This window comes from Myxine glutinosa, chromosome 6, assembly GCF_964187855.1.
Source record: "Myxine glutinosa chromosome 6, kmMyxGlut1.1, whole genome shotgun sequence".
NCBI classification, from domain to species: domain Eukaryota; kingdom Metazoa; phylum Chordata; class Myxini; order Myxiniformes; family Myxinidae; genus Myxine; species Myxine glutinosa.
Window position 1 is genome coordinate 143,518,778 of NC_136266.1, and position 144,179 is coordinate 143,662,956.

The following is a 144,179-nucleotide window of genomic DNA, read 5'->3' on the forward strand; positions in this document are numbered from 1 at the left end:
TTTTTGTGTGATTAATGTTAGCTCTTTCACGAGCCTCGATCTTGTATACAAAACAAAAAAAAAAAAAAAAACCGGCATACTCATTAAAAAAACTGGGATATTCATAACAAAACTGGGATGCTCATTAAAAAAACTGGTATACTCATAACAAAACTGGGATATTCATACCAAAACTGGATTACTCATAACAAAACTGGGTTATTCATAACAAAACTGGATTACTCATAACAAAACTGGGATATTCATACCAAAACTGGGATATTCATAACAAAACCGGTATACTCATAACAAAACTGGGATATTCATACTAAAACTGGAATACTCATAACAAAACTGGGTTATTCATAACAAAACTGGGATATTCATATCAAAACTGGGATACTCACAACAAAACTGGAATAATCATAACAAAACTGGGATTCTCATAGCAAAACTGGGATATTCATACTAAAACTGGAATACTCATAACAAAACTGGGTTATTCATAACAAAACTGGGATATTCATATCAAAACTGGGATACTCATAACAAAACTGGAATAATCATAACAAAACTGGGATTCTCATAGCAAAACTGGGATATTCTTAACAAAACTGGTATACTCATAACAAAACTGGGATATTCAAAACAAAACTGGGATACTCATAACAAAACTGGGATAGTCATAACAAAATTAGGATATTCATAACAGAACCGGTATACTCATAACAAAACTGAGATATTCAAAACAAAACTGGGATACTCATAACCAAACTGGGATATTCAAAACAAAACTGGGATACTCATAACCAAACTGGGATATTCATAACAAAACTGGTATATTCCTAACAAAACCTGGATACTCATAACAAAACTGAGATATTCAAAACAAAACTGGGATACTCATAACAAAACTGAGATATTCAAAACAAAACTGGGATACTCATAACCAAACTGGGATATTCATAACAAAACTGGTATATTCCTAACAAAACTTGGATACTCATAACAAAACTGGGATATTCAAAACAAAACTGGGATACTCACTGGGATATTCATGACTGGGGTATTTGTACTTAGACTGGGATATTCAGATTAAAACTGGGATATTCGAACTAAAACTGGGATATTCATAACAAAACTGGTATACTCATAAAAAAAACTGGGATATTCAAAACAAAACCGGTATACTCATAACAAAACTGGGATATTCAAAACAAAACTGGGATACTCATAACAAAACTGGGATATTCATGACTGGGATATTTGTACTTAGACTGGGATATTCGGATTAAAACTGGGATATTCGAACTAAAACTGGGATATTCATAACAAAACTGGTATACTCATAAAAAAACTGGGATATTCAAAACAAAACCGGTATACTCATAAAAAAACTGGGATATTCAAAACAAAACCGGTATACTCATAACAAAACTGGGATATTCAAAACAAAACTGGGTTGTTCATAACAAAACTGGGATACTCATAACAAAATTGGGATATTCATAACTGGGATATTCGTACTAAGACTGGGATATTTGGATGAAAACTGGGATATTCATACAAAAACTGGGATATTCAAAACAAAACCAGTATATTCATAACAAAACTGGGATATTCATAACAAAACTGGGTTGTTCATAACAAAACTGGTATATTCATACCAAAACTGGGATATTCCAAACAAAACTGGTAAACTCATAACAAAACTAGTAAACTCATAACAAAACTGGGATATTCATAACAAAACTGGGATATTCATAACAAAACTGGGATATTCATAACAAAACTGGGATATTCATAACAAAACTGGGATATTTGAAACAAACCTGGGACATTCGTAACAAAACAGGGATATTCATAACAATACTGGGATATTGGTACTAAAACTCCGATATTCAGATGAAAACTGGGTTATTGGTTCAAAAGCTCCGATATTCGGATGAAAACTGGGAATTCGTACTAAAACTGGGATATTCATAACAAAACCAGTGTAATCATAACAAAACTGGGATATTCATAACAAAACTGGGACACTCATAACAAAACTGAGATATTCATAACAAAACTGGGATATTCATAACAAAACTGGGATATTCATAACAAAACTGGGATATTCATAACAAAACCAGTATACTCATAACAAAACTGGGATATTCATAACAAAACTGGGATATTCATAACAAAACTGGGATATTCATAACAAAACTGGGATATTCATAACAAAACTGGGATATTCATAACAAAACTGGGATATTTGAAACAAACCTGGGACATTCGTAACAAAACAGGGATATTCATAACAATACTGGGATATTGGTACTAAAACTCCGATATTCAGATGAAAACTGGGTTATTGGTTCAAAAGCTCCGATATTCGGATGAAAACTGGGAATTCGTACTAAAACTGGGATATTCATAACAAAACCAGTATAATCATAACAAAACTGGGATATTCATAACAAAACTTGGATATTCATAACAAAACTGTGATATTCATAACAAAACTGTGATATTCATAACAAAACTGTGATATTCATAACAAAACTGGTATACTCATAACAAAACTGGGAAATTCATAACAAAACTGGTATACTCAAAACAAAACATGGATATTCATAACAAAACTGGTATACTCATAACAAAACTGGGAAATTCATAACAAAACTGGTATACTCAAAACAAAACATGGATATTCATAAAACTGGGATACTCAAAACAAAACTGGTATAATCATCACAAAACTGGGAAACTCATAACAAAACTGGGAAATTCATAAAACTGGTATACTCAAAACAAAACATGGATATTCATAACAAAACTGGTATACTCATAACAAAACGGGGAAATTCATAACAAAACTGGTATACTCAAAACAAAACATGGATATTCATAAAACTGGGATACTCATAACAAAACTGGGAAATTCATAACAAAACTGGTATACTCAAAACAAAACATGGATATTCATAACAAAACTGGTATACTCATAACAAAACTGGGAAATTCATAACAAAACTGGTATACAAAACATGGATATTCATAAAACTGGGATACTCAAAACAAAACTGGTATAATCATCACAAAACTGGGAATCTCATAACAAAACTGGGAAATTCATAAAACTGGTATACTCAAAACAAAACATGGATATTCATAAAACTGGGATACTCAAAACAAAACTGGTATAATCATCACAAAACTGGGAATCTCATAACAAAACTGGGAAATTCATAACAAAACTGGGATACTCAAAACAAAACATGGATATTCATAAAACTGGGATACTCAAAACAAAACTGGTATAATCATCACAAAACTGGGAATCTCATAACAAAACTGGTATACTCATAACAAAACTGGGCTATTCATAACAAAACTGGTATACTCATAACAAAACTGGAATACTCATAACAAAACTGGGATATTTATTTTAAAAAACTGGTATACTTATAATAAAACTAGGATACTCATAACAAAACTGGGATATTCATAACAAAACTGGGCTATTCATAACAAAACCGGTATACTCATAACAAAACTGGTATACTCATAACAAAACTGGGATATTTCTTTTAATAAAATGGTATACTTATAATAAAACTAGGATACTCATAACAAAACTGGGATATTCATAACAAAACTGGGATACTCATAACAAAACGGGGATATTTATTTTAAAAAACTGGTATACTTATAATAAAACTGGGAATCTCATAACAAAACTGGGATATTCATAACAAAACTGGGATACTCATAACAAAATTGGGATATGCATAACAAAACTGTGATATTACTTGGTAACATATTGGGATATTACTTGGTAACATATTGGGATATTGAATGGTAATAAAACTGGGATAATACTTTGTAACATTGGAATGGGACATTACTTGGTAACACTGGGATGGGTAGTATTAGGTAACAAAACTGGGATATTACTTGGTAACAAAACTGGGATATTACTCGGTAACAATGGGATGGGATATTATTCGGTTACATATAGTATTTGGATTGTGTTTGTTGATCTGGAGAAAGCATTCGATAGGGTTCTACACGAAGTAGTGACATGGGCTTTGAGGAAGTTAGGAGTGGAGGAATGGTTGATCAGAGTAGTGATGGCAATGTACAAAAGAGCGCGCACAGCTGTAAGGACGAAGGACCGGAACAGTGGTGAGTTTGAGGTGAAGGTGGGAGTGCATCAGGGGTCGGTACTAAGTCCACTACTATTCGTAGCTGTGATGGAGGTGCTGGCTCGGCATGTAAAGAAGGGTTTGCCGAGGGAGTTGTTGTATGCAGATGATCTGGTGTTGTTTGTGGAGAGTATGGATGGACTGAAGGAGAAGATAAACAAGTGGAAGAAATGTATGGAGACAAAATGGTCTGAAGGTGAATATCAGAAAGACGAAGGTGATGGCAAGTGGTAAAGCATGTGGTGAGTCAGAAAGAACTGGGAAGTGGCCCTGTGCTGTGTGCAGGAAGGGTGTCGGAGTGAACTCCATTCAATGTACAATGTGCGCTGAGTGGGTTCATCAAAAATGTAGTGGTCTGAGAGGGTCATTAACCAGTGTGGCAGCTACATTCAAATGTAAGGTGTGCACAGAGGGAGCTGCAGATGGAGGAAATGTTGAGTTGGATCTTGGAGACGGCGTGAAGCTGGAAGGTGTGAAAATATTTTGTTACCAAGGAGACATGCTTTAATGGAGAAGGTGGATCAGACTTGGCAACGGTTGCTAGAGTGAGATGTGCATGGAAGAAGTTTCGGGAACTGAGTGGCGTGCTGAGGAGGGGAGTGTCGTTGAAGCTGATGGGAAAGGTGTATGCTGCATGTGTGAGAAGTGTTATGATTTATGGGAGCGAGAGATGGGTAATGAACGTAGAGCAGCAACGAAGGCTGGAAAGGGTGGAAATGCGAATGGTTCGGTGGATGTGCAGAGTATCGTTGAGAGAGAGGAAGACAAATGATGAATTGCGTAAGATGATGGGAATAGAGCCTGTGATTGATGCTGTGAAGAGAAACAGTTTGAGATGGTTTGGTCATGTGTTGAGGAAGGATGAAAGTGACTGGTTGAGAAGAGTGATGGAAATGAATGTAGAAGGAAATAGAGGACGGGGAAGACCGAGAAAGACTTGGCTAAAGATGGTGGAAGAAGAAATGCGGGCAAGGGGGTTAACAAGGGGAGATGCAGAAAATAGGGCAAAATGGAGAACATTGTCATGGGGACCGCAAGGCTAACCCCAGGTATAGCAGGGAAAATGGCCTTAAATGCCTGTTGTTGTTATTGTTGTTGTATATATAGTATTTAGATATTCCTTGGTCATACAACTTGATAAAACAGGGATATTACTTGGTAACATATTGGGATTTTTTTATTTTTTTATTTTTTTTTGTATACTGAATCGAGGCTCGTGAAAGAGCTAACATTTATTTCACAAACAAATCAACCAGACAAACAAAATATACAAAAAGAGGGAGCGGATGACAAGATGGGGAGAGAAGGGGAAGCACACAACCACAACATTTGAGAGCAGGGAGAAGTGTGGGAGGGAGAGGGCTTGGGGGGAGGAGGCGTGGGAAGGGGGGGGGGGGGGGGGGGGGGAGTATAAAACACAAGGGGACCAAAATTAGCGGGGGTAGAAAAGATCAAGGTTTAGGATGGGGGAGGATAAGAGATGGTGGTGAACAGCTGTTTTAAAGACCTGGAGGGTGGAGTGGGATTGAAGAAAGTGAGGGAGTTTGTTCCAGAGGCGGGAGAAAAGAGGAATGAAGGAGTGAAGGTGAGCAGAAAGTCTTGATTTTGGCAGTTTAACCATAAGAGGGTTGCAGGCAGATCTTGTGCGACCTGTAGGAATATTTGGGGGACAGCAATAAGTGATTAAGTGTAAAAATTGCTTGAAGCAATAAGTGATTAAGTGTAAATGAGGCAGTGATTGTTATGTGATGGCAATACTGTTAGCTACTCTCTAAACCAACATCATCCTTGTCTTGCCTAAGACACCCCCTAGGCAGTCGTTTGTCATCCCAACATTGACCTTTTTAATTTAGCATAATTTTTTTATTCAGTTGTCCATTGTGAATTGTCACGTGCGTTTTTGAGGGTGGACGCTGATTAAATGAGGTTCCACAACATGTGCATTTGTATGGGTGCAAGGGTTTTCCGGTCTTTCTACCGGGGGAACTTGTTAGCCGGTATCTGTGACTTTTGGGCACACTACAATGAAAATGACATCACTTGCAGTACTGAAACAATAGCTGCATTGAAATAAAGGTACAGTAGCAAACGTAGGTTCAATATTCACTGTTATCGGCGGTAGGACAGAATCCTCATGGTGTTCCCTTGGACACTCACAAGTCTCCTCTGGGACTGTCCTGCCCAATGCATTGTCGGCCTTGGATTCCTGCTCCACTCCAAGTTGCATGAATAATCCTCCGGGCCGGCACCTTCTGTATAATCAGCGCTCAAAAGGTGTCCGCACTCTCTTCCGGAGACGTAAGTATTCCACCCGACGCACAGTCCAAATGAGGCTTGCTGCACTGGCAAAGTTCCATCTTCAACGTGGCTTGCAATCGCATGAGTATCGCTTTGCAAAGCCTCGCTCAGCAACACCTGCTCCTCCGACCATTCGTCCTCGCACTCCAACCAAGACATGTCGATTGACCAACACGTACCAACCAGGAAACACAGAGAGGAAACACAGAGAGAGAGAGAGGAAACACCAAGAGATCAAGTGGCACCAACCAGGAAGCGCCAAGAGAAAGAGAGATCGGGACTCCTGAATATTTATCAAAAAACATCGCGATGTTATAATCACACATCATTCCTTCCCGGCACATCAGAAACAAGAACTCAAAGGTTCCCTCAGTCCAGAATCCAATGATACAACTGAATTATTTTCTACCCAAACCGACAGCACCGCTTGGGCAACAATCACTGGCCCATTTCGGTGATCCACACAGTTTAGGGGAACGCTTTAAACAATCTTTAACCAACGGTCAATCTGCCTTATACATAACTACATCTTATCCAGTCGTTGCTATGCCTTATCTTATCCAGATGTTACTTGGTAATATATTGGGATGTGTTGGTGTAACATATTGGGATAATAAATGGTAACAAAACTGGATTATCACTTGGTAACACTGGGATGGGATATTATTCGGCAACAAAACTGGTATATTATTTGGTAACAAAACTGGGACAATACTTTGTAACATTGGGATGGGATATTACTTGGTAACAAAACTGGGCTATTACTCGGTAACATTTGCATGTGATATCACTTGGTAACACTTGGATGGGATATTACTAACATATTGTAGCGGCTACCGCTGGGTTTTCACAATCGCCTTGCACCTATCAAGGACGCGGAGCGATCACCATGCCGGGCTCGTCCAGGACGCCCGGGCAGGCCCGCGCTCAACTTGCCAGGCCTCGGTCGGGACGCCCGGGCATGCCCGGGCATGCCCGGGCAGGCTCGCCCTCAACTTGCCAGGCCGCAGCCAGGACGCTGGGCCACGCCCCCTCTCGCCTTTCCTGGGCAAGCGCTCCGGGATAATATGTATATATATTGCTGCCCGATAAACGGTCTTTTCAGAGTGCCTGAGTGTTTGGTTTGATTAAAGCAACTCGGATGAATTCCAGCTTTTTGTCGCGTCCATTCTTCCGATCGACGTGGGAGCCCCAGCTCCTTCATTGGTGACCTACCGACATGGACATGGCAGTCGCCCTTAAACTGCCTACCTTCTGGGAGGCTGACGCGGCGGTTTGGTTCGCACAGGCGGATTCCCTGTTCGCCCTGCGAGGCATCACGGCCGACGACACCCGCTTCCACCATGTGGTAGCAGCGCTCGGTTCGGCCACCGCGGCCCGCGCCCTGAGCCTCCTCGAGAGCCCGCCAGCCGCTGACAAATACGGCGCGATTAAGAAGCTTCTCCTCGACGCTTTCGCCCTCCCATCGGCGGAACGCGCACGGCGCCTGCTCGACCTGCCCGAGCTCGGCGACACGCGCCCTTCCGAGCGAATGGACTACATGCTTTCACTGCTCGGCGAGCTATCTCTGGCATTCCTGTTCCGGGAGCTGTTCCTCCGTCAGCTGCCTAACCCGGTACGCCTCGCCCTGGCAAGCACGACGATCACAGATCCCCGGGCCCTTGCCAGAGAAGCCGACAAGATCTCCGCCGCAGGACAGCGCATCGCAGCGGCGACATGGGACCCACCGCCGTCCGACGCAACACCCATGGCGCCCGAGCACCCGGCATGGTCGACGACCGAACTGCCGACGCAATTGGCGGCCGCTACACCGAGCCGACCACCTCCAGCACGACGACCGGGGCCTCCACCTGACCAAGCATGGTGTTACTATCATGCCAGGTTCGGACAGAAGGCCCGGACATGCCGACCCCCGTGCACCTTCGGCAGGCCGGGAAACGGCCGGGCCGGCGTTCATTACCAGCCATGAGCGCCGGCCACACGGGCAACTTACTGTTCATCACGGATAAAGCGTCCGGACGGCGCTTCCTGTGCGACACCGGCGCCCAACTGAGCGTCATACCCGCCTCTGACCAGGACAGGCAATCCGCGGTTTGCGGCCCCTCCTTGGTTGCGGCCAACGGATCGACCATCCGCACCTTCGGCCCGCGCAACGTCACCCTCTGCTTCGGCGGCCAACGCTTTGCTTGGACGTTTGTAACCGCAAACGTGCCCATGGCTCTGCTAGGCGCCGACTTCCTCTGCGCACACGGACTGCTGGTGGACGTCCAACGGCGTCGTTTAATCAACGCCGAAACCTTCAGCTCCCTGGTATGCACATTGAGCAGCTCCGCACCGACCGAGCTGGCATGCGCCGTCCCGGCGGCGAACGAGTTTGCTCGCCTGCTCACGGAGTTCCCGGCCCTCACGCGGCCGACGTTTTCGGCCGTCGCAGTACGGCATGGGATCGAGCACCACATACCAACCACGGGCCCGACAGGTCTACGCCAGGGCCCGCCGCCTCGACCCAGCCAAGCCCGCCGTGGCGAAGGCCGAATTCGACGCGTTGGAGCACCTCGGCATCGTGCGGCGCTCCGATAGCGCGTGGGCCTCGCCACTGCACATCGTGCCAAAGCCGGGGGGTGGATGGCGCCCGTGTGGCGACTACCGCCGTCTCAATGACGCTACCACCCCCGACAGGTACCCGATCCCGCATATCCAAGACTTCTCCGCCCGTCTGGCGGGACGGGTCATTTTTTCGAAAATTGAACTCATACGGGGATATCACCAGGTACCTGTCAGGGCGGCCGACGTCCCTAAAACGGCAGTCATCACGCCGTTCGGCTTATTCGAATTCTTGCGGATGCCGTTTGGTCTCAAGAACGCGGCTCAGGCGTTCCAGCGCTTGATGGACGGTGTGCTGCGTGACCTGCCGTTCCTTTTTGTTTACCTGGACGACATCCTCGTCGCCAGCACGTCCCGGGCCGAGCACCTCCTCCACCTCCGAACACTGTTCGGGCGCCTCAGCGAGCACGGCCTCATCGTCAACCCGGCCAAATGCCACTTCGGCATGATGGCCGTTGATGTTTTGGGCCACCACATCACCAAGAACGGGGCCGTGCCGCTGCCAACCAAGGTCGAGGCCATCACCACGTTCCCGCGTCCCCGCACCATAAAGGCCCTGCAGGAATTCCTGGGAATGGTGAATTTTTATCACCGCTTCGTGCCCCGCGCTGCTCAACTCATGCGGCCACTCTACGAAGCCCTCCGGGGCAAGCCGGCCAAGCACGACATCGCCTGGTCCGCAGCAATGGATGCGGCCTTCCAAAGCTCAAAGCGGGCCCTCGCCGACGCAACACTGCTCGCTCACCCGGTGCTCAACGCTCCCATCGCCCTCACCACGGATGCCTCCGACTACGCGGTGGGCGCCGTACATGAGCAATGGGTGAACGGGGTTTGGCAGCCACTCGCTTTTTTCAGCCGGCAGCTCCAGCCGAACGAGCTCAAATACAGCACGTTTGACCGGGAGCTCCTCGGTCTACACCTGGCCGTCCGCCATTTCCGCCACCTCCTGGAGGGCCGACCTTTCACGGCGTTCGTCGACCACAAGCCGTTGGTTTACGCCATGGCCAAGGTCACGGAGCCGTGGTCGGCCCGCCAACAGCGCCACCTCTCCGCCGTGTCGGAGTTTACCACGGACATCCGGCATGTCGCCGGCAAAAACAACGCCGTGGCCGACTCTCTTTCCCGGGCCAGCGTGAACGCGGTCCACCTGGGCGTGGACTTTGTGCTTATGGGGGCGGACCAAACCACCGACACCACGGTGCAAGCCCTCCGGGCGGCGGACACGGGCCTCCGCCTGACCGACATCCCCTTCGCGGACACTGTCCTGCTCTGCGACGTCTCCCAAGGCCAGCCTCGCCCCATCGTGCCCATCACCTGGCAACGCCGCATCTTCGCCTCCCTCCACGGCCTTTCCCACCCGGGCCGGAAAGCTTCCCAGAAGCTGGTGTCGGCGCGATTCGTCTGGCACGGCCTTCGTCGGGACGTACGCGATTGGACCAGCACCTGCACGGCCTGCCAACGGGCCAAGGTCCACCGACACACCCAGGCCCCGCTGGCACCTTTCACCGTGCCCGAACGACGTTTCGACCACGTCAACGTGGATCTGGTGGGCCCCCTCCCCCGTCACGGGGGTTCACACACCTGCTCACCATGGTGGACAGGACCACCAGGTGGCCGGAGGCCGTTCCCCTCGTCTCCACCACCACCGCCGACGTGGCGCAGGCTTTCATCGCCACCTGGGTCGCCCGCTTCGGCGCACCGGCGGACATCTCGTCAGACCGCGGACCACAGTTCACCTCTGAGCTGTGGGGCGCGGTCGCCCGCAACCTGGGGGTCAAGCTCCACCGTACTATGGCCTACCACCCCCAAGCAAACGGGTTGTGCGAGCGATTCCACCGCTCCATGAAGGCCGCGCTCATGGCCGGCCTTCAAGACGGCGGTTGGGCCGACCGGCTGCCGTGGGTCCTTTTGGGCCTCCGCACGGCCCCCAAGGAGGACCTCCAGGCATCCACCGCCGAGCTTGTCTATGGCCAGGCGCTACGCGTCCCGGGCGAATTCGTGCCCGACGCTACCAGTCCCTGGTCCGCAGCTCACCAGCGCTCGGACCTCCAGGAGGCCGCCCGACGGTTTGCCCCCGTGCCAACATCCCACCACGGTGACCCCCAGTCCTACGTCCCCCCAGCACTTCGCACAGCGGAGTATGTTTTTGTGCGTCACGACGCACATCGGGGGCCACTCCGGCCGCCGTACGACGGGCCCTTCCGGGTGCTGCGACGGGACGACAAGTCGTTCGTCATCGACATCGGCGGCAGGTCGGACCGGATTGTGGTGGACCGCCTCAAGCCGGCGCACGTGGACGTCGACCACCCACCACGGGTGGCCCTTCCGCCGCGGCGAGGCCGCCCCCCGTCCACGGTGCCCCCCACTCGACCGCCCACCACCACACCGGACCCCCTCCCACGACCCGCCAGGGGTCGCTTCGGCCGGGTCATCAGGACCCCCCTCAAATTGACCCTGCCGGTGCAAGTCGATTCTGGGGGGACGTGTGTAGCGGCTACCGCTGGGTTTTCACAATCGCCTTGCACCTATCAAGGACGCGGAGCGATTACCATGCCGGGCTCGTCCAGGACGCCCGGGCAGGCCCGCGCTCAACTTGCCAGGCCTCGGTCGGGACGCCCGGGCATGCCCGGACATGCCCGGGCAGGCTCGCCCTCAACTTGCCAGGCCGCAGCCAGGACGCTGGGCCACGCCCCCTCTCGCCTTTCCTGGGCAAGCGCTCCGGGATAATATGTATATATACACAAAGAATTAAGTTAAGCACCCCCCCCCGTTTTTTTACAACCTCGCACATTACAAGTTTGTTGTCGTCAAAACAGTGTAATATACCCATGATATTGCTATATTTTCTGGAGAAGTGATATTATGGTCACATAAAAACATAACAATCATGCCGTTTTCAATATTTTATTCTGAATAATTTAAGGTGAAATTTTTTGGGAATTTTAGGCATATTTTCACCTCAATTTAAGTATGGAGCTATAGGTCCATCACGGACAGTGTGGATGACGTTTATGTTTTCTAACGTACGGTCATTGTTCTGAGAAGACCTCTAGCGATCTTTGCGTCAATAACGTGTGTAGGACCCACGTGATCGGATCACTGACTCAACCCTACGTCTCATAGACCCTGTAAGCCGTCGTATGCGTTGCTGTGGCAGGTTGTTCCATTCCCGATGTAATGCACGTTCCAATTCATCCAGATTGGCTATTGGAGGGACCATCTTCGCAATTTGTCGTCCCAACATGTCCCAAACGTGCTCGAGGGGGTTCAGGTTCAGGACAGGATTAGGGGGTGCTTAACTTAATTCTTTGTGTCGGGGTGCTTAACTTAATTCTTTGTGTATATATTGCTGCCCGATAAACGGTCTTTTCAGAGTGCCTGAGTGTTTGGTTTGATTAAAGCAACTCGGATGAATTCCAGCTTTTTGTCGCGTCCATTCTTCCGATCGACGTGGGAGCCCCAGCTCCTTCAATATAGTATTTGGATATTCCTAGGCCACACAACTTGATAAAACAGGGATATTACTTGGTAACATATTGGGATATTACTTGGTAACCTATTGGGACATAAATTGGCAACGTTTATTTATAAAACTGGAATATTACTTGGTAACACTTGGATATTACTGGGGAACAAGGTTTTCCACCAAGAAAGACCAAATCATCTTTACTTCAGTTTCTGACACACCGAATCTTCAATGAGCCGACTTTGGATATGTGCTAACACGCTCTTCAACACATGGTCTATCATTTCATACAGAAACCAAACACTTATGCGAAACGTTTATTTTTGAAATATTTATTTTACCTTACTTCCAATAGCCCCTATGGTCGTTCACGCAACAATATACACTGCCTTCAGAAAGTATTCACACCCCTTGACTTTTTTAACATTTTGTTGTGCTACAGCCTGAATTGAAAATCCGTTAAGTTGACATTTTTTGTCTCTGATCTACACCTAATACCCCATAACATCGACGTGGATTATTTTTTTGGGGAATTTTTACAAAATAATTAAAAATGAAAAGCTGAAATGTTTTGAGTCAATAAATATTCAACCCCTTTGCTATGACATTCCATATTGAGCTCAGGTGCATCCAATTTCCGTTGATCATCTTGGAGATGTCTCTATAACTTCATTGGAGTCCATCTGTGGCCAATTCAATTTATTGGACATGACTTAGAAAGAAAAACACCATTCTATATAAGTTCCCACAGTGGACAGTGTACGTCCGAGCAGAAACTCTACCATGAAGTCCAAGGAACTGTCTGTAAAACTCCGAGATAGAATTGTGAGGAGGCATAGATCTGAGGAAGGGTATAAAACAATTTTGAGAGTGTTGAAGTTCCCCAGAGCATGGTGAGCTTCATCATTTGGAAATGGAAAAAATATGGAAAAATTCAGACTGTTCCTAGAGCTGGCAGTCCGTCCAAACTGATCAACCGGACAGAGAGGTGACCAAGAACCCAATGACCACTCTGAGAGAACTCCAGAGAACATGGTGGAAGGACAACAGTCTCTGCAACACTTCACAAATTGGTAACAAGAAATGCGGGTTTTATGGGACTAAAACCCGTCAGACGGGTTTTATGGGAGTGTGGCCAAATGGAAGCCACTCTTGATAAAAAGGCAAATGACAGCATGCTTGGAGTTTGCAAAAAGGCAAGTGAAAGACTCAGACTATGAGGCAAAACATTCTGTGGTCTGAAGAGATAAAAATTGAACTAATTGTCCTGAATGCAAAGCACTACAAAGGGCAGAAATTGAACACAGCTCATCACCAATCGAACACCATCGCTTCCAGACTTCCTGACCAGACTTCCTCTCGGGTCATAGTCAACGTGTGGCCCTGAATGGAATTCTCTCATCTCCTCTTCCTGTTCAGGCTGGAATTCCTCAAGGCAGTGTTCTGGGCCCTGTGCTTTTCACTTTTCACTTTTCTGGTCTTCATTAATGATCTCTCAGACTCTCTGCAAAATCCTCTCTATCTCTTTGCTGATGACTCCACTCTCTGCGGCTGCATATCTCAACCCTCAGATTGGCAAGCAGCAGCCTCTTCACTCTCTGCAGACCTGGACAAAATCACAGACTGATCAAACAAGTGGAACATGTCTTTCAATCCTGACAAATCTCACACTCTCACTATATCTCTCCAAAAAGATCGTCTGGACAACCCTCCCATCTACTTTCTGAACAATCCTCTTAAAGAAGTTCTGTCGCTCAAGCTTTTGGGTCTCACTATCTGCCATGATCTTTCCTGGGAAAACCACATTTCCAAGCTGGCCTCCGAAGCCAGTCGCCGACTGGGCATCCTCCGTCGTGCGAAGTACTTTCTGGGCACTTCTGAGCTCCTCACCACATACAAGGCTTTCATCCACAGCTCACTGGAATACTGCTCTCCCCTCTGGGCTGGTGCTCCTGCCTCACACCTAGGTCGGCTTCACGCGGTTGAAACCAAAGTATTCAGAATCATTGGTATCTCCTGCGATGAAGCTGATTCTAAGGGCCTTTCTCTCTGTTGGTGTGGTCTTTCTGTCTTCTGCAGACTCATCTCCAGCCTTGCTCCCCCTGCTCTCTCTGCGCTCTGTCCCCCAAATATTCCAACAGGTCGCACAAGATCTGCCTGCAACCCTGTTCTGGTGAAACTGCCAAAATCAAGACTCTCTGCTCACCTTCACTCCTTCATTCCTCTTTTCTCCCGCCTCTGGAACAAAGTCCCTCACTCTCTTCAATCCCACTCCTCCCTCCAGGTCTTTAAAACAGCTGTTCACCACCATCTCTTATCCTCCCCCATCCAAAACGTTGATCTTTTCTACCCCTGTTAATTCACCCCAGATCCACTTTTTTGAAATACCAACTTCCTTACTGGAAGTCCTTGCAGTGTGTCCTTGTGTTTTTTTTTTAACCTCACCCCCCTCCCCCCACTGCCCACACCTCCTCCCCCCAAGCCCTCTCCCTCCCACAGACCTCCCGATGTCCCTGCTCTCAAATGTTGTACTTGTGTGCTTCCCTCTCTCTCACTCTCTTGTCTCCCGCTCCCTTTATTTCGTCTTATGTGTCCGTATGTTTTTGTTTTTTTTTGTCATTAATATTAACTCTTACACGAGCCTCGATCTTGTATACAAAAAAAAACAAAAAAAAATCCGAGATCGCAAAATTGAATGATCGAGACAGTGTAAATTTTTATCCAAGTACTGCTGAACTGGAGCTTTTTGGAAGGGCTAAGGTGATTTGTGATCTAGAGTGTTCAAGTTTATAGGCCAGGGTTATACTTTCTGACCCTGGGCGGTTTGTCATCCTTATCCCAGCAGTAGTTAGGGCAGGAATTTGTAATTTGTCAATGGTGCCGGCGTTAGCTCGCCTACTCCTCGCGAAGGACACATTGTGGTCTTAAGCATCCACGACTAATGTCGGTGCACAGGACTCCCAGTTGAAACACCAGAATGGTAGTTTATAGCTGGGTATAGGGATGCGAATCCAGGCCAGACAGCTTAGACGCGAGTGCGCGGAGGCCTACTTCTACGGCCCAGGCCATCCTGCGAGCCCTTGCATCACACTAATAGGAATTACTATAACAACGATAATCCATAACATCACCGTGCCCATTTAAATAGCTCAAGTCGGTTTATCGACTTTTCGATTGTCTTTAAAATCGAGCGAGACTGTTGCATGAGGCCTCAACCTGTTTATCGGCCATTAGGCCTCGACTTGTTGAACCGACGATCTCTGCAGATGTCCGTGAACCCTCCGTAACCCCATGGTGACGGTTAGTGGGACGAATTCCAAACCTCATCCTCTTTCATCTGTCTGCGTAAGCTGGAACATGGCCCGACAGATAATAAATGGACAGACGGGTTTTTAAATCACAAACGCCATGTGTCATTTAAAGAGATGTTTGAACGAATGGGTTAATGATTTTAGCTCGTGTATAAATCTCCGCAAAATGTACCTTCTGATGTAAAAAGGTCGAGTAATAATGTCCTGGTATAAAAGTTTGGGGTGGGGGTTGTGGCTGGAGTGTTGGGAATCTGGGAAAATAAAGGAATTGGAATATTTTTTGTACCTGAGGAAATTATGGACCTGAAAAGCGGCGTTCCTATGTCTGGCAAGATTGGTGGTTTAATCACCGACAGAACCTGCAAACACCTTTGAGATCACAGGTGCAATTTCATGAGCTCAGATTAAATGTTTGATGACTGTGCAGGAAGGGGTCCATCGGGGTTTCGGGAACAAAGCATCTCCGGGAACACAAGGCCTGCATTGCAATCCCTTTGTCTACAGACAGACAGGAGTGAAAACACCTTCAAACAAATGGCAAGAGTCTTGTATACCGCCCTCTTTCTGGTCTTCCACCCTCTGCTCTTTCCATGCTTTGTCCCATCCACCCCCAGGAATCTGCAGGTAGCACAGGGTCCACAATCACCTTCTGGTGAAACTACCTAAATCAAGGATCAATGCTCACCTCCATTCATTCATTCATTCATTCATTCCTCTTTTTCCTGCCTGTCGAATCAACTTCCACATCCTCTTTAATCTCACTCTTCTCTCCAGGTCTTTAAGACAGCTGTTCACCACCATCTCAGATCGTCCCCAAGCCAAAACCTTGATCTTTTCTACACTTCCCCCAAGTCCACCTCCTTCCAAATTCCCAGTTCCCCTCCTGAGAGTTTCCCAATTCTGTATCCATCTAATTCTGCATCCATGCATCCACTGCCGCCCCCCATTCTTCCCCACACTCATTGTTAGTCCAAGTCTACCTCGACCTATATTGCCCTTCAACTCTGCTGTTTGTAAACCCCCTCTCTGAACTGTTCCTTTTGTCCTGATCCGTTCAGTGTTCTCGCTCTTCCCCGAGCCTCGACTCTGTGTCCAAAAAAAGAAAAGATGAGCAGCACACGGCAAGTTGGATGGATTTGATGGCGGCTAAAGGTTGGTAGGGGAATGGTTGTTTGGGTGTAAGTTACGGGTTGGATGGGGGTACCTTGATGATGGATAACAGTGGTTTGGGATGAGTGTAATGGGGGACAGAGGTTTCATTGTTGTGTTGGATGGACATCATGGTACGTAAGCTAGAAACATAATCTGTTTGGGTACATACCCAGCTAACACAACACCGTTGGTCCAACGAAAGTGCTGACGTTGTTCCAACGTTGGCCCAACGTTGTGCCACCCTCCCTTCAAATGTCGGCCCCCATATAGTCGCCTGGGACTTAACTTCATCGGGGTATGTTGGCTCGGCTATAGTTTTCGACGTTGGTCCAACGAAGGTGCTGACGTTGCTCCAACGTTGGCCCAACGGTGTTGTGTTAGCTCGGATACAAGGCCTGATGGGGAGGCCGTGGTTGGAGAAGGTTAGAGAACCCCCAATCCTGGATTCCAAAATCAAACTCGCGGTGCCATTCCGTCCCTGTAATCCCCAGTTGGAGGAGACTTAGTTTGAGGGATCTTGATGGGGGAAGACATGATTTATGTTGCTTCTTTCCAGTTGGCCATCGGAGAGCGGATTTGATCGTTGCGGGAGTTTGTGATGGGAACGGGAGGCAAAACTTGCGGATCTTGATGCGGCAAGACATTGATTTCTGTTAGTTACCTGTTTAGAATTAGTTAGCCCCGGAGGCAAAGATTTTCCCCCAGATGGTACGTGAGAGCAAATCGATTGTCCCATGATTTTTGAACATCATTGGGAGTTTGGGAAACCATAGGCATACGGTACCTGCTCGGCATTTCTCGTCATTTGCTTTGTAGTCATGTGAGCATCTGTCATCCCTATAATCTCTATTATGTCTGCATTATCCACTCTCTGCCTCCCAGCACAACTACAGACCCTACACAGCCCCTCCCATTCCCCCTACATGCCTCTCCCCCTTACGCTTTCACCTCCTCCAGCCACTATCCTGCCACCCCTAAGGCTCGGCTCCCTCCCTACAACATTCTCACCCACAGCCCTGAATTCCAAAATCATCGCACCCTCGAATCCCCGGTTCCCTCTCTTCCTCCCCCCCTTTTTTTAATCCCTTCCCACTTCGCCATCCTTCGCCCCTCGGGCTATAAAACCGTTTCCCATCTCGCACCCAAGTCCACCTCCCCTCTCACTTTCGGCCCTCTTTATCTCCCTGTTCTGCTGCATCCAATCTCGTCCATCCCATATTCCTCTCACCACTCTTCATCCCCTTGCATCTTCCACCTCCTCCGTTCGCAGACAGAAGACCCTGGCAGCAGAGCTCCTCCCAGAGCGCGGACTCCCATTGCAGTGCTCCCTCCAGCAGTTTTCTCTGCGCCCTTGTCGCTCCGAATTCCCGGCAATCTGTCTGCGTGCCGTCGGCACTGTCCATCTGCATTTTCACCCTTTCTGTACCCGCTTCTACCCAGTTTTTATTGCTATCTTTGTCGTTATTTTTGTCCAACCACACTTTCCATGCGGATGGGCAGGGAAGACCAGCAGAAATGACCAGAGGGAGGGTCGTGACCGCGTACACCTCGTTCGTGCTTCTCCTGCTGCTCCTGCCAGGGTCCACAAGGTCTAGTGCTGGTGAGAGTGTTATCGGCATGCAAGACATTGCATTTTATTTGTTAATGAAATAAAATACTTATTAATGCTAATTTGTATGTTCCATTATGAAAAGGGGTTGCTATAATTAAGGCACAAGAATTGTTGGTTAAGTATCAGAATTGGATGGTTGGTGTAAAGTCCGCCATATAATGTGTGCGCACAGCTTCCATAACCTATACGTGCATCACTCAGCATGGAGGACGTTCCTTCTCTGTAATAGCCCATTTACACAGCACAGATTGACTGGGGTAGCTGAGCTTGCTGTATATGTTTCTCTCCAATCCTGAGCCATATCCTTGACTCAATGTGACTCTCCTGACTCCCGATTGTGGGGTGGGAAGTAGGGAGCCCCCCATCCCCACGACCCCCAACCTGCCAGTCCTATCATCTTATTTGCTGCAAACTTGTGAAATCTTGGTGTATTGCTTTGATTCCATTAGACACGTAAACGTTCACTTTCCCATCAACACTCAAAGTTAATGTTGTTAGGATGCCATATTGGCCATACATCACCTCCATGTGGATTACCAACACATGTATATACAGTCACGTGAAAAAGTAAGTACACCCCATGTGAAGTTTTAACTTTTTCAAAATATTTCAACATACAGCTATTTGATCTTCATTTCAACAATATTGAAAGATAAAGGTGATTTAATATAACAAATATCATGAAACATTTACATTTTGTAGTCCATTGTATAATTTAAATAATCATAAATGCAAATTTCGCATGTGGAAAAAGTAAGTACACCCTTGGCTCTAATAGGTGGTATTGCCCCCTTTGGCAGAAACAACCTCAAGTAGACGTTTCTTATCACTGTCTACCAGTCTCTGACATCGACTGGGAGAAATTTTTGCCCACTCCTCCATGCAGAATTATTTCAGCTGTGCGATGTTTGAGGGCTTTCTTGCATGCACAGCTCGTTTCAAATCCCCCCACAACATCTCGATGGGATTTAGATCCGGGATTTGACTTGGCCATTCCAGAACCCTCCATTTCTTTCTTTTCAGCCATTCCTTGGTGGATTTACTGGTATGTTTAGGGTCATTGTCATGTTGCAAGGTCCACCTTCGGTTGTCTCTCCTGGGCAGCGACCAGTTGAGCTTCAACTTTTTGACAGATGGCCTCACATTATCCTCAAGCACCCTCTAGTACAATGAAGAATTCATGGTGGATTCCATGATGGTGAGCTGCCCAGGCCCTGATGCAGCAAGGCTGCCCCAAACCATAATATTTCCACCACCATGCTTTGCAGTTGGTATCAGGTTCTTGTGGTCAAATGCTGTCTTTGGTTTTCGCCAAACATGTCTTCTGGTACTGTGGCCAAATAGCTCTACCTTTGACTCATCTGTCCAGAGCACATTGTTCCAGAAGTGCTGGTCTTTGCCCAGGTGTTCATTGGCAAATTTTAGTCTTGCCCTGATGTTCTTTCTGGACAGCAAAGGTTCCCTCCTGGCACACCTCCCATGTAGATCAAATTTGTGCAGCCTCTTTCTAATGGTAGACTCGTGCACTTTGACATCAACAGTGGCAAGAGCTACCTGTAGGTCCCGTGATGACATTCTGGGATTCTTAGAGACTTCTTTCAGCATCTTGCGGTCTGCTCTCGGGCTGAACTTGCTGGGGCGGCCTGGCCTGAACAAGTTGGCAGTTGTTTGGAATCTTCTCCACTTGTAGATGATCTTCCGGACAGTCGAATGATTGATTTCAAATTGTTTGGAGATCTTTTTAAATCCTTTCCCAGACTCGTAGGCATCTATAACCTTCTTTCTGAAGGCCTCAGAGAGCTCTTTTGATCTAGGCATGGTGACGCCACACACTTCAACAACAAAGAGCAAACCAAACTAAATGTCTGAGGTTTAAATAAGACACGTTCCTCCATGATCCTCTCTAACGATGTTCTAATGATTTGCACCTGAGCTGGTGCACCTGATTCTAATTTTAGGTATTTGAAGTAGTGATAAATGTAGGGGTGTACTTACTTTTTCCACTTGCGAAATTTGCATTTATGTTTATTAAATTATACAATGGACAACAAAATGTAAATATTTCATGATATTTGTTATATTATATTGTGGGGGTTACCCCATTGGGACATAATCCACAGGCACGGGACCAGTGGGGCTATTGATGGTATGGGCGTGGCGTGCGCTCGGTTGTTGGAGCCACGCCCCCTTAAGAGTGATTTGTGTTATAAAAGATGCATGAGTTCCGGTTGCGAGTTCGTTCTGTTGGAATAAAGGAGCTTTGACAAGCTAAGAAGTGTCTCGCCCTCTCGTCATCCGCAACTCCTACATTGGTGACCCCGTCTTGCTCTCGAACGTTTTCGGAGCTTCAAACGAACATGCCGACAAGCGCAGTTTCGATTAAACTGCCAGAGTTTTGGGAACGACAAGCTGCCATTTGGTTCGCACAAGCTGAGGCCCAATTCGCCATTCGGAGCATTTCTGCAGACGACACGAAGTATTATTATGTCGTGTCTGTGCTCAGCGGCTCCACTGCGACCAGAGTATGAGCCATCTCCAGAACCTCCGAAGGGCTGCAAGTACGAGATGCTAAAGGTGCTGCTGCTCGAGACCTTTGAGCTCACTGAGGCCGAGCGCGCCCGCGAACTACTTTCTCTACCCGGGCTGGGCGACTCCAAGCCATCGGAGCTTATGGACCACATGTTGTCTCTCCTGGGCAGCCATCGACCATGTTTCCTCTTCAAAGAACTGTTCCTGCAACAGCTGCCAGGTCAGGTACGGACAGCCCTGGCCAAATCGTCTGTTAAGGATTTCCGCGCCCTGGCCAGGGAAGCAGACCGGTTTTTCTCCGCCAGACAGCAATGTAGTGCAGCTGCATGGGACCCTGGGCCCGTCGAGCTGATGCCGCTGGCAGACACCGTTGCGGCCGCCATTATGGCCCAGCGGTGGAAGGCCCCAAGCTTGTGCTTTTACCAAGCAAGGTTTGGGCCCAAGGCCAAGGCATGCCGGCCACCCTGCAGCTTCAGCGAGTCGGGAAACGGGATGGCCGGCGCTCGTTAACTGCCATGAGCGTCGGCCGTTCAGGCAGTTTGTTGTTCATTTCGGACACCGACTCCGGACGCCGTTTCCTCTGTGACACAGGGGCCCAGGTGAGCGTTCTACCTGCATCGGCATTGGACCGGGAGGCCGGGAGTCATGGCCCCACCCTGGAAGCCGCCAACGGCAGTGCTATTCAGACTTTTGGCAAACGGACCATGGCACTGTGCTTTGGTGGGCAGCGGTTTACATGGGATTTTGTCACGGCGAGGGTGTCCACCCTCTTGCTGGGCGCTGATTTCCTCTGCACCAACGGCCTATTGGTGGATGTTAAAAATGAGCGGCTCATTAATGTGGAGACATTCAGTTCTCTTCCATGCTCGCTGAGCGGGTCCGCCTCGACGAGGCTTGCGTGCACGCTCTCGACTTCTGATGAGTTCGCCCACCTCCTCGCCGAGTTCCTGGCCCTTACATGGCCCACCTTTTTGGCCGTTGCCATCAAGCACGGGGTGGAGCATCACATTCCGACAACCGGCCCGCCTGTCTATGCCCGGGCTCGACGCCTCGACCCGGCTAAACCCGCTATCGCAAAGGCGGAGTTCGACACATTGGAGCGTCCTGGCATCGTGCGACGGTCCGACAGCCCGTGGGCCTCGCCTCTCCACATTGCGCCGAAGCAGGGTGGCGGTTGGCGCCCGTGCAGGGATTATCGCCGCCTTAACGACGCCACTACCCCCGACTGCTACCCAATCCCGCACATCCAGGATTTTTCCGCCCGCTTGGCCGGTAAAGTTTGTTTTTCTGAAGTGGACCTCATTCGTGGTTACCACCAGGTCCCAGTCCGGCCGCAGGACGTTCCTAAGACCACGGTGATTACACCGTTTGGGCTTTTCGAATTCCTCCGTATGCCTTTTGGGCTCAAGAACGCAGCCCAGGCTTTCCAGCGCCTGATGGACAGCGTGTTGCCGGATTTGCCGTTTCTGTTCATCTACCTGGACGATATCCTCATCGCCAGCGCTTCCAGGATGGAGCACATGCTTCACCTCCGAGCGCTCTTTGAATGCCTCAGTCAGCATGGCCTGATAATTAACCCGGTCAAGTGCTTGTTCGGGATGGCCTCAATTGACTTTCTCGGCCACCGCATCACGAGGGAGGGGGCCGTCCCACTGCCGTCTAAAGTGGAGGCTGGGAAGGTTAATACGGTCGCCGATTGTCTCCCCCGGTCCATAGCTGGCGCGGTTCACATTGGCATCGACTACGCCCGCATGGCGGCCGATCATATCTCCGACCCGGATGTCCAGGCCTGCAGGGTCATGGGGCTTCGACAGTCTGATGTGCCGTTGAAGGACACGGGCACCACGCTACTGTGCGACATATCTTTGGGACAGCCTCGCCCCATCGTACCCACCAGCTGGAGACGGTTGGTGTTCGATGCCGTCCACGGTCTTTCTCACAGGAAGGCGTCGCAAAAGTTGGTGGCGGTGATGTTCGTTTGGCACGGGCTCAGGAAGGATGTGCGTGACTGGGCCAACACCTGCGTCGAGTGCCAACGCTCGAAGGTGCATCGCCATAACCAGGCCCCATTGGTGCCATTCACAGTGCCCGAGCGACGCTTTGACCATGTTAATGTGGACCTGGTAGGGCCCCTCCCCCCCTCGCGGGGATTCACCCACCTCCTCACGATGATCGATCGGACCACCAGGTGGCCAGAGGCCGTCCCGCTCACATCTACAACGTCCGCCGATGTGGCCCTGGCATTCATCGGCACTTGGGTTGCCCGTTTTGGCGCCCCCTCGGACATCTCTTCAGTCAGGGGGCCCCAGTTCACTTCAGAGCTCTGGCGTACCTTCGCCCAGGGGTTGGGGGTAAAGCTCCATCGCACCACTGCATATCATCCCCAGGCTAATGGATTGTATGAGAGGTTCCATCGCTCTATGAAAGCTGCTCTCAGGGCCAGCCTCCGGGATGACAGTTGGGCCGACAGACTCCCGTGGGTCATGTTCAGCCTCAGGACAGCCCCTAAGGAAGACCTCCAGTCCTCATCGCGGAGCTCGTCTATGGCCAGCCGCTGTGGGTTCCTGGGGAGTTCATGCCTGACGCCACAAGCCCCTGATCCGCTGCCTGTCAGCAGTCGGTTCTCCAGGAGAATGCCAAGATGTTTGCACCATTGCCCACATCTCAACATGGTTTGCCTCAGGCCCACGTCCCGCCGGATCTACATACAGCGGAGTACATCTTTGTTCGCCATGACGCACACCGGGGGCCGCTTCAGCCACCTTACGACAGGCCTTTCCGCATTTTGGAGCCCGGGGACAAGTCCTTCGTGGTCGACATCGGTGGCAAACTGGACCACCTTTCGGTGGACCGCCTCAAGACGGCTCACTTGGACCTAGACCAGCCCCCTCAGTTGGCTCAACCCCCACGGCAGGGCCGTTCCCCGTCGGGTAGGTCCCCGGTTGGCCCGCCTACCGTCAAGCCGCTAACAGTCCCTGCTCGGATAATCAGTCGTTTAGGCCGGGTGGTTAAGGCCCCCCAAAAACTGACATTGCCCGAGCGAGTGAATTCTGGGGGGCGCATGTCATGATATTTGTTATATTATATTGTGGGGGTTACCCCATTGGGACATAATCCACAGGCACGGGACCAGTGGGGCTATTGGTGGTATGGGCGTGGCGTGTGCTTGGTTGTTGGAGCCACGCCCCCTTAAGAGTGATTTGTGTTATAAAAGATGCATGAGTTCCTGTCGCGAGTTAGTTCTGTTGGAATAAAGGAGCTTTGACAAGCTAAGAAGTGTCTCGCCCTCTCGTCATCCGCAACTCCTACAATATCACCTTTATTTATCAATATTGTTGAATTGAAGATCAAATAGCTGTATGTTGAAATATGTTGAAAAAGTCAACTTTACATGTGGTGTACTTACATTTTCACGTGACTGTATATTAGTAGGGCCATATCCAGGACTCCCGTGACCATGGAGAGCATAAGTTCGTTTGAGGATGGATTTTGGTACTTTGGGGTATTTAGAAAAAAATGAGCTCCTATGCCCCTCCCAAAATTGTGGGCTAACTCCACCAGAGGGCAAAATCCAAAATGGCCGCTGGCGGCCATCTTGGAAATTACACAATTACATATCTCTTGAGTAAAATAACTTACAGACATGAAATAAGTGTCGTTTTTGACTAATTTAATGAGCAGGAGTCCATTCCAGTGGTTATTTTTTCATTTCATGGTCATCTTCAATGTGAAATCCAAGATGACCACCAACAGCCATATTGAATATATGAATATTTCACATCTTCCAAACCAGTTAACGTAGGAAGACGATTAAGGTATTGTTTTCAAGTAATTATATGGCGGGAAATTCATTCCAGGTGTAACTTGTCGAGTTGGAGGTCATCTTCACGATGAAATACAAAATGGCCGCCAGTGGCCATCTTGGAAATTTAAAAAAATACATAAATCTTGAGTAAATTAACATACAGGCATGAATTATGAAATGTCTTCTTGACTACAAATTAATTCCAGGTGTTACTTGCCCCTTTTGAGGTCATCGTCAGACCTGAAAATATGATCTAGGTTGTTTCTAACTCATTTTTATGGTCATGTTTTCAACTCATTCAATTTTGAAAATAATATAATATGTTCAGCATTAATCCAAAATGGCCACCAATCTGAGAGTTATTTACTGTTGGATTGAAGCATCTTGAATTTTGACACCCAACTTGAATTTAACAGAAATCATGGTAATGCGCGCAAGCTGTTTGTTCCTACATTGTATATGTCACCTTACTGATCATTTTAATCCGAGAAGAATACAACCAATGTTTCAAATTTTAATATTTAAAGAGTTTTATGCATCGCTTTCAGATTCAGAAGTGTCATCTGATGTTTCTGAGTCACTGTCCGTTTCACAAGACGATTCTCCATCAGAATCAGAGTCCATTCCACTGCTAACAGAATGAGCAGATAGAGCTAAAGCTAGTGGTAGTGCTGGTTGAGTGTGTCTTACAGGACGACACTTGCCATCTACCAGCTGCCAGCCATGCTGCAGAGGAGATGGATGTTCCTTCAATTCAAAATGCCGTTGAATATATGTCAGGTAGTTGGCTCGAAGCAGGTGATGTGTCAGACTATGATCATCAGGGGGAAGGCGAATGGTGCATTTCTTTTTAAGACTTTTTCACTTCAGAGCTCGAGCCTGACCTGCACTTGTGCTTTTCTTGTCGCCATACATGTACTTTAGAACAAAGGCCTTCAGATCTGAGAGCACATCAGCTTTGAGTGGCAGGCTCTTGCCGCATCTCTGAAGAAGTTGTCTGGCTTCTGGGTCTGATACCTTATCAACTACAGACTTCTTACCATGCCCATATAAGCCAGAGTTACTGTCACAACCGCTAATGACATGCAGAGGAATGATGACATCTGCAATGTCTTTATCACAAAATGCCTTGCAGGAGAGATTATCTTGCTTTCTCCTTATACACAACAACCCTGGAACGTCATGGGAGACATATGCCGCCTGGGCATATATATATATATATATATATATATATATATATATATCGGTGTCTTGACAGTCAATGATGACGGGATCCTGATAACCTTGTGTCCGAAATGTGGTATATGTTGATATTAGGATTGTATCGGCTTCTGAGTGTCTGAAATGGAATGCATCCAGGACCTCGCCAGACAGTAGATTGCTGCAACTTGTTCCAATGGAGTATACCACTTCTCTCTCACTATCAGAAGCAGCTTTGCAGAATGCATCTTTGATGGTGTTGGAGTCGGATTTTATTACTGGATTTGCTGAGCTGAGACTGGAAATCACGGGCTGATGGGAATGGTTCATCAGTTTTCATCAATACATTTGGAACCGCTCCGGTTTTCTTTCTGCTGTCTCTCTCATCATCCTTGACAGATTCAGGGTGATCATATGGATCGTTGATGCAAAATATCTGTGCAGCTGTAGGATGTCGACCCATCACCAGATGAACAACTTTGTTAGCGTAGTCACCCCAGGTGTAGCAGGTACCGTCCTGTTTCTCTCGGTCCTCAACAGTTGGTGTAGCCATGCACCATATCATTCCCATATCCACAACAGCTGTGTAAGGGGTTGTAGTGTTGGTGGACTGCAATGAGAACTTCTCAACAAGCTTGCTCTTCTGTATTTTTCGGTATGTACCGTTGACATTGAAAATGGGGAGGCATTCATCAGTGACACGATGCTCCAGGATAGTTGGTAAATTAACAAGACCACCTTTTTCTGCAAGGCTGATGACAGCTGCCATCGCTTTACCCTCCATTTCTCCAGCTCGCACTTTAAGATTCTCACCAGATGGTTTGGGGATTGCCATACCAGCAAAAATGAGCTGGGAGTTTCTCTTGATGAGGTCGTGGATAGAGGCTTTCTTTGAGTGTACTCTGTTTTGGAGGAAGTCCTCTACCTCGGTTTTGCCGTCCTGGTGAGCAGTCTTGAGGTCATTAACCAGGTCATCTGAGGCATGGATGCCAGATTGTAGAGTGCGGAGTGTTGGCAGAGAGAGATCTTAGGGATTGCAATCAAATTCATCAAAGCATGCAATCAAATCTTGAACAGCTTGCTCATCAATCCGTACACGAGTTGGTGCACATTCTGAGTGTTTCTGCTTCTGTTGTTTGGAATGTGCATGCCGCTGCGTGCTGGCTCTGATACGCCCCACATTGTTTGAATTTCTCGTGTTCACCAGTCACGTGTTTGTGACCATGAAATGAAAAAAATAACCACTGGCATGGACTCCTGGTCATTAAATTAGTCAAAAACGACACTTATTTCATGTCTGTAAGTTATTTTACTCAAGAGTTATGTAATTGTGTAATTTCCAAGATGGCCGCCAGCGGCCATTTTGGATTTTGCCCTCTGGTGGTGTTAGCCCACACTTTTGGGAGGGGCATAGGAGCTCATTTTTTTCTAAATACCCCCAATGTACCAAAATCCATCCTCAAACGAACTTATGCTCTCCATGGTAACGGGAGTCCTGGATATACTATATGTAACCCTACTATATGTATATATACTACTCAAAAGAAGTTAAGGGTCAAAAATATTTGTGCATATAAATATAAGCTAACGAGCTAAAATGGTGACGACGAATGACAAAATAATTCTTTTATGGCTCAAGAACAGAAAACACAAAACAAAAACCTTTGATGAGACACTAGTTTATTACCCTTGTTACGAATTCCGGGTTTATGGGGGTTACAATTCAGGTCATTTCTTATTAATGTATATTCTATTAAAGGTTGTTGTGATTAAAGGGTCAGGAGCCCTTCTGGGAAAAACGAGACCGGAAACGGGATCGTGAAGAAGAGGAGGAGGAGAAGAAAGGGCGGCCATGTTAAGCTTCGAGAGCTCCGACGCGAGCGGAGGCGATCGTTACCTACTTTGGAACGGAGTTGGAAAAGCCTGTCTGGCGAGAGGAGTTACCTGCGCGGGGTGATTGATTGCCGGTTACGTGTCAAGGTGCCGTGTGGTCCTGGAAGGAACCAAGCGCCCTGCGCTGTTCGCCTCGACGCCTACGAGGGCATGTACGGGTCGCACCTTGGGCCTGGTGCGCGAAAGAGATTGGAGGGAGACGGTTGAGAGTTGAGACTGCAGCTCGAGACCCAGCCGCCGAACGTGAAGGACAAGGGAACCGTGCCTCGGTGAACCGAAGTCCGTGCGTCAGGAGAGCGCCGGATTACTGCGGAACCTGCGAAGTCGGGTATCCTCGCTGAGGTTGTCGAGTATCCTCACTCCCAGCCCCGGATTGGAATCGGACATAGATTCCCCGATCGCTGGATCGACTCGACGTCACCTGGGAGGCGTGCAGAGACATTGGGGGCAAGGGCCGTGAGTGTTGCCAACACTGTTGTGGGTTAAGGTGGCGCCACCTATACTATAGATAAGGATTGTATGGAAGTGCTGTAAACGCATTGTGATTCCTGTGCGGGATTTGGGAATATATTGGGGATTGTTCGTAACCCTTGGTGTGGACTCGTTATTGATTGACTTATTTTCACCCAAGGACCATACATCTTTCTGCCAGGGCTCCCCTCGAGGTTGACCCCGTAACACCCTGATGAAAAAAGTCATGCACCCCCCAAAATGATGTCCACACAAGTCGAAGAAGCTTCAGTAACCGGTGTAACCACCGTTAGCATTCACACATTCTTGACAACGTTGGCGCATGCTGTTCATCAGGCGTTGGAAATAACGTTGAAGGATCGCTTGCCATTCTGCGACTAATCGCTGAGCCAGTTGCCGGAGGTTGACGGCAGGGACGTGATGTGATCGAACTCGCCGCCCTCGTTCATCCCACGCATGCTCAATGGGTGACAGGTCGGGTGAATATGCAAGCCAATCCATGTGCTGAACGTTCTGCTGCTGCAGGAAGTCGGTCACCACCCTGGCACGATGAGGTCTTGCGTTGTCGTCCTGGAACCAAGCTCCTGGTCCATTCCGCTGCAGAAGTGGAATTACCAGAGGTTGAACAATATCGTTGAGATAACGCTGACCAGTCAAATTTCCGTTGACGACGTACAGAGGGGTTCTGTGGTTCATGGATATCCCCACCCACACCATCACACTTCCTCCTCCAAATGGTAGACGTTGAACAACGTTGAGATCAGCAAATCTCTCTCCTTGATGACGATAAACACGAGCCCGGCCATCATTGAACTGGAGCGAGAAGCGTGACTCATCTGTGAACATTGTCTCTGCCCACTGACCACGGTTCCACCGGATATGATGTCTGCACCAATCTCGGCGAGCCCTTCTGTGACGGTCAAGTAGTGGTGGTCGGACTGCAGGATGCCGGCATCGCAAACCTCGGTCTCGCAGACGATTCCTAATGGTCTGGTCGGACACGTTGGTGCCTCTGGCAGCTCTGAGTTTATCCCGAAGATGCCATGCGGTCACAAAGCGCTGTCGCAACGCCGTTATCATCAGGAAGCGGTCTTCTCGTGCTGTTGTTGATCGGGGTCTTCCAGAACGGGGGCGATTCTGAACAGCATTAGTTGTCCTGAAACTCTGCCCGAGTCTGCCGATAACACCTTGGCTTACATTTAGACGCTGAGCCACAGTTCTCTGAGTTTGGTCATCTTGTAGCCAGCCAATGGCCCTTCCCCTGTCTTGGATGCTGAGTTGTCGTCGAACCATCTTCAAATTTCAAGTGATGATGAATGGAAAATGCTCAGCCATTTTATTGCTAAAATTGGCATGCATGGAATGACACTCATGCAAAACACGTGCAAATGGTGCATGAGGTGTCACAATGGGTGTTTCGAGGCAGTTTGTCAGTTTAGTCTGACTAAGTTCGTGCTTCAAATCCATGAAAAGGAAACCTGGGTTAACTTAAAAAGTTTCTAAAGATAAGTGCAATGATTGCATGTCCCATAATAACGTGATGTCTATAGTCCAAATGACAACCCAAAGGGGGATATTCTAACCCTATCTGGCTTAAAAAGACATACTTACAAAAATGATCAAAAAATTTCCTTTGACCCTTAAATTATTTTGATTAGTATATATGTATAGACTGCATGTATACATACAGTATGTATGTGTATATACAGTATATATATATATATATATATATATATATATATATATATATATATATATATATATATATATATACACACACACACACACTAAGTACCCAAGCTTTTCATCAGTATTATATCTTTGATATATTATCTCAGAGGTTGAAGCAAATGCTCATTCAGCTTTTAGCTCTGAAGGTCACGCTAACTTGGTGGCACCGTGCCAGTCGCTACTCTCCAGGTGCAGGCACTTTCACAGACCTTTGATCCTTTCTTCCTGCATAAAGGGTCCACAATTAGTTTGGCAGGTAACAACCTTTTACGCTGACACTCAACACACACTAGCAGCTCCAGGTGGGGAGATAGTTGAAAGGGAACTTTGACTATCCATGTGCCTGAGCTGCGCACAGCTATCGGTTTGGCAGGTAACAACGAAAAGGGATCTGAGCTGCGATGTATTCTTGCCTGGAGCACAAACTGTTTTGAGAACTAGTGTAGCTGTGAACCGTCACCATGTCAGATGGCTTACATGTAACATAGGTAAACTCTGCTTCATGTTTATATTTAAGGTAACCTTTAAAAAGGTGCAGGAACATTTTTTGCCTGAAGTTACCTGCATGGTTTCTTATAGGATCATACAGGTATGTGTTATTTTGGATACACTATGGTGCGAAGACGCATTGTCGATGTGTTTTTTTAGTGAAGGTCAAGACAAGACATGGAGTTTTTTAATCAAGAGACATTTTTATTGTCAAGAGACAGGCAAAGACAGGTACATGGAGATAGAGACATGAGGATTGCTCACTGAAACCATCATGGAGGTTGCTTGACCTGCGTAAGAGCAATCGCCAGAACCCACGTTGCCTGATCAGAAGATGGTGTCTTAAAGTCAGGCACAGAGTTATCATGATGGAGAGGTAGTGATTTGAGGAAACATATAACTGACTTGTATGTGGTGAGGAAACATATAACTGACTTGTATGTGGTGAGGAAACATATAACTGACTTGTATGTGGTGAGGAAACATATAACTGACTTGTATGTGGTGAGGAAACATATAACTGACGTTATTTATTCTTTTCATCAGGTTATCTCACTGTGGTTGTGGAACAGCGGGTGATTACTGTGACAGCGGGTGACCCGGTGACCCTCACCTGCAGAATGCATACGGATGGGCTGCTCTGTCAGGTTACCTGGTACAAGGTGAGATTTAAAAAAAAACCCCTTCCTCAGATTTTCCTCTTTTGATTTTCGAAGATTGACGAGACGAGGAAGAAGTTCAAAGAGTGGCAGAAGGCGAAGGGTATGGGGGCAGAAAAGGCAGAGCATGAAAGTTATAAGGCAGCCAAGAAGGCTGCAAAGAAAGAGGCAGCAAAAGTGCAGGAGGCATGTAGGAAAATGTTCGGAGAACGCTTGGATTTGGAAGAGGGTCAGAAAGTGGTATTCAGGATTGCAAAGCAGATAGCGAAAGAGAGGTGTGATGTGATGGGGGTGAGTTGCTTGAAGGATGAAGTGGGACAAATCGTTGTGGACCCAGATGGAATTAAAGGAAGATGGCAGAGATATATGGAAATACTGTTGAATGCAGAGAATGAATGGGATGGCAACATAGAGAGTAACCCAGTTTTAGGACCGGCAGAGAAGATAACCGAGAAGGAAGTTGAGGAAGCGATAAAAGCAATGAAGAGTAGAAAAGCGGGAGGGACGGCGGGAGTTGTGGGAGATATGTTGAAGGCAGCAGGAAGTTGGGGTGTGAAGAGAATGACAGAGATCTGTAATCTGGTGGTGAAAGAAGGCCGCATTCCAGTGGCTGGGGAACTGAGTACCCTCGTCCCTCGAAACAAGGGTAAAGGTGACCCTCTGGACTGTGGCTCGTATCGAGCGATAAAGTTATTGGAGCATGGAATGAAGGTATTGGAAAGGGTGTTGGAGAGGAGGATAAGGAAGAAAGTGAAGATTGACGAAATGCAGTTTGGATTTATGCCAGGAAGAGGAATGACAGATGTGCTTTTTATTGTGTCAGTTGCAGGAGAAGTACATGGAGAAGAGGAAGAAGTTGTTTCTTGGGTTTGTTGATCTGGAGAAAGCATTCGATAGGGTTCCACGTGAAGTAGTGACATGGGCATTGAGAAAGTTAGGAGTGGAGGAATGGTTGATCAGAGTAGTGATGGCAATGTACAAAAGAGCGCGCACAGCTGTAAGGACGAAGGACGGGAACAGTGGTGAGTTTGAGGTGAAGGTGGGAGTGCATCAGGGGTCGGTACTAAGTCCACTACTATTTGTATCTGTGATGGAGGTGCTGGCTCGGAACGTAAAGGAGGGTTTACCGTGGGAGTTGATCTATGCAGATGATCTGGTGTTGATTGCAGAAAGTATGGATGGACTGAAGGACAAGATGAACAAGTGGAAGGAATGTTTGGAGACAAAAGGTCTGAAGGTGAATATCGGAAAAACGAAGGTGATGGCAAGTGGTAAAGCATGTGGTGAGTTGGAAAGAACTGGGAAGTGGCCGTGTGCTGTGTGCAGGAAGGGTGTCGGAGTGAATTCCATTCAATGTACAATGTGCGCTGAGTGGGTTCATCAAAAATGTAGTGGTTTGAGAGGGTCATTAACTAGTGTGGCAGCTACATTCAAGTGTAAGGTGTGCACAGAGGGAGCTGCAGATGGAGGAAATGTTGAGTTGGATCTAGGAGACGGCATGAAGCTGGAAGGTGTGAAAACACTTTGTTACCTAGGAGACATGCTGAATGGAGAAGTTGGATCAGACTCGGCAACGGTTGCTAGAGTGAGATGTGCATGGAAGAAATTTCGGGAACTGAGTGGCGTGCTGACGAGGAGGGGAGTGTCGTTGAAGCTGAATGGAAAGGTGTATGCTGCATGTGTGAGAAGTGTTATGATTTATGGGAGCGAGACATGGACAATGAACGTAGAGCAGCAACGAAGGCTGGAAAGGGTGGAAATGCGAATGGTTCAGTGGATGTGTGGAGTATCGTTGAGAGAGAGGAAGACAAATGATGAATTGCGAAAGATGATGGGAATAGAGCCTGTGATGGATGCTGTGAAGAGAAACAGTTTGAGATGGTTTGGTCATGTGTTGAGGAAGGATGAAAGTGACTGGTTGAGAAGAGTAATGGAAATGAATATAGAAGGAAGTAGAGGACGGGGAAGACCGAGAAAGACTTGGTTAAAGATGGTCGAAGAAGAAATGCGGGCAAGGGGGTTAACAAGGGGAGATGCAGAAAATAGGGCAAAATGGAGAAGATTGTCATGGGGACCACAAGGCTCACCCCCGCTCTTGCAGGGAAAATGGCCTTAAAATGTCTGTTGTTTTTGTTGTTTCTCCGATTTTCCTCTTTCTCTCACTCAACACAATCTATGTTTAACATAAAAAAGTAAGGTGCTGGCGATGCGTACGAATAATTAAAATAGAGATCACATGATGTAAGGGGCAATTTTTGAGCGTGTTTCACAGGAGAAGGATCTGCGGGTGGTAATAGATACAGGGTGTAGGGTAAGCAGGCAGGACAATGGCAGGTAGGTAGTACAGGTAAAGGAAATAGGGTTTTTAGGTTGTATTCATGGGGGATAACTGATATGTCAGAAGTGGTGGAATTTAGTGAGGCCTTATCTACAATATTGTGTGCAGTTTTGGTCACCACAACTGAGGAAGGACATCTAATAGCCTTCGAGGAAGGAAGAGGATATCTTCATTGTCTGACTTCATCACTACACAAAGCTATGTGGAACATTTGAAGGAGACAGGACTTCATACATTGGAAAGGAGGTGATTGTGAGGAGATATGATTGAGATGTTTAAGATAATGAAGATTGTGGACAACATAGGTGCAATGGAGTTTTTCAGCAGAATGGACAATGTTAGGACCTGGGGGCATGGCTTGAGGGTAAAGAAGACAAGGGTTTTAAGGAAGGGGTCTTTCGGTCGGAGTTATTATTATTTATTTATTTATTTCGTATACACGATCGAGGCTCGTGTAAGAGCTAACATTAATCGACGGCATGTACCGTATCGACGGCACGTGACATGTCAAGGAAGTCAGCTCTAATTTCCTGTTTGACATTGAGGACCTCCATCCATTGTTGAGACAGCAAAAGCAGCATGTCCAAAGTAGAGTGACCTGGTCTAAATCCAAATTGATTATCAGAGATCAAGCCATTGGAGAAGGGGAAGGATTTGATATCCGAAGCAATGATGGATTCCATGACATTGCTGATAATTGGGAGCAGGCTGATTGGTCTGTAGTTGCAAGGATGTTTTAGCACCTTTTTGTGTAAAGCCGTAATGTTTGCTGATTTCCAAGCAGATGGCAGATGACCTTGAGCAAAAGAGAGAGTGAAAAGAACAGAGAGAGGCTGTGAAAGAGCAGCAGAGCAGGATTTTAGGACCCGTGGGCTGATGCCGTCTGGTCCAGTTGCAGAATCAGAGTCGAGGATTGACAGAAACTTCTCCACCTTGTCAGGAGAGAAGGACACAGAGTCCAGGAGCTGCTGGGTATGACTGGGTACGGTGGGTACAGAGAGGGATGTGTTTGGGACACAAGATTTAGAGGCAAACACAGAGTTGAGGCATTCAGCTTCTTCACGTGCGGAGTCAGCTTTGTAGCCATTTGAGGTAAGGGAGGGGATGAAGGGGGAACAAACACCAGAAACAGATTTGACCAGATGCCACCAGGATTTACTTCTTAAGCCCCAGTCATACCGGCCATTTTCAGGCCACGAATCGCCACGACCTAAGATCGGGGCGACATTCTTGGCCAGATCGTATTGGGGTCCTGGCGATTCCTGGATGGTCGGGGGTGTACTTGGCAGTTCGGGTCGAGACGGGAAGCCGCCCCGACAATTTTGAACTGTTCAAAATTATCGTGGCGATTCGTGGCGTTTTTCAAACTCTTGCTGCTGTCTGGAGGGTGTCGTACAGGCGTGTGTGGGCATCGGGAAAATGGTCGTGGAGTGTCTTGCGGTGGTCGGGAAACTTGGCTGCCACGATTCGCTCCGCATCCAGCAAGCACTGATACGACCGCCGTACATCCTCACATGGACGCCGTACGACTGCCATCACGATCTTCCAAGAATTGCCCCGATCCGTCCCGACCACGTTCGCGCAGCAGTACGACGACGCACGATCATTGCCGATCTCTCACGAATTAACAAGACTCCGCCAAGACTGCCGTAAGCATGCAGTAAGCACCAGTAGGCGCCAGTACGACCTGTCACAAGACCGGGTATATATAGGCGATCCCCGGCGGCGAAATCATTTCATCTCCTGATTCCAAGCTGGTCACATCGATCACATCCAAGCTGGTCACGGTGGCCACGTGATTGTGCACGTCTTCCTGGATCCCCTCCCCCTCTTCCTGGCTGGCGGCATCATTGGAAGGCTTGGAGTTGATGATTTATATAAACGACATACAAAAATAACGTGAATTAGCGTCGTCTGAATTTTAAGATCGTAGTTAGGTCGGCGCGATTCTTGGCCGTTCTTATATAGGGCAAGGACGGCCGCCACGCAGTCGGGCTCGGACGGGTGGGCACGTATGCGTGCGTACTGCGGTCGTAGTGAGGTCGTAGTGCCGTCGTAATGCGGTCGTAGTGGGATTGGGGTGGATCGGGGCGGATCAGGGCGGATCGGGGCGAAGACGTGTGGGCACGGGCTAGGACTTGTGGCGATCTTGCCGCGCACTTGGTGGATCGGGCTTTGTCGGCGCGGCGGTCACGGCGCGATTGTACGGGAGTCGTGGCAGGGGTGTTTTGGTATGACTGTGGGAAAATTTACAGCCGATCTTGCCAAAAAGTCGTGTTGGTGCGGGGAATCGCCAGATCGAGGGTGATCGGGGCGATTCGTGGCCACTCAAATCCGGTATGACTGGGGCTTTAGCGGCTCGGTATGAAACCGAATGAAATAACCATGCACACCTGCCTTCTGCGCACCTTTTTTCAGATTGAAAGGCAGTGAGATCTTGAGAAAAGTCCAAAGTGGAGGGAAAGAGCAATAAATGAGTTGCACTTATGTACCAATTATCGCTCATGAAATGCACCCTTTACCTCCATTGTATCCACGTTCTCTTTCCCTACCTTTTCTTCATTCCCTCATCTCAAACAGCTTAAGGCCGGTGGAGCGCAACGCCAATCTCTGTTCACCTACGGATCCACCCAGCTACATAACAACTCAGAGGAGATGCGGCGCACCGCTACCACACACCACACGAGTCTCAGGTGCAGCAATGGGAGCAATACAGAGACAGGTGGGGAGTACAGCAGGAATTGCGGTTTATATAGAAGTAGAGACAGTTGATGGGAAATTGCTTTAATGGCTGAAGTGCTCATCTCGTTTGAAAAGATTAACGTCAGTTTTTATTGATTTATTATGTGGAATATTTCATTTCGATAAGTGTCCCACAGGCTGGCCGAGGTGAGGCCTCATGATCACGGGTCCTATCAATGTGAGGTCATAGCTCAGGACCACAGCCAGATGCTGGAGGCTACAGGACACCTTTTTCTCAACGTCATGGGTATGTAACAAGGATATCGGTATAATTCGTTTTCGCAGCTCAAACTTTTCTTTGTTTCATTGGCTTGGAAATGGTAGGGTGAAATTAAACTGGTTTGTTAACAGAAATACTCAGGACCGGGTTGTTTCGATTGAATTTGTCAAAAAAGCATTGTATTAACGTGAAAACATCTCAAAATGCAAAGCACGTCTGCGCCCACTTCGTACTGGAAGTAAACTTCATGAAAGAAAGAGCTTTAAAAAAAAAACACAAAGTAAATGTCAAATTTATTAATTGGTGTTCTCCGTATTCTCGTAATAAAGTTATTATTGAAAATTTGATGACAAATCCTGAAATGATAAAGCATCTCAAAATGCAAGCGGACAAACTAAAGAGATGGGTGGAGCGGATGCTACGCAGTGTACAGGCTACTGAGGCCTATTTGTACTCACTGTCACTTTGTCCTTTGACATTTTGACCCAATTATTCATTAGTCTTTTCCGTATTCTCGTAATAAGGATTTTTTTTTGAAAATTTGATGATAAAAGCTCAAATGGTCAACAGGTTATAGCCTGGACGGACAGACAGACAGAGACACACACACACACACACACACACACACACACACACACACACACACACACACACACAATTGATAAACCTCGTGTCCCACCTCGTGGGCGGATCGGCTGTTACTGTATTCGTTTTTTTTTACCTGCTCAGTTGACTTTGTGGCTGAATGAAAAGTTGTCTTGAGGGCGGTGAGGTGCTTTGATCGAGACAGTAGGGTGCCACAGCTCAGGTAAATGTAACACATCCCGTGGCAGGTTCACCCAAAATTGTATTCCTTTTGATCGTCTCACGCCTATTATAAATCTCTCCTTGCGCTGCGCTGGACACATCCAAGCACGACATAACCCCTTACGGACTGTTTTCTCCACTCCGGATAGAATGAGTCGACTGGCTGGTGCCTTCGGCTACAAGCCCGGTGGCGATTTAATGTGAGCGACCAATTCTGGCTTTTGATTGGAGATAAATCCTCAGCCCACCCGAGTCAGTTCATTGCGATGGAAATATCCATTAATAATAGAGAAGGATGCTGAATAATGAATACATGATAATGCAGTATCTTTTCATGTGGTTCTATCACTTGTTAAACCTGAACATTCATTATCTGTGTCTTTCAATCAATGTATGACTTTACCCAAGAAAGATACTGCTGCTTTGTCATTAGCTACTGTGTTTTGAGCAAGTTATCATGTGTATTCTTTTTTTCTGGTATGAAATTTCCATAATCTGTTGAAATATAATTGTACTTCTTGATATTGAGGTGATGTCCTGTTGTAGACTCACCATCATTCTTGACTTTACCCAAGAAAGATAGCGCTGCTTTATCGTTACCTACTGTGTTTTGAGCAAGTTATCATGTGTATTCCTTTTTTTCTGGTATGAAATTTCCATAATCTGTTGAAATATAATTGTACGTCTTGATATTGAGGTGATGTCCTGTTGGAGACTCACCACCATTCTTGACTTTACCCAAGAAAGATAGCGCTGCTTTATCGTTACCTACTGTGTTTTGAGCAAGTTATCATGTGTATTCCTTTTTTTCTGGTATGAAATTTCCATAATCTGTTGAAATATCATTGTACTTCTTGATATAGAGGTGATGTCCTGTTGGAGACTCACCACCATTATTGGAGTCGCATGGGTCTGCCAAGCAGTTGTATACACTATGTTAGGTGGAATGCATGATCTGATTGGTACTATTCATTCATTGCCCAGAGACCTAGACGTAGAGGTCTAGCCTAGACCTAGAGGGACACACACTCCCTTCCAAGCTGTCTAGCCTGGGTTTTAATCCCGACCCAGCGATAATCTATCATCCCAGTGTTTCACAGGTAGAGCGATCCATCAATGTGTGTGTCGTCCCTCAGGTGGACGTTAAACTTTGCGTCCTGTCTGCCGGCATTAGTTAGTGGATGTAAAGATCCCACGGTGTGTTTCACGAAGAGTAGGCGAGCTATCGCCAGCACCCTGACCAAATTACAAATAACTGCCCTAACCTAAAGAGGGCACTTCATGAGCAGCATAGCCATGCCCTCGGGCAATGATGCTATCCAGCAGCCTTGTGTTGCATACAAAAGAAGAAGATTGTGCAGAGCAATTGCTTCTGTATCACTATAAGACCAAGGAAACCCTGAGTGGTTTGCAAGTGTAAGATCGGGACTGTAATTTGAGCAGAGTAGCATCACACAATGGCCTGCTGTTTTCAGAACAGCAATTAATGTATGATGTGTATTTAAACGAATGAAGGATGTACTCCAATAAGGAAAGTGGGAAAATTGGATTCTAACTCAGTTTGTGTTCTTGCCTTTACCAAAAAGGCCGATCAATCTTGTACATTAGAGATAATTTGGACTTTGTGTCCCCAACCGATCCTCATGATCAGTAACATCCACACCCTGAAGCACGTAAAAATGGATTGGTACAAACGGGTTCATTACCTCTTTACATCCCATCTCCCCGTTCCTATCGCCACCACCTCGCAGTTCCACCATCCTCCATCTCCCTTCTGGCAGCAGATGGACCTCCAGCCTCCAATGGCCTCACATCACATAACCTGACACTCGTCTGCATCGTACCTGGAGGAAAGCCAGCACCCACAGTACGGTGATGTATAATGAGCGCATTTCATGTGATTACTTTGTGTGGTTCAGGTATCCGACACGTTTTAGGAGGTGGAATGTTTTGAGGTTTAATGAAATAATTTTGGGTAATTATTACGATATTGCGTGCTTAGTGCGGCGTGCTTTGGTGACATGATGTATTGACATTGGGAACATGCTGCACAATTACTTTATTTGAAGAAATTGCACCTGGAAAGTCATTAAACCTGTCAAACGTTTAGTTGCTTGAATGTTTTCCGACTTTATATATATTACGGTGAAATTAAATGGTGCGAAGGTCTCTGCTCTGGGATGAACGTATCGCGGTGTTCGGATGGGCATCGTTGCTGGTGTACTTGCCAACCATCTCAGGTTTGCATGGATTGCCCCGAAAATTGGTTTAAAGATCTTCAGGCAAATTGGCTTGAAGTTCTAGTATTTGTGCAATACACATTATTCGTTCATCCGAGGGACGACAATCACATTGATGAATCACACCCTGCCAGTGAAAAACCAGGATGGCAGTTTATACCTGGGGTCAGGATTCGAACCCAGGCTAGATGGCTTAGAGGCGTGTGTGTACCTCCAGATACCCACTCGGTACCCATCTCACTATTGGGAGATACCCACTCGGCAAATCCCATGTAGAAGATGAACTTTCATCCCTCGGATGAACGTTAAACTGCGCGTCCCATCTGTCGGTATTAGTAGGTGGACTTTAAAGATCCCATGGAGAGTAGGCTTCGCGAAGAGTAGGCGAGCTATCTATCGCTGGGGTGGAAAGCCAGACAGCATGGCCCCAGGAGTTTTGTCAGTATGCTGTGTGCACGCACATCAGCAGAAGCAACATAATAATAAATTAAATGTAATATATTAATTTTGATTTTGTGTCTGTGATTTAGCCTTCTTCTTCTTCTTCTTCTTCTTCTTCTTCTTCTGTAGTATGCAGCACATGACTGCAGGGAAGCATCATGGGCTGAGGGTGGGGCTGTGCCACTGATGGGGTTTTGGAATTTGTTCAGGGTGCTGGTAATAGCTCGCCCACTGTTGAGCTAGTCTGGAATACCAAGAAGGCAGTACCGGAAGTTTACGAGACATACCAAGCGGAGGGGTCAAAAGTTCCACTACGTTTGTGTACATAACAAGGAAACGTCCCTCTTAAGCAATCTTTTTTTAAAAGGAGATGTCATTTTTGGAGAAACATAATTTATTGCTACTTGCACTGCTGTCTGGGACTGCTTAGCTCGACATATTCTTTTTCACAGTCTACACCTTCCTTGCCAGGTGTATTTCAGACGCGATGGCAATCTGCTGCAATCAGAGATTAGCCAGGAGTCACCTGTCTCGCATGCACCCGCTGCTCTGAAGCAGCCTCCGAACACCCACGCCCGCCATCATCCTGTGCTGACTCCTGATCCTGTACCGGATGACACCAAGCCAGATGGAGACGTGGCATTGGCTGCGTTGCAGGATGCGGAGGGGAGACGGCACACGCCCACGCAAGTGTCCTGGCAAAGGCGCAAGGTGGCGAAGAAAGAACAGCTGAGGGTAATTGCCTGTCTTTTTTGTCACTATGTGTGAGCATATAAAACCTGCAGATGAAGAATAATTGGAAGAGTTAAAACTATGTACAATTCAGAAGAAAAATATATAAATAAACACAACATCAGACTACAACGGTACTCGGTAGAGAGCACACCTCCACCTGGCTGAACAGTTTATGTTTTGTATCCCACTGATAGGCCGGATGTGGATTCGGACCTGAACCAAAATATAATCGGTTTGTTCTTGTCACCTAACCAACTCATCCCCCAAGTTTAGTCATAAATCGTCCACAATTTTTTTAAATGTTGTATATCGCTTTTCGCCCGATCTCTCAATGGCGAAGAATCACTTTGAAAATTAAATATTTCTCATATCCGAATCCATATTCAGATCTTCACCAAAATCGAATCGAATCGTCTTTGTCAGACACCCAACCTGTCCACCAGGTTTCGTCCAAATCAGTCCACAACTTTTTGAGATATCCTGCTCTGTGTCGTTTTTGGCCCAATCTCCCAATGGTGAAGAATCACTTTAAAAATTCTACTAGCCGGATCCGAATCCGGATCTTCACCAAAATCTAATCATTCCGTCCGTGTCACATAAACTACATCTCCGCCAAATTTCGTCCGAATCCATCCACAACTTTTTGAGATATCTTGTTCACAGACAGACAGACAGACAGACAGGTGAAAACATAACCCCCATCCACCTTCGGTGGCGGAGGTAACTAGGAAGTTAATAGAACACGTTACCTCGTGTCAAGTGCAGGTGTATAATTTAATTGAAATTAAATAGAGACTCTAAGGATCATTAAAAAAAACTCTCGAAGTTCACCGCTGTAGATGCCAATGTCGTATATACCACCTTATTTAACATGTTACATTAATTATTTGTACCTACTGCTTGTGTTTTTTATTACGTCGCAGACAAAAGTGACATACAGACAGAATGCGGAGGGGAGACACAATTGCGTAACGCAGCTTTTCACTTCGCGTGCGCGGGGTAACAAACAATCACACCCAAAAAGAATAAGCATTTGCGAATTAAATAAAGAACAAGAAAAAGAGCAATCGGAGATTGCAAACCCTTGCCAGGGTGTATCTTCAGTGGTTTTTAAGGCTTTTGTGTTAAAACAAATATGGCGGCCGAACCACGTGACCGGTGACGTCATCATTTTTTTTCTAAACCAATTTATTCCTAGATTATGCTCAAGAAATTTCATTTTGATCGGATGAAGTTTTGTAGTTGTCGAATTATGACGTCATAATGGAGGCACCTATGACATCATCATTAACATATTTTATTCCCCATGGAGAGTTCTTCACAATGAGCCATGTCTCATTTTTTCTATTCAGCGCTTTCGGAGATATAGAGGTGCAAAGTTTTTCGTTTTTTTCAAGATGGCGGCCGAACCTCGTGACCTATGACGTCATAATTATCATTAAAACATTGTACAGGTGGAGTTGCACCTCTGGTGAAAATTTCCTGTCAATCAGACCAACGGTTACAGAGAAAATCATATTTATTCTGTGCGGACAAACTGACAAACAGACAAACAAACAGACAAACAAACGGACTCAAATGCAATATCCTCTCCTCTGGCGCGGGTAATGAAGAGCACAAAAGGTGAAAATTACAAATAAACTTACACAAAAACAAGACAGGAGTGATTTTAAACCACACCATCTTTTTAACGATACACACATGTCACGGCCTAATGAAAAACTTGGGTAAAGAGAGTATTACAAAAAACAAAAAGAACCCACTATTTTGCTCCACCAGACGTATTCAAAATTGAGAGCCCGAAGGAATGCATGACTTTGTCGTCTTTTTCCTTGTCATCTCCTTGATTGAGAAAAAATATATGGCACACCGAGTCGGCACCGTGGAATAAAAACAAGGTAAGAGAAGGACAAGACGACGACGAAGAATGAGACAACATAATGAGGACGGGCAGCAGCGTGTTGTTAGGGCGACATGAGACCATGAGTCGCAGGCGCAGCTACCATTTGTATTAACAAGCCAGCATTAATCAGCTGTACCAGACTTCTGTCAATTGGTTGATTTCTGCTTTTCTGACTCAAAATTTGTCATTATTTTATTTGAACATAGTTTGCACACAGATGCATTCGATGACACCAGACCTGACTTCATGCAGAAACCGCCACTGAGATTGGGGGGAAGTGGCGTCATTTCCCAGAGTGCTCTGGGTGACAGCACCGAGTGTGGCCTTTCTCGCCGCACTCAGCGGGACAATCAAGGAGGAATTTGCTCCTTCCCAAGGTTGCTAACCATTGGTTCTTTGTCCTTTTTTTTAAGAAAAAGAAAACGCTTTTTTAAGTCTTTGGTACGATTCAGCCGGGATTCGTGCCAACAAAACGTCCAAGACTCGGACCGGATGCTCTGACCATTCATTTTGTTTTGCCCTGGAAATGCTACAATGATGGCAAGTGGGGGTTTACATGTTATTTTATGCGCATTGCGTTAGAAAAACATTCAATTCAATGAAATTTCCATTTAATTGCATTGAAAAAAAAATCATGCTTTTTTTTCGTTCTTTTAAGTTTTACATTCGTGGAACTGTAATTATTTTTTTGTTATTCAATCTCCACTGGTCTCTAATAAATAGACCCTCGAGCACAAAAATAGAAATTACATCTCCTTGGTGGTAATCTCCTTAAACGGGTATAAAAAGAGTGGAACGGGCTCCACTCAAGGCCAAGGATCTGTCTTTTCATCCCCCGATTAAAAAATGGGGGGGGGGGGGGGGGGAGCGTACTTTAATCGGCTCCATCTGTCTGTCCGCCCATTACATTATAATCTCCTCCTAAACGGTTGTACATAAATTCACCAAACTTGGTAGTTATGATCACCACATGGCAAGAAGGTGCAAGAGCAGTACCATTCATGGCCCCGCTCTTGGGGCCCTGGGGCGGGGTCAAAAGGTCAAATACCAAAAACTGCAATTACGGGCACATTCTTAACCATTTTAAAGAATCTTTGTTTAAGCAATTAACATTGGGGGATGCATGAAATATGCAACGATCTTTATTTTATTTTACCCCCCATCCCCTACTCCCTTCACCCCGGTTCATGTCCCAGGGGGTGGGGACTGAGGGTCACAGGGGTCAAAATATTTTTTAACTCAAAATTTGATATTGGATCATTCCTGGAGGAACTTTTTGACATCTTTTAACTTTGCTTTAGGTGGGAAGCATGGGGATGTATGATGGAGGCCTTCGACTTCACTCGAAGCTATTTTTCTTTTTCCCGTTAATTATGCACGAAGTTGTGATGTTTTCAATGCAATTATTGTAGAACAAAGATTATTCCAAATTTCCAATTTGACTTTCTTGATATCTTGTTTGATGATTAGGATGTCTATCCATTGCTGCACGAATCACAAGTTCAAATCCGATTTCTATATCTCTTCGGTTTGGGTGCTGTGGTTCGTGGTCCTTTTTTTAGGCAGCATTTTTGGTGCCCATCCAAAGTTGTTTTAGTATCACGAAGATTCACCCATAAAGTGTATGTTGCTATCCCATATTGGTTGTTTTGAAACTAAGTGGAGACTCTGGCAAGAGTAAGCTAAACAACACAGGGCAACAAGGGAACTGTCCTCTGAGATATGACTCCATTACCACTCGGCCATTGCGCCAACAATATTGCCACAGAACAGTGACTTTAGGATCATTGGCATTGGATCATAGGATCCTCAGCTCCATTGGCATTGCATTAGTCTGCTCCAGGTTAATAGGAATTCCACTTAGCAGTCTCGTGCACAAACCTCACCTGGAACCTTCAAAGTCCAACTGAGTAAGCCTGCTGAAATCTGGCCTTCGCATTACATTTACAATAATGTTATTTACATGCCCTCATGTCATTAGTGTTTACACCGAAATCATTAAACAGCACTTGCTCTTCAAGCATCAAGACAGACGCCATGTTGGGAAGCTTTTCCCAAAATAATAATTGCGCTAATCGGCCATTACTCGTGAATGCAGCATGCCAGCTAGCGAGCTCCCTATTTAGCAATAATGTACCTTAAAAATGAAGCTACTGCAACTACCAATCCGCATGGCCAGCTAAGGGATGTAGCAACCCCATTTGGGAGTGGGAGGGTAGAATGACATTTTCAAACTTCGTTCCCTTGGGAGAGGGGGAAACGTGAGGTTAGGAGAATAATTCGTAATTTGCTCAAGGTACCAACGACAGCTCACCTCTTCGTCAAGGAAACCTTGGGATCCCGAACATCCAACAACCAATTCCGGAAGAAAGCTTGGAAAAGGAAATCGAAGAAACCAAAATCCAAAAATAACCGCGAAGGAAACCTTGGGATCCCGAACATCCAACAACTAAATCTGGCAGAAAGCTTGGTAAAGGAAATCGAAGAAACCAAAAACTAAAAACCAAAAAAATCCGCAAAGGAGACCTTGGGATCCCGAACATCCAACAACTAATTCCGGCAGAAAGCTTGGAAAAGGAAATCGAAGAAACCAAAAAGCAAAAAACACCGCGAAGGAAACCTTGGGATCCCTAACATCCAACAACTAATTCCGGCAAAAACCTTGGAAAGGGAAATTGAAGAAACAAAAAAACAAAAAAAACCGCGAAGGAAACCTTGGGATCCCGAACATCCAACAACTAATTCCGGCAAAAACCTTGGAAAAAGAAATCGAAGAAACCAAAAACCAAAAAAAACCACGAAGGAAACCTTGGGATCCCGAACATCCAACAACTAATTTCGGCAAAACCTTGGAAAAGGAAATCGAAGAAACAAAAAAACAAAAAAAACCGTGAAGGAAACCTTGGGATCCCGAACATCCAACAACTAATTCCGGCAAAACCTTGGAAAAGGAAATCGAAGAAACCAAAAAACAAAAAAAACCGTGAAGGAAACCTTGGGATCCCGAACATCCAACAACTAATTCCGGCAAAACCTTGGAAAAGGAAATCGAAGAAACCAAAAACCAAAAAAAACCGCGAAGGAAACCTTGGGATCCCGAACATCCAACAACTAATTCCGGCAAAACCTTGGAAAAGGAAATCGAAGAAACCAAAAACCAAAAAAAACCGCGAAGGAAACCTTGGGATTCCGAACATCCAACAACTAATTCTGGCAAAATCCTTGGAAAAGGAAATCGAAGAAACGAAAAACCAAAAAAAACCGCGAAGGAAACCTTGGGATTCCGAACATCCAACAACTAATTCTGACAAAACCTTGGAAAAGGAAATCGAAGAAACCAAAAAACCAAAAAAAACCGCGAAGGAAACCTTGGGATCCCGAACATCCAACAACTAATTTCGGCAAAACCTTGGAAAAGGAAATCGAAGAAACAAAAAAACAAAAAAAACCGTGAAGGAAACCTTGGGATCCCGAACATCCAACAACTAATTCCGGCAAAACCTTGGAAAAGGAAATCGAAGAAACCAAAAAACAAAAAAAACCGTGAAGGAAACCTTGGGATCCCGAACATCCAACAACTAATTCCGACAAAACCTTGGAAAAGGAAATCGAAGAAACCAAAAACCAAAAAAAACCGCGAAGGAAACCTTGGGATCCCGAACATCCAACAACTAATTCCGGCAAAACCTTGGAAAAGGAAATCGAAGAAACCAAAAACCAAAAAAAACCGCGAAGGAAACCTTGGGATTCCGAACATCCAACAACTAATTCTGGCAAAATCCTTGGAAAAGGAAATCGAAGAAACGAAAAACCAAAAAAAACCGCGAAGGAAACCTTGGGATCCCGAACATCCAACAACTAATTCCGGCAAAACCTTGGAAAAGGAAATCGAAGAAACCAAAAACCAAAAAAAACCTCGAAGGAAACCTTGGGATTCCGAACATCCAACAACTAATTCTGGCAAAATCCTTGGAAAAGGAAATCGAAGAAACGAAAAACCAAAAAAAACCGCGAAGGAAACCTTGGGATTCCGAACATCCAACAACTAATTCTGACAAAACCTTGGAAAAGGAAATCGAAGAAACCAAAAAACCAAAAAAAACCGCGAAGGAAACCTTGGGATCCCGAACATCCAACAACTAATTCTGGCAGATGAGATGCCCGGTTTAACGTCTATACGAGGGACAGCACACACATTTGATGAATCGCCCTGCCTGTGAAACACCGAGACGACGGTTTATAGCCGGGCCGGGATTCGAACATAGTCTAGCTCTAGACAGCTTAGAGGCGAGTGTGATCAAAAGTGGGGAAAAAATGGTTCAAATTAACTTTGTACATTTGGCACTGCCCGGTAACATCTTACAGACATGTCTGCGGAACCATAGAGTCGAGCGACTTTCTGGTCTGAAAAAAGAGAATAATTATGTTATCAAAGAGTATGTTTTATGCACCGTGAATTCATAAACATGGTGATGTACATTGTATCCTTCCAGATAATTCTGGAAAACACGTTTTCCCATCTGCCATTTTTATGGCTCTGATAGTGTTTCAACTGTTTTAATCCCCCGCCTACCAACCGTTTTCTGTAACGTGGCAATTCCATGGATCATTATTAGACGTTCTGAAGTATAAGGAGGCCTGGGCCCCAAATCTTTTTTGGAAGCTGCGGTGACACCTCCGATTATGAGGTTGGAAGAATGCAGAAAACTTGGTGAGAGACTTCCCAGATTTGGAAGCGGTGGTTGTTTTTAGGTGATGTGAATGGGCAGGTGCGTCTTGAGACGGGTGGTTATCAAGGGGTCCAGATAAGAGGGCTGATAATGAATTTTGGAGACGGCAGAGGAGTTGGAAGTATTTGTAGCAAACACAGGTGTTTTTTAAGAGCGAAGAACGGAAGATCACCTTTAAAAGTGGACCCTCCAGGAGTCAAATGGATGCTCTCCAAGTGAGGCAAAGTGATTATAGATTTCGGATGCTAGATTGTAAGGTGGTTCCAGGGGAGGGAGCAGTGAACCAGAGCATAGGTTATTAGCATTAGATTTGAGGCAGATGAAGAATGGAAGAAATCGGAATGGAAAGAGCAGGTAAATATCAAGGTATGGAAGCTACAGGAGTCCAATGTGGTCAGATTCAAAGAAGAGGTTGATAAGACTATCAGACATCAGGATACAGAGGAGGAATTGGAGGAACATAAAGGAGGCCTTGATGGGTGAAACACATGGAGCAAGACAATGGAGCAAGTGTTCAAATTATTGGAAAGGGTGGTGAATGATTGGCTAAGAATGTCGGTAGGGATTTATGTGACGCAGCTTGGGTTGTTTATTCCAGGTGCTATATTCATTTTTTAAGTGGAAACGGGATAATTTTTTGGAAGGAAACAGTAGGTTTGTCGATCTGGGGAAAGCACGTGATAGGGTTTGTAAGAAAATGGTGTGTTGGTGTCTGAGGAGGAATGGGGCGCATGAATGACTGGTGAGGGTAGTTGTGGTGATGTATGAGCGGGGCTAAGCTATCGGTCAAAACTAGGAATGGTTGTTCAGAGGTGTTTGAGATCAATGTAGGTTTACTTCAGGGGTCAGCTGTTAGTCCTTTTGGGTTTGGGGTGGTGATGGATGTGTCCAACAGGAAGCAAAGCAAGAAGTACTTTGAGAAATGTTGTTTGTACATGATTTGCTGGTGATGTCCGATTCTGGGGAGGAACTTCAGGATTCAATGTTTGCCTGGCAGTAAAATCTGGAAACTGAAGATTTGAAATCTGAAATCTGAAAAAGTAGAAACACGTACATACCACCATGCACATACACACCATTCCCCTCTCTCCAAAGTAGAACTCAGGTACTTGACTTTTCCCACCTGTTTTAACACCTTACCTGTCCTATCCCTAAAATCCACATCATCTCTTCCCTCTTTCTTCCTCAACATTGGCTGTGTCCCTCACTACATACATACATAAACATACATACACATACACACATAAACATACATACATACATACATACACATACATACAGAAACACATACATACATAAACATACATACATTAACACATACACACATACATACATACATACATACATACATACATACATATACATACATACATATACACATACATACATAAACATACATACATAAACACATACATACATACATACATACATACAAACACACATATATACATAAACACACATACATACATACATACATACATACATACATACATACATACATACATACATATACACATACATACATAAACATACATACATAAACACATACATACATACATACATACAAACACACATATATACATAAACACACATACATACATACATACATACATACATACATACATATATACATACACACATACATACATACATACATACATACATACAAACATACATACATACATACATACATATACATACACGCAAATACATACACAGATACATACATACACATACATATATATACACACATACATATATACACACTTAAAGCGTCTTTGGGCTTCTTGAAAAGCGCTATATAAAATAAATGTATTGTTACAGACGTGGCTTGGATGTTATTTACCGAGCGGTTTATTGGTATGACCACGTCTGCACAAGTTACCCGATTGTGCCCGAACGTTGACTAGTCGCGCTATGCTGGCTCAATAAGAAAAAGAAGACACCCGGCTGGATTACAATAACACAATACGACACCAGGGGTTCAGTTCTCAAGACCTCCGGAGGAGGTTATATTAAGGCGGAAGGTTAGATTACAACTACAAGAGGGACAGCATAGAAAGACAAGCACTTAGACACACTCTTATATTAACCCCGGACAGACGACAGGTAAACGGGACAAGGCTGACTCACACGGGGATTGATGGAAAGGACAGGCGGGTAGCGATGGCTCCAGGTGCACCTGGGCTCAAAGGTCAGAATCGACTCGGTCCGGTCCAGAGATGCGGGGAGGTCGCAGCGCTCGGATGGCGTCTTGTCTGCTCAAGCTGGGGGCGCATCTGACTCAGCGCTCGCAGGTGGCTTTCCTTCTCCAAGCTGGGTGCGCATCTCTCTCAGCGCTCGCAGGTGGCTTTCCTTCTCCAAGCTGGGTGCGCATCTCTCTCAGCGCTCGCAGGTGGCTTTCCTTCTCCAAGCTGGGTGCGCATCTCTCTCAGCGCTCGCAGGTGGCTTTCCTTCTCCAAGCTGGGTGCGCATCTCTCGTCACATCCGGCGCGGGGCCGCGTATATCCGGCGGGGAGTGACGCCCTCGGCTCGTTAGCTCCGCCTCGTGGAATCGGCACGTTGCTTCTCATTGGGTGCGTGCGGGGGGTTTACCAGGCTCCGCCCTTGACGAGGAGCTGACAAGGAGCCCCTTCGTGGTAACCCCGTGGAGCGCATGGTCTATGGCGCTAATCGAGCCGGTGTGAGGACGCATCCTCCCCCGCTCCGCCGCCATCTCCTCTGTTGTTGTTGTAATTGTTGGGGAAGAAGATGGAAGGAGGTATGGGAAAGGTCCTAAACTCACTACTGATGCCATATAATCACATTCTGGTGCAACGAAGAGTCATAATTAATGGAGACGAGGCCTTAACTGACATAGATTAAGAATAACTAGGAAGATGTCCGAAAGTTGTCTACGTGTGGTGCGGTGGACCTGGGCACGACATTTAATGGGGGAATAAGGGGAAGGTCGGCTCTACTGATTGTTATTTACATGCAATGGGACTAGGGAATGGGGGATTGGGGAAAGTTGGGGAGTATTGGAGAAAATAGGGGAATATTTACAAGCGGATATGGAGGCCAAATTCCATATTCGCAACATTGCACCCTTCTCTACCCTCGGGGCGTCCCGACCCGATAAATTTTTACCTACTTTAGTGTGGCACGCAATGTAGTTCCCTCTACTATTAACTCTACCCTGAGTGCGACAGTTTTACAGATATTCACAAATGAGTAAATATGTCCCCCTGCGACGTTGCACCCTTCTCCTCACAGAAACACACCCACAGGATAACCGAATCCGGAAAGAATTCTCAAACTAAACATACAGCCGGTAGGGAGCATTATTTACAAGACTACGCTGCTATCTACACTACGATCCAGGACCTGTCTTTGGAGGAACACATGCAGATGTTATGCATAGAGAGAGCGCGCTTGCCAACATCGATACACCAACCCACGAGTGCTCTGTGGCCGACGGCCTTTAATAACGTGCAGAGCACCCTTCCCGAGCATCAACAGCACCACCCCACCACCAATCGGTGCAGTCACCATTGTTCATTGGAATAAAAATAAATTCGACAACCCCTAACCCTGCAGGTGTCTCTTGCTCTTCTTGTGGTGCACTTGGTGGTGTTAACTATTAGTGGTTCACCTGTATGGCATAGGTGCCACGTTGATCCATAGGTCCATCCCCGGGTGGTGCTTGGCCGCAAACGAACTGCGGTCCATTGTGGGTGGCCACAAACATTGTGGTCCATATGGTGTATCGATCCCGGCAGCAAACAGCGAAAGTGCAGGCCCACAACTGCGCAGCCAGCACCTCTCTCTCCTCTCTCTCTACCCCAAAGCCAGATCCTCGGAGGTGGGAGACAAAAGAAGCAGACAAGTGAGTAAGGTGGTAAGGGCGCAAAAGTGCACGCAATGTAAGGTGATGCACACTGGGGGCACATGGGAACCAGGTGAGACAGGTACGTTCCTATCGTACGCCCCCCCCCCACCAGGTAACCTACATGGCCCCTCCCTTACCCCTTACTGTATCCACAAAACACAACACTACCCATAAACATCTACTTTACAAATCAACAAACATCCCTACTGTCTTCCCCGTTCCTCCCATAAACCAAATTCGTCTTCTCTCCCTCCTAACCAATCAAACTTGCCATTTTCAACTCTCATCAAAATTTGCCATCTCCAACTCAACATCATAATTTGCCATTACCAATTCATCATCAGTCCCTCCTAGGGAGGGAGAGATGGAATCACCCCAATGTCTCATCCACGTCGTGATGCGTCTCACAAATCCAACAGCAATTCTCATTTCTGCAACACAAACAAAGAAAACACAGGTGTGGAGTCATCATCATCACCACAGGTAAGTGGCTGCGTATGGTGCGACAGGTTCATCAATCCTAACTATCTCCTAAATGACTTTAACAACTTTACACTACCCGGGGTCTTTCTCCGGCCAAACCATTGGCCCTCTTACACTATGGGTTCTAAAAACCAATTCCCATTGGCCAAACTGTGGTGCTCTTCAATTTGGGGTCTCACTCCCCCGATTCATCTCCCGGTGCCCTCGTACAATTTCTGGGCTGCGACGTGTACCTCTCCCAGTGGGTCTACCCACCTGCACACCTCCACCACTGCAGTTGCCTCCGAGCTTACCTGCTCCTTACCCTAACCTAACTACCAGGGGAAGGCCCTCTGGCTCTCTCCCCACTCCGTGCCCTCTCTGGCACTGGGCTGCCCGATCCACACCCGGGATCCTCAGGCACCCACTCACAACTACCGGCTCCCAGAGCCCACCTGCGGCCTCACCTGGCCGACATCCTCACAGTGGTGGAGTGCCCAACCAACTACACACACTAACAGGCTACACGCCCAGCCATTTCCACAACACTAATGCACCCATCCACAACACCATTCTGCCACCGCACCACAAATGCCAATATCCAACCACAATTTACCTGCACCCTCTACCTAACACTTACACTACCCGCCCCGGGTACTCGTGAAAGGGGTCCACTCTTCCCCCATCCACACCTTCGCACCACGCACACCACTCCATACCACTTACTCCAACTCTCTCCACACACCTGTACTTGCACACCTGTGCTCTCACACCTGGTGCCACCTGCACCCTTCTCTCCCCAAGCGCATTCGCGCTGATCCACAACACTCACTACTCATACACTGCTCCACACACCTGTCCAGTTGCACACCTGTGCAATCACACCTGTTCAATTCTCACACACACAGCATCATCTCAGCTAACTACTCCCTTCTGAAACTTGCGCTTCCCAGTCGTCCCTTTAAACTATTGCGCTCCCACGTCATTATCATCCATACTAATCTACCTGCGTCCCCACTACAGGTATCAGTCACTAACTAAACTTAACGTTACCTACTGTCATCTTCGCTAGATCCCTATCAATATCCTAACCCACCCGGGCTAGTTTTCACTGCCATACACCCCATAAACTATTGCTCCTTTGCCCCCCCGTGAGGGATGGTGGATTTGCCATCCCACCACATCGGGGGTCTCTCACTACCAATTTTGCACATCAAATTTCAACAAATTAAAAATTTGCCAACCACTGCCCATCATCTGCCAATCACTGTACCATTACCAATCATCACTCTGCCAATCCTTTGCCAATCATTAAATTTTGCTTTTCTCTAATTTTGGGTCCAAAACACTAACCTCATCACCCAGTCGACTCACTAATACCTCTCGGTGCGCCAATCCCTGTCCAAAGCCCGGCTTCGTAAAGCCAAGCAATGGATGCTGGTTGTTTTGTGCCAGCGGCTGGATGCGTCCGGCATTCGGGGCAGGGACGGGGGCTTACCCGGGCCGAGATCCCACGCACCACCTCGGCGTGGAGCCATCCAATGTCCCGATCTCGACCTGCCGGCACGTCTCACCAAAAAGTGGTCGCCATGACGACCCTTTCTATCGGGCTGCCAGCTCCGCCTAGTGGAGCCTGGACGCGGCCGTTCAAAGCGAGGCCCGGCACGCACCGAGGGCCCGCTTCGGCTAAAAGTCGCTCTAACCTCTAACCCGTGTAACGTCGATGCTTCACCTGCATGCTTACACCCCGCAGCCCGTTCCTTGCTCACACATCCAGCCGTGCCCATGCTCCTCGTACCTTTCCTTACACACCCAGGTACACCCATTCCACTCACAGCCTTGGTCACACACCTGACCACCGAACACCTTGGCACACATTCGTTGCTCGCACACCTCACCAAAACACCTCCTCGCGCCCCCTCCTCAGTCACCTCCTCTGTGACAATCACAGGTGTGCTCTCATTCGCACACCCAACCACGTGCCTCACCACCAACTCCAGCGTGCATTCCCACTCACGCTCTACCATTCCAGGTGTGCATCCTTCCATCCCAGGTGTACATCCTCGCTCACCTGTCACAACTAACTCACGCTCCATGTCACTCTCACTACTTTCACCTCCATTCCTGACAGCGCACTCACCCTTACTCTTGACAGCACACTCTTTCCCCATGCACCTGTCCGTCACACACCTTTCTCGCGCACACTCTCCCGTTACACCCTCTGTAACACTCACCACAGGTGGACACTCTTCCTTACTTCTGACAGCGCACTCTTTCCTCATGCACCTGTCTGTCACACACCTTTCTCGCGCACACTCTCCCGTTACACCCTCTGTAACACTCACCACAGGTGGACACTCTTCCTTACTTCTGACAGCGCACTCTTTCCTCATGCACCTGTCCGTCACACACCTTTCTCGCGCACACTCTCCCGTTACACCCTCTGTAACACTCACCACACCGCGCTTCCACGTGCTCCCTCGCACACGCGCTACGACCGACTCACTCTCGCCAGCACACTCACTCCTTGGCACGCACTTTTTCCTCACACACCCCAGAGTCGGATTTTCTCGCACACCTCCTTTTTCGCACACCAGACCTGTCGCACACTTCACCAACGGCCTCTCACGAACACCCGGGTCCATCTCGACCCCCAAGCTTCTTAAATCCCCTGGCGCATCATACGCACGACCATATTGGTCACCACTTACACCGGGTCCTCTTCCTCTTCGCTTCTCCTCCATCACCTGCGAATCCCTCATCCGGTTAATGAGCACATCATCACGATCCAAACACAGACTTTGGACCAATTCTTTTATCTCCTCTTTTATCTCTTTCTTATCCCCTCTCCGTCGCTTCTTAATTTCGCTCATCCCTTCTTCCACTTCTTCTAATTTGTGCTTCACCTCTTTTATTCCCCGGTACGTCTCCTCAAGCTCATCCTCTAAGGCTACCTTGACCGTTTCCAGGTGCGTCCTCACCTGCCGGTCCTTCGTCTCCATTACCTCTATCACCTCGTCCAACCTCGTTGTCAGTCCCTCACGTACCATCTGACATTCCCTCTTCGTCGCTACCAAGTCATCTTTTAGTTCTTTCTGTGTCGCCTTTAAACCTCCTAATACCGCAGTGTTCCTTTGAACCTGCTCCACTAACTCCGTCTGTCCCACCGTCAGCTGCTCCACCTCCTGCGTCAGGTCCTCTATGCCCCCTTGTAACTTTACAGTCCCCTTTCTCACCTCCTTTTCCATGTGCTCCTTACAGTGCCTCACCTCCTCGCGCACTCCTCCGACCTCCTCACTCACTCCTCTTCTGATCTCCTCTCCCATCACTTGCATCTCCTGCCCAGATGCCACCCTCATCTGCTGCATTTCCTCCCTGTGAGCATCCAGTTTGGTTTCTACCCCCATTCTGACCCCCTCTATCTGCTGCTCCATTTGTTTAACTTCCCTTTCCGCTTGGTCCCTCATGTCCCTCAATTTGTCTTCCATACTGTTTTCTAACCCCTCTAACCCATTTTTCACTCCCTCTATCTGATTCTCCTGGGCAGCCATTCTATTTTCTACCCCCGTTAACCCATGTTTCACCTCTTTTATCCCGTTGTCTAACCCCTCAAAATTATTGTCTAACTTCCCAATTTTCTTGTCTAACTCCTCAAAATTATTGTCTAACTTCTCACCGGTACCCCTCGCTTCGTCCCTCATTACCCCCAATTGCTCACTCCGAGCCCTCGCTTCGTCCCTCATTACCCCCATTTGGTTTTCCAATCGCTCACCCTGAGCATCCATCCGGTTTCCCAACCGCTCATTATCAGCCCTCGTTTCCTCCCTCATTTTCTCGCTATTCTGGGCCATAAGGGCCTTCATTTGTATGAAAAAAAGGCCCCAATCCATCGGGGGCGCTGCCACGGTCGCTGGCGCGGTGATCAGCGAGGCGCCATTTTGCGCGCCCGCTTCTTCGTGCGTGACGGCGCTATTTTGCGAACCTGCCGCCCTCACTGCTTCGCTCTCCTCCTGTCCCTCATTTTGGTCCTGGATCGACCCTACCTCACTCTCCTTTACCGGACCCCAGCTGTCTTGATCCGCCATAGCGCGACTTTCAAAATTCGGTTTTTTTTTGTTTTTTTTTCGTAAAACAAATTCAAATTTCGCCGTTATAATTTCGCGCGGGAAACGCGCTCCGAATCGATTCGGTCGAGCGCCGTACGCGCTCCGGCTCGATTTTCCCTCCCAAAATTTGGGCCTAACTAATTTAGTCCCGGGTTCGAATTCCACTCCTCGACACCAATTGTTACAGACGTGGCTTGGATGTTATTTACCGAGCGGTTTATTGGTATGACCACGTCTGCACAAGTTACCCGATTGTGCCCGAACGTTGACTAGTCGCGCTATGCTGGCTCAATAAGAAAAAGAAGACACCCGGCTGGATTACAATAACACAATACGACACCAGGGGTTCAGTTCTCAAGACCTCCGGAGGAGGTTATATTAAGGCGGAAGGTTAGATTACAACTACAAGAGGGACAGCATAGAAAGACAAGCACTTAGACACACTCTTATATTAACCCCGGACAGACGACAGGTAAACGGGACAAGGCTGACTCACACGGGGATTGATGGAAAGGACAGGCGGGTAGCGATGGCTCCAGGTGCACCTGGGCTCAAAGGTCAGAATCGACTCGGTCCGGTCCAGAGATGCGGGGAGGTCGCAGCGCTCGGATGGCGTCTTGTCTGCTCAAGCTGGGGGCGCATCTGACTCAGCGCTCGCAGGTGGCTTTCCTTCTCCAAGCTGGGTGCGCATCTCTCTCAGCGCTCGCAGGTGGCTTTCCTTCTCCAAGCTGGGTGCGCATCTCTCTCAGCGCTCGCAGGTGGCTTTCCTTCTCCAAGCTGGGTGCGCATCTCTCTCAGCGCTCGCAGGTGGCTTTCCTTCTCCAAGCTGGGTGCGCATCTCTCGTCACATCCGGCGCGGGGCCGCGTATATCCGGCGGGGAGTGACACGCCCTCGGCTCGTTAGCTCCGCCTCGTGGAATCGGCACGTTGCTTCTCATTGGGTGCGTGCGGGGGGTTTACCAGGCTCCGCCCTTGACGAGGAGCTGACAAGGAGCCCCTTCGTGGTAACCCCGTGGAGCGCATGGTCTATGGCGCTAATCGAGCCGGTGTGAGGACGCATCCTCCCCCGCTCCGCCGCCATCTCCTCTGTTGTTGTTGTAATTGTTGGGGAAGAAGATGGAAGGAGGTATGGGAAAGGTCCTAAACTCACTACTGATGCCATATAATCACATTCTGGTGCAACGAAGAGTCATAATTAATGGAGACGAGGCCTTAACTGACATAGATTAAGAATAACTAGGAAGATGTCCGAAAGTTGTCTACGTGTGGTGCGGTGGACCTGGGCACGACATTTAATGGGGGAATAAGGGGAAGGTCGGCTCTACTGATTGTTATTTACATGCAATGGGACTAGGGAATGGGGGATTGGGGAAAGTTGGGGAGTATTGGAGAAAATAGGGGAATATTTACAAGCGGATATGGAGGCCAAATTCCATATTCGCAACAGTATTATTATTATTATTATACATACACACATATGTACACACGCACAAACATACACACATAAATACATACATACACACACACATATATGTACACACACGCATACATACACACACACATACATACATACATACACACCATTGTTTTGTGGATCCACAGTTTCCCGTCGGTATCGTGCTGTTTTAGTTGATATCTGCAGGGAAATAAGAGCACTTTGTGATGTGTATGAAGTCATTTGAACATTACTGTCCTCATATGAAAGTTGAAAACCTGTTGTTCAATGCAGCCACACATTGTTGAGTTAGAAGGGACGGGGGATGGAAGGGGTGGGGGAGAAGAGAAGAGGAGTGAGGGTGTGGGTGTAACCAACAATGGTATTATTCGTATACAGTACGTGGTAGTGATACCAATGCACAGTGCAAGGGATGGTAGGATGGCCTTGAGCTATGCACACCCTCCTGCATGCTATGTACCGACCCAGACATAAAACGGTCATCTGGTTCACAATTTTGTGTAAACTTCATAAGTCTCACCTGCAGAGGGTGATTTATGAATGCATGTGTGCTGGGGTTCGGGGTCCAAGGGTCACAATTTTGTGTAAACTTCACAATTTTGTGTAAACTTCATAATTTTGTGTAAACTTCACAAGTGTTACGGATTTATGTGAATTTATGTGAATTACTATTCAGGTCATTGCTTATTAATGTTTATTCGATAAAAGGTTGTTGTGATTAAAGGGTCAGGAGCCCTTCTGGGGAAAAGGAGACCGGAAACAGAAGAAGAAAACACACGAGGTCCGGGAGAAGCGGCGATCTTCTTCTTCCTCGCCCAGCTCCGACGCGAGCGGTGTCGATATTGAGCAGCGTGGGGAACGCTGCGTTTGAAAGCCCGTCTGGCGAGAGGAGTTACCTGTACGGGGTAATTACCGGTTACACGTCAAGTTGCCGTGGGTTCGTGCACGGAACCAAGCGTCCGGCACAGTTCGCCTCAACGTCTACAAGGACGCGTATGGGTCGCACCTTGGGCCTCGCGCGCTTTGCAAGCTGCGCTTGGCTTTGCCCGCTTTGCTTGGCCAGGAGGTGTGCGCTGCAGCAGCTGTCCCCGGTACGCGACGTGCACGTTTGGAGCACGTCAGCCAGGGGTCCATTCAACCGCCCGTGTGTGGAGAAGTCGACCTTCACCTTGGTCGGGAGGGGCCCAGAGACATTGTGAGGGACAGTAACTATCGAGGGGTCGTGAGTGGGGAAAGGGGGGACATATATAAGATGGCCATCTTAGTAATATTGGTGATTGATTGTTGATGGTTGTTGATTGCTTGGGGAATATATTATTGATTAATCCGGATCCTTGGTGTGGGGTTTCTTATTGACTGGAATTCATATGGATTGCGTTACGAAAGCGTATAAATCATAGATCTTTCTGGCGGAGTTCCTCTCACGGTCCGGGGGTCACCGAGACCAGGTAGTCCCCGGGAGGACCACGTAACAGAAATTGGGGGCTCGTCCAAATTACAATTTGCGGATTCGCAATTGGGTCTACGTCCGGGATCTATAAAATTTTCTAAATTTTAGTCCGGGAAAGAATTCCCAAGAGTGGGAACTTTTCCAACGTTCCCAAAATTGTTTTGCTCTGTCGACAAAACAACAACAACAAAAAAACAACAAAAAAAACAATAGCAATAATAGTAATACTGTTGCTTTTCTTTGTTGGAAATTTCTGGGGTGAAGGTTAACAGGTGTTACCAGTAGTCACCATGGCGTTTGTGGCACAGAACTTTGCGGTAACCCCTAGTGAGGTGCAGTTCTGAGCATTACTAAAATCGGACCTCTTGAAATTGGCCAAACATTTTAACTTGGAGGTCCGAACTAATTTGAGGAAGGCAGAGTTGCAGACCACGGTGATACAGTCTATGGTGGGATTAGGAACATGGGACGAGTTAGCCTGGGAGTGGCTACCCGAAGAACCAGAAGACGTTGAGCTCCGGAAACTGGAGTTGCAATTAGGGAGCCAGGAACGGATCAAAGAAGAAGAAAGGAAAGCAGAAAAGGAAAGAGCAGAAGAGGAAAGGAAAGCAGAAGAGAGGAGAGAAGAGAAACAAGCAGAGGAAAGGAGAGTAGAACGAGAACTCCAGGAAAGGTTAAAAGAAGAAGAAAGGAAAGCAGACGAGAGGAGAGAAGAGAAACAAGCAGAGGAAAGGAGAGTGGAACGAGAACTCCAGGAAAGGTTAAAAGAAGAAGAAAGGAAAGCAGAAAAGGAAAGAGCAGAAGAAGAAAGGAAAGCAGAAGAGAGGAGAGAAGAGAAACAAGCAGAGGAAAGGAGAGTGGAACGAGAATTCCAGGAAAGGTTAGAAGGGAGAAAAGCAGAGGAGAGGAGAGCTGCCAGGGAACTCGAAGCAGAGGAGAGATAAGCCGAAAGGGAGTTGAAGGAACGTGATCTGGCGCTTCAGCAAGAAATTAAATTCAAGGAGCTGGATTTAATGAGAGAACGGGGAGAGGTACCACCCTTGCTGACGGGGTCGACACCTAGCCAAAACACCTGGGATGTGGGCAGACATGTGAGGCTGGTTCCACCCTTTAGTGAAAAGGAAGTCACTCAATTTTTTTCCACACTTTGAGAAAGTGGCTCGACAGTTAAACTGGCCGGAGGAGGCCTGGACCATACTAGTGCAAAGTGTGCTGGTGGGTAAAGCTCAAGAGATTTATTCGGCGCTACCAATGGACCAATGTGCAGATTATGAGGTATTGAAGAAGCACATCCTCAAAGCCTATGAGTTGGTTCCGGAAGCTTACCGGCAAAAATTCAGGAATGCCAGGAAGAGGGAGAGTGAGACCCATGTGGAGTTTGCTTGAGTGAAAGAAAACATGTTTGATCGGTGGTGTGAGTCAAAAGGAGTCGGGAACGACTTCGAAGCATTGCGTGACCTGATGCTGGTGGAGGAATTTCAACAGTGTGTCCACGAGGACATCAAAGTGTACCTGCAGGAAAAGAAAGTACCAAAGTTGTGGGACGCAGCCACCATGGCAGATGATTATGCCTTAACACACCGGATAGGGGTCCACACACCTAGCTCCTCGCCTAGACTTCAGCAGGGGAGTTATGGAACACCCGGTGCGGAGAACGACAATACATGGCGGCGGCCTCGAGAGGATTATGGGGACAACGCGGATACCCCAACTGTTCGAAATCCGGGGGCTACGGGCCCAAGACAAACTTATTTTCCGGGGGGCCCGAGGCAGACCACGAGTTTTTCCTCCGGGCCTACTTGCGCTTTTTGCAAGAAACCTGGACACTTGATGTCCAGTTGTTACCTCATGAAAAGGGAAAACCCAGAGCGGAGTCCGACTATTACCACTCCGAATGCGATGGCAAGCGTAAGAAATCGCCCACAGAAGAGTTACCAACCATTTATTTATGTGGGGTTGGTCTCACTCAAGGGAGGCTTGACTAACCCAAGACCTGTTAGGGTATTGAGGGACACAGGAGCCCATCAATCCTTAATGCTGGAAGGCATTTTGCCATTGTCAAAGAGTACCGCAACTGGTGAGAGTGTTCGGTTACAAGGGATCGGTGGCTGTGTTAGTGCCCCACTTCATGTCATCCATTTGGAATCCGATTTGGTGTCAGGACCGGTCACCGTCGGTTTACAAGCCACGCTTCCTGTAGAGGGAGTATCTGTGATTATCGGGAATGATTTGGCCGGGGGGCAAATTTATGGTAACCCGAGGGGGGGTAAAGAGCCCCGCAGGGGAAATAACACCACCCCAGCTCGGGATGGCGACAAAAGTTCCAAGTTATTTGTAGGGGGACTGAACTTCAACACAGAGGAAGAAGTTCTGACCTCTGTCTTCAACAGATATGGGCCGCTGGTGGAAGTGCGGGTGGTAAAAGACAGGGAAACGCAACGGTCAAGAGGGTTCGGCTTTGTCACGTTTGCAAGCACAAGAGACGCCAGGGAGGCAGAGAAGAATTGGAATGGTAAGGATTTGGAGGGTCGGACCATAACAGTAGGGAAAGCATTTCGTAGGCGTCGAGAGGTCTACAGAAGAGGACAACTTGGCGGTAGTTTTGGGGTTGGCAGCAGCCGATATTACTATGGAGGCTCCCAGAGTTACGGCACCTCCCGAAAGAATGAATGTCAGAGCACTGGCCGAGAAGGAGACCGCCAGTCAGGTAACGGCTGGGACAAGGGGTCCCACCGTAACTGTTAGGAGTCTGGAGAAGTTGAAGAAGTTGAAGTCTGAAGATATATACGGTGGAGCCGCCGAGCCGGGGCTCCTACACGGACTAACCGTGAACGCCACGTTCTTAAAGTCGTCCAGGTAGTGAACTTTCCTCCCCGGACTAACCGTGAACTCCACATTCCTTAAGGCGTCCATGTAGGGAATACTCAGCTGGGCCTCCTGAAAAAGTGCTATCGAGAGGTTTAACTTTGGGGCTTTGGTCACCACCTCTTAACCGTTATTCAAGAGAACCTAGAAGTGGTTGACGCTTGGTCCAGAATGAATGAATCTAGGGGTTTTGTGAAATTTTGTTGCTTTATTTTTAAGTGATAATTGTGCCCAGGGGGAACTGATGATTTGGGGGTGTGAATTATCGGGTTTGTTTATCAAAGTTGGCCGGCAAAGAAAGTTTTCGCTGGGTTCAAACTTTCTTGCTTGAAGGGGGGGAGTGTTATGGATTTATGTGAATTTATGTGAATTACTATTCAGGTCATTGCTTATTAATGTTTATTCGATTAAAGGTTGTTGTGATTAAAGGGTCAGGAGCCCTTCTGGGGAAAAGGAGACCGGAAACGGAAGAAGAAAACACACGAGGTCCGGGAAAAGCGGCGATCTTCTTCTTCCTCGCCCAGCTCCGACGCGAGCGGTGTCGATATTGAGCAGCGTGGGGAACGCTGCGTTTGAAAGCCCGTCTGGCGAGAGGAGTTACCTGTGCGGGGTAATTACCGGTTACACGTCAAGTTGCCGTGGGTTCGTGCACGGAACCAAGCGTCCGGCACAGTTCGCCTCAACGTCTACAAGGACGCGTACGGGTCGCACCTTGGGCCTCGCGCGCTTTGCAAGCCGCGCTTGGCTTTGCCCGCTTTGCTTGGCCAGGAGGTGTGCGCTGCAGCAGCTCTCCCCGGTACGCGATGTGCACGTTTGGAGCACGTCAGCCAGGGGTCCATGCAACCGCCCGTGTGCGGAGAAGTCGACCTTCACCTTGGTCGGGAGGGGCCCAGAGACATTGTGAGGGACAGTAACTATCGAGGGGTCGTGAGTGGGGAAAGGGGGGACATATATAAGATGGCCATCTTAGTAATATTGGTGATTGATTGTTGATGGTTGTTGATTGCTTGGGGAATATATTATATTATTGATTAATCCGGATCCTTGGTGTGGGGTTTCTTATTGACTGGAATTCATATGGATTGCGTTACAAAAGCGTATAAATCATAGATCTTTCTGGCGGAGTTCCTCTCACGGTCCGGGGGTCACCGAGACCAGGTAGTCCCCGGGAGGACCACGTAACACAAGTCTCACCTGCAGAGGGTGATTCATGAATGTTTGTGTGCTTGGGGTCGGGGTCAAAGGGTCACAATTTTGTGTAAACTTCACAATTTTGTGTAAACTTCACAAGTCTCACCTGCAGAGGGTGATTCATGAATGTGTGTGTGCTGGGGTCGGGGTAAAAGGGTCACAATTTTGCGTAAACTTCACAATTTTGTGTAAACTTCACAATTTTGTGTAAACTTCACAAGTCTCACCTGCAGAGGGTGATTCATGAATGTGTGTGTGCTTGGGGTCAGGGTCAAAGGGTCACAATTTTGCGTAAACTTCACAATATTGCGTAAACTTCACAATTATGTGTAAACTTCACAAGTCTCACCTGCAGAGGGTGATTCATGAATGTGTGTGTGCTGGGGGTCTGGGTCAAAGGGTCACAATTTTGTGTAAACTTCACAATTTTGTGTAAACTTCACAAGTGTCACCTGCAGAGGGTGATTCATGAATGTGTGTGTGCTTGGGGTCGGGGTGAAAGGGTCACAATTTTGCGTAAACTTCACAATTTTGTGTAAACTTCACAATTTTGTGTAAACTTCACAAGTCTCACCTGCAGAAGGTGATTCATGAATGTGTGTGTGTGTGCTGGGGGTCTGGGTCAAAGGGTCACAATTTTGTGTGAACTTCACAAGTTTCACCTGCAGAAGGTGATTCATGAATGTGTGTGTGCTGGGGGTCGGGGAAAAAGGATCACAATTTTGCGTGAACTTCACAAGTCTCACCTGCAGGGGGTGATTCATGAATGTGTGTGCTGGGGTCGGGGTCAAAGGGTCACAATTTTGTGTAAACTTCACAAGTCTCACCTGCAGGGGGTGATTCATGAATGTGTGTGCTGGGGTCGGGGTCAAAGGGTCACAATTTTGCGTAAACTTCACAATTTTGTGTAAACTTCACAAGTCTCACCTGCAGAGGGTGATTCATGAATGTATGTGTGCTGGGATCTGGGTCTTAGTGTCACAATTTTGTGTAAACTTCACAATTTTGTGTAAACTTCACAAGTTTCACCTGCAGAAGATGAATCATGAATGTGTGTGTGCTGGGGGTCTGGGTCAAAGGGTCACAATTTTGTGGAAACTTCACAATTTTGTGGAAACTTCACAATTTTGTGTAAACTTCACAATTTTGTGTAAACTTCACAATTTTGGGTAAACTTCACAATTTTGTGTAAACTTCACAAGTCTCACCTGCAGAGGGTGATTCATGAATGTGTGTGTGCTTGGGGTCGGGGTGAAAGGGTCACAATTTTGCGTAAACTTCACAATTTTGTGTAAACTTCACAATTTTGTGTAAACTTCACAAGTCTCACCTGCAGAAGGTGATTCATGACTGTGTGTGTGTGTGCTGGGGGTCTGGTTCAAAGGGTCACAATTTTGTGTGAACTTCACAAGTTTCACCTGCAGAAGGTGATTCATGAATGTGTGTATGCTGGGGGTCGGGGAAAAAGGATCAAATTTTGCGTAAACTTAACAAGTTTGTGTAAACTTCACAATTTTGTGTAAACTTCACAAGTCTCACCTGCAGAGGGTGATTCATGAATGTGTGTGTGCTTGGGGTCAGGGTCAAAGGGTCACAATTTTGCGTAAACTTCACAATTTTGCGTAAACTTCACAATTTTGTGTAAACTTCACAAGTCTCACCTGCAGGGGGTGATTCATGAATGTGTGTGCTGGGGTCGGGGTCAAAGGGTCACAATTTTGCGTAAACTTCACAATTTTGTGTAAACTTCACAAGTCTCACCTGCAGAGGGTGATTCATGAATGTATGTGTGCTGGGATCTGGGTCTTAGTGTCACAATTTTGTGTAAACTTCACAATTTTGTGTAAACTTCACAAGTTTCACCTGCAGAAGATGAATCATGAATGAGTGTGTGCTGGGGGTCGGGGTCAAAGGGTCACAATTTTGTGTAAACTTCACAAGTTTCACCTGCAGAAGGTGATCCATGAATGTGTGTGTGCTAGTGGTCAGGGTCGAAGGGTCACAATTTTGTGTAAACTTCACACTTTTGTGTAAACTTCACAATTTTGTGTAAACTTCGCAAGTTTCACCTGCAGAAGGTGATTCATGAATGTGTGTGTGCTGGGGGTCTGGGTCAAAGGGTCACAATTTTGTGGAAACTTCACAATTTTGTGGAAACTTCACAATTTTGTGTAAACTTCACAATTTTGTGTAAACTCCACAATTTTGTGTAAACTTCGCAAGTTTCACCTGCAGAAGGTGATTCATTAATGTGTGTGTGCTGGGGGTCTGGGTCAAAGGGTCACAATTTTGTGGAAACTTCACAATTTTGTGGAAACTTCACAATTTTGTGGAAACTTCACAATTTTGTGGAAACTTCACAATTTTGTGTAAACTTCACAATTTTGTGTAAACTTCACAATTTTGCGTAAACTTCACAATTTTGTGTAAACTTCACAAGTCTCACCTGCAGAGGGTGATTCATGAATGTGTGTGTGTGCTGGGGGTCTGGGTCAAAGGGTCACAATTTTGTGTGAACTTCACAAGTTTCACCTGCAGAAGGTGATTCATGAATGTGTGTGTGCTGGGGGTCGGGGTCAAAGGGTCACAATTTTGTGTAAACTTCACAAGTCTCACCTGCAGAGGGTGATTCATGAATGTATGTGTGCTGGGGTCGGGGTCAAAGGGTCACAATTTTGTGTAAACTTCACAATTTTGTGTAAACTTCACAAGTTTCACCCGCAGAAGGTGAATCATGAATGTGTGTGTGCTGGGGGTCGGGGTCAAAGGGTCACAATTTTGTGTAAACTTCACAAGTTTCACCTGCAGAAGGTAATTCATGAATGTGTGTGTGCTGGGGGTCGTGGTCAAAGGATCACAATTTTGTGTAAACTTCACAATTTTGTGTAAACTTCGCAAGTCTCACCTGCAGAGGGTGATTCATGAATGTGTGTGTGCTAGGGTCGTGGTCAAAGGGTCACAATTTTGTGTAAACTTCACAAGTCTCACCTGCAGAGGGTGATTCATGAATGTGTGTGTGCTGGGATCGGAGTCAAAGGGTCACAATTTTGCGTAAACTTCACAATTTTGTGTAAACTTCACAATTTTGTGTAAACTTCACAAGTCTCACCTGCAGAGGGTGATTCATGAATGTGTGTGTGCTGGGGTCGGGGTCAAAGTGTCACAATTTTGTGTACACTTCACAATTTTGTGTAAACTTCACAGGTCTCACCGGCAGAAGGTGATTCATGAATATGTGTGTGTGCTGGGGGTCGGGGTCAAAGGGTCACAATTTTGCGTAAACTTCACAATTTTGTGTAAACTTCACAATTTTGTGTAAACTTCACAAGTCTCCCCTGCAGAAGGCGATTCATGAATACGTGTGTGCTGTGGGTCGGGGTCAAAGGGTCACAATTTTTTGCAAATGTACGAGGTAGATCGAGTATTCTGAGCAGAAATTAATGGGAATGTGCAAACATATTCCGTGTAGCCGTTCGCAGCTGATATCGAGGGAATATTAATAAAATATTTGTTTTAATTTATCAATGATTATAAAAGAGCATCGTGAGGAAGGAATGGACTTGTAAGTGGCAACAACGATTCATAGAGGGTGCAGGTCAGGGCGTGGGAGATGACATGACACGGCAGGTGTGCGCACTACCCCAAAATTGCACTAGTGCATCACGTGGAGAGGCCCCAAAAGGTCTCTCAGGTGCAACGTGCAGATGAGAACAGGCGATGCAGATTTTTACGATCCAATCCACGCGACATTGTAACGTGCGCCTCTTTGGGTCGTTCAGCCGCTCGCAGTTTGCTCCATTTCATTTGTAACCAACTCGTCCCACCTGGATTCTCCACTCCTGCTGATTGGTTCTGTTTTGCCGGGTTCAATTCGGTGTCGCTGCCTCGCATAATCAAACCTATTTTAAGGTGACACGAAGCTCTCTGTCAAACAATAGGTGGTCGAATCCCGACCCAGCTATAAACTGCCGTCCTGGTGTCTCTCAGGCAGGTGATTCATCAATGTGTGAGCCATCCTCGGATGGACCTTAAACTGGGAGTCGTTGAAGATCCCACGGTGGCCTTCACAAGTTACCATGGAATGTCCACAAAAACTCGACAATCACACCCAATTATTTTTTTTTTTTTTGTGTGTACAGATCGAGGCTCGTGTAAGAGCTAACTAACATTGATCACAAAAACTCGACAATCACAACAAATCTTTTTTTCTTTTTTTTGTGTACAAGATCGAGGCTCGTGTAAGAGCTAACTAACATTGATCACAAAAACTCGACAATCACAACAAATCTTTTTTTCTTTTTTGTGTGTACAAGATCGAGGCTCGTGTAAGAGCTAACTAACATTGATCACAAAAACTCGACAATCACAACAAATCTTTTTTTCTTTTTTTTGTGTACAAGATCGAGGCTCGTGTAAGAGCTAACTAACATTGATCACAAAAACTCGACAATCACAACAAATCTTTTTTTCTTTTTTTTTGTGTGTACAAGATCGAGGCTCGTGTAAGAGCTAACTAACATTGATCACAAAAACTCGACAATCACAACAAATCTTTTTTTCTTTTTTTTGTGTGTACAAGATCGAGGCTCGTGTAAGAGCTAACATTGATCACAAAAACTCGACAATCACAACAAATCTTTTTTTCTTTTTTGTGTGTACAAGATCGAGGCTCGTGTAAGAGCTAACTAACATTGATCACAAAAACTCGACAATCACACCCAATTTTTTTTTTTTTTTTTTGTGTACAAGATCGAGGCTCGTGTAAGAGCTAACATTGATCACAAAAACTCGACAATCACAACAAATCTTTTTTTCTTTTTTTTGTGTACAAGATCGAGGCTCGTGTAAGAGCTAACATTGATCACAAAAACTCGACAATCACAACAAATGTTTTTTTTCTTTTTTTGTGTGTACAAGATCGAGGCTCGTGTAAGAGCTAACATTGATCACAAAAACTCGACAATCACAACAAATCTTTTTTTCTTTTTTTTTGTGTACAAGATCGAGGCTCGTGTAAGAGCTAACATTGATCACAAAAACTCGACAATCACAACAAATCTTTTTTTTCTTTTTTTTGTGTGTACAAGATCGAGGCTCGTGTAAGAGCTAACATTGATCACAAAAACTCGACAATCACAACAAATCTTTTTTTCTTTTTTTTTGTGTACAAGATCGAGGCTCGTGTAAGAGCTAACATTGATCACAAAAACTCGACAATCACAACAAAACTTTTTTTTTTTTAATGTACAAGATCGAGGCTCGTGTAAGAGCTAACATTGATCACAAAAACTCGACAATCACAACAAATCTTCTTTTTTTTTTTTTTTGTGTGTGTCCAAGATCGAGGCTCGTGTAAGAGCTAACATTAACCGCATAAAAACAAACTGATACATAAAACATAAGATAAATGGAGCGGAGAACAAGATGGGGAGAGAGAGGGAAGCACACAAGTACAATAGCAGAGAACAGGGACATCGGGAGATCTGTGGGAGGTAGAGGGCTTGGGGGAAGAGGGCATGGGTGGTGGGAGAGGTATAAAACACATGGACACTGCTAGGACTTCCAGGAACGAGGTCGGTATTTCAAAAAAGTGGATCTGCGGTGAATTAACGGGGGTAGAAGAGATCAAGGTTTTGGATGGGGGAAGATAAGAGATGGTGGTGAACAGCTGTTTTAAAGACCCGGAGGGAGGAGTGGATTAGAGGGATGCTGGCAGGTCTTTACCATTTCTATCCAATGACTTGCCAGCCGGTTTAACGTCTCTTTTGGAGGATGACGTACTCTACGATGCATTTCTCGTTTCTGGCAATTATCCAGATGACATTTTCACTCGGATGTAAATCTGCCATGAACCCTGACCCCAGGTATTTCAGAGGCGAGCATGCAATATCAGACGGGATCCGTCCTGCTGCCCTGATGAAATGTCCATGGGTGATTAATCGCCATTACCAGCAATAACGATGGATAATTAGGCAGTGAAGGCATGTTAGTGAGATGAAGAACTCAGGTTCAAGTGCATGGTTTATTGCCTTCATTGTGAAACACCTGGCCAGAACTGATGGAGCTTTCATGGATTATTCATCTTACAACTGGCTATGATGTCATAAGTGGGGAACATAACAAAACCAAGGACGTCATTTTTTGTAGCAATGAGTGGTATTGGAATCGGAGGCTGAAAGCGACATATTATATTACAGGAAGAACTAAAATCCCAATCAAGGAATGGACAAATTGTTTTGTTACCCCCTCCACAAAAGGTGGACAAGAGGTTATGCTTTCACCCCTGTCTGTCTGTTTGTTATTTGCGAAAATCGAAGGTTTTTCAAGTATATTGGTCGATCTTGTGCGTTATTCTGTCTATCTGTTTGTCTGTCTGTCTGTCTGTCTATCTGTAAAAAATGAAAATAAAAAATTCCTCTTTTCAGTCCATTTTCTCTGCTGAAGTGGTGGTTAGCCTTGCGGGCCCCATGACAATCATGGTTCCCTTTTTGAGGCAATGTTTTTATGGCCGGATGCCATTCCTGACGCCAACCCTTTAGTCGCCTCTTCCGATGCGCAGAGACACGGTGTACCTATTCTAAATCGGGGTACACACCGGGATCATTCATCCCAGCAAGCTGGTACTCAATTTGCCGACATCGGAAGGATGACAGGCCGAGTCAACCCCCCTGGTGTTAATTCAGCGATCGACCGGGATTCGAACCCAGGATCCCAAGCCAGCACCCAAACCGCTAAGCCAACACTAGGCTTGTCTGTCTATCTGTCTAAGCCAACACCAGGCTTTCTGCCTATCTGTCTGTCTGTCTATCTTTACGAAACTTCACCAAATGATAGAGTTGGTCATAAAGAAGAAACCTATTCATGTTGAGGTCAAAAGGTCAACATAGGTCAAAGGTCAACAAATTCCCAAATTTCTAAAATCCTCAATTTTCATCAGATTGACTTAAACTTTAAAGAGGATTTACACATCAGGTCAATGAATTCAACCACCAATTATTTTTGAGGTCAACATAGGCCAAAAGGTCAACACCTCAAGGTAGAATTTCTAAAATCCTCAATTTTCATGCGACTGACTTGAAATTTGAAGCGGATTTGCATATCAGGTCAATGGATTCAACCACCAATGATGTTGATGCCAAAAGGTCAACAAAGGCCAAAAGTCAACAAATTATTTTAGGGATTTCACAAGTATCATGCTATGCATGACATATTTCTTGTTTGTTTGTTTTTTGAACAGGATATCTCAAAAAGTTGTGGACGGATTCAGATGAAATTTGGTGGATAGATTGGATGTGTGAAAAAGAAGAATCGATTCAATTTTGTTGAAGATCCGGATCTGGATCCCGATACGAGAATTTTTTTTTAATGTAATTTTTTAAGTGATTCTTCACTATTGGGAGATGGGCCTAAAAACGAATATACAGGAAAATATCTCAAAAGTTGTGGACAGATTATGACAAAACTTGGTAGATGGGTTGGGTAGTTGAGAAGGACAAGCCGATTCGATTTTGGTCCAGGTCCGAATCCATATCCGGCCTATCAGTGGGATACTAAACCGGGGGATGGAACACTGTAGCCCGACAGAGGTTTGCGCTTTAAGAAGTGCTGTTGTATTATACATAATGTAATCATAATTCGAGATATTCTGAAGCTTATCATCAAAATCATCACGTAGACTAAAATAGAGTAATTTTATTATCCACCAAAGGGCAAACTCTTTGATCATGTGATGTCAAACATTCCACACACACTTAACACCAAACTGCCCATTTTCTTTCACCGTCAAACTTTTGCCTGGAGGTGGAATCTTCAAAGCTGTCGATCTCTTTGTGTCCCTCCCTAATGTCATGGAGAATGTTGTGAAAGTACTGCAAAGGCCTGTTCTGTTCTTTGTACAAATTTGAGGCCGAGATCAGCAGGATTACAAAGTTTAGTAAGGGCATTTTATGAGATATTTCACAAATCTGTTAACTAAATTGTTACCAAAAAATTTCTTCACCAATATGTTTGTAAAGGTGTGTAATAACATGTGTTAAAATGTTGAAGTTCAACTCCCGTGGGAAACCCAGAAAAAAAGCTGTTGAATTCGGGTACCGAAAAATTGTTTTCGAGAATTTTTATTTTTTTTAATCGGCCCTTAAGTAACTTATGAGGGGTCAAATAAGGGTTTTTCATGATTCTGAGTTGATTGTTAACATTTATATTTTCACTTTTACATTTACACACAAAGTAGCTTTTATTTCACATACATATATAATACTCAAGAGTTATTTCTCATTCACAATGTCAGAAGTTTCAACAGTCATTGTCGATGTCTTCTTCAGACTCAACAACATCATGACTGCAGTTTCTGCATGTAATGCCATTACAGACTCCACAGGCCGAGATGCACGTGACCCCATTCTTCTTGCAGCTGCATCGCCGGTTGCTGCAATCTCCATGACAATTACAGCTCGTGAACTGCAATAGCTCCTCAGGAGCCGTGGGGTCCAGTGTTGGAACTGGCTCATACCCATGCACACCTATTGTCCATCCATAGTCACTGGGGTTCAGAGACATGCTCTGTAGAAGGATCCAGTCCCGGGTCTGCAGGTAGGCACGGAGTGAATGTTGTGCAGCTGCACCCTCTGTTGGAGGTAGAGTCTCTGGTTTGATCACCCACCCCACTGCCCAGAGTGTGTCACCTGGAGTGAGGAGTGGCTGATCATGAGCCAGGGAGGAGGAAAGCTCAGCGAGGGGGAGAAACATGATCGCGTTCGTTCCTATCTGTTTCCTGTTCGTAAATGGAATAATCTTTACTTCAGTTCCTCTCAGGATCTTAGCTTTGTCGAGTGCCTTCAACTTCACCTGGGGGAAAGCTGCTGTTGTCTGTGGATCTGGCAAAGGTGGTGCCGGAGAGGTGACTTCGATCCAACCCATTGAGTGAAAGGGAGTGTTTCCGTGAATAGAGACAATGTTTAAATCTATATTGTCTCCAACAAACTGAGTGACTGCATTGTTTGTTTCCCCAACCTCCATAAAGACCACCTGATCATTACTTGACAATTCACTTTCACTGGCTGGCACTTTGGCTGTCATCACTGATTGATCCTCAAGCGCAGCATCAACATGGTGGTGATGCTGCGCTTGAGGATCCTCATCAACCTCATCATTGATCTGTTCATCGGTTTCCTCCACAATGGTGTCAAGAGTGCCAGAAGTATCTGGAACATCATCTCCACTCCTACTATTAAGGAAGCAGTATTTGTAGTTTTGTGTCTCCGTGTAAGACTCAGTGTATCCCAGCCGGTGGAACTTGTTGAGCATCCATTTTGACCCAAATCGATGATCAAGTTGTATGGCAAGCCCCATTTGGTGTGGCAATACTCCAGACCGAGGTCGACAGGCCTTAATAAAATTCTGCCCCCAAACGGCAACTCTTTCGTCTGTCTTGACAATCGGTCTCAAGAACATCTGAAGGCTTGCAGGAACAAGTGTCAGCTGACTATCGATGTCAGTCATACTGTGTGTGGTGGGGTATGACTTTGGACCTAAATCAATCAAGGCAATATCATTGGATATGAACTTGAGTGCCGTCTTTATGATCTGAGTCTTCTCATCTCCATGGTCAAGATTAGCATGATGCACTCGCAGAATATTGTCGGTGCCATCTTTGAGACAGAGTACATCTGCCCTTCTTTCCTGTGTTGTGAAATACAAGGTGTCTTCGTATTTCTCTAGAAGTTTTATCTTTAGCCAATGCTTTGAATAAGAAAGGCTCTTCTCTGGTGACTGATCAAACTCCTGCAGCTTTTCATGGACTTGGTCCATGTTCATTACCCCATGCTCTAATTCTGAGTCTAACCATTCGCAGAATTCAATAAAAACTGCCTCTCGCTCCTCATCAATACTCCTCTGTCCTCTCTTCCTTTTTCCTTCCTCATCAGTCTTGGACAAACTGTCACCTCTCGCAAACATAAGTTTGCATCGCAAATGGTACAGTGTTTCTTCTGCTACCAAGTCGTTGATCCCTTCCAGGCGTCCAGTGACTTCAGTGCCCCAGTCATCCCCGCGACTCCGTGCTGTCTTCAGCAAGCTTGCCTTCAGTGTATCTGCAGTCAAATTATCTGGCACTCTGTATTTCTTTCTAGCTTGTGCTGGATTATTTTTGTAGAGCTGGGCTGGTTGGTTGCAAAGAATGCATACATCCTTATACAGGAGGTCAACTGACTGTGATCTTCTAGAACTGCAGCCAGTTGATGAACTGAACTCACAAGTAGTGCGTCTTCTCTTCAACTTTGATGACTCTTTCTCTGCCTTTGATGCTTGAGCTGACTTCTTGGTGGTTGCAACAAAGTTGTTGTACAGATCATTTTTACACTTCTGGTGGTACCTCAGTTTTCCTTCCTTTTGAGCCTCCTTCATACGTTCCACAACAGTAACATTTTCGACAGTTTCTGCTTGTTTCAATAAAGTTGAGTATCCCTTTGGAGTTGCCTGTATGAGCCTTTCAGCTGGTGTATCCGAGCGTGCACAGATGAAGCAATTGAGCACAGGTGGAGTAACGTCTTCATCCATATTGCTAGACTCCATGTCCTGCAAAGTAGAAAATGAGATATATTTAGAAATTATTTTTCCACAAAGGAGTGTCTGTGGTGAAATATAAATGTTAACAATCAACTCAGAATCATGAAAAACCCTTATTTGACCCCTCATAAGTTACTTAAGGGCCGATTAAAAAAAATAAAAATTCTCGAAAATAATTTTTCGGTACCCGAATTCAACAGCTTTTTTTCTGGGTTTCCCACGGGAGTTGACCTTCAACATTTTAACACATGTTATTACACACCTTTACAAACATATTGGTGAAGAAATTTTTTGGTAACAATTTAGTTAACAGATTTTCATATGTTTCCCTTACTAGTTGCATTCCGCAATAGATCGACTGATTGAATTCCACATGTAAAAATTCCATATAGGAGTTTAGTGAGATCTCATCTGGAATATTGTGTACAGTTTTTGTCGTCACATCTGTGGAAGGACAATGGTTGCCATAAACTTCACAGTAGAGCGACTAGATTGATTCCGGGCCTAGCTAGACTAAGCTACGAGGAGCGGCTGAGAGACATGGCTTTATACAATGAAAGGGAGGTGATTACAAGGGGATATGATGGAGATGTTTAAGATAATGAAGGTTGTGGAAACGATAAGTGAAGAATTTTTCAGCAGAATAGACACTGACATGACAAGGGGGTATAGCTTCAGAGGAAAGAAGAGTTAAGATGGTAGCAAGGACAGGGATGCATGGAATAGTCTCCTTAGAAAGGTAGTGGCAGCAGAACATGGCATATACTGGGTAGGTTTAAATATGAATTGAAGTACCTTGATACATTGGGGATGGAGGTGGGTAATGACATTGGCAGGAGTGACAGTCGTGGCCAAAAATATTGGCCCCCTTGCACTTTTTTCAAATAACTCACAATTTTCTCTAAAAATAAGTTTAAATTAACAAAAGTATTTGGTCTCCACAATTCTTTATTTCTCTGTTAATATTACAGAACCTTTGTTTTTGATTCAGAGCTTAATATATCCTTTTAAATCAGAAAATAAAAAGAAATGGCATTGACAAAATTATTGACACCCGAGACTTTATATTTGGTAGCACAACATTTGGACAAAACAACTGCAGTCAAGTGCTTCCTATAGCCATGAATGAGCTTCCTCCACCTCTCTACTGGCAGTTTGTCCCACTCTTCTGGTGCAAACTGCTCCTGTTCTTCCAGATTTGAAGAGTGCCTTCTCCCTACTGCTGTTTTCAGATCTCCCCACAGGTGTTCAATGGTATTTAGATCTGGACTCATTCCTGGTCACTTCAGAACAGTCCAACATTTTGTTTTGAACCATTCCTGGGTGCTTTCTGAAGTGTGTTTGGGGTCATTGGCCTGCTCCAAGACCCATGACCCTTGACGGAGACCCAGCTTTCCAACACTGGGTCGAACATTGCGCTCCAAAATGCCTTGGTAATCTCCTGATTTCATGATGCCATGCTCACATTCACGGCACCCAGCGCCAGGGGCAGCGCAGCAACCCCAAAACATCACTGAACCTCCTCCATGTTTGACTGCAGGGAAGATGTTCTTTTCTTCGAAGGCTTCATTTTGTTTTCTGTAAACATAGAGATGATGTGCTTTACAAAAAAGCTCTAATTTTGTCTTATCTGTCCACAGGACATCTTCCCAGAAGGATTTTGGCTTGTTACCTCCATCAACAAAGGAGGATGGAGGTTATGTTTTCACCTGTCTGTCTGTTTGTCCGTTTTTTTGTGAACATGATATCTCAAAATGTTGTGGATGGATTTGGATGAAATTTGGCAGAGAGGTAGCATATGTGACAAGCACAAAATTATTAGATTTTGGTGAAGATCCGGATTCGGATCCAGCTACTAGAATTTTTAAAGTGATTCTTCACTATTGGGAGATAGGGCCAAAAACTATACATACGAGGATATCTCAAAAAGTTATGGATGGATTTGGACGAAACTTGTTGGACAGGTTGTGTCTCTGACAAGGAAGAATTGGTTCAATTTCTTTGAAGATCCGGATCCGGATCCAGCTCGTATAACTTTCTAAGTGATTCTTCACAATTGGGAGATAGGGCCAAAAATGATACAAAGCAGGATATCTCAAAAAGTTGTGGACGGATGATGTTTTTTTTTTTTTTGTATACAGGATCGAGGCTCGTGAAAGAGCTAACATTTATCACACACAAAAAAAATCAAACTGACACACAAAACATTTAATAAGGGTAGAGGTAGACAAGATGGGGAGAGAAGATGAAGCACACAAACACAACATTTGAGAGCAGGGGCATCGGGAGATCTGTGGGAGGGCTTTGGGGGAGGAGGCGTGGGAAGGGGGGGAGGTGTGGGAGAAGTATAAAACACAAGGACACTGCAAGGACTTCCAGGAAGGAAGTTGGTATTTCAAAAAAGTGAATCTGGGGGGAAATTAGCAGGGGTAGAAAAAAATCAAGGTTTTGGATCGGGCAAGATAAGAGATGGTGGTGAACAGCTGTTTTAAAGACCTGGAGGGAGGAGTGGGATTAAAGGGAATGGGGGAGTTTGTTCCAGAGGTGGGAGAAAAGAGGAATGAAGGAGTGAAGGTGAGCAGAGAGTCTTGATTTTGGCAGTTTAACCATAAGAGGGTTGCAGGCAGATCTTGTGCGACCTGTAGGAGTATTTGGGGGACAGAGCACAGATAGAGCTGGGGGAGCAAGGCCGGAGAGGAGTCGGTAGAAGACAGCAAGCCCACCAACCTGCCTGCGGTGAGTAAGTGAAAGGCCCTCGGAGTTAGCTTCATCGCGGGAGATTCCAATGATTCTGAAAGCTTTGGTTTCAACAGAGTGAAGCCGATCTAGGTGTGAGGCAGGAGCACCGGCCCAGAGGGGGGGAACAGTATTCCATTGAGCTGCGGATGAAAGCCTTGTATGTGGTGAGGAGCTCAGGTGTGCCAAGGAAGGACTTCGCACGACGGAGGATGCCCAGTCGGCGACTGGCTTTGGAGGCCAGAATTGAAATGTGGTTTTCCCAGGAAAGATCATGGCAGATCGTGAGACTCAAAAGCATGAGTGACAGAACGTCTTGGAGAGGATTATTCAGAAAGTGGATGGGAGGGTTGTCCAGTCGGTCTTTTCTGAGAGACATAGTGAGAGTGTGAGATTTGTCAGGATTGAAAGACATGTTCCACTTGTTTGACCAGTCTGTGATTTTGTCCAGGTCTGCAGAGAGTGAGGAGGCTGCAGACTGCCGATCTGAGGGATGAGGAATGGAGCAGCAGAGAGTGGAGTCATCAGCAAAGAGATAGAGAGGATTTCCAAGAGATTCAGAGAGATCATTGATGAAGACCAGAAAAAGCACAGGGCCCAGAACACTGCCTTGGGGAACTCCAGCCTGAACAGGAAGGGGAGATGAGAGAAACCCATTCAGGGCCACACGTTGACTACGACTAGAGAGGAAGAATGCAAGCCAAGCGTGGAGATTTCCATGGATACCATAGGAGGAGAGTTTGGTGAGCAGAGCAGGGTGCCAGATCGTATCGAAGGCACATGATATGTCAAGGGAGACAGCTCTAATTTCCTGTTTGGCATTGAGGACCTCCATCCATTGTTGAGACAGCAGAAGCAGCATGGCCAGAGTAGAGTGACCTGGTCTGAAACCAAATTGATGATCAGAGATCAAGCCATTTTAGAAGAGGAAAGATTTGATATCCGAAGCAATGATGGATTCCATGACTTTGCTGATAATTGGGAGAAGGCTGATTGGTCTGTGGTTGCAAGGATATGTTTTTGCACCTTTTTTGTGCAAAGCGGTGATGTTGGCTGATTTCCAAGGTGATGGAAGATGACCTTGAGCAAAAGAGAAAGTGAAGAGAACAGAGAGAGGGAGTGAAAGAGTGGCAGAGCAGGATTTTAGGACCCGTGGGCTGATGCCGTCAGGTCCAGTTGCAGAATCAGAGTCGAGGGTTGACAGAAACTTTTCCACCTTGTCAGGAGGAAAGGACAGAGAGTCCAGGAACAGCTGGGTACGACTGGGTATGGTGGGTACAGAGAGGGATGGGTTTGGGACACAAGTTTTAGAGGCAAACACAGAGATGAGGCATTCAGATTTTTCACGTGCAGTGTCAGCTGTGCAGCCGTTTGAGGTAAGCGAGGTGATGGAGGGGCAACAAACACCGGAAACGGATTTGACCAGACGCCACCAGGATTTGGAAGAGGGAGACAGATAAGAGAGTTCGGTCTTGAGAACGGAGAGATATTGTTTCCTGGCTCTCCTGAGGGTGGACACACACTTGTTTCGGGCTTTGTGAAAGGAAATGAGATTTCCTTTCGTTGGATTTGCTTTCCAGGAGGCGAAGGCAAGTTGTTTCTGGGCAAATGCCTCACCACAAGATTCCGTGTACCATGGACGGGAGGAAGGGTATGACAACTGAAGGCGAGATGGGATAAATCTGTGCATGAGAGAGAGCAATTTACTTTGGAAGAATTCCCAGGATGAGTTGATGTCAGAGGCAGTAGAGATGGGAAACCAGTCCAGATGATTGATGGCTGCTTGAAGACCGTGCCAGTTGGCCTGAGTGAAATGCCAGACTCGTCGACGCTGAGGAGGCTCTCTGAGAATGGTCAGAGTGATGTCCACTTTAACAAGCACATGATCAGATGAGCCGATTGGAGCGTTGAGCCGATTAATGTTGATTAAATGTGATTCTATATTGTGATTTTCTTGTCTACTCTCGGATACAAAACATAAACTGTTCACCTGGTAGAGGTATGCTCTCTACTGAGTGCCGTTCTAGTTCAAGTGTGTTTTAGCAAACCCCATTCCGGCTTTCTTATGTCTCTCTCTCAGCAGTGGGGTCCTCCTGGGTCTCCTACCATAGAACCCCCCTTCATTGAGTTGACGACGGATGGTGTGAGTTGAAACTCACACCATCCGTCGTACCTTGTGTCGATCCGTCGTACCAAATACCATCCATCGTACCAAATACCTTGTGTCTGAAGTCAGCTTGAATCTGTTTTGGCAGTTGATCGAAGTGCTTTCTCCACGATTCGAACAATCCTTTGTTGCAATCTTCGATCAAGTTTTCTCTTGTGGCCACGTCTCGGGAGGTTGGCTACAGTGCCATGGGCCTTAAACTTCTTGCTAACAGAACGTACGGTGGACACAGGAACATCAAGGTCTCTGGAGATGGTCTTGTAGCCTTGAGATTGTCCATGTTTGGATACAATCTTGTGTCTGACCTCCTCAGCCAATTCATGGTTTTCCTTCTTTTCTCCATGCTCATTGCAGTACACACAGTGGCACAAAACAGCAGAATGACTTTTTCTCTATTCAAACTGGTTGAATGAGTGATTTTTATATTGCAGGCACCTGCACCAAAGGTGAGTTCAATTCCAAAGTAAAGGAGAATCACCTGGTTGAAATCTCATTGTTATAACAAAAAATAACCAATTTTTTTTTTTTAATCACAAAGTGCCGAAAAAACCCCGAGAATACATTCTAAAAGGTGACAATAATAGAATACCTTCTAAAAGGTGACAGTAATATTGTCCGGGCCATTTTAGGATTTCTGTGTTGGATAAGCTAAGATTTTGTAGTTTCTCCAGCTTTTTTTGATTTGTTCCACTGCAAATCAAAGACATACACATGTGGATACCAAACGATTTTTTTTATTTCAACAATTCTCTGGAAGAAATGGTGCATTATTTGAAAAAAGTGCAAGGGTGCCAATATTTTTGGCCACAACTGTAGGTAGATAGCTGAGGTATGGATGGGTGATTGTATACCTGTGTCAGGATTGCGATATCTGCGAGAGGGTCTTGTCAAAAGTTGAATGCGCTGTTTGTGTTTCATTCCTCACCTTACAGATAGTGTTCACACCTCTCCTATAAAAATCAACCCCCAGGAAAGGGCAAAAGATAAAATAAAATAATAATCTATATATAATGGAGCAAGTGTTTGTGATTATGTATGTATGTATGTATGTTTATTGTATATGTATGTATATGTATGTTTGTATGTAGGTCCGCTCTTCACCCATTGGTTGGACAGCTGACTTGATGCCATGCACAATTGTAACCTGAAATACTTAACCGAAGGTACCCAGAGGTCCTCAAAGACCCCCCCTCCCAACTCTCTGAGGACCGAAAAGACCGAGAAGACCCCGAGGACCCAAAAAGACCAAGGACCCAAAAGACACCAAGGACCAGAAATACCCCCAAAAGACCCCGAGGACCCAGAGGAACCAAAAGACCCCAAAGTATAAAAGACTGAAAAGACCAAATGGACCCCAAAGACCCAAAATACCCCAAAATTCCCAACAGCCACAAAAGACTGAAAATTTTCCAAAGACCCTCAACGACACCAAAGACCCAAGAGAACCAAAAGACCCTGAAGACCCCAAAAGACTCTGAGGACCCAAAATACTCCAAAGACCCTAAAGACCAAAAATACCCCGAAGACTGAAAAGACACCAAAGACCAAAAAGACCCCGAAGACTGAAAAGACCCTGAAGACCCTCAAGACCCAAAATACTGAAAAGATCCTGAATACCTAAAAGAGCCTAAAAGGGGAACCCAAACGAAAAAAAATATTCCGAAAAACCATTGGCAATCTTTAATCATGGTCTAATTTGAAGGGATTTTTTTTTTTTTTTGGCCATTCACAAAGTGCCGAAAAAACCCCTAGAATACCTTGTAATATAATTGTACCTTTTATATGTGTTATTGTACCACATCCTGATGCTGTGTGAACTGTGCTTCCCCGCTAATGGACCTCTGGTAGCTTGTAACTGTTGCTGCGTTTTTGCCTGAGGAAGAACTGCTGAAATCTATCTATCTGGGTTCTTGTTCTTCCCAACATTTTTGTTGTTTTCACATTTCTTTCTACTTTTTCATATCTCTCTTTATTCATTCTAATTCTTGCTTCTTCTTTATTTCTCTCTTTCTTTACCTGTCTGTCTTAGGAGAAGTGAATTATTGCAGGAATATTTCTGGAAGGCTCACTTGGCTGCGCCTGGATGCAGTATTTGGTTTTCCGTTTCACTACCAGAGAGACAATTATCAAAGTAACACTCTATGGGATTTGAACCTGGAATCGCAGTTTCATGATCTATGTGCACACGGAAAGACCAAACAGACCAATGAAACATGTCAGAAACCTTTGTTGGAGTAGTTCTTCATTCTTAGGTTTGATGAAACCATTCCTCAACTAAATTTTTCCAATTGGTTTAAAATTCATTTCGAAAGGTGAAAAGCAGCCTTTTTTGGCCATTACTTGAATACTGCACGTATTAATCACAGTATTTCAATCAAGATTGGTGACTTACTCATAATGGGTATCAAGCCCTTTCCCAAAGCCCGATTTTAATGAGTCATCCTCAGGTCAAAATTACTTGATATGTTTTGATCTTGGATGGCCACGTTCAGTAGAGTTGAGATACGTACAGAGCGTTAGACCTATTCTCTAGGAATGGATCTATAGTCCTTAGAATGAGACTAAATTAAAACACTTTTGTCTATAAACTAAATGTCCTTTCTCTATTTCCTAGCTGCCTCCAGGTCTGTCACATCCTTTACCGGTCGCACCAGGCTACTCGTTAAGGCGGGCAGCTGTTCCGGGCCGGGACGGCTCTGTGGAAGTCCGATTGCGGCTCAGCTGGGTATTTGACCTCCGGTCAGATGACAAAGCGCTTTTCTCCTGTGAGATACAACATCCTGCGCTATCAATGCCCATGAGGATCGAGCGGACTCTTGGTGAGTCGGCAGTCTTGGTGTGATGACCAAAAGTGCTGCAGGCTGGTCTAGTTCTACATTGTTTCACTGCTGGTTTGTTGTGCATAATGTGTCAATATGTGATAATTGGCCCATCAATGTTGAACATACAACCATATTGTAACAGTTGTCGGACCGTTCCAGTTGCCTGGTTAGAATCCGGCAACTCGCATCAAAGCGATCACTTTGAGACCTCCCTGCCTGGTCTGCATCTGACGACCACATTGCCGTGCAGAATGGAAATCGCAAAGCAGCTCAGTGCTGCACCAATAGGCATCACGTGCCTGGATCTAATCTTAGGCCGAGCAACCTAAGTCACATGATGCAATCCTACTAGAGGCATGAAGACCATGATCAATTATTTCCCTTAATGTGTCTTTATAGAACCACCACATGAAGCAGCCACCACAGACAGAATTCCAGTGACCCACAAGGAATGACCCAACATCAAATTTTGAGTTTTTACCCCTGCGACCTCAAGTCCCCATCCCCTGTGGCAGGAACCGGAGGTGAAATCCCAAAAAATCATTACATATGTCATACGTCTCCCAATGTTGATTGCAAATGCAAAGTTTCATGAAAAATTGTTTTAAAATGTGCCCGTAATAGCATTTTTTGGTATTTGACCTTGCCCCAGGGGTGGAGCCAAAAATGACTGCTTTTGCACCTTTGTGCCATGTGGTGATTATAACTACCAAGTTTGGTGAATTTCTGCACCACCATTTAGGAGGAGATAGCATGACGGACAGGCAGACAGATGGAGCTGATTACAATATCCCCCTTCCCCTCCCCCGGTTTGTTTTTTTTAAAGCGTGGGGGATAATAATGGCACAAGGGAAGGAATTTAAAATGAGCAAGCAACAGTAATCAACAATGAAACCAACCCCTTAATCCACTAACTGAATACGCGTCCACAAACAAACGAATGAACAAACTTATGGGATCCTTAATTATTCATACATTAAGGCCTCATGCATGCACGATAGCGAGACAGAGGGGAGTTAATAAGACAGAAAGAGATGGTCGGGCAAGCCCAGTGAATTCCATGGACAAGAAGATCTTGCCTGCTCCAGACAGGAACTACTCAGAAGGAGAGGAAGAGAGGCGTGACTGGGAATGTGTAAGGCATGGATTCACTTGTGGGAGCTCCGTCACAGCGCAGCTTCCAGGTCGGCATCTCCGAAGTTCTCCTCGCACTTCCTTCTTGCCTTCACCTTGTATGAGCTCAGCCACGCATGTCACTGATGACGCACCATGCCATACCCCTATCACTCACCATTGGCCGTATGTTCGGATCAATGGGCAGAGCAACACCCCCATGACCTCTCGCAGCCACAGCCCAGCTCGGTCAGGATTCCCCGCCTAGACTAGTGCTCCAAGGCCTTCCCAAATCGCAAAAAGAGACATTTATGACAGATAACAGAGGTGAGAAGAGTTAAAATGGAGCCAAATGGGTTGATAATTTTAGATACACACAATAGAGAAGGTTTACTTCGTCAAACTATTACAAAAGCAACGCATCTTAATATCACTTTTAATTACTTTTTACTTTATGATTATGTTGAGACACCCGGGAAATAACTGTGCTATACAAAGCGTCTTTAACCCATGAGGAATCATTTCCATAACAATACGATTGGCTTGAACAAAATACAAACATTTATTATTTATAACTGTTTACCTTTGCACAGTCCATTCATTTGAGATGATCACTTTTGTTGGATGCCAGCAGGAATACTTCGCTTCAATATCGTTCATCCAAATGCATAACCCACACTTTACATGAGCCTTATATGATATTAATAATATTCATTCTACCTTGTCATGAAAATGTAACCAATTTCTAAACATCCTGTATGAAGTACATCCCACTTGTATGAAGACATATTTACATGATATTTACATATTTATTTACATTATTTATTTACATATTTACATATTTACATGAAGACATCCCACATATTTACATGTCAGTATTTCCTTTTTCTCTCAACCCTTCCCATATCCTCATAGCAGCACCACAATCCCTGCACATATTAACCGAGCCACACCGCCCCCTGGAGGGTCAGCCAATCACCTTGATTGTTGAAGAGTCACACGTGGTATGGTCAGAAAGGGATTGTGTACTGAGTCCCTGGGACTCGTCTTTTAAATATCCACCTTTTTCTTCACCTGTATTTCTGCTCTTTAGATGGACTATCACTCAAATTCATTCATATATTATAAATGTATATATATTCATATATTATATATATATATATATATAATATATATGTTCAATTCATATATTGTGTATATATATATATATATATATATATATATATATATATATATATATATATATATATATATATATATATATATATATATATATATATATATACATATATATATATATACATATATAGATATATATATATATATATATATATATATATATATATATATATATATATATATATATATATATATATATATATATATATATATATATATATATATATATATACAGTCACGTGAAAAAGTAAGTACACCCCATGCAAAGTTTTGACATTTTCAACATATTTCAACATACAGCTATTTGATCTTCATCTATCTATAATTCCAGTAATCTCTGTCTGTACGTTTGTACGTTTGTACGTTTGTACGTTTGTCTGTGACCGCTGTTTCTCGACAACCACGGGTCCGATATACTTTTAACTTGCCAGGTATATTGCTGGGGACCCGAGGATGTGCCTTTTCAAGGTTTCATATTAATCGGACAATTACTTACCGAGCTATGTCCAAAAAACGATTCAACCAATCAGAGAGCAGCGAACGATCGCGTGTGCCGAACGTGGCGGGCACACTCTGCCTCGGATGGCACATTTGAGAGCGTATTCATTTATTTCACGTTTGCAAACTATGTTGGCGTTAAACTATGTTTTACAACTAATAAAAACGAATTTGCGATTCATTCGCTTTCCTGCGCGTTTGTTCACGCGATGGCGATTTCTTTACCAAACTCCGGAAGCCGTTCGCTTTGGACCAAACCATTGCATGTAAATAGAGGGGGGGGATTGTCACCACTCGCAAGCCGTTCGCTTTGGACCAAACCATTTCATGTAAATAGAGGGGGGGGATATAATTTTAGATATAGATATAGTACGGGCATGCCCTAGTTTCAACAATATTGACAGATAAAGGTGATGTAATATAACAAATATCATGAAACATTTACATTTTGTAGTCCATTGTATAATTTAAATAAACATGAATGCAAATTTTGCATGTGGAAAAAGTAAGTACACCCCAACATTTATCACCACTTCAAATACCTAAAATTAGAATCAGGTGCACCAGCTCAGGTGCAAATGATTAGAACATCGATGGAGAGGACCTTGAAGGAACCTGTCTTATTTAAACCTCAGACATTTGGTGTGGTTTGCTCTTTGTTGTTGAAGTGTGCGGCATCACCATGCCTAGATCAAAAGAGCTCTCTGAGGCCTTCAGAAAGAAGGTTATAGATGCCTACGAGTCTGGGAAGGGATTTAAAAAGATCTCCAAACAATTTGAAATCAATCATTCGACTGTCCGGAAGATCATCTACAAGTGGAGAAGATTCCCAACAACTGCCAACTTGTTCAGGCCAGGCCGCCCCAGCAAGTTCAGCCCGAGAGCAGACCGCAAAATGCTGAAAGAAGTCTCGAAGAACCCCAGAATGTCATCACGGGACCTACAGGTAGTTCTTGCCACTGTTGATGTCAAAGTGCACGAGTCTACCATGAGAAAGAGGCTGCACAAATTTGATCTACATGGGAGGTGTGCCAGGAGGAAACCTTTGCCGTCCAGAAAGAAGATCAGGGCAAGACTAAAGTTTGCCAATGAACACCGAGGCAAAGACCAGCACTTCTGGAACAATGTGCTTTGGACAGATGAGTCAAAGGTAGAGCTATTTGGCCACAGTAGCAGAAGACATGTTTGGCGAAAACCAAAGACAGCATTTGACCACAAGAACCTGATACCAACTGTAAAGCATGGTGGTGGATATATTATTGTTTGGGGCAGCTTTGCTGCATCAGGGCCTGGGCAGCTCACCATCATAGAATCCACTATGAATTCTTCATTGTACCAGAGGAGTATAATGTGAGGCCATCTGTCGGAAAATTGAAGCTCAACCGAAGGTGGACCTTGCAACATGACAATGACCCTAAACATACCAGTAAATCCACCAAGGAATGGCTGAAAAGAAAGAAATGGAGGGTTCTAGAATGGCCAAGTCAAAACCCGGATCTAAATCCCATCGAGATGTTGTGGGGGGATTTGAAACGAGCTGTGCATGCAAGAAACCCCTCAAACATCACACAGATGAAAGAATTCTGCATGGAGGAGTGGGAAAAAATTTCTCCCAGTCGATGTCAGAGACTGGTAGACAGTTATAATAAACTCCTACTTGAGGTTGTTTCTTCCAAAGGGGGCAATACCACCTCTTCGAGCCAAGGGTGTACTTACTTTTTCTACATGCGAAATTTGCATTTATGTTTATTTAAATTATACAATGGACTACAAAATGTAAATGTTTCATGATATTTGTTATATTATATCACCTTTATCTATATAATAATAGCGTAAGGACTCGACTTTGTTATCCCTTTTACGCCGCACCCAGTGACCCGATGCCCACAGCACTAATGGATTTACGTTCTACGAACCGCGCTCTTTGTTTATCACGTACAGCCATACTCGAAAAATCTGAATTAGCCGACGTTGGGGCCCAAAAGCATCCGATTAACTGCCGATACGACGCCATCTTACGACGCCATCGTATGGGCGTCTGCTGGGCGAAGGCGAAGCAAGCTGTCCGCTGATTGGACAGGCGAAGGCGAAAGCAAGCCGTCCACTGAGTGGACAATCCAGAGCATGCATTTTTGCCGGTGTCGGCGATCGTTGTTCATATACGCACTCTTCATTCTCATCTTTCTTCCTAACTCTTACTCGGACAAGCAAATCCCCCATGCCATCCATAATGGTACACTCTATCCATACACCACATCCTCCCTTCCGTGGATGTTCCACGGGTTTCGGCTAGTCTATCAATATTGTTGAAATGAAGATCAAATAGCTATATGTTGAAATAATTTTTAAAAGTCAAAACTTTACGTAACTTACTTTTTACTTACTTTTTACTTTTTACTTTTTACTTTTACTTTTTTACATGGTGTACTTACTTTTTCACGTGACTGTATATATATATATATATATATATATATATATATATATATATATATATATATATGGCCTTCTCCATCGCTGCTCCCACCCTCTGGAACTCACTACTTCACACCATCAGAGACTCCTCCTCACTCACCACATTCAAAACATCACTCAAGACCCACCTGTTCAACACTGCATTCAACATTTAACCCACAGCATTTAACCCCTCACTATCTCTTCTCCTTCTCCTTCCTCTTGCTTTGATTATTTACCTGTTGATTTTTGTCTTTTTGCACTTGTTTTTTGTACTCTGTCAAAGCGTCTTTGGGCTTCTTGAAAAGCGCTATATAAAATAAATGTATTATTATTATTATTATTATTATTATATACGATCTACGAACCGCGATCTACGAACCGCGTATAGATAAAGGTGATATAATATAACAAATATCATGAAACATTTACATTTTGTAGTCCATTGTATAATTTAAATCAACATTATTATTATTATTATATATATATGTTTGTTTCATATGTTTGTTCCTGTCCTCATTTATCTCCACATTTTTCTGTACTTACATATCTGACTATCTGGGTGGCTGTTCGGGGCCTGTTTCATTGTTCCCTTGAAATCTGTACTCTGACATCCTTCCAGTCCCTTAAGTTATCAAAGCGAGGTGCGTAAAGCAAGGTGCGCAAAGCGAGGTGCGTAAAGCACCCCTCCCTTTATATAGGATAGTTTCTCTGCATGCAGCTATTACATGGGGACTGAAAATACGTTTCTTGGCTTCTACTGGACGAAATCGCCTGCAAATTTCAGAAGTAAATGCTTTGTACTTCGAGGTAATATGTTCCAAATTTCAGCAACGTCCGTTTATGCATTCTTTAGTTATATTTAGAAAACCCTCAAAATCACGTTGGTGTCTGTCCGTCCATCCGCCCAAAATGTGTTCGCGCTCATATCTCAAGGACTATACATTGAAACTAGCTGAGACTTGGAATATACATCGGCCAATAGGTCTAGTTAATGGCTTTCGAAACAAATTCCACCTATGTGCTATCGTTTTTGCTTTAAAATTAAATATATATAAAAATATATACACACTTTATAACTCTTCAAAATGTTATTACGCAACTCTAATGTGCTGGCCCAGTGGCCTAATGGATAAAGCATCAGACTCCTAAGCTGGGGATTGTGGGTTCAAATCCTGTCTGGGTTGAATATTTTGGTCTGGGTTGAATATTTTTTTTCCCCTTTGTTTTTCAAGTCTTTTATACCTTCTTGAATAATGATCAAACAAGAAGACGTCATGCGGAGCACGATACTTGCAAAATCGGCCCCCCAACCCCAAGAAAAAAATTCCATTGATACAGGAAATTGTCCATTTCATCAAGATTAAAATTGACAATCTTGATCAAAGCTCGGGTCAACAGGAAGAAAAGTGACGATTTTTCAGATTAAAAATGCTGATTTTGTAAGGTTGACCTTGAGGTGACCTTTTGACCTCAAAAAGTTAGTTTCCCTATTTAGTGACTCAATGTGCAAATGCTGTTCAATTTTCAAGTCAATCGGATGAAAGTTGAGGATTTAAAAAACTTGGCCTATGTTGACCTGTTGGCCAATGTTGACCTCAAAAATAGTTGGTGGTTGAATTCAGTGACCAGATATGTAAAGCCTCTTAGAATTTCAAGTCAATCAAATGAAAATTGGTGATTTTAGAAATTTGGCCTATGTTGACCTTTTGGCCTAGGTTGACCTCAAATATACTTGGTGGTTGTATTCATTGACCAGAAATGCAAGTCATCTTCAAATTTCAAGTCAATTGGATGAAAATTGAGGATTTTAGAAATTTGGCCTATGTTGACCTTTTGGCCTATGTTGACCTCAAAAATACTTGGTGGTTGAATTCAGTGACCAGATATGCAAGTCCTCTTCAAATTTCAAGTCAATTGGATGAAAATTGAGGATTTTAGAAATTTAGCAAAGTTGGTGACCTTTGGCTTATGTTGACCTTTTGACCTTTTGACCCCAAAACAATTGGCTTCTTGCGTTTGACCAACTCTTCTATGTGGTGAAGTTTCGTGAAGATCGGTTGAAAATTGTGACCTGTAGGCCGGTGACAAACAAACAAACAGACAGACAGACCGACAGACAGACAGAACCACAAACGCAACCGACCAATATACTTGAAATATCTTCGATTTTGCAAGCAATAAGGGGCATTAAAAAAATCTCGTGTGCATGCTGGACTCCCCTTGTGTTCTGAGGAGGAACCAAGTAATGCTCTAGAAAAGTTCATACGAAGGGGTGCCCTACATCTGGCAAATAAAATACATTTACTTCTTCATGCAGCGGTATGAATGAAATTGGTGCCCCTTTATATGAACTTTCTAGAGCATTACTGTCCATTCTTTTCTATACTTTACCACATGGCACATATACCCTTGTATAAAGGGGCCTTTTCTATACTTTACCACATGGCACATATACCCTTGTATAAAGGGGCCTTTTCTATACTTTACCACATGGCACATATACCCTTGTATAAAGGGGCCTTTTCTATGCCCCGTGCATTTTACCCAAGAATGTCTGTATTCCCTTTGTTGCACTTGAGAGTGCGCTTCTTCTTGATTCGTCAGTCCACACCAATATTATGCCATTGTGTCTGTATTACTTTTCATTCATTATTTTGTTGATTAGTGATAGTGAGCTCCAACCTTTAATCTGATCATGTGTACCTCTGTGTGCTCCAGTTGGGTGCTTTTCCAGAGCCTATATTTACGTGGACTCGGGTGGGCGGCCTATTGCCCGGTGGCGGCACACAGCACGTAGGCCGCTCCCTGGACCTTCCCACCACGCTTCACTCTCTCAATGGCTCCCTGTTTCGCTGTGTTGCACAGAACCAGCTCGGAAGTGCGGAAGCTCACCTTCGACTTACAATATACGGTGTGCTGTACCTTTCTCAAACCTCTCATGTCCTGTCTGACATACCATATCTATACAGTATACACTCTCATTCATTTTCCTCCATTCTTGTAAACACATTCTGCCGCATGAAATAGAATTTCTCGTGTGCCATTCATATATATATATATATAAAAGGGCAAAAGTAGGGATGTTGCTCCAAAAAGTATGGAAACAAGGTAGAGATGGTCACAAGAAATGATGTGAAACCATCCCTTCACCATTCTTTGAATAATGGTTGTCTGTTTGATTAATTGGCTCTTTGCATTTTTTTGGAATCTACAGACTTGGCATTTAATATGGAATATATTTTTTTTCTTGACTTGGGTTTACTTTCTGAACTCAGTATATCAATCTGGTGAGTTTCTTTTGCCCTTCGGTGATGTCTTTGTTGAAAGAACCATGTCACTGATTGTCTTTCGCAGCAAGAAGTCAATAACAGGATTATATCACAGGTGGCATGACAAAATGTAAGGACAGGTACATTTGACGATTGGCTTCACAATCGGGTATACAAGGGTTGTTGCGTTCTGTATTAGTGGAAAACAACTGCTGCACGTCTACAAAAGTTATTGCCGCTTCCTCTGGAGATGGTCCGTCAACTTGACAATGCTGTTTGTCATGGAGTGGTGGCTTTACGAAATTCTGGCATGAAACAGCGTGCTATTGCTCGGCAGTATGGCATCACTCAAGGTCAGGTGTCAAAGATTCTGAAACAAAATGCTCAGAGGGGTATCCCTACTCCAATACCGAGGCCAGGACGTCCACGCAAAACCACAAGGAGAGATGATCGCCAGCTGCACCGGTTAGTCTGCAACGCCGTACCAAGTCAGCTAATCGGCTTCGGGCTGAGTGGCAGCAACTGACAAATGTGCCTGTATCCAGAAGGCTAGTCAACCAACGACTGGTTCAAGCAGGCTATCGTGCCAGGCGTCCCCTGAGAAGGCCACGCTTGACCAGACAACACAGCCAACGCCGATTGCAGTGGGCCAGAGAGCATCGTCAATGGCAGCCAGGACACTGGTATCATGTGACCTTCAGTGACGAGTCTAGATTTCTGGTCTATCGTCAAGATGGCCGCGTCCGAGTGCGCAGACAAGTGCTGGAAGCCCACAACGAAGATTGTATAGTGCCAGGAGTCCAAGCTGGAGGTGGTGGGGTGACCGTTTGGGCTGCTTTTCATGCAGGGGGTAAAACTGACCTGGTTATTCGGAATGGAAACCTGAACCAGTTCAAGTACAGGGTCAATCTGTAAGAAACATTGCTTCCATTTGCTCGTGCAGCCTTTCGAGGAAACTTTGATTTCCAAGATGACAATGCACGGCCTCATCGTGCTCGTATGATCCAACACTTTCTTGCTGACTGTGGTGTAGAGCATATGGAGTGACCTGACATGTCCCCGGATATGAATCCGATAGAGAACTTGTGGGCAGAATTAACGCGTCAAATCGACAACTTGGACCAGCAGCCGACCTCTGTGCGTGAATTGCAGCAGGCTATTGTCACTGCATGGCAAGCGATTCCTGTCCAAACCTTGGTAAATCTCGTGAACAGCATGCCTCGATGTGTACGTGCTCTCCTGAATGCTCGTGGGGGTTACATGAAGTACTGAACTGTAATTTTACTGTCCGTAATCCCAGTCGTAATTTAGCTTTTGTTTTTGTTGAAAAAAAATTTGGCTAATGTGCAAAATAAAGAGATACTTCTGGAAAACGTACAGAGGTTTAACACAGTACTGTCTGTGAATTGAGTTCGATATCAGTTTACATCACTTTCAAGGATCAATTTATTTGTTTCGAAATGTCAAATGTGGTTTTGGTTTCTTTTAAAGGTCACATTAACAAAATCTAGAATAATTTCAACATAATTCCAAAGAACTTTTGGTTCTAAGTCATCTTGAAAAGTAAGTTCACCCCCACAAAAAAAATATTCCACATTAAATGCCAAGTCTGTATATAGATGTTCTACTTCTGATTTACAAATGTTGTCGTACAAACTTTGTAGAGGTGCTCACAAGGTAATGGTACTGTACATACCTTATGAACGAATTAACATTCTAAATAGTACGTACTTTATAGAAATAAGTACATGCGTGGGTTGTTGCTGTTACCGACTTCCTGATAATTTTCCACCGTTAACCACACCCATATAGGTCTGATTGTCCCAAGGGTAAATGTGTCCAGTGGCCCTGCCCCCATCAGGCTGATTGACAGCCGTAGTCCCGCCCACACCTCCATTGTTGTCACAGGACAAATCTGCGATGGCCCTGTAGCCAAATATCTTCCTTAGGGCATACTCTAACTGTGTGCCAACTCTCGTACTTGTATCATCAAAGTCACAATTCTCCAAAATATTTCACCTATCTGCCGTACTATTTGCTCTACTGCTCTACCACATTATTACCCTTGCCAGAGGAGATGGTATTGCAATTGAGTCCGTCTGTCTGTTTGTTTTTCTGTCTGTTTGTCCGCACATAATAAATATGATTTTATCTGCAACCGTTGGTCCGATTGACAGGAAACTTTCACCATGGGTGCATCTCCTCTGGTAGAATTTTTTTAATGATAATTATGATGTCATAGGTCACGTGGTACAGCCGCCATCTTGGGAAAACCGAAAAAATTTGCACCTCCATATCTCCGAAAGCACTGCATATAAAAAATTGAGACGGCTCATTGTAAGGAACTCTCCATGGGGAATAACATATGTTAATGATGATGTCATAGGTGCCTACATTATGATGTCACAATTCGCCAAATACAAAACTTAATCTGATGAAGATGAAATTTCTTCAGCCTCATCTTGGGATAAATTTGTGGAGAAAAAAAAATAATGATGATGTCATCGGTCACATCGGAGTGTCATCGGAGTGTCTGCAATCTCTGATTGCTCTTTCTTGTTGTAACATGCGTTCGGTCAACATCATAATAAAAAATTTGCCATTTTTAATCAGATCGATGTTTAAAAAAAATAACGCCTCCATGGCCGATTGAGCGGCCAACCCCTGCTCTGCGGGGAAAAAATTGCCTCTAAAGGTGGTTTTCTTCTGGCCGATTGAGCAACCCCTCAATATCCGTTAACCAGAAATGTCTCAAAGCCTGACGATCCTTCTACACAAGTTAAAATCTCACTAAAGCATTGCAACTTGTCCCCTTTTCATTTTCCACAATTTTTAGAATAAAGCTGATGCTTCATCCAACATTACACAGTCATTTATAACAAAAAATTGTTTCGTATCAAATCATCGGCTAACACGGGTTAACATCGAACTGCACCAACACACCACCTAACAGACACTTTGTTTTTTTTATTATTTACAGGATCTAAGGCTTGTAGTGGTGTGTGTATGTGACACATATACACATACACACACACGGACATAGACACGAATACACAAGACATACCACAGGACTTTTACATGAGACAAACACAGACCCTGAACTTGGGGACGGTTCCATCATGAGGTTCACCATACGTCTGGTTTTTTTCCCCAGACATGTCCTCCTTTTCAGTCTTTAAATATACGTCAGGTCGGGTTTTTTTAATATGTACCTAAAAATGTGCGGGATTTTGTCATTTAAAATTTGGGATTCTTTTTTACTTTATTTAAAAGGTTAAACCATTTTTGTACATTTTTTTTACGGTGATAAAATGCATTTTTGAAATGTTTGGACAAGGACAGTTTGGTACAAGTCTGTACTACTCCGCCTTGTCATAATGGACATGTTCGAACATCAATACTCACGTGTCCACTTCCTCTTCCTGTCCAACCTCGCAGTGAGAGAGTTCACAGTAATCCTAGCCATCACCCCCTCCCCTTCCTCCCCCCCACCCCCATCAACGTAACATAATTGGTAAGAAATGTAAAGTCTGACAGACTTAAAAGAACGACTAACAAAAAAGTGGAATTATTAAAAAGTTAGAATTATCCAGATTCAGGAAGGCAGATAGACACTCATTGCATGGGTAAATAATTACCAGACACAATACTCACTCGACTTTCGTAATGTCATAATATGTCTCAGGATGTGCAGAATGTGCAGTAAACCCTAGCAACAAGGTTCATCGGGGCAGCTGAATGTATATCATGCGTGCCATTTAAGGATTGCAACGTAAAATGGCTCATAAAGCTTCAAAAAGAAAAAAAAAAAACACTTGGAAACGGGCCTGTGAGAAAGGGTGTGCCTCTGCACACCGAAAGATTGGTAGAACTTTCTGAACTCACCCAATAAGTTGATAACTTGTAGCCCGTATTGCAAAAACTCCCGAAAATGTTGGCCTGTGCAAGGCCGGTGGACAGGCGCGTTCTACCCGGTCAGTGAGGGAACTTTGAACCTTGCAGGATTACCACGTGTGAACATGGCAGGCTTGGTCATTTATTTAACGGGGTCTACAATCAGAAAGCCAATGCATCATTACCAACATTCAGGCCGACTTCCCAAAGGGAGTCGATGTATCTGGTTGAGTTGCTTCTTAACACCGATGGGAAGGTCATATTTTGGCCTTGTTAATACACAGGTTATGGGAGTGGGAATTGTATAGGCTGTGAGTGTAGTGTACATTTTACATTGATTCCTGGGCCAGATGAGAAATTATACTAGATTTTTGCATCTATTGGTAAAAGGAGATATGTCAGTTTGTGTGTGTATGTGTGTTATACAGTCGTGGCCAAAAATATTGGAACCCTTGCACTTTTTTCAAATAATACACCACTTCTTCCAGAAAATTGTTGAAATTAAAAAATATTTTGGTATCCACATATGTATTTCCTTCGTTTGCAGTGGAACAAAACAAAAAAGGTGAAAAAATTACTAAATCCTCGTTTATTCCACACAGAAATCCTAAAAAGGCCCGGACAATATTATTGGCACATTTTAGACGTTGTAAGAAATAATTAGATTTCAAGCAGATGATTCTCCTTTAGTTTGGAATTGAACTCACCTAATGTGAGTTGCAGGTGCCTCCAATATAAAAATCATTCATTCAACCAGTTTGAATAGAGAAAATGAGTCATTCTGCTGTATTGTGTCACTGTGTGTATGGCATTGAGCATGGAGAAAAGAAAGAAAACCATGAATTGGCTGAGGAGGTCAGACAAAAGATTATAGCCAAGCATGGACAATCTCAAGACTACAGGTCCATCTCCAGAGACCTTGATGTTCCTGTGTCCACCTTACGCAATGTTATCACGAAGTTTAAGGCCCATGGCACTGCAGCCAGCCTCCCTGAACGTGGATGCAAGTGAAAACTTGATCGAAGATTGCAGCGAATGATTGTTCAAATTGTGGAGAAAGCACCTCAATCAACTGCCAAACAGATTCAAGCTGACCTTCAGACACAAGGTACGACAGTTTCAACTCGCACCATCCATTGCCAACTCAATGAAAGGGGGTTCTATGGTCGGAGACCCAGGCTGAGAAAGAGACATAAGAAAGCCCGACTGGAGTTTTCCAAAAACACACCTGAAGATACCAAAGTCCTTCTGGGAGAATGCCCTGTGGACAGATGGGACCAAATTAGAGCTTTATGTAAAGCACATCATCTCTATGTTTACAGAAAACAAAATGAAGCCTTCAAAGAAAAGAACACTTTCCCTACAGTCAAACATGGAGGAGGTTCAGTGATGTTTTGGGGTTTCTGTGCTGCCTCTGGCACTGGGTGCCTTGAATGTGTACATGGTGTCATGAAATCAGGAGATTACTAAGGCATTGTGGAACGCAATGTTCAACCCAGTGTCAGATAGCTGGGTCTCCGTCGAAGGTCATGGGTCTTGGAGCAGGACAATGACCCCAAACACACTTCAAATATCACCCAGGAATGGTTCAAGACAAAACCCTGGACTGTTCTGAAGTGGTCAGCAATGAGTCCAGATCTAAATCCCATTTAACACCTGTGGGGAGATCTGAAAACAGCAGTTGGGCGAAGGCACTCTTCAAATCTGGGAGAACTGGAGCAGTTTGCACATGAAGAGTGGGCCCAACTACCAGTAGAGGGGTGTAGGAAGCTCATTCATGGCTATAGGAAGCGCTTGACTGCAGTTATTTTGTCCAAATGCTGTGCTACCAAATATTAAGTCTCGGGTGTCAATAATTTTGTCAATGCCATTTCTTTTTATTTTTGGATTTAAAAGGATATATTGAGTTCTGAATCAAAAACAATGGTTCTGTAATATTAACAGTGACATAAAGAATTGTGGAGACCAAATAGTTTTGTCAATTTCAAATAAAAAATTATTTTTAGAGAAAATTGTGAGTTATTTGAAAAATAGGCAAGGGTGCCAATATTTTTGGCCACGACCATATATCCACTGCCTCTGCTAGATTGTATTAACAGGAAATGTTACAAATTCGACCCCTCTCATCCATGGATATTTCTTGTATTCCTATATTCTTGTGAATCCAATTTGTATTTAGCAACAGAGCAATGATGATTAACCATCTCGAAATAGCCACTCTTTCTTCTAAATGCTGAAAATTAAGTTTAAACGACGATTTTAATTGCGCATTTCTTGCCAGCAACGGCAGGTTAAAAAGTGCCCAGCGAGCTGAAACGAGTCTCTGAAAACACACACAGTCCAGGTGCAAAGAGACTCGCTTAGCATTCGTGCGTCATTTCGAAAGGCAGGTATTCAATGTTAGGAGATGCAAGGTGTATTCCTCTGGCAGGATCATAATATAAATAGGGAGTACATCATGCAGAGGGTAGTGTTGGAGCACGTTAGCAAAGATCGAGGGGTGGTTGCAGATGCAGAGCTTAATAAGTCACTGCAGTGCCAAGCAGTAATGGGAAAAGCTAATAGGATTTTAAATTGTATTCACAGGAGAACAGTTTATAGATCGGAGGAGCTGGTGTTAACCCTGTGCTGGAATTTAGTGAGGCCTTATCTCGATTATCTTCGTCAGTTTTGGTCTTCGTATTTGAGGAGCTGGTGTTAACCCTGTGCTGGAATTTAGTGAGGCCTTACCTCGATTATCCTGATCAGTTTTGGCCTTCATATTTGAAGAATGATGTATCGCTGCCATTGAACGGGGTTATCTTTGAGCTACCAGCCTGGTTCTAAGTATAGGTATAGGTAGACTAAGCTATGAGGAATGACTGAAGGAGATTGGACTTTTACTTTTGAAAGAAGGCAATTACAAAAATATCTCATTGAAATGTTTAAGATGATTATTTAAGACATCGATGAGATAGATGCAGAAAAGGTTGGACAACAGGATGAGGAAGCATAAATTGGAAATGTAGTTGGCTATGTACCAAGAAACAAGGGGAATGGAGGTGTATGGGAACATCAGCAGACATGGAAGGTAAAGTGGAATTTAATTGGGTGTTGTGCGTTTGGGCATCGTGTGCATGTTGTGCCGTCTCAGTATCTTGAGATATCGATTCTCATTGTTGCTGATGTCATGAGGCTCATTTAATGTCGTTTCACTACCCCCTGAAGAATAAGAAGAACAAATCCCCAGATGTTGTGTGTTGTCAATGTCCTTTGTTTGATGTAGCCACTACTTCCCTCACATTTCACATTGAGTGAATGGCCCAGTGGATTACATCTGTGGTGGGCTTGGTATGTGGATTTGATGTTGCGGTGCGGAGGGACATCTCGCACAGGCATGATGGGCCTATTGGCTTATTCCTGGGTCGAGTTATCCTTGTATTATTTCTGCACTCCAACAATAATGTTGTTTGAATGGTTTGGATGGCCTAATGTTATGAGCATCCAAAGGGTACAAGTTCAGACTGCATGTCCTATATGTTAACTTGATCTGTTCTGTTATAATGTCTCTGTCTGTGCTATTATGTACGTGCATCCTTTTATGGGTTTTTGCAAATGCATCAAAGAATGAAAAAAAAAAAATCAGGAATCAATATGATTCAGTTACTCTGCATATTTAATCCCTCTATCAACATTTCAAAGAGTCATTTCAAAGAGCAACTCTGAGTCAGCTGAAACGCGTGCTTGGAACAAACCAATTTGTCCACCCGTAGACATATGTACACATGTTGTACCTGCAAAATGGTGAGAAAATTAATAAACACGACTACTCTTACAAGGAGATTCAATACAGGAGGAGGCCATTAAGCCGAGCTATCAAAGCTGGTGGAATGGTTGCCAAGTGGTATGACTTGGCCTTGGTCGGGTTAGAACCACCGACCTCCCAGAGAACCCAGACATAAACACTAAGGCTGGTTTATCCTGAAATTCTGAACCCTTCTCATCTTCCTCTTCATAGTTTTATTTTTTCCTTTCCTACCATCGTTCACACTGACCTCTTTTCCCCCCAGACAAACTCTCTATAGTTCAGCGAATTATTATTAAGCTGAATAGATAAAGTTCACCCATAATAATGAAATATTCATCGTCAGGGCCTAATCAGATTTTTAAAAAATAATTAAATAAACATAGATATTGCTATTATTGTAACTAGCAACGGTACCCGCCCTACGGGCGGGGCTTCAATTGGGAGGCCCAAATGAAATGGTAAAATATCAGTAAGAATAATGCGTAAGAATAAGAATATATGATAGTGTAAGAATAATGTTTAATGATCATTAAATGAATGAATGAATGTTATGAATAATGTTGTTGCGGTTTTAGAACCCACACTTGTATATAAACTCTTGAAAAATATCTCATCATTAAAAGGTTAAAGGCAGCACCCCTAGTGAGGTTGACAAGCAACACGTAGGACACCATAGAATTCCAGTTATTTAATTATTATGTGTTTTAGATAAGGCCGTGTTTCCAATAGTTGAATCTGCGTTGCATCAATTAAATATGAGTAGGTCCCAATTCCGTTAATTTTGCGACCTCCCTCTCCAAGCGACGCGATTACGTGCCCCTACATTCGGTGCCTCATAGCTCGCTCAAACGCCGCCATAAGACACGTGGTTAGGCCCGAGAAAGGGGGCGGAACGGCAAGAAGAAGGTGTGGCCATGTCATCCAGTCATCAAAGGCGTGGCCGGTAAGCCCTCACCAGCCAACCAGGGCTGAGGTAACATCGCTGGTAGGCGTGGCTTTGTGGAGCACAGAGCGATCTTTGCTCACATTATATTGTGTTTTAGATAAGGCCGTGTTTCCAATAGTTGAATCTGCGTTGCATCAATTAAATAAGAGTAGGTCCCAATTCCGTTAATTTTGCGAATGCAAAGCCCTTTCACAGGACATATTCGGCGGCGCTCAGGCGAGAGGACTTACGCGGAGTTGAAGGCACGTGCATTACCGAGAAGACTGGTCCAGGAGCGCACATTTGCGAAGGAGAGATACGGCAGCGCTCGCATTGCGAAAGACTTATACGGCAGCGCTCCCATTGAAAGAACAATTGGAAGAAGGGCGCGCTTGTTAAGAGAACCTTGGAGAGGGTGCGTTTGGCACTAGCGTGCACTTATTACATACGCTGCGGGACACCAGCCTTTCCCCCATTATATAAACTGTCCGCTCGCGTTCAACCATATGCGGAGCTGCCTGCCGGGTTTCGCCCACTGGACTGGAGTCGACTGGAGACTGGACCCTCTACCTGACCATCCACCAGCTAGAATCCCCGTGTGAGTGTGTATGCTTGTCTGGGTTCCTAAGTTAAAACTGCAATAAGACTGCCCTGTGTTCTGCTTCTTCCTCTTCCTTTCCTGTACATCCTTTCGTTTCCTCTTCTTTCTGTATATTTGTAATAAACCCATCTTTGTTCTTCCTACCTTCTGGTTTCCTCTCCATCTGATCGCATCCGTCCTTTCTTTCATTGGGTAAGCGTGGCACGATTGGAAACCGCTTAGAATCGGGTCTAGTCATTTGTTAATAGCTCGGTCTGTTAACCGCTCTGCATTTTCCATCGTATCCGTGGTTCGAGCGGGAGTTATTCCCTCGTTTCCGGCCGGCGTTGGTACTTAGGTAGTAGGAGAGAGGCCTAGAGAGGCCTAGTAGCCTCTTACAGCCCCTAGGCCTAACAAACCCTACCTAACGCCATGCTGGGAAGGACGTTATAGCCCCCAGGACTCGGGTCGGCCAGATAAGAAGACAAGGGGATTAACCCCCCCCCCCCCCCCCCAGCTTGATAAGAGGAGCGCCGACCCCCAAGATCCGTAACAATGCCATGGCGTCACGTTGGCAGCAGTGACAATATAAAAATGTTTGCCAAAAACTTCAAAGAGGGAAAAGGAACTTTTATCAGCAATGTCGTCTATCCTGAAGTTCTAAGCTGAAGAAGAGGTACAAAATCATTCCATTTTTTTCCCGAAAGAAACGTGTACAGTTGATATGATTTGAAACACAATGGAATAATATTTACCGATATGAACAGTGATGTGGTTTTTTTTAATTGGAAATAAAAATACTGTTTAGATTTTTATGATTTGCGTGTGATATTTAACGGATGTTTAGATAAATCGCGCCTCCAAATTGAAGCCCCACCCTTAGGGCGGGTACCGTTGCTCCTCATATATAATGGCGATACAACAATTTTTACCGCTTTGCTTTGAAGAATGGGAATGAAGGGGGAGGAGCGTGTTAATATGTCTGGTTGAAGGCTTTGGCTGGTGAAAAGGTTTGAAGCCAGATTTTAATCTTACAGCCGCCATATTGGTGCTCACCGTCACTGCGATGCGAAGTGAAAGATGCCTCAGAGCTGTCACATTCACAATCGCTATGTCTATGTACCCCCGATACGTGTTTCCTTCATTGTAAAAACTACCAAATCAACAGTTAAAAGGATTTTGAGCCGATGGGTGTTACCACCTTGGCAAGATCGATGGAGACAGTGATCTGTTAGCGCATACACCGCACAAATAGCTATGTGGAATACTCTCATGTGGAGATTAAACGTCGTTTGAACTTTGGCCGAGGTCATTGTCTACTTTTAATGATGTTTATATACGAATGATGTTTAATGATGTTTATATTGGTTTTGGGTAATCCTTTCCGCATATCTCGTGGGATTATGAGTTGGAGAGACGGCCGTGATGGCGGGGAGGGGGTTGGAATTCTCTCAAACAGTGATTCAACCCATGTCATTATAAAAGGTCTTTGTCCGAGGGCACCGTGTCCGATCGGTGCAGCTGTGCAGCGATCGGTGCAGCCGTTTGTGCGGCACCCAAGAAAACAACATCGTCACAATGAAAACATCGTCACAATGAACGTTATGCGAACGCGAATGTTATGCGGGAGTCCAAACCTGAGAATGCTGGAGACCAAAGCTGAAATTGGAAAAACTAAATAGCCTACTTTACTCCTGGAGATCCCAGGATTACCCACCCAAAATATCGTTGCGATCAGTTCAGCAGTTTTTGCGGTACCTTCGAACGGACAGACAGATAGACGGACAGACAGATGGACGGACATTTGGTGAATTATAGTAAGCTTTAAAAATTAGCCTCAGCATACTCAATATGAAGCTTGGTATACGAAATACAGAAACACCAGGAAATCTTACTATAATTCACCAAATGTCCATCCGTCTGTCTGTCCATCTGTCTGTCTGTCCGTTCGAAGGTACCGTAAAAACTGCTGAACCGATCGCAACGATATTTTGGGTGGGTAATCCTGGGATCTCCAGGAGTAAAATAGGCTATTTAGTTTTTCCAATTTCAGCTTTGGTCTCCAGCATTCTCAGGTTTGGACTCCCACATAACATTCGCGTTCACATAACATTCATTGTGACGACGTTTTCATTGTGACGATGTTGTTTTCCTGGGTGCCGCACAAACGGCTGCACCGATCGCTGCACAGCTGCACCGATTGGACACGGTGACCTCGGACAAAGACCTTTTATAAGGACATGGGTTGAATCCCTGCTTGAGAGAATTCCAACCCCCTCCCCGCCATCACCGCCGTCTCTCCAACTCACAATCCCATGAGATATGTGGAAAGGACGACCCAAAACCAATATAAACATCATTAAACATCATTCGTATATCAACATCATTAAAAGTAGATAATGACCTTGGCCAAAGTTCAAACGACATTTAATCTCTACATGAGAGAATTCCACGTAGCTATTTGGGCGGTGTATACGCTAACAGATCGCTGTCTCCATCGATCTTGCCAAGGCCGTAACACCTATCGGCTCAAAATCCTTTTAACTGTTGATTTGGTAGTTTTTACAATGAAGGAAACACGTATCGGGAGTACATACGACATAGCTATTGTAAATGTCACAGCTCTGAGGCATCTTTCGCTTCGCATCGCAGTGACGGTGAGCACCAATATGGCGGCTGTAAGATTAAAATCTGGCTTCAAACGCCCTCACCACCCAAAGCCTTCAACCAAACATATTAACACGCTCCCCCCCCCCCCCTTCATTCCCGTTCTTCAAAGCAAAGTCGTAAAAATTGTTGTATCGCCATTATATATGAGGAGCAACGGTACCCGCCCTAAGTGTGGGGCTTCAATTTGGAGGCGCGATTTATATAAACATCCGTTAAATATCACACGCAAATCATCAAAATCTAAACAGTATTTTTAGAATTTCAATTTTAAAAAACCACATCACTGTTCATTTCGGTAAATACAAGTACCCTACTGCAAAGCCACAATGAGCCGGCGAATCAAAGCCTCTTGGCAGTATTTTACCCATCACTATGGCATCAGTGGGTTACGTAGTTGGTAGTAGGTAGGTGTAGTAGGTGACGTACCTAGTTCAAAATGACACCATTTGCATTCTGGATTAGATTAAAATTTATAAAATTTCCTTCTTGATTAATTCGGTGAATTCCGTCTCAACTTCGGATATTTCCGGCTGTGAAAAACTATCCCCTACGGCCGCGAGATTTCTAAAAAATAATTCTTCGTCAATTTTAGAATACTAGGGCGTGCCCGTACTATATATATATCTAAAATTATATCCCCCCCCCCTCTATTTACATGAAATGGTTTGGTCCATTCGCAAAGCCAAAGCGAACGGCTTGCGAGTACGGTGACAATCCCCCCCCCCCTCTATTTACATGAAATGGTTTGGTCCATGAAATGGTTTGGTCCATTCGCAAAGCCAAAGCGAACGGCTTGCGAGTACGGTGACAACCCCCCCCCCCCCCTCTATTTACATGAAATGGTTTGGTCCAAAGCGAACGGCTTGCGGAGTTTGGTAAAGAAATCGCCATAGCTCGGTAACTACTTGTCCGATTAATATGAAACCTTGAAAAGGCACATCCTCGGGTCCCCAGCAATATACCTGGCAAGTTTCAAGTATATCGGACCCGTGGTTGTCGAGAAACAGCGGTCACAGACAAACACACACACACACACACACAGACACACAGAGATTACTGGAATTATAGATAGACTAGGGCATGCCCGTACTATATATATATCTAAAATTATATCCCCCCCCTCTATTTACATGAAATGGTTTGGTCCAAAGCGAACGGCTTGCGAGTACGGTGACAATCCCCCCCCCCCCCCTCTATTTACATGAAATGGTTTGGTCCAAAGCGAACGGCTTGCGGAGTTTGGTAAAGAAATCGCCATAGCTCGGTAACTACTTGTCCGATTAATATGAAACCTTGAAAAGGCACATCCTCGGGTCCCCAGCAATATACCTGGCAAGTTTCAAGTATATCGGACCCGTGGTTGTCGAGAAACAGCGGTCACAGACAAACAAACAAACACACACACAGACACACAGACACACACACACACACACACACACACACACACACACACACACACACACACACACACACACACACACACACACACACACACACAGAGATTACTGGAGTTATAGATAGATTTGACGCCGTTTTCAGCCTCCGAAACGCGGTAATAAGTTTTTGAAATATTTTTTCAAATGCTCGAATCTCATTGGTTCCGGTGTTTGGTGACGATTTTCGTTGAAGACAACCAGGGCTCGAGCAACGAGGTTGGTCTTAAAGTATTTTAATTACAAATTAGAGGTGCATAAGATTGTGAATAAAAAAAAGACGGGTGAAACAAACTCCTATTGAACTTTTTCTCAATTTTTTATGCATACTTCCGCATCTGCAAGATGGCGGCCTCCATGGAGCGATATGGTTTTTGAAATATTTTTCCAAATGCTCGAATCTCATTGGTTCCGGTGTTTGGTGACGATTTTCGTTGAAGATAATGTTATGGATTCGTCACTTCCGTTGTGGTGGTTTGCATCCACTGTAAATATTTCTGATTCCATGTACTATTATTGTGTTCAAAAGGTTTATTGTTCATGAACTGTTTTCAAAAGGTAAAAAAGTTAATGTTAAAAGAAACAGGAAACCGGATCGGGAACCAGACAACGAAGAGGAAGAAGAGGGAGGAAAAGGGTGGAGCGAATGAGTCGGACAAGAAAGCCGAGTTGCTCCGGGTTCTGAAGGGAACGTTGGCGAGCCAGAGTCACGAGCGAACTTTCGGGTTTCCGGGAAAGGGATTTCCTACGACAGAGTTGTCATCGCTGTGACCGGTCAACCTGCGTGTCAGGTTTTGCGATGGATTCAGGAGAGAATCATCGCCATGCCATGCGCCACGAGACCGGGTCATCGGCCATTTTGACTCGCGCAGGACTTGTGCTTCGCTCGCGGTTTCGTCTCTTTTCAACCATCTCCACCGCATTCAGACGTCGATCTGGGGCGTGTGTGTGACGTGGCTTTTTGAAGGTTAATTCGTCCATACCCGAGGGTGTGATCTCTCAGTCGCCTGTAGGGCGCCTTTTGGATTTCCCAGGCGCCTTGAGGGCGCCTTTGTGTTTGTGCAGCTTCGGCTGTGTGACTGTATTTGCCATCCGCACGGGATTCTGGTTTCGATTGGACCTCGTTCTGGCGATCACTGGAGCGAAACAATTTTGTCTCGAAGCCGGGAATAAGAGACATTGGGGAATGTTCGTGTTTCACTCACTTGGAGCACAGTGAGTTAAATATTACAACTGATGGTACCATCACAGGACATATTGATTATACTTTTGAATACTATTATTGTTGTACCGTTATTCTTGTGTAATCTTAATACAATATTTGTTTGTGAGTAACAATTGGGGTGGTTTCTCCCTTGATCTTTGACATACAGAATAACACATTTTTCTGCCGTGACTCCTCTCGGGGCTCGGAGATACACCGTGACCAGGGGGTCGGGGAGGAGCACGTAACAATAACCAGAGCCCCGGGGAAAGAGGTTGGTCTGAAAGTATTTAAATTACAAATTAGAGGTGCATAAGATTGTGAATCAAACAAAGACGGGTGAAACTGAAACAAACTCCTATTGAACTTTTTCGCAATTTTTATGCATACTTCCGCATCCGCAAGATGGCGGCCTCCATTGAGTGATTTGGTGCGTCAAAGCTTGGAATTCTCAAAGGATCCAGCAAAATCTGGCTTTTCAACATAATACGTATGCGTTCATTCACAACACCGGCTTCGCCGGCTACTAGTACCCCAATGCAAAGTCGCAATGAGCCGGCGAAGCCAAAGCCTCTTGCCACTATTTTACCCATCACTATGGCATCAGTGGGTTAGGTAGTTGGTAGTAGGTAGGTGTAGTAGGTACCGTACCAAGTTCAAAATGACACCATTTGCATTCTGGATTAGATTAAAATTTACTTCTTGATTAATTCGGTGAATTCCGTCTCAACCTCGGATATTTCCGGCCGTGAAAAACTATTCCCTACGGCCGCGAGATTTCTAAAAAATAATTCTTCGTCAATTTTAGAATATTTGACGCCGTTTTCAGCCTCCGAAATGTGGTAATAAGCTTTTTTGAAATAATTTTTCAAATGCTCGAATCTCATTGGTTCCGGTGTTTGGTGACGATTTTCGTTGAAGATAACCAGTGCCCATGCGGGCCCAGTAAACGAGGTTGGTTTTAAAGTATTTTAATTACAAATTAGAGGTGCATAAGATTGTGAATCAAAAAAAGATGGCTAAAACAAACTCCGATTGAACGTTTTCTCAATTTTTTATGCATACTTCCGCATCCGCAAGATGGCGGCCTCCATTGAGCGATTTGGTGCGTCAAAGCTTCGAAATTCTCGAAGGATCCAGCAAAATCTGGCTTTTCAACATAATACGTACGCGTTCATTCACAATACCGGCTTCGCCGGCTATTATTCCACTGTGTTTCAAATCGTGATATCAACTGTATGCGTTTCTTTAGGAAAAAAAATGGAATGATTTTGTACCTCTTCTTCAGCTTAGAACTTCAGCAAAGACGACATTGCTGATAAAAGTTCCTTTTCTCTCTTTGAAGTTATTGGCAAACATTTTTATATTGTCACTGCTGCCAACGCGACGCCATGGCATTATTCAAAACATTCATTCATTCATTTAATGATCATTAAACATTATTCTTACACTATCATATATTCTTATTCTTACGCATTATTCTTACTGATATTTTACCTTTTCATTTGGGCCTCCCAATTGAAGCCCCGCCCTTAGGGCGGGTACTGTTGCTGGTTAATGAAATACAAAAGCGGCTCCCATGGCCGAGCTGTGGAACAAGTGTAAAAAGCACAAACCATGACTCATGTACAGCCTGAGTGGCAAAATGTCAAACAACAAATGCACACGTCACTAAAATGGGACCTTGTAAGTTCTAAAACTACAATAAACCTGAACGGCACTTATTCTGAACAAAAATACCATTGTTAACTCAACATGTTACCCTTAGAACTATTATGGTCCATATACCCGCTCATTCTAAACAAAAATACCATCGTTAACTGAACACGTTACCCTTATAACTATTATGGTCCACATACCCGCTCATTCTAAACAAAAATACCATTGTTAACTGAACACGTTACCCTTATAACTATTATGGTCCATATACCCGCTCATTCTAAACAAAAATACCATTGTTAACTGAACACGTTACCCTTATAACTATTATGGTCCATATACCCACTCATTCTAAACAAAAATACCATTGCTAACTGAACACGTTACCCTTATAACTATTATGGTCCATATACCCGCTCATTCTAAACAAAAGTACCATCGGTAACTGAACACGTTACCCTTATAACTATTATGGTCCATATACCCGCTCATTCTGAACAAAAATACCATCATTAACTGAACACGTTACCCTTATAGCTATTATGATCCATATACCCGCTCATTCTGAACAAAAATACCATCGTTAACTGAACATGTTACCCTTATAGCTATTATGGTCCATACACCCGCTCATTCTGAACAAAAATACCATCGGTAACTGAACATGTTACCCTTAGAGCTATTATGGTCCATATACCCTCTCATTCTGAACAAAAGTACCATCGTTAACTGAACATGTTACCCTTATAGCTATTATGATCCATATACCCGCTCATTCTGAACAAAAATACCATCGTTAACTGAACATGTTACCCTTATAGCTATTATGGTCCATATACCCTCTCATTCTGAACAAAAGTACCATCGTTAACTGAACATGTTACCCTTATAGCTATTATGATCCATATACCCGCTCATTCTGAACAAAAATACCATCGTTAACTGAACATGTTACCCTTATAGCTATTATGGTCCATACACCCGCTCATTCTGAACAAAAATACCATCGTTAGCTGAACATGTTACCCTTATAGCTATTATGGTCCATACACCCGCTCAATCTGAACAAAAATACCATCGGTAACTGAACATGTTACCCTTATAGCTATTATGGTCCATATACCCTCTCATTCTGAACAAAAGTACCATCGTTAGCTGAACATGTTACCCTTATAGCTATTATGGTCCATACACCCGCTCAATCTGAACAAAAATACCATCGTTAACTGAACACGTTACCCTTATAGCGATTATGGTCCATACACCCGCTCATTCTGAACAAAAATACCATCGGTAACTGAACATGTTACCCTTATAGCTATTATGGTCCATACACCCGCTCATTCTGAACAAAAATACCATCGGTAACTGAACATGTTACCCTTATAGCTATTATGGTCCATACACCCGCTCATTCTGAACAAAAATACCATCGGTAACTGAACATGTTACCCTTATAGCTATTATGATCCATATACCCGCTCATTCTGAACAAAAATACCATCGGTAACTGAACACGTTACCCTTATAGCTATTATGATCCATATACCCGCTCATTCTGAACAAAAATACCATCGGTAACTGAACACGTTACCCTTATAGCTATTATGGTCCATACACCCGCTCAATCTGAACAAAAATACCATCGGTAACTGAACATGTTACCCTTATAGCTATTATGGTCCATACACCCGCTCATTCTGAACAAAAATACCATCGGTAACTGAACATGTTACCCTTATAGCTATTATGATCCATATACCCGCTCATTCTGAACAAAAATACCATCGGTAACTGAACACGTTACCCTTATAGCTATTATGATCCATATACCCGCTCATTCTGAACAAAAATACCATCGGTAAATGAACACGTTACCCTTATAGCTATTATGGTCCATACACCCGCTCAATCTGAACAAAAAATACCATCGTTAACTGAACACGTTACCCTTATAGATATTATGGTCCATACACCCGCTCAATCTGAACAAAAAATACCATCGTTAACTGAACATGTTACCCTTATAGTTATTATGGTCCATACACCCGCTCATTCTGAACAAAAATACCATGGTTAACTGAACATGTTACCCTTATAGCTATTATGGTCCATACACCCGCTCATTCTGAACAAAAATACCATCGTGAGCTGAACATGTTACCCTTATAGCTATTATGGTCCATATACCCGCTCATTCTGAACAAAAATACCATCGTTAACTGAACATGTTACCCTTATAGCTATTATGGTCCATATACCCGCTCATTCTGAACAAAAATACCATCGTTAACTGAACATGTTACCCTTATAGCTATTATGGTCCATACACCCGCTCAGTCTGAACAAAAATACCATCGGTAACTGAACATGTTACCCTTATAGCTATTATGGTCCATACACCCGCTCATTCTGAACAAAAATACAATCGTTAACTGAACATGTTACCCTTATAGATATTATGGTCCATACACCCGCTCATTCTGAACAAAAACACCATCGGTAACTGAATATGTTACCCTTATAGCTATTATGGTCCATACACCCGCTCATTCTGAACAAAAATACCATCGTTAACTGAACATGTTACCCTTATAGCTATTATGGTCCATATACCCGCTCATTCTGAACAAAAGTACCATCGGTAACTGAACATGTTACCCTTATAGCTATTATGGTCCATATACCCGCTCATTCTGAACAAAAGTACCATCGGTAACTGAACATGTTACCCTTATATCTATTATGGTCCATACACCCGCTCATTCTGAACAAAAATACCATCGTTAACTGAACATGTTACCCTTATAGCTATTATGGTCCATACACCCGCTCAATCTGAACAAAAATACCATCGTTAACTGAACATGTTACCCTTATAGCTATTATGGTCCATACACCCGCTCAATCTGAACAAAAATACCATCGTTAACTGAACATGTTACCCTTATAGCTATTATGGTCCATATACCCGCTCATTCTGAACAAAAATACCATCGTTAACTGAACATGTTACCCTTATAGCTATTATGATCCATATACCCACTCATTCTGAACAAAAATACCATCGTCAACTGAACATGTTACCCTTATAGCTATTATGATCCATATACCCGCTCATTCTAAACAAAAATACCATCGTTAACTGAACATGTTACCCTTATAGCTATTATGGTCCATATACCCACTCATTCTAAACAAAAATACCATCGTTAGCTGAACATGTTACCCTTATAGCTATTATGGTCCATACACCAGCTCATTCTGAACAAATATACCATCGTTAGCTGAACACGTTACCCTTATAGCTATTATGATCCATATACCCGCTCATTATGAACAAAAATACCATCGTTAACTGAACATGTTACCCTTATAGCTATTATGGTCCATACACCCGCTCAATCTGAACAAAAATACCATCGTTAACTGAACATGTTACCCTTATAGCTATTATGGTCCATACACCCGCTCAATCTGAACAAAAATACCATCGTTAACTGAACATGTTACCCTTATTGCTATTATGGTCCATACACCCGCTCATTCTGAACAAAAATACCATCGTTAACTGAACATGTTACCCTTATAGCTATTATGGTCCATACACCCGCTCATTCTGAACAAAAATACCATCGTTAAATGAACATGTTACCCTTATAGCTATTATGGTCCATACACCCGCTCATTCTGAACAAAAATACCATCGTCAACTGAACATGTTACCCTTATAGCTATTATGATCCATATACCCGCTCATTCTAAACAAAAATACCATCGTTAGCTGAACATGTTACCCTTATAGCTATTATGATCCATATACCCGCTCATTCAAAACAAAAATACCATCGTTAACTGAACATGTTACCCTTATAGCTATTATGGTCCATATACCCACTCATTCTAAACAAAAATACCATCGTTAGCTGAACATGTTACCCTTATAGCTATTATGGTCCATACATCCGCTCATTCTAAACAAAAATACAATCGTTAAATGAACATGTTACCCTTATAGCTATTATGATCCATATACCCACTCATTCTGAACAAAAATACCATCGTCAACTGAACATGTTACCCTTATAGCTATTATGATCCATATACCCGCTCATTCTAAACAAAAATACCATCGTTAGCTGAACATGTTACCCTTATAGCTATTATGATCCATATACCCGCTCATTCAAAACAAAAATACCATCGTTAACTGAACATGTTACCCTTATAGCTATTATGGTCCATATACCCACTCATTCTAAACAAAAATACCATCATTAACTGAACATGTTACCCTTATAGCTATTATGGTCCATACACCAGCTCATTCTGAACAAATATACCATCGTTAGCTGAACATGTTACCCTTATAGCTATTATGGTCCATATACCCGCTCATTCTGAACAAAAATACCATCGTTAACTGAACATGTTACCCTTATAGCTATTATGGTCCATACACCCGCTCATTCTGAACAAAAATACCATCGTTAACTGAACACGTTACCCTTATAGCTATTATGGTCCATACACCCGCTCATTCTGAACAAAAATACCATCGTTAACTGAACATGTTACCCTTATAGCTATTATGGTCCATATACCCACTCATTCTAAACAAAAATACCATCGTTAGCTGAACATGTTACCCTTATAGCTATTATGGTCCATACACCAGCTCATTCTGAACAAATATACCATCGTTAGCTGAACACGTTACCCTTATAGCTATTATGGTCCATATACCCGCTCATTCTGAACAAAAATACCATCGTTAACTGAACATGTTACCCTTATAGCTATTATGGTCCATATACCCGCTCATTCTGAACAAAAATACCATCGTTAACTGAACATGTTACCCTTATAGCTATTATGATCCATACACCAGCTCATTCTGAACAAATATACCATCGTTAGCTGAACATGTTACCCTTATAGCTATTATGGTCCATACACCCGCTCATTCTGAACAAATATACCATCGTTAGCTGAACACGTTACCCTTATAGCTATTATGGTCCATACACCCGCTCATTCTGATCAAAAATACCATCGTCAACTGAACATGTTACCCTTATAGCTATTATGATCCATATACCCGCTCATTCTAAACAAAAATACCATCGTTAACTGAACATGTTACCCTTATAGCTATTATGGTCCATATACCCACTCATTCCAAACAAAAATACCATCGTTAGCTGAACATGTTACCCTTATAGCTATTATGGTGCATATACCCGCTCATTCTAAACAAAAATACCATCGTTAACTGAACATGTTACCCTTATAGCTATTGTGGTCCATATACCCACTCATTGTAAACAAAAATACCATCGTTAGCTGAACATGTTACCCTTATAGCTATTATGGTGCATATACCCTCTCATTCTGAACAAATATACCATCGTTAGCTGAACACGTTACCCTTATAGCTATTATGGTGCATATACCCTCTCATTCTAAACAAAAATACCATCGTTAGCTGAACATGTTACCCTTATAGCTATTATGGTGCATATACCCTCTCATTCTGAACAAATATACCATCGTTAGCTGAACATGTTACCCTTATAGCTATTATGGTGCATATACCCTCTCATTCTAAACAAAAATACCATCGTTAGCTGAACATGTTACCCTTATAGCTATTATGGTGCATATACCCTCTCATTCTAAACAAATATACCATCGTTAGCTGAACACGTTACCCTTATAGCTATTATGGTCCATATACCCACTCATTCTAAACAAAAATAACCATCGTTAGCTGAACATGTTACCCTTATAGCTATTATGGTGCATATACCCTCTCATTCTAAACAAAAATACCATCGTTAACTGAACATGTTACCCTTATAGCTATTATGGTCCATACACCCGCTCATTCTGAACAAAAATACCATCGTTAACTGAACATGTTACCCTTATAGCTATTATGGTCCATACACCCGCTCATTCTGAACAAATATATCATCGTTAACTGAACATGTTACCCTTATAGCTATTATGGTCCATACACCCGCTCATTCTGAACAAAAATACCATCGTTAACTGAACATGTTACCCTTATAGCTATTATGGTCCATAAACCCGCTCATTCTGAACAAAAATACCATCGCTAACTGAACATGTTACCCTTATAGCTATTATGGTCCATACACCCGCTCATTCTGAACAAAAATACCATCGTTAGCTGAACATGTTACCCTTACAGCTATTATGGTCCATACACCCGCTCATTCTGAACAAAACTACCATCGGTAACTGAACATGTTACCCTTATAGCTATTATGGTCCATACACCCGCTCATTCTGAACAAAAATACCATCGTTAGCTGAACATGTTACCCTTACAGCTATTATGGTCCATACACCCGCTCATTCTGAACAAAACTACCATCGGTAACTGAACATGTTACCCTTATAGCTATTATGGTCCATACACCCGCTCATTCTGAACAAAACTACCATCGGTAACTGAACATGTTACCCTTATAGCTATTATGGTCCATACACCCGCTCATTCTGAACAAAACTACCATCGGTAACTGAACATGTTACCCTTATAGCTATTATGGTCCATACACCCGCTCATTCTGAACAAAAATACCATCGTTAGCTGAACATGTTACCCTTACAGCTATTATGGTCCATACACCCGCTCATTCTGAACAAAACTACCATCGGTAACTGAACATGTTACCCTTATAGCTATTATGGTCCATACACCCGCTCATTCTGAACAAAAATACCATCGTTAACTGAGCATGTTACCCTTATAGCTATTATGGTCCATACACCCGCTCATTCTGAACAAAAATACCATCGGTAACTGAACATGTTACCCTTATAGCTATTATGGTCCATACACCCGCTCATTCTGAACAAAAATACCATCGGTAACTGAACATGTTACCCTTATAGCTATTATGATCCATATACCCGCTCATTCTGAACAAAAATACCATCGGTAACTGAACATGTTACCCTTATAGCTATTATGGTCCATACACCCGCTCATTCTGAACAAAAGTACCATCGGTAACTGAACATGTTACCTTTATAGCTATTATGGTCCATACACCCGCTCAATCTGAACAAAAATACCATCGTTAACTGAACATGTTACGCTTATAGCTATTATGGTCCATACACCCGCTCAATCTGAACAAAAATACCATCGTTAACTGAACATGTTACCCTTATAGCTATTATGGTCCATACACCCGCTCATTCTGAACAAAAATACCATCGTCATCTGAACATGTTACCCTTATAGCTATTATGATCCATATACCCGCTCATTCTGAACAAAAATACCATCGTTAACTGAACATGTTACCCTTATAGCTATTATGGTCCATACACCCGCTCAATCTGAACAAAAATACCATCGTTAACTGAACATGTTACCCTTATAGCTATTATGGTCCATACACCCGCTCATTCTGAACAAAAATACCATCGTTAACTGAACATGTTACCCTTATAGCTATTATGGTCCATACACCCGCTCAGTCTGAACAAAAATACCATCGTTAACTGAACATGTTACCCTTATAGCTAGTATGGTCCATATACCCGCTCATTCTGAACAAAAATACCATCGTTAACTGAACATATTACCCTTATAGCTATTATGGTCCATACACCCGCTCAATCTGAACAAAAATACCATCGTTAACTGAACATGTTACCCTTATAGCTATTATGGTCCATACACCCGCTCATTCTGAACAAAAATACCATCGTTAACTGAACACGTTACCCTTATAGCTATTATGGTCCATACACCCGCTCAATCTGAACAAAAATACCATCGTTAACTGAACATGTTACCCTTATAGCTATTATGGTCCATACACCCGCTCATTCTGAACAAAAATACCATCGTTAACTGAACATGTTACCCTTATAGCTATTATGGTCCATACACCCGCTCAATCTGAACAAAAATACCATCGTTAACTGAACATGTTACCCTTATAGCTAGTATGGTCCATCTACCCGCTCATTCTGAACAAAAATACCATCGTTAACTGAACATGTTACCCTTATAGCTATTATGGTCCATATACCCGCTCATTCTGAACAAAAATACCATCGTTAACTGAACATGTTACCCTTATAGCTATATGATCCATATACCCGCTCATTCTGAACAAAAATACCATCGTTAACTGAACATGTTACCCTTATAGCTATTATGATCCATATACCCGCTCATTCTGACCAAAAATACCATCGTTAACTGAACACGTTACCCTTATAGCTATTATGGTCCATACACCCGCTCAATCTGAACAAAAATACCATCGTTAACTGAACATGTTACCCTTATAGCTATTATGATCCATATACCCGCTCATTCTAAACAAAAATACCATCGTTAACTGAACATGTTACCCTTATAGCTATTATGGTCCATATACCCTCTCATTCTGAACAAAAATACCATCGTTAGCTGAACATGTTACCCTTATAGCTATTATGGTCCATATACCCGCTCATTCTAAACAAAAATACCATCGTTAACTGAACATGTTACCCTTATAGCTATTATGGTCCATATACCCGCTCATTCTGAACAAAAATACCATCGTTAACTGAACATGTTACCCTTATAGCTATTATGATCCATATAGCCGCTCATTCTAAACAAAAATACCATCGTTAACTGAACATGTTACCCTTATAGCTATTATGGTCCATATACCCGCTCATTCTAAACAAAAATACCATCGTTAACTGAACATGTTACCCTTATAGCTATTATGGTCCATATACCCTCTCATTCTGAACAAAAATACCATCGTTAGCTGAACATGTTACCCTTATAGCTATTATGGTCCATATACCCGCTCATTCTGAACAAAAATACCATCGTTAACTGAACATGTTACCCTTATAGCTATTATGGTCCATATACCCTCTCATTCTGAACAAAAATACCATCCTTAACTGAACATGTTACCCTTATAGCTATTATGGTCCATATACCCGCTCATTCTGAACAAAAATACCATCGTTAACTGAACATGTTACCCTTATAGCTATTATGATCCATATACCCGCTCATTCTAAACAAAAATACCATCGTTAACTGAACATGTTACCCTTATAGCTATTATGGTCCATATACCCTCTCATTCTGAACAAAAATACCATCGTTAGCTGAACATGTTACCCTTATAGCTATTATGGTCCATATACCCGCTCATTCTGAACAAAAATACCATCGTTAGCTGAACATGTTACCCTTATAGCTATTATGGTCCATATACCCTCTCATTCTGAACAAAAATACCATCGTTAACTGAACATGTTACCCTTATAGCTATTATGGTCCATATACCCGCTCATTCTAAACAAAAATACCATCGTTAGCTGAACATGTTACCCTTATAGCTATTATGGTCCATATACCCTCTCATTCTGAACAAAAATACCATCGTTAACTGAACATGTTACCCTTATAGCTATTATGGTCCATATACCCGCTCATTCTAAACAAAAATACCATCGTTAGCTGAACATGTTACCCTTATAGCTATTATGGTCCATATACCCGCTCATTCTGAACAAAAATACCATCGTTAGCTGAACATGTTACCCTTATAGCTATTATGGTCCATATACCCTCTCATTCTGAACAAAAATACCATCGTTAACTGAACATGTTACCCTTATAGCTATTATGGTCCATATACCCGCTCATTCTGAACAAAAATACCATCGTTAACTGAACATGTTACCCTTATAGCTATTATGATCCATATACCCGCTCATTCTAAACAAAAATACCATCGTTAACTGAACATGTTACCCTTATAGCTATTATGATCCATATACCCGCTCATTCTAAACAAAAATACCATCGTTAACTGAACATGTTACCCTTATAGCTATTATGGTCCATATACCCTCTCATTCTGAACAAAAATACCATCGTTAGCTGAACATGTTACCCTTATAGCTATTATGGTCCATATACCCGCTCATTCAAAACAAAAATACCATCGTTAACTGAACATGTTACCCTTATAGCTATTATGGTCCATATACCCGCTCATTCTGAACAAAAATACCATCGTTAACTGAACATGTTACCCTTATAGCTATTATGGTCCATATACCCTCTCATTCTGAACAAAAATACCATCGTTAACTGAACACGTTACCCTTATAGCTATTATGGTCCATACACCCGCTCAATCTGAACAAAAATACCATCGTCAACTGAACATGTTACCCTTATGACTATTATGATCCATATACCCGCTCATTCTAAACAAAAATACCATCGTTAACTGAACATGTTACCCTTATAGCTATTATGGTCCATATACCCACTCATTCTAAACAAAAATACCATCGTTAGCTGAACATGTTACCCTTATAGCTATTATGGTCCATACACCAGCTCATTCTGAACAAATATACCATCGTTAGCTGAACACGTTACCCTTATAGCTATTATGGTCCATATACCCGCTCATTCTGAACAAATATACCATCGTTAACTGAACATTTTACCCTTACAGCTATTATGGTCCATATACCCGCTCATTCTGAACAAAAATACCATCGTTAGCTGAACATGTTACCCTTATAGCTATTATGGTCCATATACCCACTCATTCTAAACAAAAATACCATCGTTAGCTGAACATGTTACCCTTATAGCTATTATGGTCCATACACCAGCTCATTCTGAACAAATATACCATCGTTAGCTGAACACGTTACCCTTATAGCTATTATGGTCCATACACCCGCTCATTCTGAACAAAAATACCATCGTTAACTGAACATTTTACCCTTACAGCTATTATGGTCCATATACCCGCTCATTCTGAACAAAAATACCATCGTTAACTGAACATTTTACCCTTACAGCTATTATGGTCCATATACCCGCTCATTCTGAACAAAAATACCATCGTTAACTGAACATTTTACCCTTATAGCTATTATGGTCCATATACCCGCTCATTCTGAACAAAAATACCATCGTTAGCTGAACATGTTACCCTTATAGCTATTATGGTCCATATACCCGCTCATTCTGAACAAATATACCATCGTTAAATGAACATGTTACCCTTATAGCTATTATGGTCCATACACCCGCTCATTCCAAACAAAAATACCATCGTTAACTGAACATGTTACCCTTATAGCTATTATGGTCCATACACCCGCTCATTCTGAACAAATATACCATCGTTAAATGAACATGTTACCCTTATAGCTATTATGGTCCATACACACGCTCATTCTAAACAAAAATACCATCGTTAACTGAACATGTTACCCTTATAGCTATTATGGTCCATACACCCGCTCATTCTGAACAAAAATACCATCGTTAACTGAACATGTTACCCTTATAGCTATTATGGTCCATACACCAGCTCATTCTGAACAAAAATACCATCGTTAACTGAACATGTTACCCTTATAGCTATTATGGTCCATACACCCGCTCATTCTGAACAAAAATACCATCATTAACTGAACATGTTACCCTTATAGCTATTATGGTCCATACACCCGCTCATTCTGAACAAAAATACCATCGTTAACTGAGCATGTTACCCTTATAGCTATTATGGTCCATGTACCCGCTCATTCTGAACAAAAATACCATCGTTAACTGAACACGTTACCCTTATAGCTATTATGGTCCGTACACCCGCTCATTCTGAACAAAAATACCATCGTTAGCTGAACACGTTACCCTTATAGCTATTATGGTCCATACACCCGCTCATTCTGAACAAAAATACCATCGTTAACTGAGCATGTTACCCTTATAGCTATTATGGTCCATGTACCCGCTCATTCTGAACAAAAATACCATCGTTAACTGAACACGTTACCCTTATAGCTATTATGGTCCATACACCCGCTCATTCTGAACAAAAATACCATCGTTAGCTGAACACGTTACCCTTATAACTATTATGGTCCATACACCCGCTCATTCTGAACAAAAAATACCATCGTTAGCTGAACACGTTACCCTTATAGCTATTATGGTCCATATACCCGCTCATTCTGAACAAAAATACCATCGGTAACTGAATATAATAATAATAATAAGAATTCATTTATTTTGTATAGCGCTTTTCATGAAGCCCAAAGGCGCTTTGACAGAGTGGCAAACATAATGCATAACAAAACATGAAAACAACAATTGCAAAAAGACAAGAATCAATAGGGAAATATTTAAAGCAAAAGGAGGGAGAAGGAGAAGTGATAGTCAGGGGTTAAATGCTGTGGGTTGAATGTTGAATGCAGTGCTGAACAGGTGGGTCTTGAGTGATGTTTTGAATGTGGTGAGTGAGGAGGGGTCTCTGATGGTGTGAGGTAGTGAGTTCCAGAGGGTGGGAGCAGCGATGGAGAAGGCCCTGTCCCCCCAGGATCTGAATTTGGTCCGGATGGGGGGGGGTCATGAGGTTGGTACCAGCAGAGCGGAGGTTGCGGGTGGGAGTGTTTCTGGAGAGGAGGTCAGCCAGGTAGGATGGGGCCAGGTTATGGAGGGCTTTGTAGGTCAAGAGGAGGATTTTGTACTGAATTCTCTGGGAGATGGGGAGCCAGTGAAGCTTGTAAAGGACGGGGGTGATGTGGTCACGGGTCCGGGAATGGGTGAGTAGACGGGCAGCGGAGTTCTGAATGTATTGGAGTTTATTGGTGATTGTTGAGGGTGAACCATAGAGGAGGCTATTGCAGTAGTCCAGACGGGAGGTGATGAAGACGTGGATGAGGGTTTCTGCAGCCGTGGAGGAGAGGGATGAGCGGAGACGGGCGATGTTTTTCAGGTGAAAGAAGGCTGTCTTTGTGATCTGTTTAGTGTATTTGTCGAAGGAGAGGGTTTGGTCAAAGATGACGCCAAGATTCCGGATGAGAGGGGAGGTGGATACTGGGATGCCGTCGATGTTGAGGGCAAAGTTATGGGTGGAGCTATATATGAATATGTTACCCTTATAGCTATTATGGTCCATACACCCGCTCAATCTGAACAAAAAATACCATCGTTAGCTGAACACGTTACCCTTATTGCTATTATGGTCCATACACCCGCTCAATCTGAACAAAAATACCATCGTTAACTGAACATGTTACCCTTATAGCTATTATGGTCCATACACCCGCTCAATCTGAACAAAAATACCATCGTTAACTGAACATGTTACCCTTATAGCTATTATGGTCCATACACCCACTCAATCTGAACAAAAATACCATCGTTAACTGAACATGTTACCCTTATAGCTAGTATGGTCCATACACCCGCTCATTCTGAACAAAAATACCATCGTTAGCTGAACATGTTATCCTTATAGCTATTATGGTCCATACACCCACTCAATCTGAACAAAAATACCATCGTTAACTGAACATGTTACCCTTATAGCTATTATGGTCCATACACCCACTCAATCTGAACAAAAATACCATCGTTAACTGAACATGTTACCCTTATAGCTATTATGGTCCATACATCCGCTCAATCTGAACAAAAATACCATCGTTAACTGAACATGTTACCCTTATAGCTATTATGGTCCATACACCCACTCAATCTGAACAAAAATACCATCGTTAACTGAACATGTTACCCTTATAGCTAGTATGGTCCATATACCCGCTCAATCTGAACAAAAATACCATCGTTAACTGAACATGTTACCCTTATAGCTATTATGGTCCATACACCCGCTCAATCTGAACAAAAATACCATCGTTAACTGAACATGTTACCCTTATAGCTATTATGGTCCATACACCCACTCAATCTGAACAAAAATACCATCGTTAACTGAACATGTTACCCTTATAGCTAGTATGGTCCATATACCCGCTCAATCTGAACAAAAATACCATCGTTAACTGAACATGTTACCCTTATAGCTATTATGGTCCATACACCCGCTCAATCTGAACAAAAATACCATCGTTAACTGAACATGTTACCCTTATAGCTAGTATGGTCCATACACCCGCTCAATCTGAACAAAAATACCATCGTTAACTGAACATGTTACCCTTATAGCTATTATGGTCCATACACCTGCTCATTCTAAACAAAAATACCATCGTTAACTGAACATGTTACCCTTATAGCTATTATGGTCCATACACCCGCTCATTCTGAACAAAAAATACCATCGTTAGCTGAACACGTTACCCTTATAGCTATTATGGTCCATGTACCCGCTCATGCTGAACAAAAAATACCATCGTTAGCTGAACACGTTACTCTTATAGCTATTATGGTCCATGTACCCGCTCAATCTGAACAAAAAATACCATCGTTAGCTGAACACGTTACCCTTATAGCTATTATGGTCCATGTACCCGTATCATCCATGCACCCTATTATGTCACATACATTGCCATAATCTGTAGATTTATTGATTATATTGATTGATTATTAGGAAATTTAACGACCAATTTTGTGTCAATGCACTAACGGAAAAGCATTCGTCGTCGAGGCATAAATTATATCGCAAAAGGTAAATAAGCAACAAGAAGACTAAGGGAACACATCTCTCGGGGTTGAATAATGCGGAGGCCGAACTCAGCTCATTATCGACAGAATACCTTTTGTTTTATACCCCTATAAGGGTATCTGTGACTTCTGGGTGACTGTGGAATGAACACAGACAACAATGTAATGGTTCAAACGAAACTTGCATTTCGAATAAACGGATACTGTGAAATGAGGCAGTTCACCGTTACATCACAATGTACAACTCCGAATCCCGATTCCCAGGTGGAGGTGTCTTCATGCAGTGTCTTGGATCCACTCATCCACAAACAACGCAGAATGATCCTGGACCTTCTATAAAATGCGATTCTAGATGGTTCGGGAACCTTCCATCTTCGACACAGCGAGAATCTTCCAGCACTTTCCATCAAGCAGTTTCCAATACAACACCGCCACCCACAGCCAAAATCAGCTCATTACATCAATTTCATCATTCCCGGAGTTTCACATATTCATGTGACATCAAATTAATATCATGTAACGATTGATTTCAATCACTCATTTCAATGCGTTTACCATTGTCCATCGACAAATACAGTAACCCACGCATACTGGCCATATCAGAGAAATTTAACTGACAATCCGTCTGAGTGATGTCCGAATTCACACATACATTCACAAAGTACGTATGCATACATGGTACACGCAGATATGCAACAAGATACTCGCAATTGCACAAGAAAAGTTTTCTTTATGGTAAATATTGAGTTTGTACCATAGACGATGATTAAACTAATCGATTACATTTATTGGGGTGTGGATAGAGCACAAGCATACAAGGAACTTGGACAGGGAGCAGGACATTTGACCCATAATGCCTGCACTTTATAGTGGGGCAGGTGCAGCTTCATCACCAAGGTGTTTTTCTTTTTTGGGAAAGGTGGGGAGGTTGTGGATGAAATGGGTTGCAGGGTGAGGGGTTAAAAAACATCAATAACAGCTTCACCTTTTGACAAGACCTTCTCACAGCCATCACTATCAATGTATATAATCACCGATCCTTACATAAACTATGGACCATTCCTGCCACTATCCATGTACCCCTTTTCCCTAATGTTTCTAGGCACATTGTTTATAAAATGTAATATCACGTATATTACAAATACATTTGTGCAAAATAATTGTTTGTATTATGATTGTTGCAAACCATCACAAAACAGCAACACAGGTAGTCATGATCCTCAGATAAAACAAACCCGTTCCTCTGTAACGACGCGTGGTGAGGCGAGCCAAGCTAGTATGTGTATATATTGTTGCGGAGATGAGGACTGTATATATTTTTTTGATTGTGTGAATTGTTATTATTGTTTATTCTGCGCCCCCCTGCCTCCGGAGCTGTGTAAAGGTGAAAGGGCATCCCATAATTAGTCCACAAGCATACACGTCAGCCAAATAATAGAATACCCCTGTTTGATAGTTATCTCTTATTCTGTGTTTTAGGGTAAGGCTGTGTCTCCCATTAATTGAAGTACTCCATTGCACCAGTGAAAGAGAATAGATCCCCTTTCATTCCCATCCCCAAAATCTCCATTTCCTTTCACATCCCCTTTCGTCATTGCCAAGCCTCGATTGCCAATTACATCCCCTCCAAAACCACCATTGAACATGTGCTCAAATCGGGGAAGAGGGGCGTGCCCGCCCGTCGTCATCAAGGGCGGAGCGAGAGGGTCACGTGACCAACCAGGGCCGAGGTGAGCACACCGATGGGCGTGTCCTGAAGGCCGGCGGCTTGATCGCTGGAGGCGCTATAAAAGGCGCGCACGCAAGAAGCAAGTGAGTTGGTCGTCAGTGGCGGGTCAGTGGTTGCATTGGTTGCGGTAAGAAGTCGGTGGTGAGAAGTGGTGGCGTTGAGTGGTCAGTGGTTGGGTTGGTTGCGTTGAGTTGTCGGTGGTGAGGAGACACCAGGGCCAAGAGAGAGAAGGTTCAAGGTCAATTACCAGCAGTTGCGCCAGAGACGGCAGACGCGCCCTGAGGTGAGCCAGAGAAGCAGCTTTGGCTCCACAAGCAGCGTTGACTCCACCAGGCAGCTTCAACCCGTTACCCCGCGGGGACCAGATAGCGGTGGCATCGGTGCCCGTCGAGGTCCAGCCGACGTCCCGTGCGGGATCAAGCCCGAACCATCTGCCCCAGCTGAACCTTCCCATTCCTCCTTCCAGCATTCATTCCTTTCCTCCACCCTTCTTGTGTACGTGAGTTTGTTCTGTGTGTCTTGTCCCTGGGTTAATGAAGTCTGTATAAGCTAGTATTTGCACTGTGTCACCTGCGTCTTATGTGTTGTAAATAAACGTGACTGCTTGCTTTTTGCTTATGTGTGTAAATAGTAAATAAATTCAGTAGTATTTCCAAACCTTTCTTTGCCTTCGTCTTCCTCTTTGCATTCGTCGTTTTAGTCTTTTCCCTCATTGAGCAGCCGCGGTGCGATCCGGCCAACGTTTGGGTGAAATCGGGTTCTAATCGGGGAGTAACTGTTCGGTCGCGGAGCCTTCGCTCGGCAAAGTAACATCTAAACCGCGATCAGTAACAATTGGTGTCGGGAAGTGGGATTGGACCCGAAGCGCACTTAACGCGCTCAAAATTACGAGCTGCTGAAAAATTGTGTTTTAAAGAAATAAAACCCGAATTTTGAAATCGCGCCATGGCTGGTCAAGGCGATCGAATGCCGGTGGGTGAGCTAGAGGAGGGGTTAGGAGTAACCCAGGATCAAATGGAGGGGAGCAATGAGGAGGCGGTTGAGGGGGTATCAGACGCACAAAATGGCGCTCTCGCGCACGAGGTTTCAGGCGCGCAAAAAGGCGCCTCGCACGAGCGCGCGGTAGCCGAGCCCGCTGTATCAGCGGGCTTTAACATGCAGCCGTTTGACATGCAGCAGTTCATGGCACGGTTTAGCGAATACATGGCAGAGTCGAAGTGCGACAACGAAAAAAGAGACAGGGAAATGGAGGAAATGGAAGACAGAAGGAGGGCTGATAGTGAGGAAATGGAAGACAGAAGGAGGGCTGATAGTGAGAAAATGGAAAACAGAATGGGGGAGCGACTAGGAAATCAAATCGGGGAATTAGACAAGAAATTTGAGGGGTTAGACAATCAGATAGAGGGGATGAAAAATGGGTTAATGGGGTTAGAAAATAGGATGGAGGACAAATTGCGGGAAATAGGGGAACAATCTGCCCGGGAAATCAAACGAATGGGGAACCAGATAGAGGAGGTGCAAATCGGGGCAGAAACCAAATTGGATGCTCAGAAGGATGAATTGGGACAGATGAGGGTGGCATCTACAAAACAGATGGAGGAGATGAAAGAGGGGATACGACGAGGTGTGAGTGAGGAGGTCTCGGGGCTACGCGAGGAGGTAAAGCGAGGTGAGAAGCGTATGGAGAAAGAGGTGAGAAATAATACGGCTAGGTTACAGGGGGGAATAGAGGGTCTGACGAAGGGAGTAGAACAGCTGACAGTCGGACAAAGGGAACTAGCGGACCAAGTGGAAAAGAACACTGCAATCATCGGGGGTTTAAAAGCGACACAAAAGGACATTAAAAACGAATTAATAGCAACACAAAAGGAATGTCAGATGGTACATGAGGGGTTGACGAAGAAGTTGGAGGAGGTGACAGAAGTAATGGAGACGAAGGACCGAGAGGTGAGGACGCACATAGAAACGGTTAAGGTGGCGTTAGAGGAAGAGATAGAGGGGGCGCACCGGGAGATGAAGGAGGTAAAGGAAAAATTAGAGGAGGTGGAAGAGGGGGTGAGTGAAATTAAGAAGAGACGGAGGGAAACTAAGAGGGAGATAAAGGAGGAAGTTATGGAATATGTACAAGGTCTGTGTTCAAATCATGATGAGGTTCTCACTAACCAAATAAAAAGTTTGCAGGTGGCAGAGGAGGTGCGACGACGAGGCACGGAGGTGAGTGGCAATGTATATGATGTGAGGGGAGAGTCAGTCGGCTTGGGGGGTGGTGTAGACCCGGGTGTTCGTGAGGGACCAATGGTAAGATGTATGACCGGTCCGGAGTGGATGGACAGGGGAGGTGTGCAAGGAGGTTTGGCTATGGGGAGTGAGGGGGGTGCTGGTGAGCAAGGATGTGGGGGTATGGCGTGGGTAGCGGGTTGCGGAGGGGCGACCCAGGCATCGACACCAGGAGGGGTAGTGTTTGGAGGGACGGGGGACGCGCGGGAGCCCCCCGGGAATAGCGTACTGTGGGAGCCCGAACGGGTTGGTCCCGCGTTGATCCCGCAAGGAGTGACGCGCGGAGGCCGACCTTCGGGCGCCCACAAGGTCCCACTCGCGCCGTATGACGGCAAGAGTGATTTGAGGGCGTACCTGGCGCAGTTTGAGTACGTGTGTAAAGGCAACGGTTGGAATCCGGACGAAGGTGGAGTACACCTGGTGGGGGCACTGCGCGGTGCGGCGGCGGAGGTGCTGACGGCTTTACCACCGGGTGCTCTCACCCTGCCAGCTCTCCGTGCGGCATTAATTAATCGGTTCGGCATTGAACAGCAAAGCGAGCTTGTTAAAGCCCAACTTGCGCAGCGAAAACGCAAGCCCCAGGAGACCATCGGGGAACTTGCTCACGATATTCGCCGCGCGGTCGGGATTGCACACGCGGACATGGCAGCGAGTTCCCAGGAAAGCCTGGCGCTGGATCACTTTATTCAGGCCCTTCCGGATCTGGAGCTCCGGCAACAGCTCGCCATGTGGCGCCCGCAAACCATGAGTCAGGCGGCCGACGCTGCAGCCCGTTGGGAAGCAGCGAGGCCCCTGGCCCGGGGAGGCGAGCGCCACGCAGTGGCGGTGCATCAGATGGGGCCCGTGATGGGGGGCGGTGTTCGGCAGTAGGGGATGGGGAGAAGCCCTCGTTGACGCGACAGGTCATTCATTGTGGCCGAATTGGGATGGGTAGTTTGACAATTCGGTGCAAAATTGCCGGCGTGGGGGTAGACGCCGTGGTGGACACGGGAGCCAGCGCCACGATCATCAGCCCCGTGGTCCTTAATTCGAGTGCAGACGGCTGGGGTAAAATCCAGCGTCTGGAAAATCATAGTTTGCAGTTGGCTACCGGGGCAACGGCTCCGATCATAGGGCGTGGTTTTGTGACCCTCAAGTTGGGATCGGTAAAGCAAGAGATAGAGGTTTGGGTGGCGGAGGTGTGCGACCCATGCTTAATAGGGTTGGATTTGTTGACTGCCAGCGGTTGTAAAATCGACTTGAGTCGGGGGATCCTGCGATGGGGAGTGGAAGAGCTACCATTGGAGGGGGTGAGCACGGCCGAGAGGGTGGAGCTGGAGGCTCCTGAGGCCGTGACCATCCCTCCGGGGGCCGAGGCCATAGTGCCGGCCCGATGGTCAGCTCGCCCGACATGGCAGGAATCCTGCGGCCTGGTCGAACCGGTGGCAGCGCTATCCATACCTGGTTTAATCCCCTTGTAAAAACCTTGTAACCTTGAACCTTGAACCGAACATTCCTTGCCCCTTGTAAAAACGGACGGGCCGGTGGTGGCCGTCCGAGTAATTAATATTAGCACAGAACCACGCACTATAGTGAGGGGCACGAAGGTAGCTGGCTGCACCCCAGTTAGAGAAGTCGCGTCAGTGAGGGGCGAGAACGTCCAGCCGAGCCGGCCCCAGGGGGAGCCTTCAATAAGTTCTAGGAATTGGCCCGATCCCATTTGCGAGATGGTAAATCGTAGTAGTGTAGAGTTGGGAGGTACCCAGAGGGAGGCCTTACACAAACTGGTTGGGTCCCATTTGGACCTCTTCTCCTTGTCCACCGAGGATATTGGACGTACGGGCCTGGTGAAACATCAGATCCACACCGGTGAGGCCCGGCCTATTCGTCAGGCCGCCCAACGGCTCCCTTGGAGCAAGAGGGCGGAAGCTGACGAGCAGGTTGAAAAAATGCTCGACGCAGGTGTGATCGAGCCCTCGGGAAGTCCTTGGATGTCACCTGTTGTGCTGGTCAAAAAGAAGGATGGGACCACGCGGTTCTGCGTGGACTATCGCCAGCTAAACAACGTGACACTCAAGGACTCATATCCCCTGCCAAGGATTGATGACACCCTCGATGCCGTTGCGGGCTCAAATTGGTTTTCAACTTTGGACCTCAAGAGTGGGTATTGGCAGGTGGAGATGGATAGGGCAGGGAAGGAGAAAACGGCATTTTCCACAGGTAAGGGACTGTATTAGTTTACTGTGATGCCGTTTGGTTTGTGTAACACCCCCGCCACCTTTGAAAGATTGATGGAACATGTACTAGGCGGCATGCCATGGCAATCATGCCTTGTGTACCTGGATGACGTCCTAGTACATGCCAAAACGTTCCCCCAGGCAGTAGCTAATTTGGACCAGGTGTTCGGGTGCCTCAGACAGGCAGGGTTGAAGCTGAACCCGAGTAAGTGCACTTTGTTTGCAAGAGAGGTGGCCTATCTAGGTCACGTGATCGGCCGCGAGGGGGTAAAAAACGGACCCAGACAAAATTAAAGCGGTAGAGGAGTGGCCCGCACCACGTACCATCAAGGAGGTGCGGGGATTTTTGGGACTCTGCTCCTACTACCGGCGCTTTGTGGCGAAATTTGCGGAGTTGGCCCGTCCCCTCCACCGGCTTACGGAGAAGGGGACGCGATTTAATTGGACACGGGAGTGCCACGAGGCCTTCCAAAAATTGAAGGGGTGTCTAACATCCGCACCCCTTCTAGCTTACCCCACTAGCAACGGGGCATTTACCCTGGACACGGATGCGAGCCAGGAAGGATTGGGCGCAGTTTTGTCTCAGACACAGGAGGGCGTGGAGAGAGTGATTGGTTACTATAGTCGGGCCTTAAGTAGGCCCGAGCGAAATTATTGCGTCACTCGCAAAGAGTTATTGGCTATGCTGGCTGCCATGAACCATTTCCACCCGTACCTGTACGGGCGGAAATTTTTGGTTAGAACTGACCATTCCTCCTTGCAATGGCTCCTTCGGTTCAAGGAACTGGAGGGCCAAATTGCAAGGTGGTTGGAAAAGTTGCAGCAGTACGATTTTGATGTGGCCCATAGGGCCGGGAAGGCCCATGGTAATGCGGACGCACTCTCTCGGCGTCCTTGTCTGGGGGAAAACTGCAAATTTTGTGCGAGACACGAGGAGAGGGAGCAATTGGGCGATTCTGCCCCGATTCTCGTCGTCCGGGCAACCCGGGTGAGAGGGCCAATTTTGCCACTAACCGCGGACGAGGAATTTGGAGATTTGGCATGGAGCACGGCCCAGCAGGAGGATCCTGTCCTGGGGCCGGTGTTCAATTGGGTCAAATTGGGGCAAAGACCAAAGGGGGAAGAGGTCACCCCCCTCGGGGCGCAAACAAAGGCGTATTGGGCTCAGTGGCAGACCCTGGAATTGAAAGGCAACATCTTGTATCGCAAGTGGGTGGAGGTTCCCTCTGATAGAACGTCCTGGCTGGTGATAGTCCCTGACAAATTCAAGAACGTCATATTGCAACAGGTGCATGGTACCCGCTCCGGCGGCCATTTGGGCAGGACAAAGACAATATCTCGGGTCCGCCGGAGGTTCTATTGGGTGAATATGGGGCGCGACATACAGGACTGGTGTCGGAGATGCGACGCCTGTTCTGCCAAAAAGGGACCAGCACGGAGGATGAGGGCCCCCCTTCAATTACATCAGGTGGGGGCCCCCCTTGAGCGGGTGGCTATGGATATTCTAGGACTGCTGCCCCGCACCCGCCAAGGTAATAAGTATATCCTCGTTGTAATGGACTATTTCACCAAGTGGCCGGAGGCCTATGCCCTCCCCAACCAAGAAGCAGGGGTGGTAGCACAGGCCTTCTTAGAAGGATTTGTATGTCGGCACGGGATTCCACAGGAGCTGCACACCGATCAGGGTCGAAATTTTGAAAGTCAATTGCTAAAAGATGTGTGCAGACTCCTGTCAATTCGGAAAACCAGGACCACGCCCTTGCGGCCACAATCTGACGGGATGGTGGAAAGGTTCAATCGAACATTGATCCAACAACTGGCATTGTTCACCACCACCCGTCAGGATGACTGGGACGAACATCTCCCGTACCTGTTGATGGCCTACCGAACTAGCCAGCACGGGGCCACCGCATGCAGTCCAGCGTTGCTTATGTATGGGCGGGAGTTACGGGCTCCCGCCGACTTGCTATGCGGTCCCGTGCCAGACACCACGGATACACCGCCGAGGGAGGGTTACGCACGTCACCTGGAGGAAGGCATGGAGCGGGTCCATGCCTTCGCCCGCCGCCAGCTCCATCTGGCGGGGGCCAAAATGAAGCGTAGGTACGACGACTGGAGCCAGGGGAGTCAATACGCTCCGGGGATGAAGATTTGGTTCTTTAATCCCCGGAGGCGGAAGGGCAGGTGCCCAAAACTCACCTCCCCCTGGCAAGGCCCGGGAGTCGTCCTGTCGCAAATCTGTGACGTGGTCATTAAAATCAAAATGGGGCCACGGTCCCCCCCTCGGATCGTCCATGCCGACCGGATAAGACCTTATGCCGGCGAGCAGGCGCCCTCATGGATCGCCTCGGCTCTAGATGCCGAGGCAGGACCCAGTACCTCTTGCGACGGGGGCTCGTAGCGTCAGAGGACTGGGGGGGATGATAGTGGGAACGCCCCCCATGTGGTGGGATGGCAACCCTGTCATCCCTCACAGGAGTGGGGCAAATGCGCTATAGTTTATGGGGTTTATGGCAGTGAAAACTAGCCCGGGTGGGTTAGGATATTGTGTGTAGGGCTCTAGCGAAGATGACATTAGGTAACGTTAAGATTAGTTAGTGACTGATACCTGTAGTGGGGACGCAGGTAGATTAGTGTGGATGATAATGACGTGGGAGCGCAATAGTTTAAAGGGGCGACTGGGAAGCGCAAGTTTCAGAGGGGAGTAGTTAGAAGAGATGATGCCGTGTGTGTGAGGATTGCACAGGTGTGCAACTGAACAGGTGTGTGGAGCAGTGTATGAGGGAGTAGTGGTGATTGCGTGTTGTGTTGACCAAATGGTCCAGGAAGAGGAGGAGGGTGCAGGTGGCACCAGGTGTCAGTGCACAGGTGTGCACCAACAGGTGTGTGGAATACATGGAGTGTGGAATATATGGGGTATTGGAATGGATGGTCGTGGAGTGAGTATGGTGGAAATTGTGGAGTGGAGTGGATGGTGCGAAGTTGTGAATGGGGGAAGAGTGGACCCCCATCACGAATACCCGGGGCGGGTAGTGTAAGTGTTAGGTAGAGGGTATAGGTAAATTGTGGTTGGATATTGGCATCTGTGGTGCGGGTGGAAGAATGGTGATTGGATGGGTGCATTAGTGTTGTGGAAATGGCTGGGCGTGTAGCCTGTTAGTGTGTGTAGTTGGTTTGGGCACTCCACCACTGTGAGGATGTCGGCCAGGTGAGGCCGCAGGTGGGCTCTGGGAGCCGGTAGAGTTGTTGTGGATGGGGCCCGAGGATCCGGAGGACGGACCCGGGTAGCCCAGTGCCAGAGGGCACCAAGGGGTGACAGAGCCAGGAGGAGCCTTCCCCAATTAGATAGGTTAGGGTGAGGAGCTAGGTAAGCTCGGAGGCAACTACAGTGGTGGAGGTGTGCAGGTGGGTAGACCTGCTGGAAGAGCTGCATGACCCAGCCCGGAAATTGTGCAAGGGCACCGGGAGATGAATCGGGGGAGTGAGACCCCAAATTGAGGAGCACCACAGTTTGGTCAATGGGAATTTGGTTTTTAAAACCACATAGAGTAAGATTGCCAATGGTTTGGCAGGGAAAGACCCCGGGTAGTGTAAAGTGTGTTAAAGTCATTTAGAGGATAGTTAGGATTGAAGTCTCCTCGCACCATCTACATCCACTCACCTGAGGTCACGTAACTCCACACCATGCCATGTTTTATTATTTTTATTGTGCAGATGTTTGGAATGTGAGACGCATCATGATGTGGGTGTGACATTGTGCTTGTTGTTCCATCTCTCCCTCCTTATGAGGATTGATGATGAATTGGGTGATGGCAAATTTTGGTGAGAGGGATTGTGGTGACTAATTTGGTATAGAAGAGATATGGGGAGACGTGACAGTAGTGACGAATTTGTAAAGGTGTAGATTTTGTAAATATGGGGTAAGGGCAAGGGTAGAGTAGGTGACAGGGGGGGGGGGGGGGGTGACGTACGGTAGGGACGAGCTTTCTCACTTCGCTCTCTGTACGGACTTCGCCTTGCATTGCCTTATTGATGTGTACCCTTGTGACCTTACCCCTCGCTCATCTGTCTTTTCCCCATTTTGTCTCCCACATGAGGACTGTGCGCCACTGGGCGCCGAGGGGAGCGTGCGGGAGTCCGCCATTGTGCGCCCGGAACTCCCAGAACCAGCTGTCTGCATCGATGCACCACATTATGGACTACATGTCTGTGGCTGAGCACCACTTATGGACCCCATGGGTTGGGGCATGGCCCCCCTGCTGGAACCGGCCATGAAGGCCCGAGATCTTGCTGGCGGACCTTGGTCACAGGGCACCTATGCCCCACAGGTGAACCACACTAGTCGGCCCTGTGGGCCATAAATAAATAAAAATGGACATGTTGGGTGCATTTTATTATTGCAAATAGGCTGCCAGCAAAGAAGATGACATCAGGAAGATAGCAATAGCCAGCAGAGGGAGCCAAAGAGCAAGAGACCACCAGCAGGGTTAGGGGTTGTTTGGTTATTTTTATTCATGAACAGTGATGACTGTGCACCGATTGGTGCTTGAGGGTGCTTTGGTGTGTTTTTGGGTGCTTTCATGGTGCATCGATGCAGAGCAGACTGTCTCCCCCCCCCCCAAAAGAACGATCACAGGTCCAGGGTTAGTATTGTAAATAAAAGCAGAGCCATTGTAAATAATGCGCCCCCACCGTAAATGTATAGTTTGAAGACCATTCCGCAACTTGGTTAGCTGTGGGCGTGAATCTGTTAGGCAGGGTGCAATGGAGCAGCGGGACATATTTATTTATGTTTTAAAACTGTCGCACTCAGGGTGAGGTTAAATGTAGAGGGAACTACACCTACGTGCCACACTAAAAGATAAAGTAATAGGCCCGGGACGTGCCTAAGAGGAGGAGGGTGCAGTGTTGTGGATATGAGAATGTTTTTTTATTTTATTGTTGTGTAATGAATTGTTGTAAAATGTCACCCTCCTTCCTGCATTTGTTGTTGTATAAAGGTCAAAGGGCGTTCCCGTAGTTAATTCCATAAAACATACACGAAGGACACCATATATCCCGGTTCGGTAGTTATATCCTTATTATGTGTATTAGTGTAAGGCCGTGTCTTCCATTAATTTAAATACTCCATTGCACCAAGTGAAATAAGAGTAGATCCCCTTTCATTCCCATTCCCAAAGCCGCAATTTCCAACTGTTCCCTCCGCGACTCCATTCGCCACGAGGTCAGCTCGGAGAAGAAGGGGGAGGAGCCGCCGAATCCTGGGCGTGCCCGCCCCTCGTCATCAAGGGTGGAGCCAGAGGGCCGTGCCGACCAATCAGGGCCGAGGCGAGCTCACCGATGGGCGTGTTCTAGAGGCCGGCGGCTTGATCGCCTGAGGCGCTATAAAGAGTGCGCGAAAGCCTTGAAGTGGTTGGACTAAGAGAGAGGAGTTCTGAGTTCTGCAAAGGGACGAGCTTCAGAGAGAAGTGCGCAAGGAGGGAAGAGAAGCGAGAAGGAAGCCTTTAACACAAGTGCGCGAGAGAAGCGCGGGGGAAGCCTTGAGAGAAGTGCACGACGTCACCCTGCTCGCTCCCAGCCTGACGAGGCCCGGTTTGCTGTGCGCCCTGCAAAGCCTTCCAGCTTGTGGTCCGAGCTGAACGTTCCTCCCGGTCCAGCCAATCGTTCCTGCCTCCATTCCCCATTCGTGTGAGTCCGTCTTTGTTTGTTCTGTCCAGGGTATAAGTTAAGCCTCTTTAGATAAGCTAGAATTTCACTGTGTCACCTTTCCTCTTCTGTATTTTATTTTCTTATCCTTCCTTCTCCTTGGTTTCTTTGATTGTGTAAATAGTAGGAATAAATTTAGTAGCATTTCCAACCTTTTTGCTTTCGTGTTCTTCTTCCTCACATCCTTCGCTTTAGTCTTTTCCCCATTGAATATCTGTGGCGCGATTCGGCCAACGTTCAGGAATCGGGTTAGTCGGGGTAACTGTTCGGCCGCGGCGACCATCCGCTCGGCAAACAACATCCTAGCCGCGGTCCCGCAACAATATATATATATATATATATATATATATATATATATATCTGTGCAGTGTCTGTCCTGTCTTGTGTTGTGTTGTGTTGTCACTGAACTACTTTCTCAAACTTTTGTGAAATCGTACCAAACTTCTGGTATGCACATATCTCTCCCGTCGGTATGTCCTAAGGGTATTTTTCTGAAAAACCTTCGATTTTTTTTTTTTCCGGAATTTTTTGGGGGAATTTTTTTTAATTCAACTTCAATTGTTTATAAAATGTCATATCACATATATTACAAATACATTTGTGCAAAATAATTGTTTGAATTATGATTGGTTTAAACCATGACAAAACGGCAACTCGGGTACAGTCATTTATCTATATACAGTCACGTGAAAAAGTAAGTACACCCCATGTAAGGTGTTGACTTTTTCAACATATTGCAACATACAGCTAATTGATCTTCATTTCAACAATATTGACAGATAAAGGTGATATCATATAACAAATATCATGAAACATTTACATTTTGTAGTCCATTGTATAATTTAAATAAACATAAATGCAAATTTCGCATGTGGAAAAAGTAAGTACACCCCTACATTTATCACTACTTCAAACACCTAAAATTAGAATCAGGTGCACCAGCTCAGTTGCAAATGATTAGAACATCGTTAGAGAGGATCTTGGAGGAACCAGTCTTATTTAAACCTCAGACATTTAGTTTGGTTTGCTCTTTGTTGTTGAAGTGTGCGGCGTCACCAAGCCTAGATCAAAAGAGCTCTCTGAGGCCTTCAGAAAGAAGGTTATAGATGCCTACGAGTCTGGGAAGGGATTTAAAAAGATCTCCAAACAATTTGAAATCAATCATTCGACTGTCCGGAAGATCTTCTACAAGTGGAGAAGATTCCAAACAACTGCCAACTTGTTCAGGCCAGGCCGCCCCAGCAAGTTCAGCCCGAGAGCAGACCGCAAGATGCTGAAAGAAGTCTCCAAGAACCCCAGAATGTCATCACGGGACCTACAGGTAGCTCTTGCCACTGTTGATGTCAAAGTGCAGGAGTCTACCATTCAAAAGAGGCTGCACAAATTTGATCTACATGGGAGGTGTGCCAGGAGGAAACCTTTGCTGTCCAAAAAGAACATCAGGGCAAGACTAAAGTTTGCCAATGAACACCGAGGAAAAGACCAGCAGTTCTGCAACAATGTGCTCTGGACAGCTGAGTCAAAGGTATAGCTATTTGGCCACAGTACCAGAAGACATGTTTGGCGAAAACCAAAGACAGCATTTGACCACAAGAATCTGATACCAACTGTAGAGCATGGTGGTGGAAATATTATGGTTTGGGGCAGCTTTGCTGCATCAGGGCAGCTCACCAGAGGCAGCTCACCATCATAGAATCCACTATGAATTCTTCATTGTACCAGAGGGTGCTTGAGGATAATGTGAGGCCATCTGTCGGCAAGTTAAAGCTCAACCGAAGGTGGACCTTGCAACATGACAATGACCCTAAACATACCAGTAAATCCACCAAGGAATGGCTGAAAAGAAAGAATTGGAGGGTTCTGGAATGGCCAAGTCAAAGCCCGGATCTAAATCCCATCGAGATGTTGTGGGGGGATTTGAAATGAGTTGTGCATGCAAGAAACCCCTCAAACATCGCACAGCTGAAATAATTCTTCATGGATGAGTGGGCAAAAATTTCTCCCAGTCGATGTCAGAGACTGGTAGACAGTTATATGAAACGCCTACTTGAGGTTGTTTCTGCCAAAGGGGGCAACACCACCTATTAGGACCAAGGGTGTACTTACTTTTTCCACATGCGAAATTTGCATTTATGTTTATTTTAATTATACAATGGACTACAAAATGTAAATGATTCATGATATTTGTTATATTATATCACCTTTATCTATCAATATTGTTGAAATGAAGATCAAATAGCTATATGTTGAAATATGTTGAAAAAGTCAAAACTTTACATGGGGTGTACTTACTTTTTCACATGACTGTATCTACACATCTGGGCAGTGTCTGTGTTGTCACTTAACGACTCCCTCAAACTTTTGTTTCCGTGGTTGTGAGGTGTTTTTTAATAAAGTTGTGGTGGTTTTGAATCACGTGGTGGTGAGGTATTTTGAATTATGTGGTGGTGAGGTGTTTTTAAATCACATGGTGGTGAGGTGTTTTGAATTACGTGGTGGTGAGGTGTTTTGAATTATGTGGTGGTGAGGTGTTTTGAATTACGTAGTGGTGAGGTATTTATAATTACGTGGTGGTGAGGTGTTTTTAATTATGTGGTGGTGAGGTGTTTTGAATTAGTTGGTGGTGAGGTGTTTTTAAATGACGTGGCTGTGAGGTGTTTTTAATTTCGTGCCTGTGAGGTGTTTTTATTACGTGTTTTATGGCTGTGAGGTGTTTTTAATTTCGTGCCTGTGAGGTGTTTTTATTACGTGTTTTATGGCTGTGAGGTGTTTTTATTTCATGTTTTATGGCTGTGAGGTGTTTTTAATTTCGTGGTGGTGAGGTGTTTTAATTACGTGTTTTATGGCTGTCAGGTGTTTTAAATTTCGTGGTTGTGAGGTGTTTTTAAATGACGTGGCTTTGAGGTGTTTTTAATTTTGTGGCTGTGAGGTGTTTTTATTACGTGATTTATGGCTGTGAGGTGTTTTTAATTTCGTGGTGGTGAGGTGTTTTTATTACGTGTTTTATGGCTGTGAGGTGTTTTTATTACGTGTTTTATGGCTGTGAGGTGTTTTTATTATGTGTTTTATGGCTGTGAGGTGTTTTTATTTCATGTTTTATGGCTGTGAGGTGTTTTTAATTTCGTGGTGGTGAGGTGTTTTAATTACATGTTTTATGGCTGTGAGGTGTTTTTAATTTCGTGGTGGTGAGGTGTTTTTATTACGTGTTTTATGGCTGTGAGGTGTTTTTAATTTCGTGGTGGTGAGGTGTTTTTATTTCATGTTTTATGGCTGTGAGGTGTTTTTAATTTCGTGGTGGTGAGGTGTTTTTATTTCATGTTTTATGGCTGTGAGGTGTTTTTAATTTCGTGGTGGTGAGGTGTTTTTATTACGTGTTTTATGGCTGTGAGGTGTTTTTAATTTTGCGGTGGTGAGGTGTTTTTATTACGTGTTTTATGGCTGTGAGGTGTTTTTAATTTCGTGGTGGTGAGGTGTTTTTATTTCATGTTTTATGGCTGTGAGGTGTTTTTAATTTCGTGGTGGTGAGGTGTTTTTATTTCATGTTTTATGGCTGTGAGGTGTTTTTAATTTTGCGGTGGTGAGGTGTTTTTATTACGTGTTTTATGGCTGTGAGGTGTTTTTAATTTCGTGCCTGTGAGGTGTTTTTAAATGACGTGGCTTTGAGGTGTTTTTAATTTTGTGGCTGTGAGGTGTTTTTATTACGTGTTTTATGGCTGTGAGGTGTTTTTAATTTCGTGGCTGTGAGGTGTTTTTATTACGTGTTTTATGGCTGTGGGGTGTTTTTATTTCATGTTTTATGGCTGTGAGGTGTTTTTAATTTCGTGGTGGTGAGGTGTTTTAATTACGTGTTTTATGGCTGTGAGGTGTTTTAAATTTCGTGGTTGTGAGGTGTTTTTAAATGACGTGGCTTTGAGGTGTTTTTAATTTTGTGGCTGTGAGGTGTTTTTATTACGTGTTTTATGGCTGTGACGTGTTTTCAATTTTGTGGTGGTGAGGTGTTTTTAATTTCGTGGCTGTGAGGTGTTTTTAATTTTGTGGCTGTGAGGTGTTTTTAATTTTGTGGCTGTGAAGTGTTTTTAATTTCGTGGTGGTGAGGTGTTTTTATTACGGGTTTTATGGCTGTGAGATGTGTTTAATTTCGTGGTGGTGAGGTGTTTTTATTACGTGTTTGATGGCTGTGAGGTGTTTTTAATTTTGTGGTGGTGAGGTGTTTTTATTACGTGTTTTATGGCTGTGAGGTGTTTTTATTACGTGTTTTATGGCTGTGAGGTGTTTTCAATTTTGTGGTGGTGAGGTGTTTTTAATTTCGTGGCGGTGAGGTGTTTTTAATTTTGTGGCTGTGAGGTGTTTTTAATTTCGTGGCGGTGAGGTGTTTTTAATTTCGTGGTGGTGAGGTGTTTTTATTACGGGTTTTATGGCTGTGAGATGTGTTTAATTTCGTGGTGGTGAGGTGTTTTTATTTCGTGTTTTATGGCTGTGAAGTGTTTTTAATTTCGTGGTGGTGAGGTGTTTTTATTTCGTGTTTTATGGCTGTGAAGTGTTTTTAATTTTGTGGCGGTGAGGTGTTTTTATTACGTGTTTTATGGCTGTGAGGTGTTTTTATGACGTGTTTTATGGCTGTGAGGTGTTTTTTATTTCGTGGTGGTGAGGTGTTTTAAATTACGTGGTGGTGAGGTGTAATCGTCCCAAACTTCCAGTCTGCACCTACCCCTCCCCTATATATGTGCTGAGGGGTTCCTTTTTGAATTTTATTTATTTTTTGAACCTAAATCTTCAACCTAAATTGCTTATAAAAATGTAATATCACAAACACTACAAATAAATTTGTGCAAAATAATTGTTTGTTTTATGATTGGTGTAAATCATGACAACACAGCAACTCTGGTGGTGAGGTGTTTTGAATTACGTGGTGGTGAGGTGTTTTGAATTATGTGGTGGTGAGGTGTTTTGAATTACGTGGTGGTGAGGTGTTTTGAATTACGTGGTGGTGAGGTGTTTTGAATTATGTGGTGTGTTTTGAATTACGTGGTGGTGAGGTGTTTTGAATTACGTGGTGGTGAGGTGTTTTGAATTACGTGGTGGTGAGGTGTTTTTAAATCACATGGTGGTGAGGTGTTTTGAATTACGTGGTGGTGAGGTGTTTTGAATTATGTGGTGGTGAGGTGTTTTGAATTACGTAGTGGTGAGGTATTTATAATTACGTGGTGGTGAGGTGTTTTTAATTATGTGGTGGTGAGGTGTTTTGAATTAGTTGGTGGTGAGGTGTTTTTAAATGACGTGGCTGTGAGGTGTTTTTAATTTCGTGCCTGTGAGGTGTTTTTATTACGTGTTTTATGGCTGTGAGGTGTTTTTAATTTCGTGCCTGTGAGGTGTTTTTATTACGTGTTTTATGGCTGTGAGGTGTTTTTATTTCATGTTTTATGGCTGTGAGGTGTTTTTAATTTCGTGGTGGTGAGGTGTTTTAATTACGTGTTTTATGGCTGTCAGGTGTTTTAAATTTCGTGGTTGTGAGGTGTTTTTAAATGACGTGGCTTTGAGGTGTTTTTAATTTTGTGGCTGTGAGGTGTTTTTATTACGTGATTTATGGCTGTGAGGTGTTTTTAATTTCGTGGTGGTGAGGTGTTTTTATTACGTGTTTTATGGCTGTGAGGTGTTTTTATTACGTGTTTTATGGCTGTGAGGTGTTTTTATTATGTGTTTTATGGCTGTGGGGTGTTTTTATTTCATGTTTTATGGCTGTGAGGTGTTTTTAATTTCGTGGTGGTGAGGTGTTTTAATTACATGTTTTATGGCTGTGAGGTGTTTTTAATTTCGTGGTGGTGAGGTGTTTTTATTACGTGTTTTATGGCTGTGAGGTGTTTTTAATTTCGTGGTGGTGAGGTGTTTTTATTTCATGTTTTATGGCTGTGAGGTGTTTTTAATTTCGTGGTGGTGAGGTGTTTTTATTTCATGTTTTATGGCTGTGAGGTGTTTTTAATTTCGTGGTGGTGAGGTGTTTTTATTACGTGTTTTATGGCTGTGAGGTGTTTTTAATTTTGCGGTGGTGAGGTGTTTTTATTACGTGTTTTATGGCTGTGAGGTGTTTTTAATTTCGTGGTGGTGAGGTGTTTTTATTTCATGTTTTATGGCTGTGAGGTGTTTTTAATTTCGTGGTGGTGAGGTGTTTTTATTTCATGTTTTATGGCTGTGAGGTGTTTTTAATTTTGCGGTGGTGAGGTGTTTTTATTACGTGTTTTATGGCTGTGAGGTGTTTTTAATTTCGTGCCTGTGAGGTGTTTTTAAATGACGTGGCTTTGAGGTGTTTTTAATTTTGTGGCTGTGAGGTGTTTTTATTACGTGTTTTATGGCTGTGAGGTGTTTTTAATTTCGTGGCTGTGAGGTGTTTTTATTACGTGTTTTATGGCTGTGGGGTGTTTTTATTTCATGTTTTATGGCTGTGAGGTGTTTTTAATTTCGTGGTGGTGAGGTGTTTTAATTACGTGTTTTATGGCTGTGAGGTGTTTTAAATTTCGTGGTTGTGAGGTGTTTTTAAATGACGTGGCTTTGAGGTGTTTTTAATTTTGTGGCTGTGAGGTGTTTTTATTACGTGTTTTATGGCTGTGACGTGTTTTCAATTTTGTGGTGGTGAGGTGTTTTTAATTTCGTGGCTGTGAGGTGTTTTTAATTTTGTGGCTGTGAGGTGTTTTTAATTTTGTGGCTGTGAAGTGTTTTTAATTTCGTGGTGGTGAGGTGTTTTTATTACGGGTTTTATGGCTGTGAGATGTGTTTAATTTCGTGGTGGTGAGGTGTTTTTATTACGTGTTTGATGGCTGTGAGGTGTTTTTAATTTTGTGGTGGTGAGGTGTTTTTATTACGTGTTTTATGGCTGTGAGGTGTTTTTATTACGTGTTTTATGGCTGTGAGGTGTTTTCAATTTTGTGGTGGTGAGGTGTTTTTAATTTCGTGGCGGTGAGGTGTTTTTAATTTTGTGGCTGTGAGGTGTTTTTAATTTCGTGGCGGTGAGGTGTTTTTAATTTCGTGGTGGTGAGGTGTTTTTATTACGGGTTTTATGGCTGTGAGATGTGTTTAATTTCGTGGTGGTGAGGTGTTTTTATTTCGTGTTTTATGGCTGTGAAGTGTTTTTAATTTCGTGGTGGTGAGGTGTTTTTATTTCGTGTTTTATGGCTGTGAAGTGTTTTTAATTTCGTGGCTGTGAGGTGTTTTTATTTCGTGTTTTATGGCTGTGAAGTGTTTTTAATTTTGTGGCGGTGAGGTGTTTTTATTACGTGTTTTATGGCTGTGAGGTGTTTTTATGACGTGTTTTATGGCTGTGAGGTGTTTTTTATTTCGTGGTGGTGAGGTGTTTTAAATTACGTGGTGGTGAGGTGTAATCGTCCCAAACTTCCAGTCTGCACCTACCCCTCCCCTATATATGTGCTGAGGGGTTCCTTTTTGAATTTTATTTATTTTTTGAACCTAAATCTTCAACCTAAATTGCTTATAAAAATGTAATATCACAAACACTACAAATAAATTTGTGCAAAATAATTGTTTGTTTTATGATTGGTGTAAATCATGACAACACAGCAACTCTGGTGGTGAGGTGTTTTGAATTACGTGGTGGTGAGGTGTTTTGAATTATGTGGTGGTGAGGTGTTTTGAATTACGTGGTGGTGAGGTGTTTTGAATTACGTGGTGGTGAGGTGTTTTGAATTATGTGGTGTGTTTTGAATTACGTGGTGGTGAGGTGTTTTGAATTACGTGGTGGTGAGGTGTTTTGAATTACGTGGTGGTGAGGTGTTTTGAATTACGTGGTGGTGAGGTGTTTTGAATTACGTGGTGGTGAGGTGTTTTGAATTACGTGGTGGTGAGGTGTTTTGAATTACGTGGTGGTGAGGTGTTTTGATTTACGTGGTGGTGAGGTGTTTTGAATTACGTGGTGGTGAGGTGTTTTGAATTACGTGGTGGTGAGGTGTTTTGAATTACGTGGTGGTGAGGTGTTTGGAATTACGTGGTGGTGAGGTGTTTTGATTTACGTGGTGGTGAGGTGTTTTGAATTACGTGGTGGTGAGGTGTTTTGAATTACGTGGTGGTGAGGTGTTTTGAATTACGTGGTGGTGAGGTGTTTTGAATTACGTGGTGGTGAGGTGTTTTGAATTACGTGGTGGTGAGGTGTTTTGAATTACGTGGTGGTGAGGTGTTTTGAATTACGTGGTGGTGAGGTGTTTTGATTTACGTGGTGGTGAGGTGTTTTGATTTACGTGGTGGTGAGGTGTTTTGAATTACGTGGTGGTGAGGTGTTTTGAATTACGTGGTGGTGAGGTGTTTTGAATTACGTGGTGGTGAGGTGTTTTGAATTACATGGTGGTGAGGTGTTTTGAATTACATGGTGGTGAGGTGTTTTGAATTACGTGGTGGTGAGGTGTTTTGAATTACGTGGTGGTGAGGTGTTTTGAATTATGTGGTGGTGAGGTGTTTTGATTTACGTGGTGGTGAGGTGTTTTGAATTACGTGGTGGTGAGGTGTTTTGAATTACGTGGTGGTGAGGTGTTTTGAATTACGTGGTGGTGAGGTGTTTTGAATTATGTGGTGGTGAGGTGTTTTGAATTACGTGGTGGTGAGGTGTTTTGAATTACGTGGTGATGAGGTGTTTTGAATTACGTGGTGGTGAGGTGTTTTGAATTACGTGGTGGTGAGGTGTTTTGAATTACGTGGTGGTGAGGTGTTTTGAATTACGTGGTGGTGAGGTGTTTTGAATTACGTGGTGGTGAGGTGTTTTGATTTACGTGGTGGTGAGGTGTTTTGAATTACGTGGTGGTGAGGTGTTTTGAATTACGTGGTGGTGAGGTGTTTTGAATTACGTGGTGGTGAGGTGTTTTGAATTACGTGGTGGTGAGGTGTTTTGAATTACGTGGTGGTGAGGTGTTTTGAATTACGTGGTGATGAGGTGTTTTGAATTACGTGGTGGTGAGGTGTTTTGAATTACGTGGTGGTGAGGTGTTTTGAATTACGTGGTGGTGGTGTGTTTTGAATTACGTGGTGGTGAGGTGTTTTGAATTACGTGGTGGTGAGGTGTTTTGATTTACGTGGTGGTGAGGTGTTTTGAATTACGTGATGGTGAGGTGTTTTGAATTACGTGGTGGTGAGGTGTTTTGAATTACGTGGTGGTGAGGTGTTTTGAATTACGTGCTGGTAAGGTGTTTTGATTTACGTGGTGGTGAGGTGTTTTGAATTACGTGGTGGTGAGGTGTTTTGAATTACGTGGTGGGAAGGTGTAATCGTCCCAAACTTCCAGTCTGCACCTGCCCCTCCCCTATGTGTGTGCTGTGGGGTTCTTTCTTGAAAAAAAAACATTCAACCTAAATCTTCAACCTAAATTGCCTATAAAAATGTAATATCACAAACACAACAAATACATTTGTGCAAAATACAGTGAAACCCCGAATTTACGCGCCCCGATTTAACGCGAATTCGGATATAACGCGATGAGTCATTGGACATTTTTTCTTTTTGCTCTTTCCGGAACTTCTTCCGGAAATGGAACAGCTGCTAGAAAAAGAAAATATTTTTCTGTGAAAGATAAGCTTCACGCACTTGACGCGATCAAGACGAAAAGTCAAGCTGAAGTTGCGCGAGACCTCGGGATACCGGAATGAAACACCGTGGCTGGAAATCTCGAGAAGAAAAGTTAGGTGCGTCGCTTTGCAAAGTTGAAGAAGAAGCAGGACGAAAAGCCAAACGCCCGAAGACAGCCAAAGATGTCAGCCTCGATGACTCCCTGTACGAGTGGTTTGTTCAAGCTCGCTCAGAAGGCCTCCCAATGTCTGAATGGAGCAAAGAAGAGCGACACCAATGGCACTCTGCCGACGACGAATGCCCAACATATGAGCACCTGACGGACGCCGAGATCGTCCGCAACGTAACTACAGCACCGGCGGAGGCAAGTGTACCGGTTCTCGAGCGACAAGAAGATGATAATGAAGAGCCTCCACCCCCACCCCCAAAATTGTCTGAAGGCATTGAACACCTCGAGGCCTCCGTTGGCTGGAGATCCAGGAGGTGGACCACGACCACACAAAAATCCTCCAACTCAGAAGCATTCTAGATTTCGCTCGCAGCCAGCGACATGCTACGTTCAAGCAAGGAACACTCGATCACTTTTTTCAAGAAATAAACTGTAAATGATGATTGCTAATATTCTTGAGTGTTTTTAGCCGCGTCGCAGACGCTGGTCATAGAGTGCCCTCTGCTGTTGTTGTTGTTCTTCTTGTTCTTGTTCTTGCAGAGAAGACAAAACCTCAAAGCTCCACCCATTCTGGGAACCATAGCTCCACCCATTCTGGGAGAGGCTTCATAGAAACAAATATCCACCATTTTATTAACTCGCATAGCTTTGAGGCCTGTTTTGTAGGCCCGTGGTGTCTTCCTCTCTCACACAGTTTTATTTCAAATCAAATTCGATATATCATTTCATTTTTCACAGTCGCTAACATAGTTTTAGACCCGGTTGAAAAAAAACGGGCAGAAAATCCAATGAAAGTTGCCCTTTATAGAACGAAATGAATTCTCAAAGGCATGTAACTTCAAGTCCAATGAGATTTTTTTTTTTTAAATCGCGGCATGGTCAGTCATACACCGCCCGAAATAACAGACGGGAAAATGCCGATATATATATATATTTTGTTTAAATCGCGGCATGGTCAGTCATACACCGCCTGAAATAACAGACGGGAAAATGCCGAGATATATTAAAAATTCGTCCATTTGATGACAATCGTCATGATGAAATATTTAATTTATACGTCGTCACAATAATGTGGAGAGAGGAGCATAGCTACGTTCACGTGTCGCAACACACGGGAAATTGCCGAGATTTTTTTTTTTTTAATCGCGGCATGGTCAGTCATACACCGCCTGAAATAACAGACGGGAAAATGCCGAGATATATTAAAAATTCGTCCATTTGATGACAATCGTCACGATGAAATATTTAATTTATACGTCGTCACAATAATGTGGACTCTCTTATCTGTATCCCTCTTCCAAATCCTGGTGGCGTCTGGTCAAATCTGTTTCTGGTGTTTGTTCCCCCTCCATCCCCTCCCTCACCTCAAATGGCCACACAGCTGACTCCGCGCGTGAAAAAGCTGAATGCCTCAACTCTGTGTTTGCCTCTAAATCTTCTGTCCCAAACCCATCCCTCTCTGTACCCACCGTACCCAGTCGTACCCAGCTGCTCCTGGACTCTGTGTCCTTTCCTCCTGACAAGGTGGAAAAGTTTCTGTCAACCCTCGACTCGGATTCTGCAACTGGACCTGACGGCATCAGCCCACAGGTCCTAAAATCCTGTTCTTCCGCTCTTTCACTCCCTCTCTCTGTTCTCTTCACCCTCTCTTTTGCTCAAGGTCATCTTCCATCTGCTTGGAAATCTGCCAACATCACCGCTTTGCACAAAAAAGGTGCAAAAACAGATCCCAGCAACTACAGACCAATCAGCCTTCTCCCAATTATCAGCAAAGTCATGGAATCCATCATTGCTTCAGATATGAAATCTTTCCTCTTCTCCAATGGCTTGATCTCTGATCATCAATTTGGTTTCAGACCTGGACACTCTACTCTGAACATGCTGCTTCTGCTTTCTCAACAATGGATGGAGGTCCTCAATGCCAAACAGGAAATTAGAGCAGTCTCCCTTGACATATCACGTGCCTTCGATACGGTCTGGCGCCCCGCTCTGCTCACCAAACTCTCATCTTTTGGTATCCATGGAAATCTCCACGCATGGCTGGCGGACTTCCTCTCTAGTCGTAGTCAACGTGTGGCCCTGAATGGGTTTC

The 144,179-nt window shown here is 44.7% G+C and overlaps 1 protein-coding gene across 1 annotated transcript; it reads left to right on the forward strand.

Annotated features, from left to right (window-relative positions):
- Window positions 1-30,708: 30,708 nt before the first annotated feature.
- Window positions 30,709-95,843, forward strand: IGSF21 (immunoglobin superfamily member 21). Its single transcript, XM_078781081.1, has 10 exons — window positions 30,709-30,726; window positions 30,827-30,836; window positions 31,283-31,398; window positions 36,314-36,455; window positions 36,603-36,722; window positions 39,254-39,369; window positions 40,655-40,918; window positions 81,036-81,257; window positions 89,206-89,398; window positions 95,830-95,843. The coding sequence occupies exons 1-10, from the start codon at window positions 30,709-30,711 to the stop codon at window positions 95,841-95,843; spliced, it is 1,215 nt and encodes a 404-aa protein (XP_078637207.1).
- The last annotated feature ends 48,336 nt before the right edge of the window (window positions 95,844-144,179 follow it).

Bases quoted from the DNA above. Each gene is read 5' to 3' on its own strand.
- IGSF21 (XM_078781081.1), top strand. The intron at 36,723-39,253 runs GTATGTAACAAG...ACCACCTCGCAG, and splicing joins CCTTTTTCTCAACGTCATGG to TTCCACCATCCTCCATCTCC. The intron at 40,919-81,035 runs GTAATTGCCTGT...TCTATTTCCTAG, and splicing joins CGAAGAAAGAACAGCTGAGG to CTGCCTCCAGGTCTGTCACA.